Source organism: Muscardinus avellanarius, assembly GCF_963383645.1.
Source record: "Muscardinus avellanarius genome assembly, chromosome: 5".
Lineage (NCBI taxonomy): Eukaryota > Metazoa > Chordata > Mammalia > Rodentia > Gliridae > Muscardinus > Muscardinus avellanarius.
This window is the reverse complement of record NC_137790.1, coordinates 89,151,770-89,290,021: the sequence shown is the minus strand read 5'-3', so window position 1 is coordinate 89,290,021 and position 138,252 is coordinate 89,151,770. Positions and strand designations below refer to the sequence as shown.

General features: G+C 49.2%; 7 protein-coding genes across 17 annotated transcripts in view; 5 read left to right on the top strand and 2 right to left on the bottom strand.

Moving 5' to 3' along the window:
• Window positions 1-11,908, top strand: part of PSMD2 (proteasome 26S subunit ubiquitin receptor, non-ATPase 2) — a gene marked incomplete at both ends in the record, with an annotated part of 16,045 nt that extends 4,137 nt beyond the window's left edge. The window contains 18 exons of the mRNA XM_080696231.1: window positions 1,118-1,239; window positions 1,633-1,857; window positions 2,135-2,293; window positions 2,477-2,621; window positions 2,805-2,865; window positions 3,362-3,508; window positions 3,684-3,790; window positions 3,983-4,110; window positions 4,434-4,521; window positions 6,358-6,520; window positions 6,634-6,735; window positions 7,517-7,662; window positions 7,894-7,977; window positions 9,608-9,776; window positions 9,867-9,961; window positions 10,155-10,281; window positions 11,460-11,578; window positions 11,726-11,908. Coding sequence (XP_080552357.1) covers window positions 1,118-1,239; window positions 1,633-1,857; window positions 2,135-2,293; window positions 2,477-2,621; window positions 2,805-2,865; window positions 3,362-3,508; window positions 3,684-3,790; window positions 3,983-4,110; window positions 4,434-4,521; window positions 6,358-6,520; window positions 6,634-6,735; window positions 7,517-7,662; window positions 7,894-7,977; window positions 9,608-9,776; window positions 9,867-9,961; window positions 10,155-10,281; window positions 11,460-11,578; window positions 11,726-11,908 — 2,370 coding nt within the window. The remainder of the gene's footprint in view (window positions 1-1,117; window positions 1,240-1,632; window positions 1,858-2,134; window positions 2,294-2,476; window positions 2,622-2,804; window positions 2,866-3,361; window positions 3,509-3,683; window positions 3,791-3,982; window positions 4,111-4,433; window positions 4,522-6,357; window positions 6,521-6,633; window positions 6,736-7,516; window positions 7,663-7,893; window positions 7,978-9,607; window positions 9,777-9,866; window positions 9,962-10,154; window positions 10,282-11,459; window positions 11,579-11,725) is intronic.
• An 18,020-nt stretch (window positions 11,909-29,928) lies between these two features.
• EIF4G1 (eukaryotic translation initiation factor 4 gamma 1) lies at window positions 29,929-53,043 on the top strand (the record flags this gene model as incomplete). Of its 6 annotated transcripts, none has more annotated exons than XM_080696302.1 (32): window positions 29,929-29,988; window positions 30,265-30,351; window positions 30,846-30,866; window positions 31,426-31,602; window positions 31,806-31,905; window positions 36,223-36,335; window positions 37,132-37,224; window positions 37,429-37,495; window positions 37,774-38,604; window positions 38,851-38,936; window positions 39,031-39,226; window positions 39,312-39,445; window positions 39,562-39,720; window positions 40,113-40,298; window positions 40,723-40,920; window positions 41,127-41,273; window positions 41,462-41,698; window positions 41,862-41,966; window positions 42,063-42,222; window positions 42,431-42,531; window positions 43,103-43,205; window positions 43,422-43,524; window positions 43,763-43,995; window positions 44,135-44,253; window positions 44,383-44,555; window positions 45,271-45,396; window positions 45,539-45,620; window positions 47,883-47,981; window positions 48,083-48,217; window positions 48,349-48,430; window positions 48,573-48,713; window positions 52,859-53,043. In XM_080696302.1, the coding sequence occupies 32 exons, from the start codon at window positions 29,929-29,931 to the stop codon at window positions 53,041-53,043; spliced, it is 4,839 nt and encodes a 1,612-aa protein (XP_080552428.1). The 6 variants fall into 6 exon arrangements, with proteins under 6 accessions (XP_080552428.1, XP_080552427.1, XP_080552432.1 ...); XM_080696301.1 differs by having other exon boundaries at window positions 40,110-40,298; XM_080696306.1 differs by lacking the exon at window positions 30,846-30,866 and having other exon boundaries at window positions 31,836-31,905.
• Window positions 53,044-55,674: 2,631 nt separating this feature from the next.
• Window positions 55,675-63,322, top strand: FAM131A (family with sequence similarity 131 member A; the record flags this gene model as incomplete). The annotated part of the gene is made up of 6 exons (XM_080696560.1): window positions 55,675-55,762; window positions 56,597-56,739; window positions 59,618-59,711; window positions 59,946-60,128; window positions 60,306-60,422; window positions 62,850-63,322. The coding sequence occupies 6 exons, from the start codon at window positions 55,675-55,677 to the stop codon at window positions 63,320-63,322; spliced, it is 1,098 nt and encodes a 365-aa protein (XP_080552686.1).
• A 1,480-nt stretch (window positions 63,323-64,802) lies between these two features.
• CLCN2 (chloride voltage-gated channel 2) lies at window positions 64,803-80,564 on the bottom strand (the record flags this gene model as incomplete). 2 transcript variants are annotated; one of them, XM_080695468.1, is made up of 24 exons in its annotated part: window positions 64,803-64,997; window positions 65,127-65,213; window positions 71,370-71,474; window positions 71,629-71,667; window positions 71,786-71,845; window positions 72,077-72,150; window positions 72,376-72,484; window positions 72,607-72,779; window positions 73,005-73,138; window positions 73,432-73,645; window positions 73,967-74,077; window positions 74,309-74,378; window positions 74,730-74,885; window positions 75,050-75,134; window positions 76,262-76,363; window positions 76,452-76,536; window positions 76,628-76,753; window positions 76,876-76,954; window positions 77,032-77,109; window positions 77,221-77,354; window positions 77,440-77,568; window positions 77,883-78,014; window positions 78,174-78,330; window positions 80,422-80,564. In XM_080695468.1, 24 exons carry the CDS (start codon window positions 80,491-80,493, stop codon window positions 64,803-64,805), a joined length of 2,706 nt encoding a protein of 901 aa, XP_080551594.1. The 2 variants fall into 2 exon arrangements, with proteins under 2 accessions (XP_080551594.1, XP_080551593.1); XM_080695467.1 differs by having other exon boundaries at window positions 71,786-71,839; window positions 80,422-80,493.
• A 1,933-nt stretch (window positions 80,565-82,497) lies between these two features.
• POLR2H (RNA polymerase II, I and III subunit H) lies at window positions 82,498-91,467 on the top strand (the record flags this gene model as incomplete). 2 transcript variants are annotated; one of them, XM_080695824.1, is made up of 5 exons in its annotated part: window positions 82,498-82,570; window positions 85,319-85,402; window positions 85,511-85,604; window positions 89,164-89,247; window positions 91,350-91,467. In XM_080695824.1, 5 exons carry the CDS (start codon window positions 82,498-82,500, stop codon window positions 91,465-91,467), a joined length of 453 nt encoding a protein of 150 aa, XP_080551950.1. The 2 variants fall into 2 exon arrangements, with proteins under 2 accessions (XP_080551950.1, XP_080551951.1); XM_080695825.1 differs by lacking the exon at window positions 89,164-89,247.
• Window positions 91,468-96,398: 4,931 nt separating this feature from the next.
• Window positions 96,399-102,759, bottom strand: THPO (thrombopoietin; the record flags this gene model as incomplete). Of its 2 annotated transcripts, XM_080695728.1 has the most annotated exons (5): window positions 96,399-96,710; window positions 96,827-96,907; window positions 97,122-97,289; window positions 102,276-102,362; window positions 102,649-102,759. In XM_080695728.1, 5 exons carry the CDS (start codon window positions 102,757-102,759, stop codon window positions 96,399-96,401), a joined length of 759 nt encoding a protein of 252 aa, XP_080551854.1. The 2 variants fall into 2 exon arrangements, with proteins under 2 accessions (XP_080551854.1, XP_080551853.1); XM_080695727.1 differs by having other exon boundaries at window positions 96,399-96,890.
• Window positions 102,760-106,593: 3,834 nt separating this feature from the next.
• Window positions 106,594-114,589, top strand: CHRD (chordin; the record flags this gene model as incomplete). Of its 3 annotated transcripts, none has more annotated exons than XM_080695693.1 (23): window positions 106,594-106,741; window positions 107,027-107,130; window positions 107,509-107,638; window positions 107,743-107,871; window positions 107,950-108,049; window positions 108,173-108,260; window positions 108,619-108,760; window positions 108,879-109,019; window positions 109,100-109,182; window positions 109,269-109,416; window positions 109,571-109,677; window positions 109,782-109,901; window positions 110,494-110,650; window positions 110,952-111,172; window positions 111,428-111,541; window positions 111,849-112,121; window positions 112,203-112,296; window positions 112,394-112,450; window positions 112,722-112,825; window positions 113,295-113,397; window positions 113,787-113,941; window positions 114,099-114,201; window positions 114,537-114,589. In XM_080695693.1, 23 exons carry the CDS (start codon window positions 106,594-106,596, stop codon window positions 114,587-114,589), a joined length of 2,874 nt encoding a protein of 957 aa, XP_080551819.1. The 3 variants fall into 3 exon arrangements, with proteins under 3 accessions (XP_080551819.1, XP_080551818.1, XP_080551817.1); XM_080695692.1 differs by having other exon boundaries at window positions 114,534-114,589; XM_080695691.1 differs by having other exon boundaries at window positions 109,073-109,182.
• Window positions 114,590-138,252: the final 23,663 nt, after the last annotated feature.

The window sequence follows — 138,252 nt, the reverse complement described above, 5'->3', positions numbered from 1 at the left end:
GGCTGTTCTAGAAACTGTGATCTTCCTATATCAATCTCACAAGTACTAGGATTATAGGCATGCATTGCCACACCCAGCTATAATTTTTCTTTTTCTTTTTGCAGAACTGGGGATTTAATTTAGGGGCATTCTACCTCTGAGTTATACCCCCAGTCCTGTTTTTTATTCTTTATTTTGAAACAGGGTCTCACTAAGTTGTGGAGGGCCTCACTAAGTAGCTGAGGCTGGCAGCAAACCTATGATACTTCTGTCTCAGCCTCCCAAGTACTGGATTACAAGCATGCACCACTACGCCTAGCTTTTCTTTTTCTTTTTTTTTCTTTTTTTTTTTAATACTGGAGATTTTACCCAGGGGCATTTTACCTCCGAGGCACACTCCCAACCCTATTTTTTATTCATTATTTTGAAATAGGGTCTCACTAAGTTGTGGAGGGCCTAAGTAGCTGAGGCTGGCTTTGAATTCGTGATCCTTCTGTCTCAGCCTCCCAAGTACTGGTATTTCAAGGATGCACCACCATGCCTGGCTTATTCTTTATTTTGAAATGGCCTCACTAATTTGTGGAGGGCCTAAGTAGCTGAGGCTGGCTGAAAGCTTGGGATTTTCCTATCTCAGCTTCCCAAGTACTGGAATTACTGGTATGTACTAGATTCTATACTTTAGGTAAATAAACAAAATCCAGAACTTTTATCTTTCACCCTTATCATCCTTATAGCTATGTTGTTTATAAAGAGGGAGATAGCAACACCAACCTTAGAGTTATTGTGAGGCTTAGCTTAAATGAGTGGATTTTTTTTTAAATAACGGTGATTGAGCCCAGGGACATTCTACTTCTGCACTATATCCCTAGCCCTATTTTATTTTTTATTTGGAGACAGGGTCTTACTAAGTTGTGAAGGGCTTCACTAAGTAGTTGAGGCTCACTGTGAACCTGCAATATTCCTTTCTCTGCCTCCCAAGTACTAGGATTACAAGTGTGCACCATTATGCCCAGCTTGGAAATTTTTAGTATTGAGACTTATATTTGAGAAAAATGCCATTGATTTCATTTCCATTTATGTTATGCTCCCATTACTCTGTACTGTTGGATTTGATTACAAATTTCTGGTTTCTTTATAGCGTTTTGCTGCTGACATCATCTCTGTTTTAGCTATGACCATGAGTGGGGAGCGTGAGTGCCTCAAGTACCGGCTAGTAGGCTCCCAGGAGGAATTGGCATCATGGGGTCATGAGTATGTCAGGTAAGACCTTTTCTTCTTGGGAATATGAAGGGAGCTCTGAGGCATAATTCTGAATTCTCTTTTGGAATATTATTATTTTTATTATTATTTATTTATTTATTTATTTTTGGTGCTACTGGGTTTCTACCTCTGGGCTACACTCCCAGACCTATTTTTATATTTTTATTTGGCAACAGGGTCTCTTAAGCCAGCATGGCTGGCTTTGAACCTGCGCGATCCTCCTGTCTCAGCCTCCCAAGCTCAGGATTATAAGCGTGCGCCACCATGCCCGGCTTGGAGTATTATTTTAAAGTATTGGTGAATTCAGTTTTCTAGAAACTGAACTCCTTGACACATAGGGAACTGCTTTTCCCAAACAGAACTTCTCCCGTAATGGTTTGGGTCTATCCATAGGCATTTGGCAGGAGAAGTAGCTAAGGAGTGGCAGGAGCTGGATGATGCAGAGAAAGTACAGCGGGAACCACTGCTTACTCTGGTGAAGGAAATTGTCCCTTACAACATGGCCCACAACGCGGAACATGAGGCCTGTGATCTGCTTATGGAAATTGAGCAGGTTGATATGCTGGAGAAGGACATTGATGAGAATGCATATGCAAAGGTCTGCCTTTATCTCACCAGGTGAGTGAGTGTGCTAGAGGTGGGTGGCAGGCCTGCCCTCCCAGGTTTTCTCTTACTGTGCCTCTCTTCTCCCAGAACATCTACTTCAAGTGTCACAGCAGGCTGTAGTTAATTTGTTGGCATTCTTGAGTTTCTTGAGAACAGAGATTTTGTATCTTCTTAGAAGTCCCATCCTCTAGTATAGTGTCTGATACATGGTGTTTATTTGGAGTGGGAGAATTAAATGGAAAGAAAGAATGTCTGAGACTTTCTGAATTATTTATTTTTACCTTTGTAGTTGTGTGAATTATGTGCCAGAACCTGAGAACTCTGCCCTTCTGCGTTGTGCCTTGGGTGTGTTCCGAAAATTTAGCCGTTTCCCCGAAGCTCTGAGATTAGCACTGATGCTCAATGACATGGAGTTGGTAGAAGACATCTTCACTTCCTGCAAGGATGTGTATGTAGGAAAGACACTGGCAAAATGAAAAGAAAAAAAAAACAGAAGTTGGCAAATGAAGAGACAAGTTCATGCATGGGGCATTTGCATGAAGGGCTTGGACTTGCAGTTTGTGGTTAGGGGTGAGGGGTTTTTCTTTACCCTTAAATGAGAGTGAGCAGGAATGATGGCTTTTTTCCATAGGGTTGTGCAGAAGCAGATGGCATTCATGCTAGGACGACATGGGGTATTCTTGGAACTGAGTGAAGATGTAGAGGAGTATGAGGACCTGACAGAGATCATGTCCAATGTACAACTCAACAGCAACTTCTTGGCCTTAGCTCGAGAGGTGAGACATTTTGCCTTTTTCATCAAGGCTTTTTGTTAAAATTCTACCTGCCATTTTACCTTCCTCACTATACCTCTGACTAGACTCTCCCAGGTTAGACTCGCCACTCAGTGGGGTAGCACATGGGACAGCTAGGGAAGTACTGGGGTACCAGTTGTGACCATCTGTCTTCTTTCTCTTCAGTTGGACATCATGGAGCCCAAGGTACCAGATGACATCTACAAAACTCACCTAGAAAACAACAGTGAGTAGCTCTCTTCATGAATGGGGATTGGAAGTTTTTGTTTTTGTTTCGTTTTGTTTTGTTTTGTTTTGTTTTTAATGGTACTAGTGATGGAACCCAGGGGCTTTCTTACTTCCGGGCTATACTCCTACACTTATTTTATATTTTATTTGGAAACAGGGTCTCACTAAGTTGCTGAGAGCCTCACTAAGTAGCTGAGGCCAGCTTCAAACCTGCACGATCCTCCTGTTTCAGCCTCCCAAGTACTGGGATTACAATCTTGCACCACCACGCATGGCCTGAGGATTGTTTATTGTTCCTTTCCCTTGTTTTGGGAGTGGTGGCTTGGCCATCCTGCTCATCCTAAAGAGCTCAGAATTCCCATGAACATTTTTCTCAGGTCACTGGAGCATAGATGGAGAATCCTAAGGGACCAGCTCAGAACCAGAGACTGGCTGCTATGCTTGGTTCTTTTCTTTTCTTACTCTAAATCTTCTTTCCTTTCCCTCCTGTGCAGGGTTTGGGGGCAGTGGCTCTCAAGTGGACTCTGCCCGAATGAACCTGGCCTCCTCTTTTGTGAATGGCTTCGTGAATGCAGCCTTTGGCCAGGACAAACTGCTGACTGATGATGGCAACAAATGGCTTTACAAGAATAAGGACCATGGTATAATTCTGTTACTACTTTTCCTTTGTGTTGCCTTGGTCACTCTCTTTGTCCTCCTAGATTCATGTTACCTGACAGGGAATCCACAATACAATTCTTTGGGGAGCCCTTTCTAAATTTCCTAGATTTAGAACGGTAGAGTTATCTGAGACTGATAGATTCTTCCTTGGTATAGGAATGTTGAGTGCAGCTGCATCCCTTGGCATGATTCTGCTGTGGGATGTGGATGGCGGCCTCACCCAGATTGACAAGTACCTGTATTCCTCTGAGGACTACATCAAGGTTGGTCTGGGCATAGCCTGTTAATTTGGGGTTTCCCATTCCCATGTTCTCGTGTCTCAACGTGTCTTTTTGATGAGCTGCACCCAGTTTTTCACTCCAATTAAGTCAGGCGCTACAATGAAGCCCATGTTGTATCCTTTGTGATGAAGAAGATAGAGTAGCCTGAATAAAGAATCTGTTTGCTCTTTGCAGTCAGGAGCTCTTCTTGCCTGTGGTATCGTGAACTCTGGGGTTCGAAATGAGTGTGACCCAGCCCTGGCACTGCTTTCAGACTATGTTCTCCACAATAGCAATACCATGAGACTTGGTTCCATCTTTGGGTAAGATTTTTCACCTCTCTTGCTAGTAATGCTTAGCCTAAAGCTCTGGAGAAGAGGAACTGGTACCCTTTCACCTTTATATTGCCAAGGACTACTACCATGCCATTGAGTTTTTGGCTTTTGGTGACACACACCCCAGCCCGTGTTAGGGATTGAACCCAGATCATCATGCATGTTAGGCAAATGTCCTACCACTGAGCTACATCCGTAGCACAACACTAACACTTGTTGACGTGGTGAATGAGTGACCAGACCTTTTTCTCTACCTTTCTTGCTGCATCCTTGGGTATGTGTTAGGAACTGCCTCTCCCTGGTTTTTGCAGGCTAGGCTTGGCCTATGCTGGCTCAAATCGTGAAGATGTTCTCACACTGCTGCTGCCTGTGATGGGAGATTCCAAGTCCAGTATGGAGGTGAGTAGAGGCTGTTATTGTTTAAAATATGTAGGGAAGATGCTCTGAGTCACTCTCTATGAAAACTAGTAGGAAAAAGGTGTGTGTGTGTGGGGGGGTCGCTTCAGAAATCCCTTAAAATTGAGCCGGGCGTGGTGGCGCATGCTTGTAAACCCAGCATTCAGGAAGCTGAGACAGGAGGATTGTGGTTCGAGGACAGCCTCAGCTACTTAGTGAGGCCTTCAGTTTCAAAATAAAAAATAGGGCTGGAGATATAGCTCCAAGGTAGAATGCCCCTGGGTTCCATTGCCAGTACTGCCAAAAAAACCCCAAAAAACAAAAAAACCCTTAGAACTGGAATTTAGGCCCAATTAAGCTAAAAAGTTGACATTTGGGTTCTTGAATTCCAGCCCTGGGTGTTTTGTTTTGGTGGTACTGGGGATGGAACTCGGGCATTCTACCGCTGAGCTGCTCCCCCAGCTCTTTTTTGGTGGTACTGGGGTTCCTGGAAGCCCTTCTACCTCCGGGCTACACTCCCAGACCTATTTTGTACTTTTTTTTTTTGAAACAGGGTCTCTTAAGCCAGCACGGCTTTGAACCTGCACGATCCTCTTGTCTCCGCCACCCAAGCGCAGGGATTACAAGCGTGCGCCGCCACGCCCAGCCTCTATTTTTTTTTTTTTTTTGTGTGTGTGTGTGTGTGTGTGTGTGTGTGTGTGTGTGTGGTACTGGGGGTGGAACCCAGAGGCTTTCTACCTCTGGGCTATACTCCCAGACCTATTTTTGGAAACAGGGTCTCACTAAGTTACTGAGAGCCTCACTAAGTAGCTGAGGCTGGCTTCGAACCTGTGTGATCCTCCTGTCTCAGCCTCCCAAGTGCGGGGATTACAAGTGTGAGCCACCACACCCAGCTTCTATTTTTTATTTTGAAACAGGTTCTCACTGAGTTGTAGAGGGCCTCACTAAGTAGCTGAGGCTGTTTGTGAACCACGATCCTTCTGTCTCAGCCTTGCCAATGCTAGGATTACAAGTGTGTGCTACAGCGCCCAGCTGCCCAGGGGTATTCTTGAGGAACTATTTGAACTAGGAGAAGTAACTTAGTGTACTTTAGGGTTGATTATGTTAGTCAGGTTGCTGTCCCTATATCAAAATGCTTTAGATAATTGATAAATGAAAAGATTTGAGCTAGGTGTGGTGGCGCACCCTTGTAACCCAGCATTGGGGAGGTTGAGACAGGATCGCAGTTTGAGGACAGCCTCAGCTACTTAGGTTCTTTGCAACTCAATGAGATCCTGTTTTGAAATAAAGAATAATAAATAGGGCTGGGGGTGTATCTCGGAGGTAGAATGCCTCTGGCTTTCATCCCCAATACTGCAAAAAAAAAAAAAAAAAGATTTATCTTAGCTCATAGTTTTGGAGGTTCCAGTTCATGATTGGATATTCTTCACCCATTTCTTTGGGTGAAGTAGCATATTGAGGTGGGAGCATATAGCTGAGCATGACCCTTTACCTTAACACTAGCTGGGGGTAGAGAGGGAAAGAGGAAATTCCCAGGTGTCTCGGTCCCTTTTTCTTTCATGGGCACTTTCCAAGTGACCTAAAAGACCTCCTGGGTTCCACCCCCAGTCCCACCAAAAGAAAAAACAAAACAACAGACCAATACAGACACAGACCTGGGTTCCATCCCCAGTACTGCAAAAAACAAAAAAAGAAAAGAAATAGAAAGCAATTATTATTTAGTATTCTTAGGGAGGATGCCTTACAATGAACTACGGGAACCATCTAACTTTAATCAAGACAGATAAGCAGTATTTTTAATATCCTACTATGTGTAATAAATTATTTTCTTCTTTCTAGGTGGCAGGTGTGACAGCTCTAGCCTGTGGAATGATAGCAGTGGGATCCTGCAATGGAGATGTCACGTCTACCATCCTTCAGACCATCATGGAGAAGTCAGAAACTGAGCTCAAGGACACTTATGCCCGTTGGCTTCCTCTTGGTCTGGGCCTCAATCACCTGGGTGAGGAGTGGATGTCCAAAGGCCTACAGTAATTAGATGTAACAGGGAGGGTTTATGTGGCAGGCTGTACTGGATGGAAGCGTATCATCTAACCCCTCCAATCTGTCTTGTAGGGAAGGGCGAGGCCATTGAAGCAATCCTGGCTGCTCTGGAAGTTGTGTCAGAGCCATTCCGCAGTTTTGCCAACACACTAGTGGATGTGTGTGCCTATGCAGGTCTGTATCTGTGTTGCTCTCTTTTGTGTGATTCCAATGACTTCACTCTCTCCTGGTTGCCCCCACCCCCAGATTGCTTCTCTTTTCTCTTTTTCATTTATTTATTTATTTATTTATTTATTTATCAGTACTGGGGATAGAACATAGGGCCATTCTACCTCTGAGCCACACACCCCCAGTCCTATTTTTATTCTATTTGTTATTTTTTTGTTTTTGGTGGTACTGAGGGTGGAACCCAGGAGTTTTTCTACCTCTGGGCTATACTCTCAGACCTATTTTATACTGTTTTTGGAAACAGGGTCTCACTAAGTTGCTGAGAGCTTCAATAAGTAGCCGAGGCTGGCTTGTTTTTTTGTTTGTTTTGTTTTGTTTTTTTGGTGGTACTGGGGGTAGAATCCAGAGGGTTTCTACCCCTGGGCTATACTCCCAGACTTATTTTATATTTTATTTGGAAACAGGGTCTCACTAAGTTGCAGAGAGCCTCACTAAGTAGCTGAGACTGGCTTCGAACCTGTGTGATCCTCCTGTCTCAGCTTCCCAAGCGCTGGGATTACAAGTGTGGGCCACCACGCCCGGCATATTCTTTTTATTTTGAAACAGAGTCTCAGTTGCAAAGAGCCTCACTAAGTAACAGGCTGTCTGTGAACCGTGATCCTCCGGTCTCAGCCTCCCGAATGCTGGAATTACAAGCATGCGCCACCATGCCTGGCCTTCTATTTTCAAAGGAAGTTTTCCTTTGGTGTCTGTTCATTTTTTTCTCTTCTCCCCCAACTGTACGCAGGCTCTGGGAATGTGTTGAAGGTGCAGCAGCTGCTCCACATTTGTAGTGAACACTTTGACTCCAAGGAAAAAGAGGAAGACAAAGACAAGAAGGAAAAGAAGGACAAAGACAAGAAGGAAGCCCCTGCTGACATGGGAGCACATCAGGTTAAGAGGCAGCCGGGCACTTAAAACTTAAAGGCTCTGAAAGAAGATAAGCATGTAGGGAATAAGGCAGCTGGGTCTGGCTTGGTATTAGAGCCTCACTGCATTTTGCTTTTATCTATGAGGGACAAGGGTATTCTCCTAAGATGGCTTTTCTTCTCAGTTGGGTCTCAAGTCAGGGTGACTGGGTTTTGTTTTTGGAGCTTAGTGGGTTTTGCTCCTCTTCATTTGCAGGGAGTTGCTGTTCTGGGGATTGCCCTTATTGCCATGGGGGAGGAGATTGGTGCAGAGATGGCACTACGTACCTTTGGCCATTTGGTAAGTATAGCACAGAAGAGATTGGAGTATGCTAATTTTTGTTTATAGTACTGAGGATTGATTGAACCCAGGGGTATTCTACCTCTGAGCTGTTACTTCCAACTGCTTTTTTTTTTTTTTTTCCCAGTATTGGGGATTGAGCCTGGGGCATTCTGTCTCCAAGCTTTACTGTATACCCCAGCCCTATTCTTTCTATTTGTTTTGAAACAGGGTCTCACTAAGTTGTGGAGGGCTTTATTAAGTAGCTGAGGCTGGCTGCAAACCCAAATCCTCCTGTCTCATCCTCCCAAGTACTGGGATTACAGGTGTGTACCACCACACCCAGCTCCCAACCCTTTTATTTATTTATTTATTTATTTGTTTTGGTGGTACTAGGGGTGGAACTCAGGGTCTTTCTGCATCCGGGCTATACTCCCAGACCTGTTTTATATTTTATTTGGAAACAGGGTCTCACTAAGTTGCTGAGAGCCTCACTAAGTAGCTGAGGCTGGCTTTGAACCTGTGCTATCCTCCTGTCTCAGCCTCCCAAGCACTGGGATTATAAGTGTGCACCACCACTCCTGGCTCTTTTTTTTTTTTTTTTTTTTTTTTTTTTTTGTAGTAGTAGTAGTAGTGGATGGAACCCAAGGGCATTCTACTTCTGAGCTACACCCTCGGCCTTATTTTATTCTTTTTTTTTTTTTTTTTTTTAATTTTGAAATACAGTTTCTCACTAGGTTGCAACAGACCTAAGTTGCTGAGGCTGGCCTTGAATCTGTGATCCTTCTGTCTCAGCCACCCAAATAGTGGGATTATAAGTATGTGCCACCATGCCAGGCTTTATGTTTGTTTTGTTTTGTTTTTGCGGGTCTGGGGATGGAACCCAGGGGCATTCGACCTCCGAGCTACACCCCCTGCCCTATCTTTTTTTATTCTTTTATTTTGAAACTAGGTCTCACTGAGTAGCTGTGGGCTGTCCGCAAACCGCGATCCCCTGGTCTCAACCTCCTGAATGCTGGAATTACAAGCGTGCGCCACCCCGGCCAGTTTATGTTTTGTTTTTGAAACAGGGTCTTATTAGGTTTTTGAGGCTGATCTCAAACCTGTGATTCTGTGTCAGCCTCCCAAGTATTAGAATGATGGGCATGTACCACTATGCCTGGCAGAATGTACTAATTTTTTCTGTATGTGTGCTCCTTAAAATTGAACCTAGGACTTTGTGCATGCTGGGCAAGTGCCCTACCACTGAGTTTTACTTCCTTAGTGCTGGAATATACAATTTTTGATGGCCTACAAGGAGACTTTGTTTTGTTTTGTTTTGTTTTGTTTTTTTGCGGGTCTGGGGATGGAACCCAGAGGCATTTGACCTCGGAGCTACACCCCCTGCCCAGTTTTTTATTCTTTATTTTGAAACCGCGTCTCACTGAGTTGCAAAGGGCCTCACTAAGTAGCTGAGGCTGTCCCCGAACTGTGATCTTCTGGTCTCAGCCTCCCAAATGCTGGGATTACAAGCGTGCGCCATCATGCCCAGCTACAAGGAGACTTTCTTAATGGGTTTTCTTGGTGTAAAAGTGGTCTTTTTGCTATTCTCTTCCTATAAAAGTTCAGACCCACTGCTTTCCTCAATAATTTAATTTTCTTTTATCACCAGTTGAGATATGGGGAGCCTACTCTCCGGCGGGCTGTACCTTTAGCGCTGGCCCTAATCTCTGTTTCAAATCCACGACTCAACATCCTGGATACTCTAAGCAAATTTTCTCATGATGCTGATCCAGAAGTTTCCTATAACTCCATCTTTGCTATGGGCATGGTGGGCAGTGGTGAGTATCAGGCAGAAAAAGATGTTAAGCAGAGTGGAGGGAGGGGAAGATTTGTGGTCCTTTAGCCTTTGTAACGCTAAACATTTCCAGGTACCAATAATGCCCGGCTGGCTGCGATGCTGCGCCAGTTAGCCCAGTATCATGCCAAGGACCCCAACAATCTCTTCATGGTGCGCTTGGCACAGGTAATAAAAAGATAGAACTCTTTCCCTTAGAGTGTGCCAAGAGACATGGATTCATGATGACAGAAAGGGGACATGGAATCTTGGCCTGGGAGGGAAGATGGGAGCAAGTTGTGGGATTTCTCTTTGGCTGGATTAGATGATGTCTTCAGCTATGACTCCCAATTTCCACTTCCCTCTGTTTTTATTTTTTCAGGGCCTAACACATTTAGGGAAGGGCACACTTACACTCTGTCCTTACCACAGTGACCGGCAGCTTATGAGTCAAGTGGCTGTGGCTGGGCTGCTCACTGTGCTCGTCTCTTTCCTGGATGTTCGCAACAGTGAGTTCCTGTCAGAAATATATTGTGGCTCATAGAGCCCTATCTTTACCTCTATCCGGGCCATCTTGGTAATTTACAATCAAGACCCTGAGTTAAGCCGGGTGTGGTAACTCGTCTGTAATTCTAGTACTTGGGAGGATAGCAGGTTCAAGGATAGCCTCAGCAAGTAGTGAGACTCAGTCAACCTAGCAAGAGCCTCTTTCAAAAATTAAAAAATAGGGGCTGGAGGTGTGGCTCAGTGGTAGAGCACTTGCCTAGCATGCAAGAGGCCCCAAGTTCAATCCTGAGTACCAACAAAACAAAACAAAAAAAACCCAAAACGCAACTTAGACCCTGTTTCAAAATAAAGAATTAAAAAAAAAAATAGGGCAGGGGTGTAGCTTGGAGGTCAATACTCCTGAGTTCCATCCCCAAATCTGCAATAAATAAATAAATATAAAAATAAAAAGCCAGGTGTGGTGGTGCACACTTTTAATCCCAGTATTCAGGAGGCTGAGACTGGAGGATCATGGTATGCAGACAGCCTCAGCTACTTAAGCCCTCCATAATGTAATGAGACCCTATTTTAATATAAAGAATAAAAAAATAGGGCTGCGGGGTATAGCTCAGAGGTCGAATGCCTCTGGTTCCATCCCCAGACACACACACACACACACACAATAAAAAATAAAGTAGTAGCTCAGAGGTAGAATGCACCTTGGTTCAATCCCCAGTAACACACACAATAAAAGACCTTGAGTTAGTTCTAAGTTCTATATTGCACTAGCTTCTTTGGGCCTGTAAGAAGAAGCCTCATGAGACTTTCATCTCCTATACTTTTTTTTGTGTGTGTGGTACTGGGGTTCCTGGAAACCCTTCTATCTCCGGGTTACACTCCCAGACCTATTTTATATTTTATTTGGAAACAGGGTCTCTTAAGCCAGCAAGGCTGGCTTCGAACCAGCGCGATCCTTCTGTCTCTGCTTCCCAAGTGCGGGAATTACAAGTGTGGGCCACCACACCTGGCTCTCCTACACTTTTTATCTGGCCTAAAGAGGTAGTTTAGTAGAAAGATACACCAGGAGAGGAGTGTGGGTTCAGCTGATGGTAGGTTACAGGACTGGGCTGGGGTGAGTTCCCAAGGTTCAGGCCAGGATTGCCCTGTTGTCTGTAATAGTGTGTCCTGTGTGCTCCCCCAGTCGTTTTAGGCAAATCGCACTATGTGTTGTATGGGCTGGTGGCTGCCATGCAGCCCCGAATGCTGGTTACCTTTGACGAGGAGCTGCGGCCATTGCCAGTGTCTGTCCGTGTTGGCCAGGTGAGGGCCTGAGGAACGGGAGGGCTTGGGTGTGCTCTGGAATGTGGTGAATGCTCATAGGATGTGGTGGCCCTGAGACAGGTGTGGCAGTGGGGTGCTTCTGGTCTCCCACTTGGAGTCCTTCATTGTGGTTTTCTTATCCCACAGGCAGTGGATGTGGTGGGCCAGGCTGGCAAGCCTAAGACCATCACAGGGTTCCAGACACACACTACCCCAGTGCTGTTGGCCCATGGGGAACGGGCTGAATTGGCCACTGAGGAGTTTCTTCCTGTTACCCCCATTCTGGAAGGTTTTGTTATCCTTCGGAAGAACCCCAACTATGACCTCTGAGTGGCCACCAAGGGTGGACACTGCCCTAGACCATTGGGGGAATTATTACTTCCTTCTTTTGTTACTGAGTGAGATAACTTTGTTCAATAAAGACCTTTATCCCCAGGGCGTCTCTATCTCTGACTCTCCGCTGTAGTATGGTATTATGGCCCAGGACTAGACTAGTGTGTGAAGTGAGTGTGAGAGGGCATTTAAAGAAACCCTGAGCCTGGGCTTGCAGGATATTGTGCCTACCCTTTTTTTTTTTCTTCTTGGGGGTATTGAAGATGGAACCCAGGGGCCTTTTAACTCCGGGCTACACTCCCAGTCCTATTTTATATTTTATTTGGAAACAGGGTCTCACTATGTTGCTAAAAGCCTCCCTCACTAAGTAGCTGAGGCTGGCTTTGAACCTGCGCGATCCTCCTGTCTCAACCTCCCAAGCACTGGCGTTACAAATGTGCGCCACCACACCCGGCCACCTTTTTTTGTATGTGTGTGGGTTTGGGGATGGAACCCAAGGGCATTTGACCTCCAAGCTACACCCCCTACCCTATTTTTTATTCTTTATTTTGAAACCAGGTCTCATTGAGTTGCGGAGGGCCTCGCTAAGTAGTTGAGGCTGTCCGCGAACTGGGATCCTCCGGTCTCAGCCTTCGGAATGCTGGGATTACAAGCATGCGCCACCTCGCCCGGCTACCTTTTTTTTTTTAAGCGGTTGTGAGAATTGAACCCAGGCTCTTTCTACCTCTTAATTATACCCTAGACTCATTTTATCCTTATTTTGAAACTATCTTGCTAGATTGCTGTCTCAGTCCTCAAGTACTGGGATTACAAACATGCGCCACCATGCCCAGCTTCCCCTTCTTGATCATGTGATTCCATTTTCTTAGAACCCTTGAGAAGCTGATAAGTATAATAAATTTTCTTTCTAGAAGTCGCATATATACACAAACTTTTTTCCCCTGACACTGGAGATGGAACCCAAGGGCATTCTACCTCTGCGCTATACTCCCAAACCTATTTTGTATTTTATTTGGAAATAGGGTCTCACTAAGTAGCTGAGGCTGGCTTTGAACCTGTGCGGTCTTCCTGTCTCAGCCTCCAAAATACTGGAATTACAAGCATGCGCCACCACGCCCCCAGCCCTATTTTTTATTTTTTATTTTTTGTGGTACTGGGAGTGGAACCCAGGGGCTTTTCTTCTTCCAGGCTATACTCCCAAACCTATTTTGTATTTTATTTGGAAATAGGGTCTCACTAAGTAGCTGAGGCTGGCTTTGAACCTGTGCGGTCTTCCTGTCTCAGCCTCCAAAATACTGGAATTACAAGCATGCGCCACCACACCCGGCTGTGTATTTTGTTTTGAATCGGGGTCTCACTAGGTTGCTGAGGCTGACTGACCTGTGATCCTTCTGTCTCAGCCTCCCAAGTACTACTAGGATTACAAACTACAAGCATGTGCTAAAACTGCCAGATATTTTTTGCTTTGAAACAGTTTTAGGTTGCAGAGAGTCGTCCATGTTGCTAAGGCTGTCCTTGGACCCACAGTCTTCCTGTCTCAGCTTCCCGAGTACTAGCTACCTTAACCTACCCTACCCTTCATTTTCTGTGTGGTACTAGGCAATTGAACCCAGAGACATTCTACCTCTGGGATTATACCTCCAGGCCTACTTTATTTTTTACTTTTATTTTTGTGATATTGAGGATGAACCCAGAGGCATCATACCTTTAAGCTACACCCCCAGCCCGATCTTATTTCTTATTTTGAAACAGGATCTTGCTAACATTGATGAGAGTCTTACTGCTTGCTGAGGCTGTCCTTGAACCTGTGATCCTCCTGTCAGCTTTCCAAGTACTGGAATTGCAAGTGTATGCCACCATGCCTGGTTTATCCTACCCTTTCTGGTTGTGGTTTTTTTTTTTTTTTTTTTTTTGTACTTGGGGTGGAACCCAGGGGCTTTTCTACCTCCAGTGCGCCTCACTAAGTAGCTGAGGCTGGCTTTGAACCTGTGAGATCCTCCTGTCTCAGCCTCCCAAGCATGGGGATTACAAGGGTGTGCCATCACACCGGGCTTATCCTACCCTTTCAAACTTGACTTTTGTCCTGCTGAGAGGGACATCTTTATCCCCTGTGACCCACTCTCTTACCTCTTCTTGGTAAGCTGCTATTTGAGAGATTTGATCATATTAACATATACTTTTGGATTGTCCTTGTAGAAGCTAGATAGATTCCTTGACTCTGATCCTCCTCTTAGTGTAGCAATGGGAAAGAGGAGTGTCCTTCCTGAGTCATAATCACTGTCCATTGCAGTGCTTCTTCCTGGCAGGGTTGGCATAAGTATAGCTACAGTGCTGCTTAGAACCCCTGGGGATGCAGTGGTGGGGGTGAACATATATTCCTGCCTGATAATCATAGCGAGCATTTATCCTACACTGAGTTTAACCTCCAAACAGTGGCTGGCACTGAGTAGGTCTGTAAATGCTCAAAGAACTCTTCTTCATATTTTTAAGAGTTTTCAACAACTTTGAGAGGTAGGTATATTGCCATGTTTTGGTGAGAAGTCTGGAGTTCAGTATTTTCTTCAAGGTCACATAATAAGTGGCAGAGATCAAGATTAGAATCTGGAATCTACCTGACTCCAGAGCCCACGCCTATATTTACTATTAATCTGTCTCTAGCTCTGAAGACTTGAGGACCCTATTCTAACCCTTCAAGGCCTTAGCTGGAACAGGAACTTTGGATTGAGTGTCCCATTTGTAGTCTTGTCTTCTGGTCTCTCTTGGCAGGTTATATGAAGGATTGAAGCATGACATTAGCAGACCCATGGTACCCCCTTTTTTGTGTATGTGATACTGGAGAGGGGCCTTCTACCTCTGGGCTACAATCTCAGACCTATTTATTTATTTATTTATTTATTTATTTATTTATTTATTTATTTATTGGTGGTATTGGGGGTGGAACCCAGAGGCTTTCTACCTCGAGGCTATACTCCCAGACCTTTTTTTATATTTTATTTGGAAACAGGGTCTCACTAAGTTGCTGAGAGCCTCACTAAGTAGCTGAGGCTGGCTTCGAACCCGTGCAATCCTCCTGTCTCAGCCTCCCAAGCACAGGGATTACAAGCGTGCGCCACCACGCCCGGCAGACCTATTTTATGTTTTATTTGGAAACAGGGTTTCACTAAATTGCTGAGAGCCTCACTTAGTAGGCTGGCTTTGAACTTGCGTCATCCTCCTGTCTCATACTCCCAGGTACTGGGAATACAAACGTCTGCCAGCACTCCGGGCTTCGTTGTACTCCTTTAATGTAATGACTGTCCAGTGAGCCTCTGCTACTCTAAAATGGGATTTAGTAATTGCCTTACCTGACCTCCAGTGGTGGTGAGGGCTTGGGATATAAATCAATGATAGTGATCGAGTTATTTAACATGCACAAGTTCCTGTGTTCAATTCTTTGCACCATAACAACAACAACAAAAACCCCACAAAAGGATCTGTAAAATAATGCTTCCAAGCCAGGCATGGTGGCACACTCTTGTAATCCCAATACTTCAGAGGCTGAGACAGGAGGATCACAGGTTCGTGGCCAGCCCCAGCTACTTAGTCCCCCTGCAACTTAGTGAGACCCTGTTTCAAAGTAAAGAATGAAGCCGGGCGTGGTGGAGCATGTTTGTAATCCCCGTACTTAGGAGGCGGAGACAGGAGGATTGCACAGGTTCAAAGCCAGCTGCCCTGGCTTAAGAGACCCTGTTTCCAAATAAAAAAAAAAGTATAAAATAGGTCTGGGAGTGTAGCCCGGAGGTAGAAGGGCTTCCAGGAACCTCAGTACCACAAAAAGAAAAAGAAAGAAAGAAAGAAAGAAAGAAAGAAAGAAAGAAAGAAAGAAAGAAAGAAAGAAAGAAAGAAAAATAGGTATGAGGGTGTAGTTCAGAGGTAGAATGCCCCTGGGTTCAATCCCTAGCACCACATTAAAAAAAGAATAATAAGAGCTGGGGGTATAGCTCAAAGGTAGAATGCCCCTGGGTTCAATCCTGAGTACCACACATGAAAAAAAATTGGTTTCTGTAGGCTCCTATTTTTTACTTATTATTTATTTTTATTTATTTATTTTGCAAGTCTGGGGATGGAACTCAGGGGCATTCAACCTCCGAGTTACACCCTCTGCCCTATTTTTCATTGTGTGTGTGTGTGTATGTGTGGTACTGGAGATGGAACCCAGGGGCTTTCTATCTCTGGGCTACACTCCCAGACCTGTTTTTATATTTTATTTGGAAACAGGGTCTCACTAAGTTGCTGAGAGCCTCACTAAGTAGCTGAGGCTGGCTTTGAACCTGTGTGATCCTCCTGTCTCAGCCTCCCAAGAGCGGGGGATTACAAGCATGCACCACCACACCCAGCTTTCTATTTTTTATTCTTTTTTTTTTTTTTTTTGCAGGTTTGGGGATGGAACCCAGGGGCATTTGACCTACGAGCTACACCCCCTGCCCTATTTTTTATTCTTTATTTTGAAACCGGGTCTCACTGAGTTGCAAAGGGCCTCACTAAGTAGCCGAGGCTGTCCGTGAACCGCAATCCTTTGGTCTCAGCCTCCCAAATGCTGGGATTACAAGCACGGGCCACCACGCCCGGCCAGGCTCTTAACCTTTTTCACATTCTTTTATTTACTCAGCAATGGGTATCAATGGAGTTTCACTTTGAATTGGATATTAATTTGTGGGGATGCAAAGAGGAAAAAAATATCTCTCAGAAAGCTCAGTGTAGCCAGGTGTGATGGTGGCATCCCTATAATCCCAATACTTGGGAGTCTAAAATAGAAGGATTACAGGTTTGAAGCCAGGTCAGCCTCAACAACCTAGTGACACCCTGTTTCAAAATAAAAGGGCTGGAGGACACAGCATGTTGGTGCATCCCTGTAATCCCAGGACTTGGGAGACTGAGACAGGAAAATTGCATGAGGCCAGCCTCAGCAATTTAGCAAGGCCCTGCTTCAAAATTTGGGCTGTGAGTCAGAGGTAGAATGCCCCTGAGTTCAATCTCCAATACAATAACAACAAAAAAGCCTAATGTGATGGAAATTAAAACAATTATGACATATTGCAATCAATACTGGAGTGTGAATAAGGTACTCTGAGACCACTGAAATAGGGCCTAAGTGTCTGGGTAAGTCAGCCCGAGAAAATTTTTGAAGAAGCTAAAATTTGGAGAAGAGAGGGTAGGTATGGCTCAGAGTAGAAATATCAGAAAGGAGGAAAATCTTTGTTTTCAGAAGCCATTGATAATTTGGTTGGCTAGTTAAGGAACTAGGGTAAAGTTTGGAGTGAGATTCAGGTTCAAGCCAGGTTTAGAAGAGTTTTGTTTTGCTAAGAATTCATAGCTCTCAATAGGGACCATTGAATGGAAAACAGGCAAGCAAGTGACATGATCTGTTATCTGGGTGAAGAAGCTCACTCTGGAGGCAGGGCAAACAGGCAGAGAAAATGAATACTGTAACTAGGGCAATAAAAGTGGGAGAAGAGAAGGAAAGAATTTTTTTTTTTTTTTTAATAAAATCATCGCCAGGCGTGGTGGCGCACGCTTGTAATCCCCGCGCTTGGGAGGCGGAGACAGGAGGATCACGTAGGTTCGAAGCCAGCCGCGCTGGCGTAAGAGACCCTGTTTCAAAAATATAAAATAGGTCTGGGAGCGTAGCCCGAAGGTAGAAGGGCTTCCAGGAACCCCAGTACCACCAAAAAAAAAAAAAAAAAGAAAATCAAAGCCAGGCCAGGCGTGGTGGCGCATACTTGTAATCCCTGTGCTTGGGAGGCTGAGACAGGAGGGTCACACAAGTTTGAAGCCAGCCTCAGCTACTTAGTGAGGCTCTCAGCAACTTAGTGAGACCCTGTTTCCAAATAAAATAGAAAATAGGTCTGGGGGTATAGCCCATAGTTAGAAAGCCTCTGGGTTCCACCCCCAGTACAACCAAAAAAAAAAAAAGAATAAAGCCAGTCATGGTGGCGTTTGTAATCCCAGTATTTGAGAGGCTGAGATTGGAGGATTGCGATTCATAGACAGCCTCAGCTACTTAGTGAAGCCCTTTGCAACTCAGTGAGACCCTGTTTCAAAATAAATAGTAGCCAGCCTTGGTGGCACATGTTTACAATCCCAGTGCTTGAAAGGTTGAGACAGGAGGATCACACAGGTTCAAAGCCAGCCTCAGCTACTTAGTGAGGTTTCTTAGCAACTTAGTGAGACCCTGTTTCCAAATAAACTATAAAATAGGTCTGGGAGTATAGCCCAGAGGTAGAAAAGCACCTGGGTTCCACCCTTAGTATCACACACACACACAAAAAAATCAAAATAAAGAATAAAAAATAGGGCTGTGGGTAGAATGCCCCTGGGTTCCATCTCCAATAAATATAAATAAATAAATGAATAAATAAATAAAAAAAATAATTTTTAAAAATAGGGAAAGGGGTATAGCTCAGAGGTCAGATAGCCTTGGGTCCATCCTCAGACCTGAAAAAAAAAAAAAAAAGGGAAAAGAACAAAAGGAAGAAAGAAAGAAAATCAAAAGCTAGGCATGGTGGTGCATGTAATCCCAGTAGTTGGGAGCCTGAGACAGGAGTTCGTGGTTTGTGGCCAGCTTCAGCTACTTAGGACCTCTGCAACTTAGTAAGACCCTGTTTCAAAGTAAGGAATAAGGAACAGGCCTAGGGCCAGGCGTGGTGGCGCACGCTTGTAATTCCAGCATTTGGGAGGCTGAGACCAGAGGATCGCGGTTCACAGACAGCCTCAGCTATTTAGTGAGGCCTTCTGCAATTCAGTGAGACCCTGTTTCAAAATAAAGAATAAAAAATTGGGCAGGGACTATAGCTCAGAGATCAAATTCTCCCGGGTTCCATCCCCAGACCCCCACACACACAAAAAATACAATGGGCATGGTGGTGCATGCTTGTAATCCCAGCATTTGGGAGGCTGAGACAGGAGGATCACATAAATTCTAGGACAGCCTCAGCTACTACTTACGTCCTTTGCAACTCAGTGAGACCCTGTTTCAAAATAAAGAATAAAAAATAGGACTGACAGTATCACTCGGAGATAGATAGGAGTTGATTTTACCCTGGCACGGTGAGTGGTGCACATCTGTAATCCCAGTACTTGGGAGACTGAGAGGAGGATCTTAGGTTTGAGGTCAGCCTGGGAAACTCAATGAGACCCTATTTTGCAATAAATAATAAGGTTAGCTGTGCGTGGTGGCGCACACTTGTAATCCCAGCATTTGGGAGGCTAAGCTAGAGGATCATGGTCCATGACACCTCAGCTATTTAGTGAAGCCCTCTGCAACTTAGTGAAACCCTGTTTCAAAATAAAGAATAAAAAATAGGGGTGTTCCGGGTGTGGTGGCACACGCTTGTAATCCCAGTATTCGGGAGGCTGAGACCCGAGAATCGCGGTTCACGGACAGACTCAGCTACTTAGTGAGGCTCTCTGCTACTCAGTGAGATCTGGTTTCAAAATAAAGAATAAAAAATAGGGCAGGGGGTGTAGCTCGAAGGTCAAATGCCCCTGGGTTCCATCCCCAGATCCCCCCCAAACAAACAAACAAAAAAACAAAAACAAACAAATAGGGCTGGGGGGTGTAGCTTGGAAGTATCCCCAGGATCACACACACACACACACACACACACACACACACACACACACACTCACTCTCTCTCTCTCTCTCTCTCTCTCTCTCTCACACACACACACTCTCTCACACACACACACACACACAATAATAATGGCGGGGATGCATACAGTTTTTCTGGTTCAATCTCCAGTACCACAAAAAGAAAAGAAAAAAGGGAGCCAGGCCTGGTGGTGCACGCTTGTAATTCCAGCATTCGGGAGGCTGAGACAGGAGGATCGTGGTTCGAGGACAGCCTCAGCTAATTAGTGAGGCTCTCTGCAACTCAGTGAGACCCTGTTTCAAAATAAAGAATAAAGAATTGTGCTGGAGGTGTCGTTCAGAGGTAGAATGCCCCTGGGTTTCATTGCTAGTACTGCAAAAAAAGAAAAAAAGAAAAAAAAAAAAAAAAAACCAGGCGTGGTGGTGCATGCTTGTAATCACAACATTTGGGAGGCTAAGACAAGAGGATCACGGTTCGAGGATAGCCTCAGCTACTTAGTGAGGCCCTTTGCAACTCAGTGAGACCCTGTTTCAAAATAAAGAATAAAAAAATAGGGCTGGAAGTATAATTCAGAGGTAGAATGACCCTGGGTTCTGTCCTCAATAGTGCAAAAAAGAAAAAAAGAAGCAAGGAGACTTGATTTTGATCCAGTCACCATTAGGACTGTGTATCTGATTAGATGCAGTATGTGTGTGGATGAGAAGGAATGCAGGATCAAGCCTAGATTTTGAGGTTGGGCACTGTCCACTGCCAGCAACATCTGAGCAACAAAACATGTGGGCAAAACGGAGGACAAATTCTTATCTGGACATAGGTAATCTGGGATGCCTCTGAGCTGTGGGGATGATAAAGATGTCTTTTTTTTTTCTTTTAATTTCTTTTTGGGGGGTGGTACTAGGGGTGGAACCCAGAGGCTTTCTACCTCCGGGCTATACTCCCAGACCCATTTTATATTTTATTTGGAAACAGGGTCTCACTAAGTTGCTGAGAGCCTAAGTAGCTGAGGCTGGCTTCGAACCTGTGCGATCCTCCTGTCTCAGCCTCCCAAGTGCTGGGATTACAAGCGTGCGCCACCACGCCCGGCTTTTTTTTTTCTTTTTTTTCTCCTTCTTCTTTTTGGTAATGGGGATTGAGCTCAGGGCATTCTATCCTAAACTACACTCCCCATACATATCTATACCTATAGTTATCTATCCATCTCTCTCTCTCTCTCTCTCTCTCTCTCTCTCTCTCTCTCTCTCTTTCTGCACATATATATATATATATATATATATATATATATATATATATATATATATATATATTGTGTGTGTGTGTGTGTCTGGGGATGGAACCCAGGGGCATTCGACCTCTGAGCTACACCCCCTGCCCTGTTTTTTATTCTTTATTTTGAAATCGGGTCTCACTGAGTTGCAGAGGGCCTCACTAAGTAGCTGAAGCTGTCTGCGAACTGCGATCCTCAGGTCTCAGCCTCCCGAATGCTGGGATTACAAGTGTGCGCCACCACGCCCGGCTATTTATTTATTTATTTATTTATTTTGTGGTACTGGGGATGGAACTCAGGAGCATTCTACTTCCGAGCTATAACCCCAGCCTTTTATTTATTTTTTTCTTTGCAGTACTAGGATGGAACCCAGGGGCATTCTACCTCCAAGCTACACCCCAGCCCTATTTTTTATTCTATTTATTTATTTATTTATTTTTTTTTTTGTGGTACTGAGGGTGGAACCCAGGGGCTTTCTACTTCTACTTCTGAGCTACACTCCCAGACCTATTTTATACTTTATTTGGAAACAGGGTCTCACTAAGTTACTGAGAGCCTCACTAAGTAGCTGAGGCTGGCTTCGAACCTATGTGATCCTCCTGTCTCAGACTCCCAAGCGCTGGGATTCCAAGCATGCGCCACCACACCTGGCTTTTATTCTTTATTTTGAAACAGGGTCTCACTGAGTTGCAAAGGGCCTCACTAAGTAGGAGCTGAGGCTGTGCATAAACCATGATCCTCCTATCTCAGCCTCCCAAATGCTAGGATTACAAGCACATGTCACCACGCCCAGCTCCTTATTTATTTATTTATATTATTTATTTTTGCAGTATGGGGGATGGAACCCAGGGGTAATCTACCTCTGAACTACACCCCCAGTCCTATTTTTTGCCTTTTTATTTTTTGAAGCAGGGTCCCACTGGGTTGCTAAGGGCTTTGTGAAGTAGCTGAGGCTGTCTGAGAACTGTGATCCTCTGGTCTCTGCCTCCCGAATGCTGGGATTACAAACATGCGCCACCATGCCCAGCTCCTATTTATTTTTTACTCTTTTATTTTGAAACAGACTCTCACTGACTTGCAAAGGGCCTGAGTAGCTGAGGCTGTCTATGAACCTAGATCTTCCTGTCTCAGCCTCCCAAATGCTGGGACTACAAACATATGCCACCTTGCCTGTTTTTTTTTTTTTTTTTTTTTTTTTTTAATAGTCTTGCTACTTTGCTGAGAATCTCACTAAATTGCTGAGGTTGGCCTTGAATCTGCGATCCTTCTGTCTCAGGCTCCCAAGTCCTGGGATATTACAAGTATGTGCACCATGCCTGGCTAAAGATGTATTTTAGTAGCTGAATGTGAATGCCTGTAATTCCAGTTCTTGGGAGGCTGAGACAGGAGGATGGCTGGTTCAAGGCCAGCCTTAGCAATTTATTGAGACCCTGTTTTAAGATTAAAAAAAGGGGGGGGGGGCTGGGGTATAGTTGGAATTTGAATGCCTCTGGGTTCTATCCCCAGTACAAAAAAAAAAGTCTTTTAAGTAGTACTTCCTCCCAGCCGGCATGGCAGCAGTACTCTTAAAATCTCAGTACTTAGGATCCTGGCTGAGATAGAAGGATCACAGGTTCATGGCCTCAGCTACTTAGTGAGGGCCTCTGCAACTTAATGAGACCTTGTTTCAAAATAAAGAATAAAAAAATAGGGCTGGGGGCATAGCTCAGAGGTAGAATGCCCCAGGTTCCATCCCTAGTACTGCCAAAAAAAAAACAAAAAAAAAAAGCCGGGTGTGGTAGGGCACTGTTGTAATCCCCTGAACTTGGGAGGCTGAGACAGGAGGATCGCACAGGTTCAAAGCCAGCCTCAGCTACTTAGTGAGGCTCTCAGCAACTTAGCGAGACCCTGTTTCCAAATAAAATATAAAATAGGTGTGGGAGTGTAGCCCGGAGGTAGAAGGCCGCTGGGTTCCATCCCCAGTACCACCAAAAGAGAGAGAGAGAGAGAGAGAGAGAGAGAGAGAGAGAGAGAGAGAGAGAGAGAGAAAGAAAAGTAATACCGTGTTCTGATGAATTCAAGGGAGTGTGTGCGTGTGTGTGTGTGTGTGTGTGTGTGTGTGTGTGTGTGTGTTACTAGGGATGGAACCAAGAGGCATTTTATCTCCAAGCTAAACCTCTAGCCCTATTTTTGTATTCTTTATTTTGAAACAAGGTCTCATTAAGTTGCAGAGGGCCTCACTAGCAAACCACTATCTCCCTGTCTCAGCCTCCCAAAAGCTGGGATTACAGGCATGTGCTGCCAAGCTAAGAGAGTGTTTTTAACCAGGTGTGATGACACATGCCTGTAGTCCCAGTACTTGGAATGCTGAGATGGGAGGATTGCAGGTTTGAGGCCGCCTTAGCAATTTATCAAGACCCTGTTTCAAAATAAAAAATAAAAAGGGCTGGGAGTTGAAGATGTAGCTCAGGGGTAAAATGCCCCTGGATTCAATCCCCAGTACCAAGACAAAAGAAAACAAAAACAGTGGTTTCTAGCCTGGTTTGGTGGTGAAACCTATAATCGCAGCTATTCTGGAGCAAGACCACAAGTTCAAGGCCAGCCTCAGTAACTTAGTGAGAACTTCAGAGATTTAGTGAGACCTGCTTCAAAATAAAATAGGAGTAGGTTTGTAGCTCAGAGGTAGAATGTTTCTGGGTTCAATCAAAAGACAGTAATTGATTTTTTTTTTTTTTTTTTGTGTGTGTGTGTGTGTTGTGTGTCTGGGGATGGAACCCAGGGGCATTCGACCTCCAAGCTACACCCCCTGCCCTAATTTGAAATAGGGTCTCACTAAGTAGCTGAGACTGTCCTTGAACCATGATTCTCAGGTCTCAGCCTCCCAGTGCTGGGATTACAAGCCTGTACCACCAAGCCTGGCAAGTAATTGATTTTTGTTTATTAGTGCTTAGGAATAGAGAAAGGAGAAGAGATTAGAAGAGGGAGCCTCTTAGAGAGTCTGAGTCCCCAGGCTGTCCTTGAACCTTCAATCCTCATCTACCTTCCAAATCCTGGAATTGCAGACATGTGCCATTATGCCCAGCAGGAGTTACTTTTTTTTTTTTTTTTTTTTTTTTGTACTGGGGATGGAACCCAGGGGCATTGTACCTCCAAGCTACACCCCCAGCCCTATTTTTTTTTTTTATTATTCTATTTATTTAATTTTTTTTTTTTAGAAACTAGGGATGGGACCCAGGGGGCATTCTACCTCTGAGTGACACCCCCAGCTCTATTTTTAAGCCTTTTTTTTTTTTTTTTGGTGGTACTGGGGTTCCTGGAAGCCCTTCTACTTCCAGGCTAAACTCCCAGACTTATTTTATACATTTTTATTTTTTATTTTTTTATTTTTTGAAGATTTAAAGAAGTTTATTAGAAAGAAAGAAATACAGAAAATAGAAATACAGCTCCATACCAGACTGGCATGGAGGGGTGACTCGAAATGAATACACCCATGCTGGGCGTGGTGGCGCACGCTTGTAATCCCCGCGCTTGGGAGGCTGAGACAGGAGGATCACACAGGTTCGAAGTCAGCCTCAGCTACTTAGTAAGGCTTTCATTCAGCAACCTAGTGAGACCCTGTTTCCAAATAAAATATAAAAAAGGTCTGGGAGTATAGCTCGGAGGTAGAAAGCCTCTGGGTTCCACCCCCAGTACCACACACACACACACACACACACACACACACACACACACACACACACAGAAATGAATACACCCTACTTTTTTATTTATTTTTTATTTTTTTATTTTTTGGTGGTACTGGGGTTCCTGGAAGCCCTTCTACCTTCTACCGGGCTACGCTCCCAGACCTATTTTATATTTTTGAAACAGGGTCTCTTACGCCAGCGCAGCTGGCTTCGAACCTGCGCGATCCTCCTGTCTCTGCCTCCCAAGCGCGGGGATTACAAGCGTGCGCCACCACGCCCGGCTACTTTTTTATTTTTTGAAACAGGGTCTCTTAAGCCAGTGTGGCTGGCTTCGAGCCTGCGAGATCCTCCTGTATCCGCCTCCCAAGCACGGGGATTACAAGCATGTGCCACCATGCCCGGCTTTCCTCTGTTTTTCTAAATTATTATTATTTATTATTATTATTATTATTATTATTATTATTATTATTTTCTTGGTGATATTGGGAGTGGAACCCAAGGGCTTTCTACCACCAGGCTATACTCCCAGACCTATTTTATACTTTATTTGGAAACAGGGTCTCACTAGGTTGCTGAGAGCCTCACTAAGTAGCTGAGGCTGGCTTTGTACCTGTGAGATCCTCCTGTCTCAGTCTCCCAAGCCCTGGGATGACAAGCATGCGCCACCATGTTCAGCTCCTCTGGGTTTTTTTTTTAATTATTATTTTTATTATTATTTTCTTGGTGGTACTGGGAGTGGAACCCAGGGGCTTTCTACCTCCAGGCTACACTCCCAGACCTATTTTATATTTTATTTGGAAACAGGGTCTCACTAAGTTGCTGAGAGCCTCACTAAGTAGCTGAGGCTGGCTTTGTACCTGTGAGATCCTCCTGTCTCAGCCTCCCAAGTGTGGGGATTCCAAGTGTGCGCCACCACGCCCGGCAGTCCTGTTTTTTGAAACAGTTCTCACTGAGTTGCAGAGGACCTCACTCTGTAGCTCAGGCTGGCCACCAACCGTGATCCTCTGGTCTCAGCCTCCCGAATGCTGGGATTACAAGCAGGCGCCACCACGCCTGGCAAAAATTACTTTTTTTTTTTTTTTTTGAGGGTCTGGGGATGGAACCCAGGGGCATTCAACCTCTGAGCTACACCCCCTTCTCTATTTTTTATTCTTTATTTTGAAACTGGGTCTCACTGAGTAGCAGAGGGCCACACTAAGTAGCTGAGGCTGTCTGCGAACCGCGATCCTCCAGGTCTCAGCCTCCCAAATGCTGGGATTACAAGCGTGGGCCACCACGCCCGGTTTACAGGTTGAATTTAAAATACAAAATAAGCCGGGCGTGGTGGCGCACGCTTGTAATCCCTGTGCTTGGGAGGCTGAGACTGGAGGATCTGCAGTTTTGAAGCCAGCCTCAGCTGGCTTAAGAGACCCTGTTTCAAATAAAATATTTTAAAAAATAGGTCTGAGAGTGTAGCCTGGAGGTAGAAGGCCCCTGGGCTCCATCCCCAGTACCACCAAAAATCATCATAATAATAGTAAAAAATAAAATAAAAAATAATAACCATCTCCTTAAAAACCTACAGCTAAACCCGTCTTGTTGGTGCATGCTTATACTCCCTGGGGCTGAGGGTGTAGCTCACTAAGTTGCTGAGAGCCTCACTAAGAAACCTGTGCGATCCTCCTGTCTCAGCCTCTCAAGCACGGGGATTACAAGCGTGGGCCACCACGCCTGGCTGATGTTAGCATTGTGAGAAAAAGTGTGGTGGTCAAAAGCCTAAGATTTGAGCTAGGCTGGTATTTATTCATTTATTTACTTACTTTTGGTATTGGGGATTGAACCCAGAGGCATTCTACCTCTGAACTACATTCCCAGCCCTGTTTTTATTTATTTATTTATTTATTTATTTATTTATTTATTTATTTATTTATTTATTTTTTGTGGGTCTGGGGAGGGAACCCAGGGACATTCTACCTCCAAGCAACACCCCCAGCCCTATTTTTTTAGTTTTTTTTATTTTTTAAAACAGGGTCTCCCTGAATTGCAGAGTCTCGCTAAGTAGCTGAGGCTGTCTGCGAACTGCGACCCTCAGGTGTCCCGAATGCTGGGATTACAAACCTGTGCCACCACACCCAGCTTGTCCTGTTTGAAACAGGGTCTTGCTAGTTTTATGAGAGTCTCACAAGTACTGGGATTACAGGCGTGAGCCACCATACCTGGCTGACAGGCTGGTTTTATTTTTTATTTATTTTTACTTTTTTAAATTTTGCGGGTCTGGGGATGGAACCCAGGAGCATTCAACCTCCAAACTACAACCCCTGTCCTATTTTTTATTCTTTATTTTGAAACCGGGTCTCATTGAGTTGCAGAAAGCCTCTCTAAGTAGCTGAGGCTGTCCGGGAACCGCAATCCTCTGGTCTTAGCTTCCCAACCATGCCCGGCTAGTATTTTTATTTCCTGAAACAGGGTCTTACTGAGTTGTAAAGGGCCTCGCTAAGTAGCTGAGGCTGTCAGCGAACAGCTATCCCCGGTCTTCCTCCCGAATGCTGGTATTACAAGTGTGCATCACCACGCACAGCATATTTTTTAATTTTTTGCAGTACTGGGGATGGAACCCAGGGCCATTTTACCTCCAGATGCCCTATTTTTTACCCTCAGCCCTATTTTTTATTCTTTATTTTGAAACAGTGTCTCACTGAGTTGCAAAGGGCATCACTAAGTACTTGAGGCTGTCCTTGAACCATGTTTCTCCTATCTCAGCATCCCAAAGGCTGGGATTACAAGTGTGAGCTACCACGCCTGGCTCTAGGTTGGTTTTAAATCTTCCCATTTACAACAGATTGGTGAGTAGCTGGCTCTAGGAAGGTAAAAAGTAAGAGATGTAAGGTAGCTGATTACCAGTGTTCCCCTCTAGCACTTCCCTCTGGCCTCTAAGATTTGGCCTACATCAAGTTTGGGGATTGCTTTAGTCATTCTAAATTCTCTTTTTTGTGTGGTACTGGGGATTGAATCCAGAGGCATTCTACTTCCAAGCTGCATCCTCAACCCTATTTTTTATTCTTTATTTTGAAACAGGGTCTCACTGAGTTACAAAGGGCCTAAGTAGTAGCGGAGGCTGGCCGGGAACCGCAACCCTCCTGGCTCAGCCTCCCAAGTGCTGGGATTACAAGCTTGAATTTTTCTTTATGGACTTTAATTCCTTCCTAGGAGTGACTGATTTTTGTAAACAACTAATCTATTTAAACTTTTTTTTTTTTGGCATACTGGGGTTTTTACCCAGGGGTGTTCTACCACTGAGTTATATTTTTATTTTTATTTTTTGGCGGGTGTGGGGATTGAACCCAGGGGCATTCGACCTCCGAGCTATACTCCCTGCCCTTTAAAAAAGTTATTATTCTTTATTTTTTGCGGGTCTGGGGATGGAACCTAGGGGCATTTGACCTCCGAGCTACACCCCCTGCCCTATTTTTTATTCTTTATTTTGAAACCAGGTCTCACTGAGTTGCAGAGGGCCTCACTAAGTAGCTGAGGCTATCTGTGAACTGCGATCCTCCAGGTCTCAGCCTCCCAAATGCTGGGATTACAAGCGTGCGCCACCACGCCCGGCTCTTTATTTTGAAACAGGGTCTCACTAAATTGCAAAGGGCCACACTAAGTAGCTAAGTCGGGCAGGAACCGCGATCCTCAGGTCTCAGCCTCCAGAATGCTAGGATTACAAGCGTAAGCCACCACACCCGGCTTTTTTTTTTTTTTTTTTTTTAGATAGGGTCTCGCCAAATTGCCCAGCCTAATTAGCCTCGAATTTGTAAACCTCCTGCCCCAGCTTCCTGAGCAGCTGGGATTACAGGCGAAGGCCGACCGCTCCAACTATTATTTGGTTAGAATGTTTCAATTCTTTTAGGGTAACATTCAATTACCTTTGTTAATAGGTTGTTCAATTATCTAATCCACAGTATTTTTAGACTGCATAATTAATACTGTACCAGGATTTACTTAGGCAGACTGAGTTTAATTTCAGTATTCTCAAACCCGGGTCAGCAATAAGTCTAGCATTTAGTATGCATTCAATAAGTGCTTACGCAAAGTATGAATGAACTAAAGAACCGCCATACAGGGGGTCGGTCTGGGAGTTCCAGAGTTCGGGAGGGGACACGGGGGCGGACGGCGGGGTCACGTGACGGGGCGGGGCCAGTCCCATGTGCTCCCGGCCGGCGCGGCTCCGCCCTCGGCGCCGGTCACGTGGGGGCGCCGACTGCGCCTGCGGAGAAGCGGTGGCCGCCGAGCGGGATCCGTGCGGGGAGCCGGAAATGGTTGTGGACTACGTCTGTGCGGCTGCGTGGGGCTCGGCCGCGCGGACTGAAGGAGACTGAAGGTAAAGCCGCCATGTCCGGGCTCGACCCGGCCCCCCCACCCCCTCCCCCCGCATCCGCCGCCATCCGGGCCGGGACCGGCCACCCTGCGCCGCCGCCCCGCCGCCCTGCCCCCCAGTCCCCGGCCCGGGCCGCGGCCCACCGGGCCCGATCCGCGGCCCACGTGTGCTCGGCCTGGCCCGGCCTGGCTGCTGGGTGGGGGCGGGGGAGCGCGGGCCCGGGCCGGCGGGCCTCGCGGGCCGGGGGGGCGCCGGGCCGGCTGGGAGCGCAATGCCACCGCGGCCCGACCCGAGGCGGCCGGCCGCCCGGCCCCGCCGCTCCGGCCCGCCGCCCCCTCCCCCCTCCGGCCGGCCGCCGGGAAGTGACACGTTGTTCTTTGGCACTGGCCAGCGCTGCGCAGGGAGGGCGCAGGGGAGGGAGGTGGCGGCGGCGGGCAGGGAGGAGCCCCCAGCCCCGCCCGCCCTCCAGGCCGACCCTCACTTGCTGGAAACCGGCTCCTGTGCGGCCGCCGCCGGCCTTTTAGGGCCCGACTCCCGCCCTTCCTGGCCTGCACTCCCGGGAGGCGGCGGGCTTCGGCTCTGGCCCCGCGCTGGTACCCCCGCGGCAGGCGTACCTTGGGTGCCCCGGGCCAGGCCCCGAGCTTGGAGTCCCCTGGTGGGGGGTGGGGACACCACGGCCCAGGCAGCCTGCTCCGTTTGTGATCTGGGAGCCTGGTGCCAGCGAGACCTGGAATTTCCGGTCTGGTTGGTCTTGGGCCCCGCGGAGCCAGGTTGATACCCCTCACCTCCCAACCCCAGGCCCTCGGATGCCCAGAACCTGTAGGCCGCACCGTGGACTTATTCTTAACCGAGGGGGTGAGTGAGGGGCTGTTTCAGCAGGGCCTGGGGTGGGGGTTGGAAGTGATGGGGAGTGACAGCGTGTTGGTGGGGACGCAGGCTGGATCTTCTCTGCTCCTTTACCTCCTTGGCACCTCCCCGGCTCCGCGTGGCCTCAGCACTTGCTTTGGCCCTTCCCTGCACCCTTGGCCTTCCGCTCGGGTCCCTTCCCTTGCTGAGCGCCTCTCTTTACCCACAGGTGCTGGGGGGACCCTGATGTGGTACCAAATGAAATGAACAAAGCTCCACAGCCCACAGGCCCCCCGCCCACCCCGTCCCCTGGACTCCCACAGGTGAGGGAGGACTCGGCCGGGTGGGGTGGGGGTGGGGAGACCCGCGCGGGCAGGCGCAGGTTCCAGCCTCTGGGTTTCCCACCCCCATCTGTGTCAGGGCAAAGTGCAGCTGCCTGCTGCCAAATTGAGACAGGGCCCCTGGCTGTCCCTGGGGGCTGTCACAGGGAGGGGGCATGTGGACTGCTAAGGTTCTTGCTGCAGATCTGCTCCCTACAGTTCTCCAGTTTGGGTCTGCCCCACCCGGACTCTTGCTGAACTCTGGTTTCCCCCCTTCAGCCAGCGTTTCCCCCGGGGCAGACTGCGCCGGTGGTGTTCAGCACGCCACAAGCGACACAAATGAACACGCCTTCTCAGCCCCGACAGGTGAGGGACTGTGGGGAGGGGAATAGGGGGCCTGGGTGGAAACTGTGGAAAGCTTCTGCCAGTTTGGGCCTAGAATGGAAAGTGGACGCTGTGTACCTGGACCCAGTTTCTTGACAGTTGCACTGCAGTCTTTCATGCGGCTCTGCACTTTGTGCTGTTGATTACTTGTGGTGGCTGGCCCATGGGGAGTTTGTAGTCTGAGGGTGGCATTACTGGGGTCCTTAGGCCTCTTGAGAATTGGGGACAGTGCTATGGACTCTGCTGCCAACTCTTGCTTTCCTGTTTCCTCTTACTGGGAGGTTGCCCATTGCCAGTGCTCCTTCCTTGCCTTCTCTTTGGACTGTGAGGAGATAGTATTCCGGGTGTTTTTGCCTTTCTCTGTACCCCAAGGTTATCCTTACTAAGTGGGAGGATTCTTATCCTACCTTTTCATTTTTTCCCCCTTCATCACCTTGGGGGTAATTCTCTTCTTTCCTGTCCCCATGTGCTCTCAGGGAGGATTCAGGTCTCTGCAGGTAATACCCCTTTCCTAATCCTGAACATCTCCTAGTCTCACCTCTGCCCTCCATCTAGTAAAGGTTTAAACACAGATTAGGGGTCTTCAGGGTGGGTCCCTGTTTACTTGTTTACTTTAGGTCATCAATTTGAGGCCTAATGATGCATGTTAGGGGCTCAGTATTTGGAAACTGGGGGGCTGTTGCATGTTAGTGGCTAGCTCTTCAGTACCTTAGGTAGAGCTGTGCATGATGGGGAATATGTTGCCTGAAAGAGACTTACTTAGGCATGATGCATCTGGGTGTTAGAAAACCTGTAGAGGGGTTGTCTGTGAAGGTAATGTAAGAGTATGCATGGTAGTTGGAGATTAAGTATATATAGGATGTAAAGTGTTCATCTGAGTTTGGAGGGTGTGAGTACAGAGGTCACTTAATCCTCAGGTGGTCAAGTGGGTCTTAGATGGATTAGTCTCCATGCTCCGAAGCACCAGTACTTTTCTGTAGGGTATGGAGACATTATAGTGGTGATTTTGCTATTTCTTCACATTCCTGTGTCAACTGCTTTTCTCCCTCCTGACAGCATTTCTACCCTAGCCGGGCCCAGCCCCCGAGCAGTGCAGCCTCCCGGGTGCAGAGTGCAGCCCCTGCCCGCCCTGGCCCAGCTGCCCATGTCTACCCTCCTGGATCCCAAGTAATGATGATCCCTTCCCAGATCTCCTACTCAGCCTCTCAGGGGGCCTACTACATCCCCGGACAGGTGAGGCTGGAGGCTTGGGACTAGAAGCCATAAGACCCTATTTCCCTAACCCTACCCTCTAGTCCTAGCTCTTCTCGAGGTAGGACTTGCTTCTTCTGGTTATTGCCCAGACCCAGCTTGACCTGCTTTGTCTTTGCAGTCTGATGTGCTCATAGCTCTTCTCAACTCCTCATCTTCCCTCCTCTCCCCCTAAACTCCACCAGGGGCGTTCCACATATGTTGTCCCGACACAGCAGTACCCTGTGCAGCCAGGAGCCCCAGGCTTCTATCCGGGTGCAAGCCCTACGGAGTTTGGGACCTACGGTAAGCAGGGGAGGGAGCCAGGTGAGATTGTGCCTAAGGGAACATCTAAACTGATAGGCTTCCAAAAGCACAAAACCCTCCCTAGGTTTTTTCTTTTTACCTAAAATGATAGGATTAGCCAGGTTAGGTGGTATATCCTCCCTAGGGAGGATCACAGTTTCAAAGCCAGCCTCATTGACTTATTGAGACTGTTTCCAAATAAAAAATATAAAGATAAAACAGCTGGGTGTGGTGGTGCAGCTTATAATCCCAGCATTCCTGAGGCTGAGACAGGAGGATCGTGGTTCACAGTCTCAACTACTACTTAGGTCCTTTGCAACTCAGTGAGATCCTTTTTCAAAATAAAGAGTAAGAGCTGGGTGTGGCAGCATACACTTGTAGTCCCAGCTTTTGGGAGGCTGAGACAGGAGGATCGCAGTTCATGGACAGCCTCAGCTACTTAGGCCCTTTGCAACTCAGTGAGACTCTGTTTCAAAATAAAGAATAAAAATAGGGCTGGGGGTGTGGCTCAGAGGTAGAGTGCATCTGGGTTCCATCTTTAGTTCTGCAAAAAAGTAAATAATAAAGAATAAAAAAATAGGGCTAGGGGGTAGCTTGGAGGTAGAATACCCCTGGGTTCCATCTTCAGTACCATTAAAAAAAGAGAGAGAGCTGGGGAGGGTGGAGGTCAGAGATAGAATGCCCTGTGTTCAGTCCCCAGCACTACCAAAAAGAGAAACAATTAGTAGGTGGTAGGGATTGGTGCTTAGTGGGTTTTATTTTATTTTTTTTATTTTATTTTTTATTTTTTTTTGTGTGTGTGGTGGTCATGATTAAACCCAGGGGCAGTCTACCTCTGAACTGTACCCCTCCCCAGCCCTGTTTTATTTTTAATTTTATTTATTTATTTTTTAATTTTTTTTCCAGTACTGGGGATGGAACCCAGGGCATTGTACCTCCGAGCTGCACCCCCAGCCCTATTTTTAAGTCTTTGGTTTTTGAAACAGGGTCTCACTGAGTTGTGAAAGGGCCTTGCTAAGTAGCTGAGGCTGTCCACAAACTACGATCCTCTGGTTTCTGCCTCCCAAATGCTGGGATTACAAGCATGTGCCACCACACCCGGCCACATTTTTTGTTTTGAAACAGGGTCTAAGTTGCTGAGACTGGCTGTGAACCTGTGATTCTCCTGTCTCAGCCTCCCAAGTACTGGGATTACAAGCATGTGCTACCATACCCAGCTGGTGCTTAGTGTTTAGCTGGTGTTGATGGGGAGGAAAGATTTGATCTTCTGCCAAGAGAGTTAGAATCCTCCCTATGTCAAGAAAGTAGGATCAGGCCGTCCGTGATGGCACATGTTTGTAATCCTCGCGCTTTTGAGGCTGAGACAGGAGGATCGCACAGGTTTGAAGCCAGCCTCAGCTACTTAGTGAGACCCTGTTTCCAATTAAAATATAAAATAGGTCTGGGAGACCGCGGGTGTGGTGGTGCACACTTGTAATCCCAGTGCTTGGGTGGCTGAGACAGGAGGCTCTCACAGGTTCGAAGCCAGCCTCAGCTACTTAGTGAGACTTCTCAGCAACTTAGACCCTGTTTCCAACTAAAGTATAAAGTAGTTTGGAGAGTATAGCCTGGGTTCCACCCCCAGTACCACCAGGAAAAAAAAATTAAAATTGGTCTGTGAGTATAGTTCAGAGGTAGAAAAGCCCCTGGGTTCTACCCTCAGTACCACACACACACAAAAAAAAGTAGGATTAAGTTCCAGCTTGAGGGTCATTTAGTGGGCCTTTCCTGTAATGGGGGAGGACGGGGATGGATGCATCTTAGGTTTGGAAGTTTTTTTGGTTTTTATTTTTATTTTCTGTGTGTGTGAGAGAAACAGACATATTGGGAATTGAACCCAGGCACTCTACCTCTGAGCTATGCTCTGGTCCTATTTTTTATCTTTTTGTTCTTTTTTTTTTTTTTTTTTTTTGCAGTACTAGGGAATTTAACCCTGGGGCATTCTACTTCTGAGCTACACTCCCAGCCCCCTCCCCCTTTTGTGGTACTGGGGTTGGAACCCAGGGGCTTTCTACCTCCAGGCTATACTCCCAGACCTATTTTATATTTTATTTGGAAACAGGGTCTTACTAAGTTGCTGAGAGCCTCATTACGTAGCTGAGGCTGGCTTCGAACCTGTGCGATTCTCTTGTCTCAGCCTCCCAAGCGCAGGGATTAAAAGTGTGCACCACCATGCCTGGCTCCAGCCCTATTTTTTATTCTTTTTTTGTGGTATTAGGGGTTGAACCCAGGGTCATTCTACCTCTGACCTACACCCCCAGCCCTGTTGGTCTTTTTTTGAAGGTACTGTTGATGGAACTCAGGGGCATTGTACCTCTTTTAGTCTTTTTATTGTTGTGAAATGGTGTGAGTTGCTAATGGCTTCGCTAAGTATCTGAGGCTGTACTCAAATCACAGTCCTACTGTGTCCGCCTTTTGAATGTTGGGATGCGCCACCATGCCCGGCTTCCCAGTCCTATTTTTTTATTATTTTTTAATGGTACTGAGGATTGAATCCAGGGGCATTCTACAGCTAAGCTACACCTATTTTTATTCTTTTTTTAATTTTTTAAATTTTTTTGCGGGTCTGGGAATGGAACCCAGTGGTATTCTACCTCCAAGCTACACCCCCTGCCCTATTTTTTATTCTTTATTGTGAAACCGGGTCTCACTGAGTTGCAGAGGGCCTCACTAAGTAGCTGAGGCTGTCCATGAACCATGATCTTCCGGTCTCAGCCTCCCGAATGCTGGGATTACAAGCGTGTGCCACCATGCCTGGCTTTTTTTTTTTTTTTTTTTTTGCAGTACTAGAGATGGAATCCAGGGGCAGTCTACCTCTGAGTTACCCCCCAAGCCCCCCTTTTTCTATTTTTTTATTTTGAAACAGTATCTTGCTAAATTGCAGAGCCTCACTGAGTAGCTGAGGCTGGCTGTGAACCTGTGGTCCTGTTTTAGCCCAGGTACTGGGATTACAAGCATGTGGCACCATGCCCGGCTATTCTTTCTTTCGTATTTATTTTTACGGTATTGGGGATAGAACCCAGGAGCATTCTACCTCTGAGCTGCTGCGCCCTCAGCCCTATTTTTAATACTTTATTTTGAAGCTGGGTCTCACTTTGTTGCAAAAGGCCTCACTAAGTAGCTGAGGTTGTCTGCAAACCATGATCCTCCAGTCTCAGCCTCCCAAATGCTGGGATTACAAGCATGTGCCACCACATTTGGCTATTTAATTTGAAACAGGGTCTCTTTATTATATTTTATTTTTTGGGGGGTGGTAGTGGGGGTGGAACCCAGAGGCTTTCTACCTCCGGGCTATACTCCCAGACCTTTTTTATATTTTACTTGGAAACAGGGTCTCACTAAGTTGCTGAAAGCCTCACTAAGTAGCTGAGGCTAGCTTCGAACCCCTGCGATCCTCCTGTCTCAGCCTCCCAAGCGCAGGGATTACAAGCGTGCGCCACCATGCCCAGCTGAAACAGGGTTTCACTAAGTAGCTGGGGCTTGTCTTGAACCTATGATCCTCAGGTCTCAACCTCCCAAGTACTGGGATTATAGGCAAGCACCAACCTGCCCAGCTGAGTTTGGGAGGTTTTTGTAGCTGCTTTCATTTAAGTTTTAGGGGAGGATTAATCTGTTCTTTATGGTATTGGTGGCTCTAATACATGTTTGTATGTATGTATACAGAATTTAAACAGGTAACACTTGTGACGTTTGTCAAACAGACAAGTTGGAATTACAGATGAGATTGTAGGTACACCCCACTTTGGAGATCATGGCTTTAAGGAATTAGTTTAAACAAATTTTTTTTTTCTGAGCCTAGTTCATAGTGTTACATTTTATTTTCTTGCCCCTTGCAAAGGGAAGGGTTGGGGACTGAAACTCTGGTTGAGTGGACCAGAGTTGGAAAATCTCTTATTTCTCATTCCCATCCCAAGAGCTGATTTTTTTCAGGATCAGAGTATATGTATGTGTGTTGCTGGAGGTGGGGCACATTCACGAGAGTGCCTTATGGGGTAAAAGAACAGATAATGGCCCTCCTGGTAGCTGGCGTGTGGTGGGGAAGGAGTGTCTGCCTACCAGGCGAGTGTGTCAGTGTCAGGAATTCTTGTAAACGCAGTTCAGACTGGTTCCCCAGCTTTGACAGGCACCTAATTCCTTGGGGGAGGAGGGTGGGGCAGGGCCAGGGGCTGGCTGTGGGTGATGAGAGGTTCTGGGGGTGGAAGGTGTTCAAGCAGGCATTAGTATATGGTTGAGCCTTGACGCTGCTACCATTCTTCCTTTCTGTCCCCCTCCCCCAAGCTGGCGCCTACTACCCAGCCCAAGGTGTACAGCAGTTTCCTGCTGGTGTGGCCCCTGCCCCAGTTTTGATGAACCAGCCACCCCAGATTGCTCCGAAGAGAGAACGTAAAACGGTAAGTGTCTTCAGGGGACTCTGGAACATCTGGGAAGGGGAGAATCAAGGTCTGGCACCAGTTGGGCATTGTGCCTATGTGAGAAGGAATTTGAGGAAGGAGATCTTAAGCTGAGAGTGCAGACATTGGAGTTGCGGAATGCTCACATTCTTCCTAAGGTACTAGGATCTCAGTGTAGAAGCAGATTGAAGTGGCTAGCAGGGGAATCCTCCAGAGACTTGGTTCCTAGGGGTTCATAAGAGCTATGCTTGGTTTTGGATTTCTGGTGGCTTGCCTTAGAAATGGTTTGTTTTCTGTGGCCCCACCCCCTAGTCCTGGAAGCTCAGGAGGCCTCCGCCTCTGCTCAGTCCTCATGCCCTGGGCGTGGTGCCCAGAATAGGGTGCCAGGGCTGGGGAAGCCGCTGAGTCACCCTGGCTCCACCCACGGGATCTGAGCCCTGCCCCCCAGAGATAGGCCGACTAGCCACAAGTGAGCCTGCTGCGTGCTTAGATGGGGTCCTGAGCCCAGGGTGTGCAGCTAGTGTCTTGGGGATTGCTTGTGGGGCAGGGGTGAGGGAGGGAGGGGCATTGTGATGTACAGGGCTGTTCTGTGAGGTCAAGGGTCTCTTAAGGGTGGGGGTTAGGTCAGGGACTACAGAGCAGCTGGATGGGTTGACAGAACTCATGGGGTTTCTAGCACCCACCCACCTGCTTCCCAGTAGGGGGTGGGGGGTTGGCCCAGAGTCTTAGCAGTGGGGCAGGGTGGAGAGGTGGGCTCCTCCTGCTTGCCACTCATCCCATAGCTTTCTTTCCCCAGATCCGAATTCGAGATCCAAACCAAGGAGGGAAGGATATCACTGAGGAGATCATGTCTGGGGCTCGTACCGCCTCCACACCCACCCCTCCCCAGGTACTGCCTCCTCTTTGAGTGACACCTTGGCTGGGATTGCTGTTTTTCCCTGGACTCCCAAGTCCCTTGGTCTTTTCTTTCAACAAGGGATTTATTTCCCTGCTTTCCTGGATTTCTAGGCAGAGCTAAAGTAGAAATGGCTCTAGTAAAGAAGGGTTGTGGGACTCTTCAGTGCAAACTTGGTAAACCCTTTGTGTCCTGCAGACGGGAGGCAGTCAGGAGCCTCAAGCTAATGGGGAGACGCCCCAGGTTGCTGTCATTGTCCGGCCAGGTAAGAAAGCCAGTGGAACAGAGCTTTTATGGGGAAATGGAGTGTGACAATTTAAAATTCTGAGGAGGTAGAGTAACTTGAACCAGGTACCACAGAATTTTAAGACTTAAGGTTTGAGGTAGTAAATTGGAGGGTGGATGGCATTTTGATTGAGAAGGTAAAGTAGCTTCAGTGGGAGTCAAGATTGCGGGGAAATGTTGGTTTGGGAGTGCCCTGGCTGGGAGGAGGAGCAACAGTAAAGGACTTGTCTTCAGGTGCTCATTCTTCCTATGATGCAGATGACCGGGCGCAGGGAGCAATCATTGGGGGCCGGCCAGGGATGCCGGGCCCAGAGCACAGCCCTTCAGAATCCCAGCCTTCATCACCTTCTCCGACTCCATCACCACCCCCAATCTTGGAACCGGGGTCTGAGCCTAATCTTGGAGTCCTCTCTCTTCCTGGGGACACTATGACAACGGGGATGATACAAATGCCTGTAGAAGAATCAACTCCCATCTCTCGTGAAACTGGGGAGCCATACTGCCTCTCTCCAGAGCCCACTCCTCTTGCTGAACCCATATTGGAAGTAGAAGTGACACTTAGCAAACCTATTCCAGAATCCGAGTTCTCTTCCAGTTCTCTGCAGGTTCCTACCCCACTGGCATCTCACCAGGTGGAAATTCATGAGCCGAATGGCATGGTTCCACCCGAGGATCTGGAACCAGAGGTGGAGTTGAGCCCAGAGCTTGCCCCTCCCCCTCTTGTGGCTTGCCCTTCTGAGTCTCCCTTGCCCATTGCTCCAACTGCCCAACCCGAGGAACTGCTCAATGGAGCCCCCTCGCCACCAGCTGTGGACTTAAGCCCAGTCAGTGAGCCAGAGGAGCAGGCCAAGGAGGTTACTGCAGCAGTGGCTTCCCCCACCACCCTCTCTGCCAGTTCAGCTACGTCTCCTCCAACTACTTCCCCTGCTCAGGAGGAGGAAATGGAGGAGGAGGAAGAGGAGGAAGAAGAAGGAGGAGAGAGTGGAGAGGCTGAGAATGAGAAAGGAGGAGAGGAACTCCTCCCACCAGAGAGTGCCCCAGTCCCCGCCCACGTGTCCCAGAATTTGGAGGCCGCTGCAGCCACCCAAGGTAAGGTGTGGCTGGATGGTGGAGGTGATGCAGGCTGTGGGGTGTGGTTCCTCTTCATTGATGATATCCCATTTGGGCTATCATCTCTGGCTTATGGAAGCTCTGTGATTCTAAGAACTAAAGCTAGAACACTTAATCTATAGAAGGTGTGATGGGAAGAGAAAGGGTCATACTGTGGCTGCTTTGTATTTTTCCCATGGGTTAAGGGGGCTCTTAACGTTATTCCCACCTCTTCTCCCAAATTAGTGGCAGTATCTGTGCCAAAGAAGAGACGGAAAATTAAGGAGCTAAATAAGGAGGCTGTGGGAGACCTCCTGGATGCTTTCAAGGAGGTAAGGGAGCAGGAAATGGGGAGGAGAGAAGGCAGAGTTTGGGTATGAAATAATGGTCATTATGCAACCCAAATTGGGTGTTGTATGGTTGCAGGTGAACCCAACAGTACCTGAGGTGGAGAATCAACCTCCAGCAGTCAACAATCCAGGCAATCCAGGCCCAGAGCCCGAGGGTAGCAGTGTGCCCCCACGCCCTGAGGAAGCAGATGAGACCTGGGACTCAAAGGAAGACAAAATCCACAATGCTGAGAACATCCAGCCTGGGGAACAGAAGTATGAGTACAAGTCAGGTATGCTGAAGGAAGGGTCGAGGCGCCGCCTCATTTGCATTGCAGTCCTGGAAGGTGAGTTTAACTGATGACTTTTTTATTGCAGATCAGTGGAAACCTCTAAACCTTGAGGAAAAAAAGCGTTATGACCGTGAGTTCCTGCTTGGCTTCCAGTTCATCTTTGCCAGTATGCAAAAGCCAGAGGGATTGCCCCATATCACTGATGTGGTGCTGGACAAGGTTGGTAGTTTGAGGGGAAGGAGGGTAAGTTTAAGCTGGATGGACTGGAGAGGACCCTGAGATGTGGAAAGGGAAGCTGAAAGCTACTTCTGAGACCTTCTGTGTCTTCTTTGCAGGCCAATAAAACACCACTGCGGCCACTGGATCCCTCCAGACTGCCTGGCATAAATTGTGGCCCAGACTTCACTCCATCCTTTGCCAACCTGGGCCGACCAGCCCTTAGCAACCGTGGGCCCCCAAGGGGTGGGCCAGGTGGGGAGCTGCCTCGAGGGCCGGTGAGTGGGACTGGTTAAAGGGTCAGATGGACAAGCTGGGTGTGGTGGTGCACACTTGTAATCCCAGCATTTGGGAGGCTGAGACAGGAGGATCGCACAGGTTCGAAGCCAGCCTCAGCTACTTAGTGAGGCCCTTTGCAACTCAGTGAAACCCTGTTTCAAAATAAAGAAAAAATAGGGCTGAGGTACCTCGGAGGTAGAATGTCCCTGAGTCCAATCCCCATTACTGCAAAAAAAAAAGGCGGGGGGTCAGACAGGCAAGGCAGCAGGGTCTCAGGTGTGTCTTATTGGGGGCATGGGGTGACATCTGCCCTGGAAATGTGTGGTAGTGGGGTCATGTATTGTGTTTATCGGTTCTGGGTCTTTATTTGTCCTCATCCCTTGCTTAGCAGGCTGGCCTGGGACCTAGGCGCTCGCAGCCTGGTCCTCGGAAGGAACCACGCAAGATCATTGCCACAGTGTTAATGACTGAAGATATAAAACTGAACAAAGCAGAGAAGGCCTGGAAACCCAGTAGTAAGCGAACTGCGGCCGACAAAGACCGAGGGGAAGAGGATGCTGATGGCAGCAAAACACAGGTACTGACAAGTCCTGCTTTGACTTCTCAAGGTCTGCTCCCATCTGAGCCCTTTTTGTGCATTCTTTTTTTTTTTTTTTTTTTTTTTGGTGGTACTGGGGGTGGAACCCAGAAGCTTTCTACCTCCGGGCTATACTCCCAGACCTTTTTTATATTTTATTTGGAAACAGGGTCTCACTAAGTTGCTTAGAGCCTCACTAAGTAGATGAGGCTGGCTTCGAACCCTTGTGATCCTCCTGTCTCAGCCTCCCAAGCGCGGGGATTACAAGCGTGCGCCACTACGCCTGGCTTTTGTGTCCATTCTTATTGCCAGTGTCTTTCTCATTCCCCACCATCTCCTGAGATGGTGAGAGTCAGTCTCCCCAATAGCCTCTGTTTGAGAACCTCACTGGATCTTGTGTCTTCTCTCTTCCCTTTCCTGACAGGACCTGTTTCGCAGGGTGCGCTCTATCCTGAATAAGCTGACACCCCAGATGTTCCAACAGCTGATGAAGCAAGTCACACAGCTGGCCATCGACACTGAGGAGCGCCTCAAAGGAGTCATTGACCTCATCTTTGAGAAGGCCATTTCAGAGCCCAACTTTTCTGTGGCCTATGCCAACATGTGCCGTTGTCTCATGGCGGTTAGTTTACCCTGTTTTAAATCTTATCACCTAGCTTCTCACTTCTGTTCCCAAGGCTCCTAGAGTCCACTCTTTTGGTTTGCCTCCAGCCCAGGCTGGTGCTGGCAGTCTTGAAGAGGTAGAGCCAAGGCCAGGGGTCTTCTGGGTCAGGTAAAGACTTGGAAGGCCTTCCCAGGTCTGAGTAGGACATTTTCTTTGACATACAGCTGAAAGTGCCCACCACAGAAAAGCCAACCGTGACTGTGAACTTCCGAAAATTGTTATTGAATAGATGTCAGAAGGAGTTCGAGAAAGACAAAGATGATGATGAAGTTTTTGAAAAAAAACAAAAAGAGATGGATGAAGCAGCTACGGTGAGAAAACCTATTTCCAGTTTTATTCCCTGTTTACCTTCCTCCCTCCCTCAGGTGCTTATTGGGCTGTGGACTTTCAGTTGGGGCAAGCAGGGTGGGCAGAGAGTATCTTGGTTGTCTCTGCCTTAGGACACAGATGCTTAGTGGCTGGTGTCTGTCTGAAATGACTCCTGTCTTATGACTGACAGGCAGAAGAACGGGGGCGCCTGAAGGAGGAACTGGAAGAGGCTCGGGATATAGCCCGGCGGCGCTCTCTGGGGAACATAAAGTTTATTGGGGAGTTGTTCAAGCTGAAGATGTTAACAGAGGCAATAATGCATGACTGTGTAGTTAAGCTACTTAAGAACCATGATGAAGAGTCCCTGGAATGCCTCTGCCGTCTGCTTACCACTATTGGCAAAGACCTGGACTTTGCAAAAGCCAAGGTAAGGAGGTCCTTGGATATGGAGGGGAGTGGTTGTAGTATGGGTAGGGGGCTGTGTCTATATGACATCCTTGTTAGGGTCTGGGCTGGTCTGGGCTGCTAAGCCACAGTGTTGGAAGTGAGGTATTAGAAGTTCCTGATCTGGTCCTTTTGCTTCTTTCCAGCCACGAATGGATCAGTATTTTAACCAGATGGAAAAAATCATTAAAGAAAAGAAGACGTCATCTCGCATCCGCTTTATGCTGCAGGATGTCCTGGATCTGCGACAGGTATGTGACTCCTGCCTAGTGCTGGTTTGCTGCCAGTTACAACCACCTTGTCTAGCTCTTCCTGACATAATTGCCATTGGCTTCCTGTTCCCACAGAGCAATTGGGTTCCCCGCCGAGGGGATCAGGGTCCCAAGACCATTGACCAGATTCACAAGGAGGCTGAGATGGAAGAGCATCGGGAACACATCAAAGTACAGCAGCTCATGGCCAAGGGCAGCGACAAGCGTCGTGGTGGCCCTCCAGGCCCGCCCATCAGTGAGTTGGGGCTAGGACTGAGAAGGGGGTGGTGAAGGGACTGAGGGTTTGTGCTTTCCACTGATGACTTCTTGTTAGTGCCACGTGTCTGGGCCACTGAGACCCATGATGGAACTGAGGATCTGAGGAAGGAAGATAGGGTGGCCCAAGGAGGAGGAGCTGCTAAGACCTAGTTGTTAACCCAGTATGCCTTCTTTTTTTGTCTCAGGCCGTGGCCTTCCACTTGTGGATGATGGTGGCTGGAACACAGTACCTATCAGCAAAGGCAGCCGCCCCATTGACACCTCACGACTCACCAAGATCACAAAGGTAGGGGTGTGTGCTGGGGAGGGGGGTGCTGGTGAGTTGGATGAGAAAGAGGAACCATGCGGGTATTAAGCTCAGGTTTGGATCTGAGGCCATGAAATTGGGGAGGCTTAGCTTTCCATAGACTAACTGGTTAGATTGCTAGAGACAGGACTACCAACTCTAGAGGCTTATTCATGCTGGTCTGAGGAAACTTAACACACACGCCACATCCAACTCATTGCTTGCTTCTGTATATCCTATGAGCCAAGAGTGGTTTTCACATTGTTAAACAGTTGAGAAAAATCAAAAGGTAAACAGTATTTTATAATGTAGGAGTTATATAAAATGTAAATTAAATATCTATAAATAAAGTTTAATTGGAACACAGCCGTACTCATTCCTTTCTTATCGTCTAGGGCTGCTTTTATGCTGCAGTGGCAGAATTTGAGTAGTTGCATATAACTAAAATTTTTACTGCTTGTCCGTAACAGTTTGACCCAGGTCTGGGCATTCACTGCTTGTATGGCTATGTGTGGTTTGTGCTGGCAGAGGGCTTTGGCCAGATCAGACTTTACTCCCTTTTCTTTCCCAGCCTGGCTCCATTGATTCTAACAACCAGCTCTTTGCTCCTGGAGGACGACTGAGCTGGGGCAAGGGCAGCAGTGGTGGCTCCGGAGCTAAGCCCTCAGACGCAGGTATGGAGGTCACTGGAAGAAGCTGGGTGGTTATTAATGTGAACTCCCTTGAGGGCAGAGTCTTACTTCTACAAGTGGTTAGGTAAGACAGGAGGTACCATGAATTGAGCTGCTTTCCTTGCAGTACTGGGACCAAGTTCTAAACGGCCAAGTAGAGAGAGGAGAGAGTGCAGGACAGTAGAAAGAGAATTTAATCTGGTTTTTCTGCCTCCTCAGCATCAGAAGCTGCTCGCCCAGCTACTAGTACCTTGAATCGCTTCTCAGCCCTTCAACAAGCAGTACCCCCAGAGAGCACAGATAACAGACGTGTGGTACAGAGGTGAGGTTTCCTAGGGAGTCTTTGTTCTTGACAAGTTCTTCAGAATACTGTGTTTGGGCTTTGATTGTTGCCGTAGCATGGAAATACTTTGTACCTTAATGCTCAGAGCCTCTGACTAAGATTGGGGCATATTTCCAATGCCAGAAGAGAGACCCAGCAATTGGCTTAGCATGTTGGGTAATTATAAGAGTGCCTGGGCAGTATGGATGAGACAATGAATGTGTCTTTTTTTTTACAGGAGTAGTTTGAGTCGGGAACGAGGTGAGAAAGCAGGGGACCGGGGAGACCGACTAGAGCGGAGTGAACGGGGAGGTGACCGTGGGGACCGACTTGATCGTGCACGGGCACCTTCCACGAAGCGGAGCTTCAGCAAGGAAGTGGAGGAGCGGAGTAGAGAGCGGCCCTCACAGCCGGAGGGACTGCGCAAGGCAGCTAGCCTTACAGAGGACCGGGATCGAGGGCGTGATGCTGGTGAGGGGCTGGGAGGGTAGTGGATGGGGAGGGTGTTGGCTAGTTTGGGACTAGCTGGTCCCATCTCTTGGGATCTCCAGACCCTGTTTGCTAAGAAGACCGGAATTGAAGAGTATCTGAGGTCTGTTCTTCCCCACAGTGAAGCGGGAAGCCACGCTACCCCCAGTGAGTCCCCCGAAGGCTGCACTCTCTGAGGAGGAGCTGGAAAAGAAATCCAAGGCTATCATAGAGGAATATCTCCATCTCAATGATATGAAGGTCAGTGGGAAGGGTCTCTGATGGTGGTGTAGGTAGGAAAGGGAGCTGGGTTTGTTGACAGGCACATGGGGTTCCTGGTCTGGGCCAGATGGTGACTGCTTTCTCCCTCCTATGCCCTCCACCACTCAGGAGGCAGTTCAGTGTGTGCAAGAGCTGGCTTCACCCTCCCTGCTCTTCATCTTTGTGCGGCATGGCATTGAGTCCACGCTGGAGCGCAGCACCATTGCTCGTGAGCATATGGGGCGGCTGCTGCACCAGCTGCTCTGCGCCGGGCACCTCTCCACTACCCAGTACTACCAAGGGTATGACCAACCACATTCACATACCCATAAATTCCTTCTTTGCGGGACCCCTGGAGTATAGGCTCAGTTGGGCGTGGCGGTGCATGCATTTAATCCCAGTACTTAGAGGAGGCTGAGGTGGGAGGATTGCAAGTTCAAGGCCAGCCTCAGCAACTTAGACCCCATTTCAAAATAAAAAGGGTGAGGGTATATAGCTCAGTGGTAATATCCAAGTTCAATCCCTAGTTCACCCTCCCCCCACACATACACTTACACACACAAGTGTAAGTGCAACTTTCCTGGTCAACATTACTTTGGGGTAGGTGAACTCCCTAAAGAAAAAAAAGGTAGCCTTAAAATAACTTATGCCCAACCTGAGCGTGGTGGCGCACGCTTGTAATCCCAGCATTTGGGAGGCTGAGACCCAGAGGATCGCGGTTCGTGGACAGCCTTAGCTACTTAGTGAGGCCCTCTGAAACTCAGTGAGACCTGGTTTCAAAATAAAGAATAAAAAATAGGGCAGGGGGTGTAGCTCAGAGGTAGAATGCCCCTGGGTTCCATCCCCAGACCCACACACACACAAAAAATAATAATAACTTATGCCCCGTTCCTAGAAAATATTCCTAGAGGATTCTATAGTTGATCCTTAGCTATGCCATGTTGGCTCCAGAAGCAGGATGGTTAGGCGCCTGGCCCATCTTCCCCAGAATGCCCTTACTTTGAATTTTCTTTGCAGGTTGTATGAAATCCTGGAATTGGCTGAGGACATGGAAATTGACATCCCCCACGTGTGGCTTTACCTGGCGGAACTGGTAACACCCATTCTGCAGGAAGGTGGAGTGCCCATGGGAGAGCTGTTCAGGTAAGTCCCAGTTGTAGAATTCAGTGGTGGTAGAGACTGAAGGAAAGAGAGTGTGGCAGGTCGGATGGCTGTGGCTGGAGAGGGGTGAAGTAGTGTTGAGGACTATGGAAGCTATCAGCACTGAGGTAATTTCTTCTTGTAGGGAGATTACAAAGCCTCTGAGACCCTTGGGCAAAGCTACTTCTCTGTTGCTGGAGATCCTGGGCCTGCTATGCAAAAGTATGGTGAGTGGACCTATTAGAGGGTGGTGTGCTCAGGATTTCTACTGTATGATTTTGGCTGCTCCTTGTGATTGTGAATCCTCTTAGTCCTTTGGTGAACTGGAGTATTGGTAATGGTGGGACGATGTTGCTATCAGAGAGGAAATGTTAAGGGTAGGCAGTCTTCCTCAGATAGCTCCTGTCTTAAGTTTTGGCCAGCACTAAAGAAGAATAACAATAAGGTCCTAGACCCATGGCTAATTTACTTATTTACTTACCTTTTTCTTTTTACTTTTTTCTTTTGTTCCTTTTCCTTTTTTGAGGTACCTGGGATGGAACCCAGGGGCATTGTGCCTCTGACTGATACCCTTTTTAGTCTTTTTTTGTTTTTTTGTTACTGGGGGTGGAACCCAGCCCTGTTTTTTATTCTTTATTTTGAAACAGGGTCTCATTAAGTTGCAGAAGGCCTCACTAAGTAGCTGAGGCTGTGCTACGAACCTGGATCCTCCGGTCTCAGCCTCCCAAATGCTGGGATTATGAGCATGGGCCACCGCACCCAGTTGCTTTGTATTTTTTGAAACAGGGTCTCACTGAGTTGCGAAGGGCCTTGCTAAGTAGCTGAAGCTGTCCACGAACCATGATCCTCTGCTCTCTGCCTTACAAATGCTGGGATTACAAGCGTGCACCACCACTTCCAGCCTTATTCATTTTTTTTTTTCTTCTTTTGGTGGTACTAGGGATGGAACCCAGGGGGCTTCTACCTCTGGGCTATACTCCCAGACCTAGGGATGGAACCCAGGGGGCTTCTACCTCTGGGCTATACTCCCAGACCTATTTTGTATTTTATTTGGAAATGGACTAAGTTGCTGAGAGCTTTTCTTAAGTAGCTGAGGCTGGCTTCGAACCTCTGTGATCCTCTCCTGTCTCAGCCTCCCAAGTGCTGGGATTACAAGCGTACGCCACCACGCCTGGCTCTTTTGCACGTGTGGGGATGGAACCCAGGGGCTTTTGACCTCAGAGCTATACACCCGCCCTATTTTTTTTTTATTCTTTATTTTGAAACTGGGTCTCACTGAGTTACAAAGGGCCTCACTAAGTAGCTGAGACTGTCTGTGAATTGTGATCCTCCCTTCTCAGCCTCCTGAATGCCCAGACCTGCAAAAAAAGAAGAAAAAAGTTGCTATGGCTGGGAGTGAACCTGCAGTCCTCCTTGTATTAGCCCCTTAAATACTGGGATTACAAGTGTATATTCCTGTGCTCAGCTTCTTCTAAGACTTTCTGAACTAAGACAAAATAAAAATACTTGTTACAAGTTATCCCTTTCCAAAAAGCAAAATATTTGTAACTTAGGATAATGAAAAACCAAATTGTTTCAAAAAGATATAGGTATAGACTAGTGTGGCAGCAGTCCTGTAATCTCCATACCTTGGAGGACTGAGACAGGAAGATTGCAGGTATTAGGACTATGATAATTTAGTGAGACTCTTTTTCAAAATTGGGCTGAGAGTTGTGAGTGTAGCTTGGAGGTAGAATGCACCTTGATTCAACCCCCAGTACCAACAAAGAGAGATACAAGTGTAATTAGAAGAAGATAGGATTGAGGAGGTATTTAGATTTGGTAAGGTATTTAGATTTGTTTACTGTGTGTGTGTGTGTGTGTGTGTGTGTGTGTGTGTGTGTGTGTGTGTTCGTGTGTGTGCACCCTACCTCCAAACTACACCCACATCCCTATTTAATTTTTATTTTTATTAAGAGTCTTGCTAGATTGTGGAGAGGCTGTCTTTAAACTGAAATCCTCCTATCTAGCCTCCCAAGTACTGGGATTACAAGTGTGCACCACCACCCCTAGCTAAGTTTTGTTGTTGTTTTTTAACAGTGCTGGGGGTTGAACCCAGTGCCTCTTGCATGCTAGGCAAGTGTTTTACCACTGTGTTATATCCCCAGTCATGGTTGTTTACCTTATTGAGGTTCAGTCATTTATTGAGAGTCCTAGAGAAGCTAATTGATATTTATCCTAGTGGTAATTTCTCTTAGTCATTTCCCACCCTCATGTCCTAGGACTTTGGTGGTGCTAAGTTCTCATTGCTGGGTGCTTATTTGACTGATCTATACCTTACACTAACCTGTAGACATGGAAGGGCTGTTCTTGGTACCTGTGTGGCATCCTTAGCTTCTAGATACTTTACCTAGTGGGCATTCAGTAAATATTTGTTGGGTGGCTCTTGTAGAGCTCTTGGGGTTTTGGAGAGAGAAAAATGGTTGCTGAGTTGCTATTGTGTTTTCCAGGGTCCCAAAAAAGTAGGGATGCTGTGGCGAGAGGCTGGGCTCAGCTGGAAGGAATTTCTACCTGAAGGACAGGACATTGGTTCATTCGTCACTGAACAGGTTTGGGATGGAGTTTGGTTAATGCTACCATTTGAGTCTGGCCACTCTTCATATGTCTCACGTGGTGCACCTGACCGTGATGTGGGCCTTTTTGGTTGCAGAAGGTGGAGTATACCCTGGGAGAAGAGTCAGAAGTTCCTGGCCAGAGGGCACTCCCCTTTGAAGAACTGAGTAGGCAGCTAGAAAAGCTGCTGAAGGAGGACAGCAGCAACCAGCGGGTGTTCAACTGGATAGATGTACGTTTCTCCTGGACACTGGAAGGATAGAGGAGAGATGTTTCCTAAGGTGGGGTGGGAGGTGGCAAGAATGGAGACTTGAAGAGGGTATACAAGTCAGAACTTACGGGCCATTTGTTTCTCCTGCACAGGCCAACCTGAGTGAGCAGCAGATAGCATCTAACACATTAGTTCGAGCCCTCATGACAACTGTCTGCTGTTCTGCAATTATCTGTAAGAGAAGCCAGGGAGATGGCTGGGCAAGGGTGGGCCCAGCAGACAAATGGAAGGAAAGCGACTTCAGTCTTGGCCTTCCAGAGCTTGGAACCAGGCTAAGGCTGCATTATTCTGCTTACTCCTGTCTTTTTCTTTGTAGTTGAGACTCCTCTCCGGGTGGATGTTGCAGTACTGAAAGCGCGAGCAAGACTGCTACAGAAATACTTATGTGATGAGCAGAAGGAACTGCAAGCGCTCTATGCCCTCCAGGCCCTTGTAGTGACACTAGAACAGCCTGCCAGTAAGAGCCAGGCTGCAGGGAGGATGGAGGTGGGGTGGGGGGATTGCCAGGTAGCAGGGGAGTGGTGAAAGGGGTTCAGCTCAGGAGAGGTGGTCATTAGAGAGCAGAGCACCATGATGGTTTGATTTCTTTCCCTTATGTTTGTTTCCTTCCCTGCAAATGAAAGGAGTCAGTCTTGGCCTTGGAGGTTAATGGACTTGCTTGTGCTTGGCCATCTGTTAGATGCTAGAGGCACAGAGGTGATTAGCGAAGTATCTTTTAGATACCTTGTATTCCCCTCTGCCTATCACAAGGCTGAAATACTCTGCTTATCTTGGCTCCTTATAATCTCACAATTGTTACTTAGGGTAGATAGTATTATTTCTTTTCCCCACATTTGGAGACTGAGGCTTAGGTTTATGTCTGAGCTTACACATTCAGCAGATGTATCGGGATTGGGGGCAATCACAGTGAGGAAAGGTAAGCACAGTTCCTGTGTTGGTGTGGATGGAGTCAGTGACTGTGAGTGATGAGTATTAAAAGAAGGGTCTGCGCTAGGTGTGGTGGTGCAGTCTTGCAATTCCAGTATTTGGGAGGCTGAGACAGGAGGATCTCAGCTCTGAGACCAGCTTCAGCCTAGCCACTTGAGACCCTGTTTCAAAATAAATAAAAACTAAATCTGGGGGCGGTGTTGTGTGTGGCTGGGAGGTAGAATGCCCCTGACTTCAATTTCTAATAACAGGTGCACATACGCCCCCAGACACACACGATGGGTCTGAGGAGTAATAGGTGGGAATTAGCTAAGTGACAGATGGGAGAGGAAGCTTTATAAACAAAGGCACTGTTGTGTGTGAAGACAGATCCTGAGGTGGAAGGAACTTGACACAGGGAGAAGAGCTGCTGAAGGAAGTTCGCTGTGGGAGAACACTGACCAGTCGGGAGTGAGGCAAGAGGGCTATGGAGGTGGTCAGGGGCCAGGTCCTGCTGGCGGCTGTGTGAGCAGAGGGGATGTGGCCTAAGGGCAGGGCAAGGCCTTTGGGAGATTGTGAGTAAGGGATAAAAGAATATGATTTTTGGTTTTGGATGAGACCTCAACTACTTAGTGAGGCTCTCAGTAACTTAGACCCTGTTTCCAAATAAAATAAAAAATAGGTCTGGGAGTATAGCTCGGAGGTAGAAATCCCCTAGGTTATACCCCCAGTACCAGCAAAAAGAAAAAAGAAGTCATGAGTAAAGCAGGGCGTGGTGGCGCATGCTTGTAATCCCAGCATTTGGGAGGCTGAGACCTGAGGATCGGGATTCACAGACAGCCTCAGCTACTTACTGGGGCACTTCACAACTCAGTGAGATCCTGTTTCAGAAAATAAAGACTAAAAAAATAGCTCAGAGGTATGATGCCCTGGTTTTCATCCCCAGTACTGGGGGGGAAAAAATTGTGGGTAACTTAGGAAAATTTTAATAGGCAATAGGGTGAAACTATCCACTGGGATAGGAAACACTGGATCGGGTGGAGTCTGTGGTCCTTGGGTGGGAGATCAGAGATGTCCGTAGACTGTAGGCATCTGGATCCATTTGGGGAAAAGGAGGTTAGGGTAGGAGACAGCTCTCAGATTCTGGCAGAGGACAACACGTGCGAGTCACAAGAGGCTATAGGGTTGTTTGAGGGAAGTTGTGAGAGTCTGGACTAACCCTGGGGAGGTGGAGGACACACAAGTAGGGACTGAAGGGAGGAGAAAGCCATGGGAACCAAGGGAAAAGAAATTTATTTTTTTTTTTGTGGTACTGGGGATGGAACCCAGGATCTACCTCTGAGCTATACCCCCAGTCCTGTTTTTTAGTCTTTTTAGTTTTGAAATAGGGTCTCACTGAGTTGTGAAGGGCCTCGCTAAGTAGCTGAGGCTGTCTGCGAACTGCAATCCTCCCATCTCCCCCTCCTGAATGCTGGGATTACAAGCGAGTACCACCGTGCCTGGCTGAAAGGGAAATTTTAGGGTAAGAAAGTGGTTGGTAATGCCAGGTGCTGTGGAGAGTTCAGCATGAGCAAACCTGAAAGTACAGGGCCTCTGGAATGTAAAAGAATGGAGGCCACCCTCCAATTGTGGCTCCACTTAGAAAGGAAAGAGATGCCCAGCAGATGGGAAAGGGTGAAGACATGAGCTATGAGGTAGTGGTTGAAGGGGGGGAGCCTTTGTGTATAGATAGGTGAAACTGGCTTGAACAAGTAGAGCAGAGTGGGTAATTCAGTGGATTGGGCCTTCTGGGTGGGTGGCATGGAATTTGGAACACAAGTGTGTGGTATGTGGAGGTCTTGCTGTCATGCTGTAGGATGGAAGTGCTGGCTGCGCCCATAGGCATCCTGGCTTAAGCTTCTAGTGGATGACTTAGGATTTCACCTGGGTCTGGACTTGAGATTCTGTGCTCTATTCACTTGCCTCCACTTTCTTAGGAGTGTTGAGTCTGGTTTAGAAAGACTGGCCGTGCATGATGGGCAGTGGAAGAGGTTGGGTTCAGGGATTATAGGACAAATGCTTAAAAAAGCTTCCCTAGAAGTCAGTGGTGGAAGAGAAAGGGTCAGAGCAGGGGTACTTGAGTCTTAGAGAAGTTCACTAGGAAGGTGACAAGAAAAAAGATGTTCTGACAATGGATGTAGCACCCTTGAAAGTGTCAAGGCTGGAGAGGGAGTGTTGAGGAGAGATGTGTAGAAGGAAGAGAAGCCGGGCGTGGTGGCGCACGCTTGTAATCCCCACGCTTGGGAGGCTGAGACAGGAGGATCACACAGGTTCGAAGCCAGCCTCAGCTACTTAGGCTCTCAGCAATTTAATGAGACCCTGTTTCCAAATAAAAATATAAAATAGAAGCCGGGCGTGGTGGCGCATGCTTGTAATCCCAGCATTTGGGAGGCTGGGACCTGGGGGATTGCAGTTCGTGGACAGCTTCAGCTACTTAGTGAGGCCTTCTGCAACTCAGTGAGACCTGGTTTCAAAATAAAGAATAAAAAATAGGGCAGGGGACATAGCTCAGGTCAAAATGGGTCTGGGAGTATAGCCCAGAGGGGAAAAAAAGGAAGAGAAGATTGAGATGAGTTCTGCAGGATCTTTGTTTGGGGTCAGTGGATGTCCCAGGTCATACTTTCTTTTTTCTGTACTGGGGATAGAACCCAGGGGCATTCTACCTCTAAGTTATACCCCAATCCCTATTTTTTATATATTTTTTGAAACAGGGTCTAAATTGAGTTGCAAAGGGCCTAAGTAGGACTGTATTTGAACTGTGATCCTCCTCTCTCAGCCTCCCAAATGCTGGGATTACAAGCGTGCACCACCACACCCAGCCCAGGTCATACTCCTAAAATTGGTGTGGGAATTCCCAAAATGCAGAAATGCTAATTCTGCATATAGTTTTCTCATTGAATATGTCACGTGTGAAGTTTGAAGCTGCCAAGTCAATGTGAGGCTGGGCAAATCTGTTAGTTTTTTGTTGTTGTTGTTTGTTTGTTTCCTTTTGATGGCCAGTGACTCATTTCTGCGCACCAATCAATCTCTCTCTTTTTTTTTTTTTTTTTTTTGGTGGTATTGGGGTTCCTCAAAGCCCTTCTACCTCTGGGCTACACTCCCAGACCTATTTTGTAATTTAATTTGGAAACAGGGTCTCTTAAGCCAGCAAGGCTGGCTCTGAACCAGCGCAATCCTCCTGTCTCCGCCTCCCAGCGCGGCAATTGCAAGGCACCAATCTCTTATGTTAACATCGCATGTCTGGGGCCTAGTCACTAAAATGGTCAGACAGATGTCAGAGTGGTAGGTTAGGGCCTTGTAGTATTATTATTATTATTATTATTATTATTATTATTATTATTATTATTATTTGGTGGTACTGGGGGTGGAACCCAGAGGCTTTCTACCTCCGGGCTATATAGTCCCAGACCTATTTTATATTTTATTTGGAAACAGGGTCTCACTAAGTTGCTGAGAGCCTCAGTAAGTAGCTGAGGCTGGCTTCGAACCTGTGTGATCCTCCTGTCTCAGCTTCCCAAGCGCAGGGATTAAAAGCGTGTGCCACCACACCTGGCTGGGGCCTTGTTTTAACACCAAGGCTTGGGAGGGATCCCTGGAGGTGGGCTAGCATGGCTGCCATGTCCTGCTATTTCTAACTGCTGTCCTGCTCGTTTGCAGACCTGCTTCGGATGTTCTTTGATGCTCTGTATGATGAGGACGTGGTGAAGGAGGAAGCTTTCTACAGCTGGGAGAGCAGCAAGGACCCTGCTGAGCAGCAGGGCAAGGGCGTGGCCCTGAAATCTGTGACAGCCTTCTTCAACTGGCTTCGTGAGGCGGAGGAGGAGGAGTCCGACCACAACTGAGGGCGGGTGGGGCTGGGGACTTGGAGCCCCGTGGACACGCGGATGGCCCGGCCAGCTGCCTGGACTGCAGGGGGGTGGCAGCAGCGGCGGCAGTGGCAGTGGGTGCCTGTTGTGCGATGTGTCTGAGTTAATAAAGGGGCTGAAGAGGCAGGATGGCTTGGGGCTACCTGGGGCCCCCCTCCAGGATGCTACCAGGTGTCCCTCCTCCCCCTGGGGCACAGAGATATATTATATATAAAGTCTTGAAATTTGGTGTGTCTTGGGGGGGGTGCACCACCACCTGCCCCTGGGGTCCTTTTTTATTTTCTGAAAATCACTCTTGGGACTGCCGTCCTCGCTGCTGGGGGCATATGCCCCAGCCCCTGCACCACCCCTGCTGCTGCCTGGGCAGGGGGAAGGGGGGCACGGTGCCTGTAATTATTAAACATGAATTCAATTAAGCCTACTGCCTCTGCTTTGTGGCCTGCTCCCTTTAGAGAAGGGGTAATAGAAAGGTGGGCATCTTTCAATTTCCAGAGTTGGCCCTGTAGCACTCTTCCTGGAACTTAGCATTCCTCCTACCTCTAACCCCTGTTCATGATTTTGGGAGTTTGGGTTTGGGATGTCCTCTTGGGAGAGGATAGTCGGGTATCTGTGAGGTACTCTTAATTATTGCTGGACTCATACCCCTATCTGAATGTTGTCCAGTTGTGTCTGGAGGAGGCCAGGCTCTTCTAGGATTAGAGCCGGAGAAGGCTTTACAATGCACTCTAAAATAGTGCTGGGTACAGCTAGGTTTTCTGTTCTGTAAGATCCTGGCCTACTGGGTGGCTCCATGGCTGCCTGGGAGGGCAGTACTGGCGGTTTCCAAACTCAGCCCCAGGCCGCTCCTGCGTAGTTGTGACGTAAGCCTCGTCCCGCCTGCTCTGGGTGGGGATGTGGAAGGCCACGCCTCTGAGCTTACGTCACCAGCCCGGTTCCCTCTCCCGGGAGCGGCAGCGGATGCGCGGCTCCCACCCCCTCCCTTCTCTCGGGCTGTCCCCTCCCAGGTGGCGGCCGCGGCCGACCCTCTGCAGGCGATGGCCCGGGCCCCGAGTGCGGGCTAGCGTGCCAGGGTGCCCGACCATGGGCAGTATCGGCTCCCGGAGCCCAGCGGGTCAGGGTAAGAGGCGGAGGCCGGGCATGGTTGGGGAGTCGGGCTGCGGCCGCCCGGTGCGCGGGCCTCGGGTGGGTGTGGGCCTTGAGGAGGGGGCCGGTGACAGGAGGAGGAGGAGGAGGAGCCTGCACCGGGGAGGCGGGCCAGGCCAGAGGAGGACCTGAGGATGAGCGAGGAGGGGGTAGCCGGACTCTGGCTCACTCCCACGACCTGCGTGCTTCTGGGCTTTGCGGGGCAGACGCGTGGTCTTCCTGTATTCCCGTTGCTGAAGGTGGCAAGAGGCTCACAGCCTTGGGAAGAGCTGGGCCACCTGAGGCCCCACCTTTCCAGTCCTTAGCTTGTGCTCACACACTTCCCTCTGCCTACACCTCTCACTGTCCTGGGAGTGGCCCTGTGCTGAGCACCCGCCTTTCCCAGCTGGGTCCCTATCCTCTTAAGTCAGCCTGTCAAGCACCTTACCACAGAGTTTTGCAGAACACGCCCCAGCCAGCTTCAGAGTCAGCTGGTTGATCAAGGGAATGGAGTCCTCATGTAGAGCACCTCTGAGCACCTGATCACGCCCCACCCCTCACCTTTTACAACTGTTTAATTTCCTTTCATCTCAAAAACAAATCGCCCTTACTCTGTGGAGGAAAAGAAGCGCCCAGGGGGAGGCCGTCAGGATTTCCTTCCCACAACCACTGACCCCTGCTCAGGCCTTGGTTTCCATGGATAGTTATTTGTGTGGGGGCCTAATATTTAGTCTTGTGCATCTCAGGCCACTAGCATACTTCAGTATCATGGATTTCTCCAAAGCCTAAGGCCAGGCAGGGACTCTTGATGTTGAGGGTTGGGTTTGAGACAGGTCCTGGGCCTTCATGGCAGGTGGTCAGTCAGTCACTCAGGCCTTAGTGTGGTTGGTTGAACTTGAGATTCTTCAGAGATAAACTCTGGCTGAGATTGGTACTTCCCTTCAGGAATTCTGGGATTTGTAGTCTCAGATATACCTCATGGCTTCTGAAGCTGAAAAACAGCAGGCTGTTCTGATCCCTCTGGCCTGCTTGGAGTTCAGGAAGTCATCCCCTCCTGTAGTCAGGGGAGAGTGCTGACCTCAGGACTGTCCTTGAAAGCCATGATTGGGTACCAGCTGGGGGCCAGGGATGGCCTGTAACCTGTCTTCCTTCTGGTTGGTAGCATTTCTGGGGACCACCAGCTGTCTGAGGCTCAGGGACAGAGACTGCCGTTCCAGCTAAAGGTCAGTTGTGATGTACATGGGCCTTGTTGGCATGGTCTAGGGGATGGGCCTCAGCTCCCGAAGTCCTAGAGAACTTGAGCAGGCCTCTGGCACTCCCACCTCCTCAGAGCCCTGAGGCAGGAATGTTCTCCTTCTGTGACTAGGCACAAGTTCCAAGTGGGGAGGGGACTGGCTCAGCATCCGGAGCCAAAACAGGAATAGAACTGGGAGCTGAGCCTGGAGCAGCTCTGGGCTTTGGGTTCTCTGCATCAACACAGCCAGCATGCCTATGATTTCTGTGCTGGGCAAAATGTTTCTGTGGCAGCGTGAAGGGCCTGGAGGACGATGGACTTGTCAGACAAGTCGCAGAGGTGAGACATCGATGTGACCTAGGAGGTGATGGGCAGCTGAGGGGAAAGGTGCTCAGATGGTGAGAGGAAAATTATGCTTAGATATTGAGAACCAGGGTAAAGCAAGGAGAACCAGGCTGGGGCCAGAGGGCTAGAGATGGCATTTAGGAAAAGGCTTTAGGATGGGGTGAAGATCAGAAAAAAATATGGTCAGTGAGCCGGGCGTGGTGGCACACGCTGGCAATCCCAGCATTTTGTAGACTGAGACAGGAGGATTAAGGTTTGTGGACAGCCTCAGCCACTTAGTGAGGCCCTTTGCAACTCAGTGAGACCCTGTTTCAAAATAAAGAATAAAAACAGGGCTGGGGGTGTAGCTCGGAGGTAGAATGCCCCTGGGTTCCATCACCAGTACTGAAAAAAAAAAAAAAAAGCAAAAAGCAAAAAAAAGCATGGGTTTGTCAGAGAAAAGGTCTAGGGACCAGCTGAGGCTGGGGAGAAGAAAGAACCCAGGGAGCAAGCTAAGGGTCTGCATGGTGGCGGGGAGGGGGACGATAGTGGGAGAGCTCTGTGCTTTTTGAGAGGGATGGGTAGGCTGAGAAACTGCAAGAAGATTTGGAATTTATCCACGTTAGGGTTTCACCTTAGTTTTGGGCAAAATATTTGTAGAGGAGTGGCTAAAAATTGCCTCAGAGTCAGAGCTGTGGGAGAAGAGCTTTTAAAGTTGAGGGGACCACCAGGTGGTCGCTGACACTGAGGGAAGTGGGGGGGGTGACAAGAAATATGGCGAGAGGTGATGAAAATTGGGATTTGGCAGAAGCAGGGGCCCAGCTGATCAGCCTTTCCCCCACTCCTCAGTGGCTTCGGACCCTGCGTGGGCTGTGGAGTGGATCGAACTTCCTCGTGGCCTGTCTCTATCCTCTTTGGGATCTGCTCGGACCCTCCGAACCTGGAGCCGGTCCTCCCGTCCTTCCTCTGTGGACAGCCAGGACTTGCCAGAGGTGCTGGGCCCCTGGTGTGTGTGTGGGTGGGTGGGTGGTTACCGGGAGAAGAGGGACGCATCCACATACAGGAGATCTGTGCTTCCCCCGCCCCCCACCGCCCTCACCAGCCTGCCTGGGCTCCGTTTTCCTGCGCGCGGAGGCGCTATCCGCAAGGCCGCCCCCGCACCGGTCTGCTCCTCTCGGCGCGGAGCCAGCGGAGCCAGCGGGCGGGCTTGCTTGCGCCTTCGGCGCTGACGTCAGCGCATCCCGGGCCGTATCCCGGGAGACCCTGTTGCATGGTGATGGGTTGCCAGGGAGACATACACCTTTTCTCTGGGCCTGGGCCGCAGCTGCGCGGAGCGCCGGGCACCGGCACGGGCATGCATGGCGGCGGTTGGGGGGAGCAAGAGAAGGGGAGGGAAAGAGCCTGGAAACACCCTGCAGGTGCTCCTCCCCTCAGGCCTGGCCTGAGGCTGCCGGCGCCACCCTGGGGCCCTTGTCAGCCAGGTACTGAGGGGGAGGGAGCGAGGGTGGGCCAGAGGTCTAGGGCAGGTGGAGGCTCTTGTGCGCGGTGGGAACGGGATAGGAGAGAGCTGTGCAATGCTGGGAGCCCGTGTGATTCGACTCCATTCATTGACGGAAACATTAGCTAGGGCTTGTCAAGGAGCACTGAGCAAGCTGACGGGTGAAGTTGAGACCCAGGTGGATCAGACTTAGGCCTGCCACCCCAGCTCCCTCTGCAGCCAGACAAGGGCAGTGTTGGGGGGAGGTGTCAAAGGAGTGTCAGTCGTGGACCGGAAGCCTCATTAGGAGGTGGCACTTGAGGCAGGCCTTAAATGCTAGGGAACATTTTGCCAGGCAAGGATGGCCTTCATTGCTCTGAGGAAAGCTGGGTTCCTTTTCCTGTTAGCTGGCGGGCTGCTTACTGACAGAGAAGGTGGAGAAGTGTGGCTGTATTGGGCAAAGGGAATCAGTAGTGGATTTCAAAGGGGCTTAGAAGGTAACTGACCTCACAGAGGGTTCCCTTGGTGCCTGGGTATGACGCCTGCACTAATGTCACTGGACAGTGGGAGAGTCCAGAAAATATTTTATTTTTTGTGGTACTGGGGGTGGAACCCCAGGGCTTTTCTACCTCTGGGCTATACTCCCAGTCCTTTTTTTTTTTTTCCTGAGGGTCTGGGGACGGAACCCAGGAGCATTCGACCTCCAAGCTACACCCCCTGCCCTATTTTTTAATTCTTTATTTTGAAACAGGGTCTCACTAAGTTAACAGAGTGCCTCACTAAGTAGCTGAGGCTGTCTGCAAACTACGATCCTCTGGTCTCCATCACGCCTGGCTGCAGTCCTATTTTTTATACTTTTTTTTTTTTTTTTTTGCAGGTCTGGGGATGGAACCTAGAGGCATTTGACTTTCAAGCTATACCCCCTGTCCAATTTTTAATTCTTTATTTTGAAACAGGGTCTCACTAAGTTAACAGAGTACCTCATTAAGTAGCTGAGGCTGTCTGCGAACCCCAATCCTCGTCTCAGCCTCCCGAATGCTGGGATTATAAGCATGTGCCACCACACCTGGCTTATACTTTATTTGGAAACGGTCTCACTAAGTTGCTGAGAGCCTCACTCAGTAGCTGAGGATGGCTTCAAACCTGTGCGATCCTCCTGTCTCAGCCTCCCAAGAGCTGGGATTACAAGTGTGCGCCACCACGCCTGGCCCAGAAAATATATTAAAAGAGACATGCTGTGACCAGTTCCAGGAAAATAATGTCTTTATATTTATACCTGTCTCATTCATTCAGCCTGTGCATTTTGAGAGATTACTGTGTATTGGGTACTATGCTAAATCCTGCAGTGTGCAGACTACAGCAGGCCTAATTCCTGAAGAGGTAAAGACCAGCGAGAGAGACCAACAAGAAGCAGGAAGCACATGAAGCAGATTATAATTACATGCTGTAATTACGGGACACAACAGGGCACACTGATACAGGATAGTGATTCGTTGGGGACTACAAAGGGAGAACAGACTACTAGCAGGGTAGCCAGGAAGTCTCTTCTGAGGGAGTGTTATTTCAGCCAAAACTGGGAGGATGGGAAAGAGCCAGCCAGCCATGGGGAAAGAAGAGGGAGGGAGGAGGGAGAACACTCTCACACACAACATTCTGGGCTGAGAAAATAGCACAGAGGAGGAGGAAGTTTGGGAGCCTTGGCTTGTGTTGACCTAGGCAGGAGCATGGCGGGCTGGAGGAAGGACAGTGGCACTGGGAGCAGAAAGGGTGAGGGTCTGGGAGTCGCATCAGAGGCTGTTGGGAGGTGGGACTGTGAGGTCTTAACAACAGATGTGTGCAAGCAAAGCTTAGGGGAGAGTTGATAGTAATGCTGGGGTCTGGGGGCAGGCTAAGGTGGGAGAATTGGGGTGATGCAAAGCGAGGATGTTAAGACGCAGGGCCAGATGTGGGGAGAAGGTATTGGTTTGATTTAGGTCATGTTGAGTTGTGGCTCTGGCAGGCGGTGTAGGAACAGCTAGAGCTGAGGATCTGAGGACAGAGGAGGTAAGGAGCGAGGGGGAGACCTTAACGTCTTCCCTCTCCTCAGAGGCCCCACTCTATGGCTTTTCTCTTCCTGACCTGCCTGCTTTTCCTCCGAGTGCTGGGTGGGTGGAGGGTTAGCTACATTTATGCTCCCTTGGGCCTGCCTGAGTGTCCACTGCTCCCTGCAAGGGCAGTTCATGGTCCTAGACTCTTCGCCTTCCATGCTTCCCAGCAGCCACTGGGACATACATGTGGCCCTGGCATTCTTCTTGGCTCCTGTGGCCCCCTGATGCCTTGGGGCTGGGTATGGGGGTGTTGGGGAAGATCACTGCTGTCAGACAGGCGCTGACCTGATGATGATGTCACTCAAGGTGAATGTTGGAGACACAGTCGCAATGCTGCCCAAGTCCCGGAGAGCCCTAACCATCCAGGAGATTGCTGCACTGGCCAGATCCTCCCTGCACGGTATACACCCACCTCCCATACTTTTGGCCACTTTGTCACTTCCCCTCGCATTTGCACATGTCTTTTGGGACTGTTCCTCTGACCATGTACTGGGATCTCCCTTTTCCAAATAAATCCCAGCTCATTCTCCCACTGAGAGGATCCACACATGGATTCTTATTACCACAACCTTCCACTTCCCTGCCAGGTGTTCCCCAACCCATGCCCTTACCAGGCTCCCTCTCCCACCTCCAGGTATTTCCCAGGTGGTGAAGGACCACGTGACCAAGCCTACAGCCATGGCCCAAGGCCGAGTGGCTCACCTCATTGAGTGGAAGGGCTGGAGCAAGCCGAGTGACTCACCTGCAGCCCTGGAATCGGCCTTTTCCTCTTATTCAGACCTCAGTGAAGGCGAACAAGAGGCTCGCTTTGCAGCAGGTGGGTGGCACAGAGGAAGCCAGCCCTGTACATGTTGTAGGGCTGCTGCCTCTGATCTGCTTAGGTCTGGCATGGGGGTTGGAGCCAGCCCATATCTGTCTCTGCCCACCTGTTCGCAAGCTGAGCTATATAATGTGAGCTCAGCTCCTGTTAATGAATTCTGTGTCCCTCTGATAGGAGTAGCTGAGCAGTTTGCTATTGCAGAAGCCAAGCTCCGGGCATGGTCTTCGATGGATGGTGATGACTCCACTGACGACTCGTATGACGAGGACTTTGCTGGGGGAACTGACACAGGTGAGGGGCATTTGTGCTGGTGCTGCAGCTGGGGAGGACCTGCCTGATAGGCCTTGTGATTCACTTGAGGCCCCACTCAGAACACCCTCAGCCTTCGGAAGGCGAGGGAAAAGAGGCACACTGTCCTGCAGACTTCGACACCTCAAGGGTAGGAAAGCTGGCCACATACTCATAGGTAGGAAACCAGCAGTTAGAAATTGAGTAGCCTCAGTCAGGCATGGTGGAGGATTCGCGAACAGCCTCAGCTACTTAGTGAGGCTCCTTGCAACTCAGTGAGACCCTGTTTCAAAAAATTAAAAAGCTAGCTTAGTGTGGTGGTGCACACTTGTAATCCCAGTGCTTGGGAGGCTGAGACAGGAGGATTGCACAGGTCTGAAGCCAGCCTCAGCAGCCGGGCGTGGTGGTGCACGCGTGTAATCCCCGCACTTGGGAGGCTGAGACAGGAGGATGATGCAGGTTCAAAGCCAGCCTCTGCTACATAGTGAGGTTCTCAGCTACTTAGTGAGGCTCTCAGCAACTTAGTGAGACCCTGTTTCCAAATAAAATATAAAATGGGTCTGGGAGTATAGCCCGGAGGTAGAAAGCCCCTGGATTCCACCCCTAGTACCACCAGAAAAAAAAAAAAAAAATGAGACCCTGTTTCCAAATAAAGTATAAAATAGGTCTGGGAGTATAGCCCGGAGGTAGAAAAGCCCCTGGGTTCCATCCTCAAACCCGCAAAAAATAAAAATAAATAAAATAAAGAATAAAAAATAGGGCTGGAGGAATAGCTTGGGGGTAGAATGCCCCTGGGTTCCATCCCTAGTACCACAAAAATAAATGAGTAAATAAATAAATAGAAAGACTAAAAATTAGGGCCAAGGGTGTAGCTCAGAGGTAGAATGCCCCTGGGTTCCATCCCCAGTACCATGGGGGTGGGGTGGGGGTTGAGGGGTGATGAAGAAATGGAGTAACCTTGTGGTGGCACAGCTTGTAGAGGTTGAGACAGGAGGATCACAGGTTTGAGGCCAGCCTTGGCAACCTAGTGAGGACCCCTGCAACTTTGTTTCCAAATAAGAAATAAGACTGGGCTGAGGGTATAACTTGGAGGTAGAATGAGTCTGGGTTCAATCTTCAGTACCAAAAAAAAAAAAAAAAAGGAATGGAATGGAATAGTTCCTTTCCTACGGATGCTGAGCTTTTCTGCCTGTGTGTGTGGTTGGGCATGCACAGAGACCTCAGTGACATCTCCTGTGCAACCCTGTTTCTAGGAGGGTCTGCGCTACCCTTTTTGGTCAGCCAGAAGGCTGACTGGCAGGACAGCTGAGCTGCAATGCGGTGCTGTACACCTTGCATGGCCAGGGCCCCAGGCAAACAGGAAGGCCTGCTGGGCCTGGACTCCTGCAGGGCTGTGTTGGCTCAGCTCAGCATCCCCACATTCCAGCGTGGGCCTTTCTCGGGGCCAGTGCTTGCAGAGGGGACCCTGCTGGGCTGCACAGCTGTGCTCAGCTCTCCTTTCATCTTCTGTTCCCTGGAGTACATGTCTGACTTTCTCTGTAGCTTTTCGGCTCAAGAATTGCAAGACCCTGTGTGCCCACCTCTTTGCCTTTGAAGATCCCTTCTACCAGCCCCTATCTAGCAACTAAGTAGCAAGTTCCCCCAAGGCAGGCCCTTCATCAGATCAGCCCAGAGAGCCCAGCTGTTTGTCTGCCCCAGGCCAAGATGGAACCCTAACATCAAGCATTTTCGTCCTATTGAATTCTAGCCCTGCTTTGACCCCAGGGATAATAATTAACATTTATTGTAGGCTACTGCTCATGTGGAATCTTTGAGCAAATTTTATTTTATTTTTGGTGGTACTAGCGGTGGAACCCAGAGGCTTTCTACCTTCGGGCTATACTCCCAGACCTTTTTTATATTTTATTTGGAAACAGGGTCTCACTAAGTTGCTGAGAGCCTCACTAAGTAGCTGAGGCTGGCTTCGAACCTGTGCGATCCTCCTGTCTCAGCCTCCCAAATGCGGGGATTACAAGTGTGCGCCACCACGCCTGACCTTTTGAGCAAATTTTAGAAGGCAACTCTTTCTCTGGTGGGCGTGGGCCTGTGCCTAGGCATGCTGCTTGGTGAGCAGTTCCAGCCCTTGCTCGCTGCCTGGCGCAGTGAGCAACCTGCATGACCGTATGTGACGGCTCTGCATCTATTGCTTCCTTCCTGTGTGTCGGACTCTTGTTCTCACAGCAGCTCTACGAGGTAGGTGTTATTAGAATCCCTAATTCACCGTGAAGGAAATTGAGGCATTGGAAACCTGTGACTTGCCCAAGGTTTTCCAGCTCCTACCCACACCTCCTCTCTGACTTACCACAGGGATGGAACAGTATGGGATATGTGGCTTCCAGGTTGGCCAATTGAAATGGGGCCACAGAGCTATCTTTTCTTCTTACCTTGCAGACATGGCTGGGCAGCTGTCCCTGGGACCTCACCTCCAGGACCTCTTCACTGGTCGCCGATTCTCCCGGCCTGTGCGCCAGGGCTCTGTGGAGCCTGAGAGCGACTGCTCGCAGACCGTGTCCCCAGACACTCTGTGCTCTAGTCTGTGCAGCCTGGAAGACGGCTTGCTGGGCTCCCCAGCCCGGCTGACCTCCCAGCTGCTGGGTGACGAGCTGCTCCTCGCCAAACTGCCCCCCAGCCGGGAAAGTGCCTTCCGCAGCCTGGGCCCACTGGAGGCCCAGGACTCACTCTACAACTCACCCCTCACGGAGTCCTGCCTCTCCCCTGCCGAGGAGGAGCCAGACCCTTGCAAGGACTGCCAGCCAATCTGCCCACTGCCAGCAGGCAGTTGGGAACGGCAGCGACAAGCCTCTGATGTGGCCTCTTCTGGGGTGGTGTCCTTAGATGAGGATGAGGTGGAGCCGGAACAGTGACCCAAACCATGCCTGGTGGTGGCATGTGTGCCCTGGCTGCTGCCGGGGGCAGAGCCTCTGTGTCCAAGTGTGGGCTCAAGGTTGTCTGCCAGCTCCTCGGCCCAGAGGGCTCTTGGGAGCAACTCACTTCTTCGTTGTGTGTTTTGCATGAAAGTGTTTGGAGAGGAGGCAGGGCCGGGCTGGGGGCGCATGTCCTGCCCCCACGCCTGGGGCTTGCCGGGGGTTGCCCGGGGCCCCTGGGGCATGGCTACAGCTGTGGCAGACAGTGATGTTCATGTTCTTAAATCCAAAATGCCACACCTTCTCCTTGGATGATGTGAGCCCCTGAAGGGGTTGTGACTGGGCTGTGGGGCTGAGCGGGAGGGAGCCTGGCCACCTCCTCTGCCCGCCCCACACCTCCCTCCTCTGCTTCTCTCCTCCCCTCTGAGTCCATGTGCAGTGCTTGATAGAACCACCTCCACCTGGGGCCTATGGACTGAGCCGCCCCCTCGGCCCTGGCCCAGCTGGGCCCGTGCTGTGCTCCACCTCTCCACCGTCTCTAAATCTTCTTTTTTTCCTAATGACAGAGGGTTTCTGGTCTGTTCTTTCATTCGGATCTTTCCCGGGAGGCAGTGGAATGATGGAAGCATGTGTTCTGCACCCTTTCCCCGCTTCCCCCGTGAGGCCTGGGCCCTTTCTAGCCCTCCAAGGACGTGTGAGCATGTGCAGAGCTCTCTAGGGCAGAAGAAGAGATGGCTCTGGTCGCTAGAGCTGTGATTTATATGTTCTTCCAGAGAGGGCCACAAGAGGGCCATAGGAGTGGCCAGGAAGTTGTCAGCTGATCCTGGGCCAGGCGGATTGTGCCAATGAGTGACAGTCTTGAGGGAGTGCCTTTCCTTGGGGAGGAAAGAGGGTAGTGCCTTTCTTGGCTGCCTGAAATGCCACAGCTACAGTATTGGGGGCCCTGCCCCAGCCAGGGTCTAAATGATGAGCAGCGGAGGCCTTTGGCAGATCCTATTTTCCTAGGACCCTGGACTCCAGAGTTTTACGGCTGTGGGGAGGGTAGGTAGCCGCAGAATTAGGAGCCTTGTAGGTTTGGGCAGGTAATAAGACCCAAGGTAAGAACAAGAGCCAAAAGGCACAAGCATTCTATATATAAGTGGCTCATTAGGTGTTTATTTTGTTCTATTCAAAAATTTGTTTTATTAAATTAATATAAAAATCTTTGTAAATCTCTATATACATCTGGTCATTGGAGGTTCCAGTATAAACCCATTTCAGTTCTTCCCCTTTCTCCCTCAGAGCGGGGAGCAGGGGTCAAGTGATCCCACACCTGCCAGGGCAATGCCAATCTTCCTGCACTTGGAAAATGTGCACAGGTCATGCTGGGTTCAGTTCCAGGTAGGACGGACTAGGAAAAGCTGGCACCCCTGGACTGGGGGGTGGCTGGGGCTCCAGCCTCTGGCCGCAGCAGAAGGAATAGTACTACCCATGGAGGGGCTCACTGGCACTTGTCGTCGCTGTCAGAAGGACTGCCCTCCCGGGGGAGACCATGGCGGGAGCGGGGCCCCCAGAGTGCATGCACCTCTGTGGTCTCTGTGTCACTGCTGCTGGTGGCACTGTCTCGGAAGCTGGCGAGGGGTGGCCGGACTTTCACGCCCTGGGCCGTGACAGAGCCCTCGATCGCCTTCCGGAGCTGGGAAGAGAGGGTCGGATGTCTGGACTCGGAGCTCCCTGCTCAGAGGCTTCCCCAGCACTCCCTCCCAGGAGAGCTGGACCTAAGTTCCCATGCCTTAGGGAAACTTAGGGGTCACTGTCATCTCACCTCCTTTAGAGTAACAATTCCGATGAGCCTGCCGATACTGGTGACATAAGCATGGTCCACTCCCAGGAGTGAGAAGATGGTGTGAGTCTGCAGGGTGGGGAGAAAACACATCAGACTTAACATGTGAAGGGGCAGCTCTAACCCATAGGCGACAGGAGCCCAGGACGAGGTGGAATAGAAGGGGTGTCACAAATAGTGGGAAGACAGGACTGCTGCTGGGGAGATGAGAATGGGAATGTTTCTGTCCCCCTAGGCTTCAGAAACCAGATGGCTGAAATCCCTCCCCTTTTTAAATTTTTTTGTGGCATTATGGATTGAACCCAGGGCATTCTCCCACCAAGCTACACCTCTAGCCCTATTTTATTTTTTATTTGGAATCAAAGTCTCACTAAATTGCTGAGGCACTCCTCAAACCTGCAATCCTAGCTCAGCCTCCTATGTACTGGGGTTACAGGCATGTACCACCGTGTCTGTAATTCTTGACATTCTTAGTTTCTTCTCTTGGTGGGTCGCTCCCATCCCGTGTTTGTCTTACTCTGGGCCCTCCCCTAGACTTTCAGATGTGATCACCAAGGGTTCAGAAACTGTCAGCCAGTCCCTTGCTCTGCAGTGGGGGTTCTTGGGCCAGATGTCTTGAAAACGGCTCTCCTGACTCAGCAGTTCCTGGGATTTTGCCCTATCAATTATCTCACTGTTCTGGGTTTACTTGTAAGTGTCTTGGCTTAATGGCTGGAGATGGGCAGTAATAACTCTGCTTCTGAAGTAGCAGTTACAACTTATTTAAACTGTTTTAACACTTTGTGTTTGTGTATATGCTGGGGATTGAACCCAAGGGCATTCTGCTTCCCATCCATACCCCCAGCCCTATTTTTATTTTTTATTTGGAAAAAACAGGGTCTTGCTAAGTTGATGCGAGACTGAGTTGCTGAGGCTGGCTTCAAACCTGTGAGCCTCCTGTCTCAGCCTCCCAAATACTGGGGTTACAGGCATGCGTCACCACACCCAGCCCCTCACAACACTTTATTATTTAATTTTTTTTGAGGTACTGGGGATTGAACTCGGGTGCATTCTACCTCTGAGTTATACTCCAGCCCTATTTATTTATTTATTTATTTATTTATTTATTTATTTATTTTGGTACTGGGGTGGAACCCAGGGGCTTTTCTACTTTAGGTCTATACTCCCAGACCTATTTTAGACTTTTTTGGAAACAGGGTCTCACTAAGTTGCTGAGAGCCTCACTCTGTAGCTGAGGCTGGCTTTGAACCTATGTCTCAGCCTTCCAAGCACAGAGATTACAAGCATGCGCCACCATGCCTGGCCAGCCCTTTTTTTTTTAATTTTTTATTTTGGAACAGGGACTCACTAAATTGTGGAGGGCCTCACTACGTTGCTGAGGGTAGCCATGAACCTGTGATTCTCCTGTCTCAGCCTCCCAAATACTGAGATTTCAGGTTTGCACCACCACGCCCAGCCCCGCTTAACACGTTTTAAATGTTTTCTTATATATTGAAATTCTATAGGAAAGGACTTTCAAAACTGTCCTCTGTCCAAGACACAGTGGTACTTATAACAAGAGGCAGTAAACTTATTTTTGGTGAGCTCTTCCAGGTTCCTCCATGAGTTATAATGGTTATGTGGCTGGTGAGTCTTGCTCGTGTCTAACCTGAATCCTACATGCTGTAAGTTAGCCTTCATTTTGTATGACTCCAGAGAGAAACATTTTTATTACAGGGTGCGCTTTGTTTAATAATCCCTTAGCCTTGTCTCCTCCTCCTCCTTCTTCTTCTTCCTTTTCTTCTTTTTCTCTTCCTCCTCCTTCTTCTCCTTCTCCTCCTTCTTCTTCGGTGCTGGGAATGGAACATGGGCATTCTACCTCTGAACTACACCCCCAGGTAATATGCCTTTTAGGTTTGCAAGCTGCTTGTTGATGGCAGTCTCCAAGCCTTACCAAAGCTTACCTGTCTACTTTTTAACCCTCCTGGCCATTCTCCCCCCCTCTTGGCCTCACTGCCCTCGTGGGTTCATGTGCTTTCCGCCTCCCCGCCCTCCAGCTTGGCCCTGCCAATCTGTTTGCTTTCTCAAACTTTAGCAGCACTCACACTGCTTTGAGCGGCCCCTGAGACCCTTCCCAAGCTGACCCCAGCCTGTCTCCCCAGGCTCTGATTGAGCAGTACACTTCAGCTTCTAGATGCACATAATCACTCAGCATTTTCTGAAAATGTTTGTTTCTCCCACATGTCAGCCTCTCCCTCATAATGCCATCGTTTAAGGCTCTCACAGTTTCTCTCTCAGAGTAGGCAGCAGTAGTAATTCCTAATGTACGTTGAACGTTATTTTGTGCTGGGCACTGTTTTAAGAGCTTCTTTGCATGTTTCAACTCCTTTAGTCTTCAGAAAACCAAGTGAGGCATGATGCCTACTTCACAGATAAGGAGAGTGAAGCCGAGAGGCCTCACACTGGCTCTGGGCTCCATGCTGCTGCTCCATGATGGCCCTTGAGAGGAGGCGGCACTGGAAAGCGCAGTAAGAAACCATGCTGCAGGTTCTAAGGAGCATCTGTAGTGTTCTGTCTCCTCTCCTCTTTGAATGTTCACCTCCTAAACTTGACTGGGCTAGTACTACTTTTTATTCCTGTTTTTGGTGGTACTGGGGATGGAACCCAGGGGCATTCTACCTCTGAGCGCCACCCCCAGCCCTATTTTTATGTTGAAGCAGGGTCTCCCTGAATTGCAAAGGGCCTCACTAAGAAGCTCAAGTTGTCCACAAACCGTGATCCTTCTGTCTCAACCTCCTGAATGCTGGGATTACAAGTGTGTGCCACCACAGCCAGCTTGGGCTAGTACTTATTGATTCCTCAGGCCTGCAAGGACATTCTGAATTCTAATCTTTTATGTTCTTATCATTTTCATTCTTTGTACTTTTTTTCAGTCTGTTCCTCAAAGGCTTCTTCTCTTCCTCTGATTTTTAAGTTTGTAACAAACACCTGCTTTGTTCTTTTTTGTTTTAATTCAATTAGATACTAGGGAGCCCATTGGAGGGCCCAAATTTATTGGGCTTGGGAACAGTGGACTGACAGGGAAAGGGACAACTTGGCCTTGTGAAAGAATCCTGGGAACAGAGCCATGAGATCAGGGTTCTGAGAGAGACTGCTAAAGTGACTCAGGCAAAGGATTTCCTCATTGCATGCCTCAGTTTCCCTATGTATTAACATGGCTTAGATCACAGGCTTTTCTTTCTTTCTTTTTTTTCTTTTTCAGTACTGGGAATGGAACTCAGGAGCACTGTATCTCTGAGCTACACCCCAGCCCTAATTTTTAATCTTTTTTTGTTTTTGAAACAGGGTCTCACTGAGTTGTGAAGGGCTTCACTATGTAGCTGAGGCTGTCCATGAACCACGATCGTCTGGTCTCAGCCTCCCGAATGCTGGGATTACAAGTGTGCACCACGACCCCCAACTTTTTTTATGTGTGTGTGGTACTGGGGATGGAACCCAGGGGCATTCTACCTCTGAGCTATACCCCCAGACCTATTTTTTATTCTTTATTTGGAAACAGGGTCTCACTGAGTTGCAAAGGACCTCACTAAGTAGTAGCTAAGGCTATCCTCGAAACACGATCCTCCTGTCTCAGCCTCCTGAATGCTTGGATTACAAGTCTGTGCCACCATACCTGGCTAGATCACAGGCTTTTTTTTTTTTAACTCCTTGGATTGCAGGCCCAGTTCTGCTACTTACTAGCTGTGGGACCTTGGGCAAATTAGTTAATTTCTATGAATCTCAAATTTCTCCTCTATTAAAATCAGTGTTCTTGGGAGGCTGAGATAGGAGGGTTGCAGGTTCAAGGACAACTTTAGCAAGTAATGAGACTCTCATCAATCTAGCAAGATCCTGTCTTCAAATAAAAATAGGGATGGAGATAGAATGCCCCTGGGTTCAATCTTCAGTGTCAAAAAAACAAGCAAACAAGTGCCGGGTGTGGTGGCGCACGCTTGTAATCCCCGCACTTGGGAGGCAGAGACAGGAGGATCGGGCAGGTTCGAAGCCAGTCTCGCTGGCTTAAGAGACCCTGTTTCGCCAGGTGTGGTGGTGCACGCTTGTAATCCCAGCGCTTGGGAGGCTGAGACAGGAGGATCGCACAGGTTCGAAGCCAACCTCAGCTACTTAGGCTCTCAGCAACTTAATGAGACCCTGTTTCCAAATAAAATATAAAATAAGTCTGGGAGTATAGCCTGGAGGTAGAAAGCCTCTGGGTTCCACCCCCAGTACCACCAAAAGAAAAAAACAGAAAAACAAACAAACAACAACAAAAACCCCCCAAGCAAACAGAATACTGCAATATCTTATAGTGTTGCTATGAAGATTAAATTGCACCTATAGGTGGGGTATGGTGGCACATGCCTATAATCCCAGGACTTGGGAGGTTGAGACGGATTGTAGGTTCAAAGTCAGTCAGCAACTTAGACCCTGTTTCCAAATAAATAAAATAGAAAAAAGAAGCACATGTGAAGAGCTTAGCATAGCGCCCGGCACATAGCAAGCATTTAGACAGATGTCATCATTATGTATGCCTGATAATTATGGTGATCGATCACTGTGGAAAACCTTTAGAGGAAGAAAGGCTTTAAATAAAAGCCTAATGTGTTATCTTGAGGCTTAACTCCTTTTCCTTATAACTGTATTGCGGTTCCTCACTCACTTTGATCTGAGGTCTTTATCTAAAGGCTGGCAAGCAAGTTCCTTTATTATCTTGTGGTACAGGGGGTGGAACCCAGGGGCTTTTCTACCTCCAGGCTACACTCCCAGACCTATTTTATACTTTATTTGGAAACAAGGTACTACTAAGTTGCTGAGAGCCTCACTAAGTAACTGAGGCTGGCTTCGAACCTGTGAGATCCTCCTGTGTCAGCCTCCCAAGCGTGGGGATTACACCATGCCCGGCTCCTTTATTACCTTTTGCTTTTTTGTTTCTTCTTTGTCCTCTGTTCTCTGTGATTCAGCCTTTGCTTATAAGTGCTATGTTAGCTTGTACATTAAGTATGTGAAAAATTTAGCTAAAATACCCCCTTGAGCTGGGCATGATGGTGCATGCTTGTAATCCCAGCATTTGGGAGGCTCAGATAGGAGGATCTGGATTTGTGGACAGCCTCAGCTCTTTAGTGAGGATCTTTGCAACTCAGTGAGACCCTTTTTTTTTTTTTTTTTTTTTGGCCGGTCTGTGGATGGAACCCAGGAGAATTAGACCTCTGAGCTACACCCCCCGCCCTATTTTTTATTCTTTATTTTGAAATAGGGTCTCACTGAGTTGCGAAGGGCCTCACTCAGTAGCTGAGGCTGTGCACCAACCGGGAACCTCCAGTCTCAGCCTCCCAAATGCTGGGATTACAAGCGTGCGCCACCACACCCGGCTAAGCTCCTGTTTCAAAATAAAGAATAAAAAATAGGTCTGGGGGTGTAGCTTGGAGGTAGAATGTCCCTGGGTTCTATCCCCAGTACCACAATAAAACAAAAACACCCCCTTGGCTTTTGTGGGTGTGCCTGCACTCCCTGCCTTCTCTTGGAAGCCATGGGTGCCCAGTGGTGTTGGTATCTCATCCTTGGGAGCCCCGAAAGCAGTGCTCCTGAGAGGCTCCTGCCTTCCTCCTGTGTCTACTACCTCATCCACCACCAACTCATCTGTCCTCAATCCTCACCCTGTTTCTGTTGAGCTGTCTTTCTAAGTTCTGACCAGTTTTCTTTTGGCCCACATAAAATCAGACTTTCCGGGGTCTGACATTCCAAGCCCCCCACTGGCTGTTTCTCATCTTTGTTTATTCTTTGCAGTCTCTCCACCCTACTTGGCTGTTTGTTGGCTTGTTTATTAGATTTTCTTATCCCGCCTATTTCTCACCCGTGTTTTTCAGCGTGGGTGTATCAGCTTGTTGAGTTCTGGCAGCCTCCTGCCTGGCTCTGACCCTGGCCTGGCCTTTGGCTTCTAATCAGCTCAAGCCCTGTCTTTGTTGCTGCTTGGTCCAGAGTTCCCTGGGGGTGAGGCTGAGCAGAGGAAAGCTGATGCCTGGCTCCACGTGGGAGCAGGAAAAGGCTAAGGGGCTCTGGTTCCCAGCCTCCCCCAGTTCAAAGCAGTATGTTTGAGGAATGTTTCAGCACGTTCTGCTTTCTTCCTCCTTCCCCACTGGCCTGATTCCAAACTTGTATGTGTGCGTGCGTGCGTGTGTGTCCTGCCCCTGGCTGGGCCACTGGTCCTACCTTATGCAAAGAGGTTCGCTCCACCAGCTGGAAGGGGGCAGGGTCAATTTTGCAGTCACTAAAGTTGACAGGTTCGTCCAGTTGCTGTTCCTCCCACTCCAGAATCTAGAGAAAGAGACTTAGAGGGTTAGGGAGAAGGCGCTAAAGTCCTTCCTAAAGTCTGGCTTGCCCTTTTTCCTACCCTAAGGTCCCTCCCATCAGTCAAGATGACTAAACACACCCAGGAAGAAACAAGGTCCAGAGTCCAGTGGCACCTTACCTCCTCAGGGCTCATCTCGCCTTCCAGGTCTGAGTTGCTCTAGGAGGGAAGGAGGTGGGTGTATACCTGGCTTTGGGAGGTTTACCCAGCCTAGACCCCTGGCCCTCCCTGCCCGGTGCTCCTGAACCACAGGAGCAGGAAGAGGAGCTGCACATACCGCCAGGGAGATTCGGACCCGCTTCAGCTTACGCTTGTCACAGGATTCTGGCTTCTCCAACTTTGTCAGAGTCAAAGCAGAGAGAAGGGAGTTGAGGTTACAGGGAGGGGGGTGGGGAGGAGGAGAGGTAAAGCCTGGAGGAAGGGCACACTCCAGGGCAGGGCTGGCAGCTAGGTGGGCAGGAGGCAGGGGGAGCAGGGCAGGCCATGCAGGGGTGATGGAGAGGGGTCTCAGTGGCAGAGAGGGAGCCAGGGGAACAGCAAACTAGGAGGGGTTGCTCCGACCACTCACCTCTGAAGTAGCCTCAGGAGGTGGACTGCCACAGAAGAGGCTCCTGAGGGCAATGCCTGTGGACTCCAAGTTGCCTGTGTTCCCAAACACAAGGGCCGGGGGCAATATCATCTTTGGGAAGGAGGACCAGGGGACATGGGGAAATCAAGTGTAGTGGTGTCCTAGCTCTACCCTTGGCCTGGCCCTTCCGGGCAGCTGCTTTGAGCTGGGATATGCTCCAGCAAACAGGTTGGGAGGGGCTCTGCAGAGCTCAGTGGTGTGGCGCAGGTTGGGTCTGGGACAGAGGACAGAATGTTTACCTGTGGGGCTCTCATTTGTGGCATTGCTGGGCCCCCTTTTGAGAGCAGGTTTCAGGGGCTTATGAGTCTCCCCGCGGACCACAGGGAAGCCTGAGTCTTCTGTGTTCACCTGCATGGAAAAAAAGGGACTGGGCAGGCTGTGGCCCTGGACCACCCACTAAAACATCTTCCATATCCAGCTACACAATGACACTTTGGGAGCGTGTGCAGCTGGGGGGCTTCTTCCCTCACCTGGAAGCGGACGGAAGTCCCGGGGCTAGGGGGACTCTCCTGATCAGGTGGTGGAGATATCTGGGCCTTCCTACGCTCTTGCATGTACTGCCGCCGGCGGGCAGGGCTCAGCTGGGCCCCCAGTAATGCTACCACCTGTGAACGCTCAATGGAGCCCAGTAGGATCATGGACTCTAGACAGAGCAAGAGGGTGGACTCAGGTGCTGGGGGTGAAGACCTCGCATCCTCCTCTGTCACACCCAGAGAGGGGCCACACACACAGGGACCCCTCTCCCCCCACTTGGCAAATGCTGACCCATTCCCTTTGGAACCTAGGAGACAGTCCTGAGTTCCCTGCCCTTCCTGAGCAGTGACCCTGGGAGTGCCCACAGCACCTGGGAGCCTTCCTAGCCTCTCACCGGGGGACTCCACTAGAGCCAACATGCGACCCTTGGTCCTGTGTAGTGCCAAGCGCAAGTCTCGGAAGGTGCAGCTGAGGGCCACATGGGGAACATCCCGCACCATGATGTCCTCCACTCGTACCCGGTACTGCCTGGGGGCAGAGCGGGGGACTCAACTTGTGGTCAGCATCCGGACAAAGCCCAGAGCGCCACCATCCTAGTGTCATGCAGACCCCAGAGCCCCAGGGTACATGGGCCAAGGGCCCAGGAGTGCTCCCACCCTTTTTCTCATCATTTGGGGCCAGTCACATTGTCCCCAGGGCGAGGGTCCCTCTGACCAGGAGAAAGGGAGTAAGGCGATTTGTCTCCCAGCTTTACTGTGAGTGCGACTCCCAGGAGGCCTCTAATCCCCACCCACACCACCTTGGGACCCGGTCCCCCGTACTGGTGGCGGCCCCAGCCCAGCTCAGGCAGGTAGGGCAGTTTCTTGATCCTGATGATGCTGTCATAGAGCGAGGGCTGTAGGCTCTGGGCAACAGCATTGGCCAGGATGACAGCAATCATGACAGGCAGGATGTGGGCGATCTGGCCCGTGAGCTCGAATACAATCACGGCTGTGGACACTGTGTGTGTCACTGCTCCTGCCAGTGCAGCTGCCCCTGGGGACAGTCAATCTCAGTCTCAGGGAGTTCTGGCCCCAGAAGACCCTCTCTCCCCTGGGCAGGGCCCATGAGGGGGATGTCCCTCAGGAGTGTACACAAGGTCCTTGGGACCCGGCTTCTCAACTGGCCAGTAGGGGGCAGCAGAACCTCAGACTCTGAGGCTGGGCAGTGGTCTTCCAAGGCAGAGGCAGAATGTCTGTGTGGGGGCACACTGTTGGGGTGTATTGGCCTAGCATGCAAGACCCTGGATTTGACTGGTAGTCAAGACCCTGGGTTTGCTCTCTAGTACTGCAAAACAAACAGACCCAGCGTGCTCACCAACCACTGCATAGCCCCCAGGCACAATCCGGTAGGTGCTGCTGTCCGTATGAATCCCGTCTGGGAACCAGGCGGCCATGCTTTCACCCACCAGGCGCCCAAATGCTGCTCCTTCAAGGAGGGGGGTGGGAAGAGAAAAAGGTGGTGGAGGGGGAGGGCAGGGGCACTAGGAAGAGAAAGGGTCAGAGGGTGGGGGGGCCAGTGGGTCATTCAGTGCAGGGGTCAGCCCTGCGGGGTTAGGGGTCTGGGCTAGGGCTGAACCAAAACCCATTCCTGGGCAGAGAGGGAGTAGCCAGGGGTGGCTGGAGGTTGCAGGCTGGGAGGAGGCAGGTACAAACTCACCAATGACAAAGACAGGCATGAAGGCCCCACAGGGCACGGGGATGGTGGTGGCCAGAGCGGACATCCAGAACTGTAGGCAGGAGGTGGTTCAAACAGGCAGGCGCACCCCAGGGGTCTGCCTCGCTTACCAGGCAGGCACAATCTCCCTGGCCATCCCAGAGTCACCAAAGTGAGGGAAGGGGAGGATTCTGGAACCACATGGTTTGGGTTCAAACCCTTACACACCACATAGCTACGTGGCTTTGGGTCAACGGCCTAACCTCTTCCGCTTCGACTCCCCATCTTTCAAACAGGGGTGAGAGTATCTGATAGCACTGCTGCAAGGCTGAAAGCAGCTAATACACACCAGGGCTGGGAACGGCACCAGCACCTGGTAAGCCTACGCAGCATGAGCGACACACACATACGTAAGGAGCCCCACCTTCATGAGAATGAAGATGACCAGGGTGAGGAAGACGTTGGCGCGTGGTGGGCTCCAGGCCTGTGAGGTGCTAGGCGGTTCTAGCTCCTCTACCAGGCCCTGGCGAACCCATGTCCGGTTGTCAAACAGGGTGACCAGCGTCTCTTTCTGTGAAAGCTAAGGAGAGCAGGGTGCCTCAGCCTGAGGCACAGAAAGCATGCTAGGAAGGGGCCCACGGAAACCAATGGGAACCAGGGGTCCCATAGTCATGCCAGGGCTGTTGGCTTCCGAAGGAATATATTTCAGGGGAGAGTGCACATTGCCGTTTTTCCTGGGGTTACCTGTCCAGCCATGAACTGCCCAAAGCCAGGGGGGAAGGTCAGAGTGGAGATGAGCAGGGTCACCAGAGCCGGGAAGAGCAGGCGTCTAGAGATGTAGGTTTCATAGCCTCAGGTACGGGTGGTATACCTCCCATGGCCTAGCGATGGACTGGGTACCCTCACATATCTCAGGGCTGAGGTCAGAGCAGAGCTTTGCTCTTACATCAAAATACACAGTGCTGAGAGACAAGATGTTGGATGTTGCTTTTTATGATATGATGGTCCTGAGGCTGATGGTAGACTGAGGTTATTATTAGAGCTGGGGGGGAAGGTCTGACCTAAAAGACTTTCTGTGACTCCTTGACTCTATAAGCGGGTAGCTTCAGCAGAAAGTCCATCATAGCTCTCCCTTGGACATCTCAGAGCTGTGACGGGCCTTCCACTCTCAGAAGCCCCAGATGAAGGGCATATTATATTGCATGAGCATGTATAGACGTTTCTGCCCTCCCCCGCCCCGTGACTCAGAGTGAAGGTCAGTGTGGAGGAAGCTGGGGTCACTCATAGAGTTGACCAGAGGTGCTGTGTGGAGCAAGGTCAGTTGGCTGCCCTCTCCCTTACGAACATCAGTCCCAATGGAAGTCACCTCTCAGGCCTCCCCACTCCCAATCTTAGGTTCACAACTGAGAGAGCTATGTTCTAGAGATTAAAAAAAATCTCATATATCCCTATGACTGAGGGAGCTACCCCATTGTGGCCAGGAAGCATTGCTATCTGGGCCAGGTGACAGGACCTAAGAAAACCTCAGACTTTCATTGCAAAGACTGACTAAAATACTGCCATTGACTAAAGATTCAAAAGTGCAAGATGGTTGTGGTGGCGGATGCTTGTTATCCCAGTATGTGGGAGGTTGAGACAGGAGGATCACAGGTTCTCGGCCAGCCTAGATATTTAGTGAAACCCTCTACAACTTAGTGAGACCTTATTTCAAAATAAAGAATAAAAATATGGCCGGGGGTGTAGCTTGGAGGTAGAATGTCCCTGAGTTCCATGTCTAGTATCGTTAAAAAGGAAAAGTGCCAATCTTCAGATCTAACATCAAAATGTTAGATCAGCCTGGAACAACTGGTTTCTCAGTGGAGTGCCTGGACCACTATCTCACCTCTTATTGTTCCCCCACTTTACGTGGCCCTCCTCCAACCCGAGACGCCCCCAAGAAGTCCATGGCCAACTCACTTCCTCATGAGAAAGCGATTGATGGTTTTCTGCTTCCGCATAACCTGGACAATCTTCCGGTTCAGGTAAACAAAGAGGGCTCCCCCGAAGCCACTGGCAATACTGGAGAGGGAAGAAGCACCAGGGTAGAAGGGGGTCTTCTCATGGAAACCTCCATCCAGTCTGACACCCCCATCCCTGGGCTCCTCACCCAATGACAGCGAAGGCGGGCAACTCCTGTAGGTCAAAGGGGAAGTCGAGCCGGAACCGGGTTTTGAAGAGAGCAGTAATGGTCTCTGAGGGAGGAGTAGCAGGGAGGCAGGTCTAGGCTGGGAATCCCGCCACCCGGCCCATCTTGGGCTCCCTCATCCCCCAGGTGTGGCCCACCTTCATCACGGTTCCAGACCGCTAAGACCCTGAAGATGAAGGCACTGAAGGTGGCGGCAAAGAAGCCCCGCCAGTAGTTCCGCACGGCGAAGAAGGTGGAGGTGACCTCAATGCTAAACAGGACACCTGCAAGAGGCAAGGAGAACTCCATCCGAGGCATGGGCCTGCTCTAAGGGCTCAGAGCCAGGCAGGGGTAGCAGAGGAAAGGCCAAGGGCAGGGCTGGCCCCTGGCTGGGGAGCTTACCTACCTCCGATAGGTGCCGCAAAGCAGCAGCCCACTCCCACGGCACAGGCAGCAGCCAGCATCTCCGTGTTCCGGGATTCGTTCTGGCAAGAGTGGTGCAGGGGGGTTTCAGCCTAGGTTCGGGAGCCTGCCTCCCTCCCTCCCCCAGGGTTCCCCTTACCTCATAGATACCCCCAAAAAGGGAGAGGAACTTGCTGAGAAGGGCTGCACACATACTTGCAATATGCACAAAAGGGCCCTGGGAAGTGGGGTGGGGGCCAGTGGTGAGTGGGGAAGGGGCTTGCCCTGACATCGGCCTGGCCTCTTCCTCCACAGGGAGGGACTCCTCCATCCCCCAGCCTGCCGTTACCTCTTTGCCAAGGGGCATGCCACTGCCCAGGGCACAGGTCAGCCCAATGACCTTAGCTACGAAGGTCTTGAGGGTGAGGTATTCTTTTAGCACTACTCCTCGCAAGATGGTCTTCATCTCAGGGATACCAGACCCTGGAGGGGTACATGCCCAGGAGAGTCATTTCATGCACCTAGTTCAGGAGGCCTGACCTCTGCCCTCTTTTCTCTCCTCCCATACCAACAGCTTGAGGGGCCAGGATCTGTGTGAATCCGGCTGAGAAAGTGATGAGGACAACGGGATAGGTGACCCAGGCCAGGTACTGGAGTAAGATGCTGGTGTTCAGGCCCCGAGACATCCACTGCTGGGCTGTGGAAGAGGACATGCTGCTGGGCTCCAGGGCGCACACCCACACCCTGCCTGGCCAATGCCACATGCCAGTATGACAAGCTGCCCCAGAGGGCATTCACTGGGACAAAGCCCACTAGAGGAAGAGGATCAGTTGGAGAGGGGAGGGCAGAAGTTGTGGCCTATGGGAGTGGCAGAGATTATGGCTGAAGTTGGGCAGTTAGACTAGCTGGGGAAGGTGGCCAGTAGCCAAGTAGCCAGACACCCCAATAACTGTGGCACAGAGGAAGCAGGTGGGTTTCCCCAGCCCTCCCCCTGTCAGCCCTTGCCCTCACCCTGCAGACAGACAGCAATGGCATAGTCCATGGCCCAGCTGACCAATGCCATGAGGAGCCCCAGCAGGATCAGGAAGATCCAGTCTTCACCAACCCTGGACACTAGGAACTTGTGGCAGCGTACAGAACAGACTGGGAGCAGGGGAGGGATGACTGAGGGGGAGGCTGGCATCAAAGTTACCCGCCTTGTTACCTGCCTCTCCCCGTCGTCTCCCTCCGGCACTCTAATGGGCCCTGCCCCCCCACCCCAAGCATTGCACAGCCAGGCCCCCGTCCCAACCCAGGTCTCACTGCGGCATCGGGCGCAACGGCTCTGTCCATATTCCAAGAGCTCTGGGGGAGTCCGAGGGGAAGGCGGCCCCTTCCAGGGCTCAGGCCCTCCCAGGCGAATCCGAGCAGCTTCCTCTTTGGCAAAATCCCCAAGTTCCTGAGTATACCGGCCATACATCTGGAGCAACCAGGAAGATGGGGCATTAGTGGGGAAACAGGGAGGACTCTGGGGCTTTGACTCCACTTCTTTCAGCCCTCACATACCCCCTCTTGAATCCACAGTTCCCATTTTGGCTCAGAGTGTGGAAACAATGCACATTACTGAGTGTGGGGGTTGCTCTGGCTAGACTGTTAGGAACAGCCAAGGTACAGGGACAGGGCTCTGGGGGTGGCAGAATAACTGGGCCTCTTCTTACAGGCTAGAGGTGGAGGCACTGAAGAAGAGTGGGAGGGAAGGCCCCAGCAGAGGGAAGAGATGGAAAAACCTAAGGCCCAGTCTGAAAGAGGGAGGAGGGAAGGTCAGTGAATAAGGGATGGTCAAGGGCATATGGGCAACAATAAGAGCCTGGCGGAGCTGAGGGCAGCTGAGCTGGGCCTAGAAGCAGGCGCGGCCCAATCCTTATCACGTTCCTGCTGGGCCTCTGGCTGGGGACCAAATCAGCTGCACCCCTCCTACCTACCCTAATCCCCTTGTCCCCATTCTCCACCCCTGCCCCCCACGAACCAGCCCGCCCAGCTGGGAGTGGAAAGCCTCTCCCGGAGGGTGGAGAGTGAGGCTAGGTGGCCTCAGCCCTGCTCTAGAGCTACGCCAGTCCAGTGACAGGTCAGGGACGGCAGAGGCTGTGGATGGCGAGGCTGTGACTAGATGCTGGGAGAGTCGCCACCAAGCTATGGCTAGACCTGCCAAGTTGGGCGTGTGTTGGGGGGTGGGGAGGAGTAGATTCTGCTGCCACCCGCAGAGCTTCAGGACACAAAGGGCTCCTGTTGGGGCTGGGGTGGGGGGTGGAGGGAAAGATAGAGACATAGAGAAAGGGTGAGCGATAGTGAGGAAAGGGAGAAGCCCTAAGAGGAGTAGAACAGAGAGGAGAGGGGTCAAGAGAGGAGAGGCCAGGGAAGGCCCCTAAAGATGAGAGGGAAGAAGCAGGAGGAGGAAGAGAGTCTATAGAGACACAGTGTAGGAGGGGGAGGTGAGAGAAAGACAAGTGTAGGAAGAAGGGGGAGAGGAGAGAGCTTGACCCTGAGAGCTCATTCCAGAGATAGAAAAGCAAGGGGAGGAGATGGAGATGGGCCTGGTGCAACAGAGACACCATTTCAGGGCCAGGTGCCTGGCTTCTCCAAGGCCTGTGCAGACTAACAGACATCTCCCACCCGATGCCAAGGAAACTGGGCACCTTTCTGACTCAGTTATAGTCCAGGCTCCCTCCTCCTGGAGAGGCTCCCTCCCTGCCACCCTTCTGGGCAAATTCCAGCCCAGGCTGATAAAAAGGAACCACAGGGCCCATTCGTCTTCCTAGGGTTTTGGTCCCCCACCCAAGTGACATAAGAAGGGTCAAATGGCTTCTCAAATACCAAGTAACAGTGGTGGCCATGAGTCAGCTCAGAACCCAGGACCACTGCTTTTAATGAGGTCAAGGGACAGCTCTGGGTGGAGTGGGGGCTGCACACATGGAGCCAGCGTGGACAAAGGTCCAAATTCGCACACCCATTCCTGCTTCACCTGTCCTTCCTAAAGTTCCTGTCTGCCAGGCTGTCAGACCACCTTTCCCCAGAGGATTGGCTGAGGTGTTGCGGCCAATGCTGGGATTTGAGCCCCAAAGGCAGGGCCCGGGGCTGGGTGTGAGCCGGATCACCTGTCTAGTCTTGATTCCATGCCTAGCACCGTGCAGTGCACACGGCAGGGATACAGGGAATATCTCAGATGTGGGAAAAGTTGGAGGGTGTGAATGGTGCTGGAGAGGGGTACTTGGGAGGCTGACTTAAGCTGGGGGAAGGAGGGGCACAGAGAACACGTATGCTAAGGGGAATGAAGAGAAAGACACTGGAATAAGCACTTGGTGTCATTGTCCTCGGCAGGCCCCCAGCCTCAGCCAGAAGCCAGCAAAGCAGCTTTCCAACCCTTTGGCGCTGCAGCCTTTCAGACTCCCGAGCCTCAGTTTCTCCCGCTCGGGAGGGGAATGAGGGATAGGCCCTCAGCCCTCGCTCTACCTAAGGTAACCTGGAGCAGCGGAGCGGGAGCGCGCCGCTCGGGGCTCGGCTCGGCTGCACTTACCAGGGTCTGCTCGTACTGCAGCGCTCGCGGCTCCATCCCCTCCTCCGCCGCCGCCGCCCCCGCGGCCGCCATCTCCCCGCGCCGTCCTCTCGCCTCCCTCTGCAGCTCCTGCTCGGGCCTGGACTCGGCCCCCGCCCACAGAGCCCGCGCAGGCTCGGGTCGGTCCCCGCAGCCCGGGCGGCCGAGTGCAGAGTGCGGCGGGGCCCCGGCGGGCGCCGCAGGCCAGCGGCCGGCTCGCGTCCCTCCTCGGGGCGGGCCGGGGGCGGTGCCCTCCGCGTCGCTCCGCCCCGCGCCCGCCTCCGGGGGGCCCGGCCCGGCCCGCGGGGGTCTGCGCCGGGGCCGCCTTCGGGGCTGGGAGAAGCGGCAGGGGGCGCTGGCCGAGCGCTAGCCCGCGCCCCTTCCCCGCGGGCCCGGGGCTGGCCGGCCGCAGGGTCGCCGGGGCTGGGCGAGGGCGGGCCGGCTGGCACGTGGACGGCCCGGCCGGTCCGCGGCTCCCCGCGGGGGGCCGGAGGGCCGGAGGCGCCCGGGTCCAGTAGGGCTTGGGACGGGGGGCTGAGGAGCCGGCTGAGACTGGTTCTTCCGACCCGACCCGTCAGGAGCAGCCCCTTCTCTGCTCCTCGGGAGCAGCTGGCATCTCAGGAGGGCCTGGGATCCCCTCTGCCCGGTCCCGGTGAGGAGCAATGTTGGGGGCAATTCAGAGGGAGGGAAATTGTAGGCTGCCTGCTTCCTCTCCCCCTCTGCTTCCCCGCGGAGGCTCTCACCGGCGGTGCACCTGGAGCTACGGCTCCTTTGGGGTGTGCAGGGGTGGAGGTGGAGAGGGGGCGGGAGGAGGTAGGGCCGGAGGGAAGGGAGTTGTAGGTGCCCGCGAGGCCACTCCCGGGAGGCGGGCGTGGAGGAGCAGAGGTCGCTTCTCCCTGGCAGGGCCTGAGGAGAAACCCGAGTAGCTGCTGACGTCTCCGTGTCGTGGGGGAACGGCCTGCTGGGGCTCCGCGTTCTCCATCAGGGTCCTGGGAAGGCTAGAACAGAGTGTCACCAGTGAAGGAAGTGCCCAGGACACGGGCAGTGTGCAGGACAGCGCAGTACCAGGATGAAGGGGCATTTGGGAGGCAGAGGCAGTGCCCAGGGGGAGGGGTCAGTGCACAGAGAGGGCCAGCTTGAGAGGAGTGAGCACTCGGGGATAAGGGACAGTGTCAGGGAAGAACTGTTCACTCCGAGGGAGGATTGTGCCAGGATGAAGGGGCGCGTAGGGGAGGAGTGTCCAGGAGAGGGCGGTGGCGGGGGTGGCGAGCATTTCCAAGTTGAAGGTGCGATGCTCTGGGGGAGGGCAGTGCTAGGCTGAGGGGAGTGGGAAGGGGACAGGACCCCGGGGGAGAGGGCGGTGGCAGGAGTGTGCAGCGCCAGAGGAGGAGACAGTGCAAGCTTTTCTCTTCTCCAAAGTGACATCATGGCAAATTCCCAAACCGGACGGACCCGGCTCCGATGACATCCAGCAGAGCCGAGCCGGCCCGGGCCAGCCCCGGGGGGCCTCGGTGCCAGCTGGAGGGGCTGGGCACCATGCCCTGGGAGCCAGCGCTCAGGGGGCGGAGTTCTGCTCCACCCGCCCGGGCGCGGACTGTGCCCTCCGCGGCCTGCGGGATCGGGCTGGGGCTGGGCTTCTCTGGGCCAAGGATCAAGGTCCTTGTTTGGGTTGGGCCCCCTGCATTCCAGATTTCTGGGCCGGGATTCTGAAGAGGGCGCAGTAGAGCCCCTGCGGAGCGCGAGAACCCGCGCCGCGGCGCTGGGGGTGGGACCTATTGTGTTCCCGCCCTGGGCGGAGTCACTCGGACCTGAAGGCCGGCCCTCCACGCCCAGACCTTCCGGGCTTGGCACACTTGCGGGGCGGAAGTTAAGAAGCCCCGAGAGGAGACGGCGGAAGTGGCTTCGCGGCGGCCCGTCGGTGCGCATGCGCCAGCCGCTCCCTGGGCGCCGTCTTTCGGGCGAGACTTCTCTCTCTCCTTTCCTCCACGCGAGGGGGTACGCGAACCTCAGTCGTGGCCGCTCGCCTAGCGCCTCTGCTGCTCTCGTGGCCCCCTCACGATGGCGGGCATCCTGTTTGAGGACATTTTTGATGTGAAAGACATTGATCCAGAGGGCAAGAAGTTTGACCGAGGTGAGTAACGTGAGTAGGGGCGGTGTGAAGGCAGAGGCCTACCTCCCCCGGCAGCCCTGGCCCCTTGCCCACTCCGCCCCGGCGACTTGCCCCGACCGACATGTCCTGAGGTGGCGACATCCCTCAGGGGACTTTCATTAATTAATTAACTTATTTATTTTGCACTGTTGGGAATTGAACCCAGGGCCTCGCAGATGCTAGGCAAGCGCTCTACCACTGAGCTACATCCTCAAACTCGGGAAACAATTTTTGTGTGTGTGCGGCACTGAGGATTGAACCCAGGGGCATTCTACCTCCGAGTTACACCACCAGCCCTATTTTATTTTCATTTTGAAACAGTGTCTCTCTAGGTTAATGAGAGTCTCACTATTTGCTGAGACTGCCCTCGGACCTGCAATCCTCCTGTCTCTGTCTCCCAAAGTACTGCGATTACCAGAGAGAGAGAGACCTACCACGCCTGGCCCAGGAAACATTTTATGAATGAAAAGACAGACTGAACGCAAAGCTTTCTCTGGCTTCTCATGCTGTGTCTGGTGCCTGGGTGTCATTTACCCATGGTAATGGCGAATTTCTGGACTTTTTTTGTTGTTGTTGTTGCGGTACTGGGGATGGAACCCAGGGGCATTCTACCTCTGAGCGACACTCCCAGCCCTAATTTTTTATTCTTTATCTTTGAAACAGGGTCTCACTGAGTTGCAAAGGGCCTCACTAAGTAGCTGAGGCTGTCTGGGAACTGGGATCCTCAGGTGTCCATCTCCTGAATGTTGGGCCTGGACATCTTGTGTGTGTGTTATTAGGGATTGGACACAGGAGCATTCTATCTCTGAGCTACACCCCCCCCCCCAGCCCTATTTTTTATTCTTTAAAATTTTTTTTTTTTTTTGTGGTAGTGGGGGTGGAACCCAGGGGCTTTTCTACCTCCGGGCTATACGCTCAGACCTATTTTATACTTTATTTGGAAACAGGGTCTCAGTTGCTGAGAGCCTCACTAAGTAGCTGAGGCTGGCTTCACACCTGTGCGATCATTCTGTCTCAGCCTCTCAAGTGATGGTATTACAAGTGTGCGCCACCACGTCTGGCTTTATTTTTTATTTTTTGCAGTACTGAGGATTGAACCCAGGAGCACTCTACCTCTGAGCTACAGCTACAGCACTATTTTTTATTCCTTATTTTGAAACAAGGTCTCACTAAGTTGTGGAGGGCCTCACTAAGTAGCCGAGGCTGGCTGTGAACCTGCGATCCTCCTGTCTCAGCCTTCCAACTGCTGGGATTACAAGCGCTGATTTTGTTTTTTTATGTTGAAACAGGGTCTCTTTAAATTCCAAGGCTGCTCTTGAACCTATGGTCCTCCTGTTTCATCTTCCTAAGGGATTATAAACCTGCACTACCATTCTTGGCCTGGACATCTTTATTTTATTTTTTTTGGTGATACTGGGGATGGAACCCAGGGGCTTTCTACCTCTGGGATACACTCCCAGACCTATTTTTATATTTTATTAGAAACAGGGTCTCACTGTGTTGCTGAGAGCCTAAGTAGCTGAGGCTGGCTTTGAACCTGTGTGATTCTCCTGCCTCAGCCTCCCAAGTACTGGGATTACAAGTGTGCGCCACAACGCCAGCTTGGCTGGATATCTTTATAATCACTAACTAGTCTGTACTAGGGACTGTGTGCCTCTCACACATACACATTTTAACTTACTTATTCCTTAAAGGTCCACTTGAGGCATGTACCTGCCCCATTTTGTTCCTAGAAATTAAATAACCTACCCAAGCTTGGTGGTGTACTTGGGAAGCTGACACAGGAGGATCCTACGTTCACAGCCAACCTCACTAACTTAGGGCATTAGCACCTTAGTGACACCCTGCTTCAAACTAAAAAAATAGGGTTGGAGGTAGAATGCTCCAGGGTTTAATCTCCCGTACCATGGCAGGGGGCGGTCGGGGGTGTGTGGCAGCAGGGAAACCACTGAAGACCAAGACCACAGAGGGAATTATCTGACTTCCCAATCCATATTCTTGTATTGCCCCCAGAATCTTTAGTTATTTTGTGAAGTCCTTTCTGAGTTAGTTTACTGCTTGGTATACATACACCTCTTTATTCTGTCATTGATCAATAATTGTTTCCCCTTGTTATCACTTTTTTTGCCTGGAGACTGAGCTGTTTTTCAAGACAGACACCAGTTCTTAATCCCCTTAATACATAGCCTGGCATCGAAAGGCAATCTTTGGATGAATGAATAACTTTCCCAGAGTCAGGTCCTCAATCATTCAGGCTGCCTAGAGCCTAGATATTTGCTGCCAGAGGATCTTTGATTCTTTTAGGAAATTCTCTTCGCTTGCCATAGTTTTTGTTCTTTTTCTTACCTTCTGGTCCTGATTGAGCCTGTACTTTTATGAAAACAGTGGATGCATACAGCAGTAAAGTTCGGATGCACTTAATCTCTATACTGGGATCTGTAAGATTTGTCCTGGACCTGGTAATTATTTATTTTTTATTTTTTGTGGTGCTGGGGATTGAACCCAGGGGCATTTTGCCTCCAAACTACACACCCCCAGTCCAGTTTTTTATCCTTTATTTTGGAACAGGGTCTCGTTAAGTTGCAGAGGTCCACACTAAGTAGCTGAGGCTGGCCACAAACCTGTGATCCTCCTGTCTCAGCCTCCCAACTATTGGGATTACAAGTGTGCACCACCACGCCTGGCTTGGACCTGGTAATTATGTCTTTGACTCTTTGTATTTTTCCCCAGTGTCTCGACTACATTGTGAAAGTGAATCTTTCAAGATGGACCTCATCTTAGATGTAAACATTCAGATTTACCCTGTAGACTTGGGTAAGTATTGATCATAGAGAATAGCAAATTTTTTTTTTTTGTTGTTGTTGTTCTTCCTCTTCTTAGTTTCAGCTATTATTCACCCTTAGATATTGCTATTATTTTCAGGTGACAAATTCCGATTGGTAATAGCTAGTACTTTATATGAAGATGGTACCCTGGATGATGGTGAATACAACCCCACAGATGACAGACCTTCCAGGTGAGAGAGTGGAGAAGGAAGTACATGAAATATAAGTAGATAGGTGGTATGGCAAGACACTACCATTGAGCTCTTTTTTTTTTTTAATGGTTGTGGGGGATTGAACCCAAGGACATTCTACCTCTGAGCTACATCCCCAACCCTGTACTTTCTTATTCTTTATTTAGAAACAGGGTCTCACTAAGTTGCAGAGGGCCTCATTAAGTAGCTGAGACTGGCCTCGAACCTGTGATCCTCCTGTCTCAGCCTCTCAATACTGGGATTACAAGTGTGTGCCACCACGCCTGGCTTCCCAGCTCTTTTTTTATTTTGAGATAGAATCTTCCTAAATTGCCAGGTTGGCCTCAAATTTGCAATCCTCCTACCTTAGCCTCTTGAGTAGCTGGGATTGCAGGTGTACACCACTGTGTGAGGCTTAGGAAGACTTTAATTTCTGGAATAATTATCAGCACAATCTTTGTAACCTTAAGGAAACCTCTGTATTTATGAATTTGAATAACTTGATAGTTTTTCTTTTTCTTTTTTGAGATACTGGGGATAGAACCCAGGGGGCATTCTACCTCCGAGCTATACCCCTAGAACTATTTTATTCTTTATTTGGAAACAGGGTCTCATTGAGTTGTGGAGGAACTCACAAATTGACCAGATAGTTATTGAGAGCAGTGCTAACATGCTTGTGAGTTGTAGCTTTTTATTTTTATTTTTTGCATTAGTAGGGATTGAATTTAGGGGCATTATACCTCCAAGCAATACCCCGAGCCTTTTTAAAAATTGTTTTGAAACGGTCTCACTAAGTTGCGGAGGGCCTCTATAAGTAGCTCAGGCTGGCCTTGAACCTTTGATCCTCCTATCTCAGTCTTCCAAGGACTGTGATTACAAGTGTGGGGCACCATGCCCAGCTTAAGTTGCAGCTTTTTGAGGCTAAGGGAATAACCACTAACTGGTCTAGGTCATATGGGCCTTGTATCTTGGGAAGGAGTTTGGTGTGATAGAAAGACTTTGGGTTCTCTCCTTTATTTCAGTTCTCAGCTCTACCACCTATTTGTTGAATACCCTTGACCTCTTCCATTCTCAGTTTCCTCATCAGTAAAATAGAGATATTTATTCATGGCTCCCTCACAGGATTGTTGTGAGGACTAAATGACATTGTGTTTCTAAGATGCCTGTTGTGCCAGCTGTAATCCTAGTACTTGCGAGGCTGAGATGGGAGGATCACAGGCTTGAGCCCAGCCTCAGCAACTTAGCAAGACCCTGTTTCAAAAAATAAAAAATAGCAGCCGGGCGTGGTGGCGCACGCTTGTAATCCCTGCGCTTGGGAGGCGGAGACAGGAGGATCGCGCAGGTTCGAAGCTAGCCCCGCGTGTTGGCTTAGGAGACCCTGTTTCCAAATAAAAATGCAAAAATAGGTCTGGGAGTGTAGCCCGGAGGTAGAAGGGCTTCCAGGAACCCCAGTACCACAAAAAAAAAAATAAATAAATAAAATAAATAAATAAATAAAATAAAAAATAGCGCTGGGCGTGGTGGCCCACGCTTGTAATCCCCCCGCGCTTTGGAGGCAGAGACAGGAGGATTGCGCAGGTTTGAAGCCAGTTGCCACTGGCTTAGGAGACCCTGTTTCCAAAGAAAAATGTAAAAATAGGTCTGGGAGTGTGGCCCGGACGTTAAAGGGCTTCCAGGAACTCCAGTACTACCCCCCCAAAAAAAAAATTAAAAAAAATAAATAAAAAATAGAACTGGGTGGTGGCACACACTTGTAATTCCAGCATTTGGGAGGAGAATTTGGGTTTGTGACCAGCCCCAGCTACTTAGTGAGGCCTCCGCAACTTAGTGAGGTCCTGTTTTCAAAATAAAGAATAAAAAATAGGGCTGGGGGGTGTAGCTCAGAGGTAGAATGCCCCTGGGTTCCATCCCTAGTATTGAAAAAAAAAAAAAAAGAGCAAGAGAAGGATGTTGAATGCATTGTCCAAGATTATGCATTTAATAAGTACTTCCCAAATCAGTATAATTTCTTATTTTTCTTGGGTTATTTTTCTATTTAAATCTATTTTTTTTTTTTTTACCTGTAAATGATTTCAGTTATAGTTTTCTTTTTTCTTTCTTTCTTTCTTTCTTTCTTTCTTTCTTTTTTTTTTTTTTTTTTTTGCGGGTCTGGGGATGGAACCAGAGGCATTTGACCTCCAAGCTATACCCTCTGCCCTATTTTTTATTCTTTATTTTGAAACCGGGTCTCACTGAGTTGCAGAGGGCCTCACTAAGTAGCTGAGGCTGTCTGCGAACTGCGATCCTCCAGGTCTCAGCCTCCCGAATGCTGGGATTACAAGTGTGCGCTACCACACCTGGCTTCAGTAATAGTTTTCATGTGAGGTTTTTTTGTGTGTGTGTGATATTGAGGATGAACCCAGGGGCATTCTACCTCCGAGCTACACCCCCAACCTTATTTTTTATTCTTTACTTTGAAACAGGGTCTCACTTGAGTTGCAGAGGGCCTCACTAAGTAGCTGAGGCTGGCTTAGAACCTGTGCAATCCTGTCTCAGCCTTCCCAGTACTGGGATTACAAATGTGCACCACCACGCCCGGCTTATGTAAGGTTTTTGTTTTGTTTTGTTTGCAGTACTGGGGATGAAACCCAGTGGCATTCTACCTTTGAGCTACACCCACAGCCTTTTTTGTTCTTTATTTTGAATCAGATCTCACTGAGTTGCAAAGGGCCTTGCTAAGTAGCTAAGGCTTTCTACAAACCATGATCCTTCTGTCTCAGCCTCCCAAATGCTGGATTACAAGTGTGCACTACCACGCCTGGCTCTCATGTGAGGTTTATTATTATTTTAATTTTTAATTTTTTTTTAATGCGGGTCTGGAGATGGAACCCAGGGGCATTCAATTTGACCTCTGAGCTACACCCCCTGCCCTATTTTTATTCTTTATTTTGAAACAGGGTCTCACTAAGTTGTGGAAACCTCACTAAGTAGCTGAGGCTGTCCATGAACTGCGATCCTCTGGTCTCGGCCTCCTGAATGCTGGGATTACAAGTGTGCGCCACCAAGCCCTGCTAATTTTTAATTTTTTTGTGTGGTACTGGGAATGGAACCCAGGGGCATTCTAACTCCAAGCTATACACTCAGCCCTATTTTCTATTCTTTATTTTGAAACAGGGTCTCACTGAGTTGCAAAGGGCCTCACTAAGTAGCTGAGGCTGTCCTTGAACCAGGATCCTCCTGTCTCAGCCTCTCAAATGCTGGAATTACAAGGGTGCGCCACCACTTCCGGTTCTCATGTGAGTTTTTTTTTTTTTTTCCCCAGCACTGGGAATGGAACCCCAGGATATTCTACCTCCAAGCTACACCACCATTCTATTTTTGGTCTTTTTTATTTTTTGAAACAGGGTCTCTGAGTTGTGAAGGGCTTCACTAAGTAGCTGAGGCTGTCTGTGAACCAGGATCCTCCTGTCTCACCCTCCAAAGTACTGGAATTACAGGTGTGTACCACCAAGCCTGGCTAAAAGGGCCTTTGATTCTATTAATTACTATGAAGAATAACTTTGCCACTATCCTTCCACAGGGCTGACCAGTTTGAGTATGTAATGTATGGGAAAGTGTACCGGATTGAGGGGGACGAAACCTCGACTGAAGCAGCAACACGCCTGTAAGTTCCATAGTCTAGTCTAGTAAGAATCCTTTCCCCTCTGTTTGAGATTTTGGGCCATGCTCCTGCTTCCTGTGTTCTCTTCCTCTCCTTAAATACGTCAGACCTAGGTGGGACCTAATAGTACGTGTTTTGGAAATAGTTTCCAGTCTGAATATTGGCTGCTCACTTTGCCCTTTGTTAGACTCTCAAGGCCCAGTGATCTAGGTGAGAAACTGGTAATTTTGCTTTGTCAGGTGTAAAGGAGGGTGGCTTCTTTAGGAACAGCATACATCAATAAGTGATTAAATTGCTAGTCCTTTTTGGGTTTTTTTTTGTGTGTGTATTTTGCTACTCTGTAACCCAAGCCCTAGTTCTTTGGTTTCCCTGCCTATTTTCTCTTTTCCTTAAAATTGTATTAAAACAATATGTGTTCTTTGTAAACATTTTGGAAAGCAGAGAATTTATGTGAAGAAGGAAAGAAAATCATCTATAATTTCATGCCCAGAGGGAACCCCTTCTACATAAACATTTTTAAATATTCTAACTTTTTTTAGTGTATACTTTTTCTTTCTTGGAGATTATGCTGTTTATTACAATTTTTTATTTTGTTTAATGTATATAGGACATATCCCATGTCAATTTAAAAGCTTTTCCTAAAGTAAGTTTATTATTTATTTATTTATTTATTTATTTATTTACTTTGTGGTACTAGGGATAGAACCGAGGGGCATTTTACCTCTGAGCTACACCCCCAATTCTATTTTTTTTTTTTTTTTTTTTTTGCGGGTCTGGGGATGGAACCCAGGGGCATTTGACCTCCAAGCTACATTCCCTGCCCCATTTTTTAGTCTTTATTTTGAAACCGGGTCTAACTGAGTTGCAGAGGGCCTCACTAAGTAGCTGAGGCTGTCCACGAACCGCAGTCCTCCAGGTCTCAGCCTCCTGAATGCTGGGATTACAAGCCTGCGCCACCACGCCCAGCTTTTTATTCTTTATTTTGAAACAGGGTCTCACTGAGTCGCAAAGGGCCTCACTAAGTAGTAGCGGAGGTTATACTCGAACTGTGATCCTCCTGTCTCAGTCTCCCAAATGTTGGGATTACAAGCATGTGCCACCATGCCTGGCACTATTTATTTATTTATTTATTTATTTATTTATTTATTTATTTATTTATTTGTGTGTGTACTACTTGGGATTGAACCCAGCGGTATTTTTACCTCTGAACTATATCCCTATTCCTTTTTATTTTTTATTTATTTTTTGGTACTTGGGATGAAACCCAGGGGCATTCTACCTCTGAGCTACACCCCCAGCCATATTTGATTCTTTTCTTTGATTTATTTATTCATTTATTTATTTATTTTTTGTGGTACTGAGGATTGAGCCCAGGAGCATTCTACATCCAAGCTACATCTCAGCACTCTTTTCTGTCTTTCTTTCTTTCCTTCTTTCTTTCTCTTTCTTACTTTTTTTTTTTTTTTTTTGTCGTACTGGGTGTGGATTCCAGGGGCTTTTCTACCTCCGGGGTATACTCCCAGACTTTTTTATACTTTATTTGGAAACACGGTCTCACTAAGTTGCTGAGAGCCTCACTAAGTAGCTGAGACTGGCTTGGAACCCATGTGATCCTCCTGTCTCAGCCTCCTAAGCGCAGGGATTATAAGCGTGCGCCACCACACCCGGCTATTTATTTTTGAGACAGGGTCTCAGCTGGGTTTGAAACCACACCCAGCTTTTATTTTTTATTTTGAAACAGGCTCACTAAGTTCCTGAGGCTAGCCTGGAACCTTTTATCCCAGCTTCCCAAGTGGGATTACAGGCATGTGCCACCATGCCCAGCTTTTCTCAAATATTTTAATAGTTGCATAACATTCTAGTAAATGGATATATCTTACTTGATTATTCTAATTTGGGGCAAGTGAGTGTTTTTCACCTTTGCTAGTATTTATAAAGAACCCTGCTTTGTACATATCTGTGCATTCATCTGTGTTTGAGTTTTTGGTTTCTAATGACAGAACAGTAGGAGGTACTCTTTTCTTTTGTATGTGGAATGGAGAGCTGCTGGGTAGCAGCTGCTGCAGAACTCAGACTCATGGGTTGGGGGGTGCTTTCTGTTCCAGCTCTGCCTACGTATCCTATGGGGGTCTACTCATGAGGCTGCAGGGTGATGCCAACAACCTGCATGGATTTGAGGTGGATTCCAGAGTTTATCTCCTGATGAAGAAACTGGCCTTCTGAACCTTGAAGGAAGCCAACTGTACTAGTTCGTCACTCAGGTCATGGATGTTGTTCAAGCCTGAGTAGAAGCTGCTGTTGTTCTCCTGTGAAGGAGGAATAAGCTTTCTGTCTGCTGTGGGCACATCTCTAGTCTGGATTCATTGGGAAACTGACTTACTGGTGAAAAACCCAACGGGAGAGCTTGAAATGAATCAGAAATTGTTTTGTATATATGTTTTTTAATTAAACTTTACTTTTTTAGATTCTCCTCTCCCCCTTCTTTAAAAATTTTTTCATTTTCTTTAAAAATCAATTTATCCAGTTTGTCTATGGTATGTTAGTGGCCCACAGGCAGATGATCATGTGTCAACATAGGCTCTCTCCCTAGCCTAGTCTTTTGGTATCTAGGTTTAGTGTTATCCCTGTCCCTAGATGACTGTTTCCAACATTTTTCCTCCAGTGTGGCTTCCTGTCTGGCTAGAGTGTTGTACTTTAGTTCCTGAGAGTAATCCCCAGGCCCGGAAGATACCACCCATTTGGCATAGAATTTTGAATTGGCAAGGAGCCCTGCTCTTGTCCTTCCAGCATTTTCAGTCTCTTAGGAAGTCAGTTCACGTTGACTTGAATGAGTCACTTGCATAGCCTAGAAATACTCATTTTTACAGAACTTTGGGTGGAGGCTTTTGGACACAGGCATGGGGAATGACTATACTGATAGGAGGGAGAGAGGACTTCATGGTTTAGAAGCAGGTGGAGTTGGCTCTCTGCTCTGTGTTCTGGTGGTGACCTGGGAGGGAGGGTAAGTGGTGGTTCTTACAGTGACACTGAACAGGGAGCTGCTGCACAGACCAGTGCAGTGGATAGGACAGTAATACCAATGAGGCTGGCGGTCTAGTGCCAGTACCAGGACAATGCAGCAGCCTGACTGCAATCCCAGCTTATAAGTGGGAGAGAAAAGGTTAAGGAATGGATGGCGATGATGAGGACTCCCACGTGTGAGCTGGCTCTTTCACCTGGCGTTAGAAGTCACTGGGAAGGCGAATGGGATGTTTTTTCCCCTGGGAAATTCAGAAAGATTCTTTGTGCAGTAGACAGTTGTCTATTTGATGTCCTGGCTTTACCACAGGAGCTGGTCCCCCTGCTGGTATGCCTGGGGTGTTTCCTTCTCAGTCATTTTCAGGTCTTTACAAGAGGTGTTAGAAATAGTATTTGAGGAAATGGGTTGAAAATGAACAGCCTCAGCAGGGAGGAGGAAAAGGGTGTTTTTTCACTTTAACTGTGGGTGGTGTGGGTGGAATGGAGGAGGAAGTAAAGGCATTGGGGGTTGGAATGAATTGTTAGACCCTTTCTATGGGGTCAGGTTTTGTGGGGTTGGAGAAGGATGGATTTAGTTTAGAACTGGAGAACCTGATTACCAGTAATAATTTGTAGGCTATCATAGCAGACTAGGGTGCCAAAAGAGAGAACTTGTACAAAGTAAAATAGGGATAAGAGTGTTCTGGTTTGTAAAGGTTCTTTGTAATTTGTGTCAAAGGGAAGAGAGGATAGACTCAAATCAGATGGAATGATTTGGAAATGGGTAAGTTTTTTCTCTTTCAGTTCTGGGGATTGATTCCAGGGTCCCTTACATGTTAAGCACATGACATAGTTCCTCTCCAGGGCCTCACACATGCTAGATAAGGGCTTTACCTCTGAGCTATACCACCAGCCCCAGGTTCCTTATATTTATCTAATTTTGGGGGGGTACTGAGGATTGAACCCAGGGGCATTCTACCTTTGAGGTGCACCTCAACCCGAATTTAATTAATTAATTAATTTATTTATTTGCGGGTCTGGGGATGGAACCCAGGGGCATTCAACCTCTGAGCTACACCCCCTGCCCTATTTTTTATTCTTTATTTTGAAACAGGGTCTCACTGAGTTGTGGAAGGCCTCACTAAGTAGCTGAGGCTGTCCAAGAGCCGCGATCCTCCTATCTCAGCCTCCTGAATGCTGGGATTACAAGCGTGCACCACCACTCCTGGCTTCCGATTTTATTTTTTATTTTGAAACATGGTCTTACTAAGTTGCTGAGGCTGGTCTTGAACCTAAGATTCTCTTGTCTCAGCCTGTTGAGTACTGGGATTATAGGTATGCCCCACCATGTCTAACTCTAGTTAAATTCTTAATAGAGGCAGATTCAGTCACACTGGAAAAGCCCATGAATTTATTTTTATTTGCCTTGGACTGGAGTAAGTCAAATGCCAATATCAGATGCCTGGAACTTTCTTGAACTAAATTCTCCTGGGTGCTGTTTTTTTTCATATACCATAAAGTATTTCATTTGAGCATTAAATATTTTTATTGTCAATATGTATATATATATACTTTTGGTGGTACTGGGGTTCCTGGAAGCCCTTCTACCTCCGGGCTACACTCCCAGACCCATTTTTATATTTTTTATTTGGAAACAGGGTCTCCTAAGCCAGCGCGCGCGGCTTCAAACCTGCGTGATCCTCCTGTCTCTGCCCCCCAAGCGCGGGGATTACAAGCGTGCGCCACCACGCCCGGCTATTGTCAATATATTTTAATAAATTATAATCTTCATTAACCATTCCTTTAACTGCATGCTGGCATTTGTAGTATGGATGAACTAATTTTCTCCCATACAGAAACATACCATCTGAGATTTGAACATTTTTGAGCTGTGTACTCCTCCCCATCTCCCTGCTGGGATTGAACCCAGGGTCTCATACCAGGCAATCGTTTTATCACTGAGCCACACCCCTGGCCTTGTGCATTTGTTGATTTCTTCTCCATGGTAACTGTTCTGCTCATGAAGGAAGAGAAAGAGGCTTGGAGATGTTTAAATGGTATACTCCCACCTCCTGTGGTGGTGCATGACTGTAATCCCAGTACTTGGAAGGCTGAGACAGGAAGATTGCAGGTTAGAGGCCAGTTTCAACAATTTAGCAAGACCTTGTTTCAAAGTAAAAATAAAAAGGGCTGGGGTGGTAGCTCAGAGGTAATGCCTGTGGGTTCAAACCCCAGTACCAAATAAAAAAATAAATCGGCCAGGCGTGGTGGCGCACGGTTGTAATCCCAGCATTTGTGAGACCAAGACCGGAGGATCACGGTTCTCGGCCAGCCTCAGCTACTTAGTGAGGTCCTTTGCAATTTAGTGAGACCCAGTTTCAAAAAAAAAGATTTAAAAATTGGGCAGGGATGTAGCTCAGAGATTGAATGCCCCTGGGTTCAATCCCCAGACCCCCCCCCAAAAAAAAAACCAAACAATAAATAAATCGGTCAACTCCATCAAGAGCTTCGGTTTTTGTTCAGAACTCATTTGTTAGTGGTGGATGTATTTACTCCCTAAGAACTTGGATATTTTCCCCAGTAAATAGAACCACTGAATGAGAGATGAGACACTGCACCACGCTGGGAAGACAAGCGGCTCCAGAGAGTCAGACCAGGGAGTTTCTTTTTCTGCTCATGGGCACTATGACCATTGGGAACTCATCTAGCTTCTCTGAGCCTTTATCTTTAAAATAGAATAATACCTACCTTATAATTAGAAGAATTATAATTATAAGAATTGTGTGGCGTTAAGAAAGGGAATACATGTGTGGCTTCCACCCGAGTGTTTTGGAATGCCTTTGGGGGTCCTGGGGTATTTTTAGCAGTGTTTGGGATTCTGGACTCCTCCACCTACATGGTAGCGTTTCTTTCTTTGGAATGTGGGAGAGGAGAAAAGGTTCCACTAGTTTTCCTGCGGGAACCTGTTTGGATAGCAGACCTTGGCAAAGAGTTTTTAATATCTGTGCAGCTAAACCTCCTCTTCCTGGAATTAAGACAGCACTTACTTGCATCGCCTCAAAAACCTCTCTTCTTTTAGTGATCCCTTAGCAGTTTATGGTGGTCACACAGGGTTGCTTTTTAAGATGCGCTTGTGGCAACCGCGAAGTGAGCCTTCAACTTGTTCTGGTGCTTGTCCTGCTGTGTGAGCACAAGGAGCCTTAGCAGACCACTTCCTGCACTTCCCCCTGACCTCCACAGGGGGGAGGCAGGAACCCAGGCCTGGCAAAGCCTCCTGCAGAGCTGCTCTAGCTATTTGCTCAGCTGTCACATCCAGGTCTTTACTGAACTGTCTGCACAGCCTTACCTGGGTGTGAAGCTTTCCAAGGCTTCCTGTTAGCTTTTTTGGGAGGTGGGGTTGTGAAGGATGGGTTAGGGAAGGGGCTGTAAAGAACATCTTTCCTTTGCTTTCTGATTAGCTTTTGGCTGCTTTCATTCATTCTTTAGACTCAGTTTGTCTATTATATAGGTTCAGCCTTTCTGAGAGACCACCTGTTACTTATTTGTCAAGAGTAAGGCTCTCAATAATAAAGAACCAGTTTCATTGAGAAAGATAAGGGGAATGGGGCCTTGGAAGGCCTTAAACTTGAAGCACAGGAAACTACTGTTTATGTTTTCTGACCTAAGGATAGTCTCTACCTCTGTTCAAAGGTCAGACCAGTCCAGGCCTTTGCAAACTTATTTTGTGAAATAAAAACATGTAGAGAATTAGTGATTTGAAAATTTATGCAGAAAATAGACCAAAAATAAGTAGCTGCTCTGATGAATATTATTGATAGTTAAAAAAATAACTTCTGAAGTTTTATAATACACAGTGAAAAACAATCCCTTTCCTTTGCCAGGGCTTTGGGCTCTAGGTGAAGACAGGATGTCTGGTATAGCTGCAGTTGTCTCCCAGGACCTCTCCTGGGGAAGGGAACTGTACATGAGATGCTGTTGAAGCTGGCAGTGTCTGTGTACCTTACCCTTCCTGGGACAGAGTTGGAGAGTGAGGTTGGGCTGGGATTAGAATTGGGCTGGTAGGGTTGGGTGTGATGGTAGAAGGGCCAGGAAGCAGTGGGTGGGACTGGACCATGGGGGTGGGCAAAGTGGGTGAAGGAGAGAAGAGTGTGTACTGTTCAGCAGGAGGATGGGCGGGGGAAGGAGAATATCCAGTTTGGGGGCTGTGTGGCAGGGAGTCTGCATCCAGAGTTCCTTGTGGAATGTCTGAGGCTTCTAGGGTCCTGGGAGAGGCTCCAGGAAAGAGTCCATGAGTTCCAGTCAAGGGTCTGTGTGTCCTGTTCAGGTATCCAGGGATTTGGTCTGGGGACCTGGAGGTTTGATTCAGCAGACCAGGAATCTTGGCTCTGAGTCCCTGCAGCCTGTTCAGAAGTCCAGAGCCAGTAGTTCTGGCCGAGACACTGAAGTTTGCCTCCAACAATCCAGAAGTCCTGTTTGGGAGCTTGTTCAGTGTGAGGAATAGAGAGGTACTGCTGGGGACAGCTGTGGTGGGCAGGGCCCGCCTGACACAGAGGGTGGGCCCGCCTACAAGCAGCAGGAAACGCACCTTTCCACGGAGCAGTTGTTGGAAGCTCAGGAAGATGGCGTTGGGATCCTTGTGAGCTGTGGTCCTGCCCTGTGGAGGAAGCTGAGGGCAGAGGATGGGCCTGAGGCCAGGCCTAGATGTTAGGCCTCCCTTGACCATATAGGAAAGATAGGGTGTCTGCACCCAGGAATCATGGCCAGGAAGGAGCACTCTTTAGTAGGTCAGTTCATCTATCCACCATGTCCCTAGTATCTGCTTTCTTCCTTTGGGTCGTTAGGAGGCTGAGCCAGAGAAGGACCTTTAACTAGGGACTTACCTGGGTTCCAAGGAGGCCCTGCAGGGCTCCAAGGAGGAGGCGGACCTGTCCAGAAAGCTGTCCCAGGAGGGACGAGAGGCAGGTAGGTCCTAGTTGTCCCCGTGCTGCCATGACTCCCTCCAGTAGAAGAGTCACTGCTCCCAGAATATCCTGTGCCTTGGTCTGCTCCTGGGAAAGAGAGGGAAGAGGGAAGTGAACTGCTTCAAAGGGCATGCTAATAGCGGGTGGGGAACCTGTAGGAGTAGCCAGCGGAATGAATCATAGGAGCTGAGAACTGGACAGGACCAGGGTCCCACCCAGCACAGGAATTCTTTCACAGTCTCTCCACAATTGGTCATCGGTCTCTGCTTCAGTAACTCCAGTGTCCGCCAATCTAGTCTGGTCTTAGACTGGCTTTCAATCAGAAAGTTTTTCTCTATTAGAGCTTTTAGCTCTTGGATCTAATGCTCCAAGTGTTCTCTTTCTATACAAAATCTTAGGACCACAGCATTTAAAAACTAAATCTGGAGTTGAACATGCCATCCTCCTATCTCAGCCTCCCAAATACTGGGATAACAGATGTGTACCACCCTGTTGTTATTATTATTATTATAATTATGTGTGTGTGTGTGTGTGTGTGTGTGTGTGTGTGTGTGTGTGTGTAGCAGGGGATTGAACCCAAGAGCATTCTACTTTTTTTATGTGGTACTGGGGTGGAACCCAGGTACTTCTTCCCTTATTTGAACTACTAGCCCTAACGTTTCCTATGAAAATTATTTAAGTAGACTCCAAGCTTACTTTACAGCAATATTATTGATGCAGCTATTTTTATTTTTACATTTCTGGTTTGCCTGTTTCTTTTTTGTAGTGCTAGAGGACAAACACAGAGCCTCATACATGCTAGGTAGGCAGTTTACCACTTAGTTATATCCCCAGCCTTGAAACAGCTATTTTTATTTATTTATTTTGGTGGTACTGGGTGTAGAACCCAGGGGCTTTTCTACCTCCGTTATACTTCTAGACCTATTTTATATTATTATTATTATTATTATTATTATTATTATTACTTTTTTTCAGAACTGGGGATGGAACCCAGGGGCATTCTACCTCTGAGCTACACCCTCAGTGCTATTTTATTTTTTTATTATTTATTTTGAAACAGGGTCTCACTGAGTTGCAAAGGACCTCACTAAGTAGCTGAGGCTGTATGCAAACTGTGATCCTCCTGTCTCAGCCTCCCAAATGCTGGGATTACAAGTGTGCGCCACCATGCTTGGCTTGTATTTTTTATTTGGAAACAGGGTCTCACTAATTGCAGAGAGTCTCTGCTCTCTGGTAGCTGAAGCTGGCTTCGAACCTGTGTGATCCGAACCTGTGTGATCCTGTCTCAGCCTCCCAAGCGCTGGAATTACAAGCATGCATGTGCCACCACACCCAGCTGAAACAGCTTTTTTTTGTGTGTGATACTGGGGTTCTTGGAAACCCTTCTGCCTCTGGGCTACACTCCCAGACCTATTTTTTAAAATATTTTTATTTGGAAACAGGGTCTCTTGAGCCAGCAAGGCTGGTTTTGAACCTGCACAACCCTCCTGTCTCTCCCTCCCAAGCGCAGGGATTACAAGCGTGCGCCACCACGCCTGGCTTGAAACAGCTATTTTTAAAGCTAAGAATTATATATTACTTTAGATTTTTAGTATCCATATCGTGGAAATAGTGTTATAGAATTCTTTTCTAGCCAGGCATGGTGGCACAGGCTTGTAATTCCAGCATTTGGGAGGCTGAGACCAGAGGATCACGGTTCGCGGACAGCCTCAGCTACTTAGTGAGGCCCTCTGCAATTTAGTGAAACCCTGTTTCAAAATAATGAATAAAAAATAGAGCCGGGTGTGGTGGCGCATGCTTCTAATCCCTGTGCTTGGGAGGCTGAGACAGGAGGATCGCACAGGTTTGAAGCCAGCCTCAGCTACTTAGTGAGGCTCTCAGCAACTTAGTGAAACCCTGTTTCCAAATAAAATTTAAAATAGGTCTGGGAGATAAAAAAAACCCCTGGGTTCTGCCCCCAGTACCACCACCAAAAACAAAAAGAAAAGGACAGAGGGTGTAGCTCGGAAATCGAATGCCCCTGCATTCCATCTCCAAACCTGAAAAAAAAAAGAAAAAGAAAAAAAAAGAAAAAAGTAAGCTATTCTGAGTGGACTGTCCCCTTAGGATGCATGCTGGTATGCTGATTTATTAAAGGGGACTATATTAAGCTAACATGTCTAGAAGGAAGCAACCTGAATAGGGAGAGACTAAAAGACATGTTATATGAGGTATAGTAAAACAAATCAACAGCTGGGTGTGGTGGCGCACACTTGTAATCCCAGCACTTAGGAGGCTGAGACAGGAGGGTCGCAGTTCATGGACAGCTTCAGCTACTTAGTGAGGCCCTTTGCCACTCAGTGAGACCCTGTTTAAAAATAAAGAATAAAAATAGGGATGCGGATGTAGCTCAGAGGTAGAATGCCCCTGAGTTTCATCCCCAGTACTGCAAAAAATAAAAATGAAATAGGGTTGGGGTTCCATACCTAGCACCACACACACACACACACACACACACACACACACACACACACACACAAGCTGTTTCAGGGCTGGGGATATAGCTAAGTGGTAAACTGTCTACCTAGCATGTATGAGGCTCTGGGTTTGTCCCCTAGCACTACAAAAAAGAAACAAACCAGAAATGTAAAAATAAAAATAGCTGTATCAATAATATTGCTATAAAATAAGCTTGGAGTCTACTTAAATAATTTTCATAGGAAATGTTAGGGCTAGTAGTTCAAATAAGGGAAGAAGGGGATGATGACCGGAAATCTAGAATAGGACTTTACTCAGTCTATGTATGTACATATGTAGAATTACATGTATGTTTTTGTTGTTTTACCTTGTTTTTGCTGGATGATGATGGTGATTATTTGCGGTACCGGAAATTGAACCCAGGGGCATTCTACCTCTGAGCCCTACCCCCAGCCTTATTTTTATTATTTATTTTGAAACTGTCTCACTAAATTTGGAGGGCCTTAAGTAACTGAGGCTAGCCTCAAACCTGCCATCTTCCTATCTCAGCCTCCCATGTACTGGGATTACAGTGTGAGCCAACATGGCTGGCTGGCTTTGATTTTTTTTGTGTGCTGCTGGGGATGGAACACAGGGGCATTCCAGCTCTGAGCTACACACCCAGCCCTATTTTAATTTAATTTAATTTAATTTAATTTTTTGTGGTACTAGGGATGGAACACAAGGGCATTCTACCTCTGAGCTACACCCCAGCCCTATTTTTCTTCTTTTTTTTGGTACTGGGGATGGAACCCAGGCGCATTGTACCTCTGAGGTACATCCCCAGCCCTATTTTTTAGTCTTTTTAAATTAATTATTTGTTTATTTTTATTTTTTGGTGGTACTGGGGTTCCTGGAAACCCTTCTACCTCCAGGCTACATTCCCAGACCTATTTTTATATTTTTATTTGGAAACAGGGTCTCTTAAGCCAGCGAGGCTGGCTTCGGAACCTGCACCATCCTCCTGTCTCCTCCCAAGCACGGGGATTACAAGCATGCGCCACCATGCCTGGCCAAGTCTTTTATTTTTGAAACAGGGTCTCACTGAGTTGCAAAGGGCCTCGCTAAATACCTGAGGCTGTCCCTGAACCACGATCCTCCAGTCTCTGCCTCCTGAATGCCGGGATTACAGGTGTGTGCCACCACGCCTGGCATTTTATTCTTTATTCTTCATTTTGAAACAGGGTCTCACTGAGTTATAAAGGGCCTCACTGAATAGTAGCTGAGGCAGTCACACCCGGCTGTTTTTTAATTTTTTAATTTTAATTTTAATTTTTTATTTTTGGTGGTACTGGGGATGGAACTCAGGGACCTTCTACCTCTGGGCTATACTCCCAGACCTATTTTATATTTTATTTGGAAACAGGGTCTCTTAAGCCAGTTGAGGCTGGCTTCGAACCTGTGTGATCCTCCTATCTCAGCCTCCCAAGCTCGGGGATTACAAGTGTGTGTGACCACGCCCAGCTTTTTTTTTTTTTTTTTTTTTTTTTTTAAGCAGGGTCTCACTAAGTTGTGGAGGGCTTAAGTTGCTGAGGCTGGCTGAGAACCTACAATCCTTATGTCTCAGCTTCCTAAGTATACATGTGTGTCACCATGCCTGACTTTAACCTTGTTTTTTTTTTTTTTTTTCTTGTGTGTGTGTGTGTGTGTGTGTGTGTGTGTGTGTGTGTGTACTAGGGATGGAACCCAGGGGCATTCTACCTCCAAGCTATACCCTCAGCCCTATTTTATTATTTTATTTTGAAACAGGGTCTCACTAAGTTGTAGATGGCTTAATTAAGTTGCTGAGGCTGGCTGCAAACCTGCAATCCTCCTGTCTCTGCCTCCCAAATACTGGGATTATAAGCATGTACTGCCAAGCCTGGTTTTCACTTTTTTTTTTTTTGGTACTGGAGATGGAACCCAGGGGCCTTCTACCCCCAGGCTACACTCCCAGACCTATTTTATATTTTATTTGAAAACAGGGTCTCACTAAGTTGCAGAGGGCCTCATCTAGTAGCTGAGGCTGGCTTCGAACCTGCGATTCTCCTGTCTCAGCCTCCCAAATGCTGGGATTACGAGTGTGCACCACCACCACACCCGGCCACCTTGTTTTTAACCTAGCTTTTTAGTGTTTTGAATCTTCTTTCTAGTGTTTTATTATTAATGGTACTGCCCCGCTTTATATCACTTGTGGGTAGCAGATCAGTCTTACTTGTTTATGTTAACAACTTAAGGTTATAAGTCAAAGGCATGGCCATGAGAGACTTCTGTTTAGTTTTTCCTGGTGTTCACTTCTAATTTATTCAACATATTAGTCCTGAAATACATCATTGTGCCCACAGGATACCATCGTGGGTGAATAATAGGGTTAGGTTGGCCAAGCTGAATATTTTTAAGGAACTCAAGAATTATGAAGATCCATAGGATCTTATGATAGGATTTAGGGATGGCTTTTGTGAGTGTGAGTGTGTGTGTGTGTGTGTGTGTGTGTGTGTGCGTGCGTGCACGTGCTAGAGTCAGATCAAGAGCCTCATATGCTAGGCAAATGCTCTACCACTGAGCTATACCCCCAGCTTCCTAGGATAGCTTTCTTACTGTCTGGGCTTTCCATTCTCCCAAGCTGAAGTCCACAGCAGGTAGCAGGACAGGTGTAGACAGAGGGTTGACGTCTGGGCATTGGTTCTGTTGAAAGAGATGAGCAGGGGAGAAGGGAGATGAAATAGAGGGGGTTAAGGTGGCCCAAGGACCAGGACACTCTTCCATGAGCACTATGTTCAGAGGAGAACTTCCAAAAGAGGCTATAGTGCCACTCATAATTCTTGCCAGGGAGTGGTGGCCAGTAGGTGTTGGTCTTACCAAAGACATCATTAGAAGAATGGTTATTGGCCAGGGAGAGAGAGGAAGTGATTGGGGCGAGGATACCTTACCAGTTAGGTGGATAGAGGGGCTAGTGCTGGGGAATTCTCACCAGTCTGCTGTGAAGGACATGGGAGTCACGAAGCAGTTTATTTAGGAGTCGGGGGTCACAGGCAGGAGGAGCCGGGCTGGACAGAGTTAGTCTTGCAGTAAGGAGAAGCATGACCACGAGGAGCAATTCTTAGATGAGGGCAAGCGAGGTTGGAAGGGGTAGATAAGGAAGAAATCATTGTTGGGTGGTGGTCCAGGAGTTCCCAGTTAGGACCCAGACCTGAAATCCAGGAGATCTGCAGTGCAGATACACCTTATTCCAGGGAGATTGGGTCCCCAGGCCCTTCCCCTGCAGCATACCCCCCCCATGCTCCAGTCTGGCCCTGGGCCTCAAGTGTGTTCTTACCAGTCAGCTCCATTCTGGCTCGGGTGTCTGGCTGGAGTGGCTCCCTGTATGGGGCCTGTCCCCTGAATCCTTCCTGCGGCCATGGAGGCGGCTTGGGCTCTTGTACTTCTGGGCAGAGTTGGGTGGGGCACAGGTAGGCCAAAGAAGAGGGTCTGGAATCTATCCTGAAAGTGACAAGAGTAGTTAGTGTTTCATCCAGTTCAAGTAAAAGACTGCAGGGCTAGGGGAACAGATGCTAGGAAGGCTGGAGCTGCTGAGCAGCTCAGAGCTGCAAAAGCTCTGACTGCTCCCATGTTTTCTTGTGATGGAAGCATATGGTGTCTCTTCTCGTTAGGGCTCCTCAGTGATGCTGGTATCCCCTACAGGAGCAGCAGAGCATGATACGTGTGCACACACATCTTCATTAGCCTGAAATTCTGAGCAACTGTAGCTCAGTTAGGATGGAGAAAATCTGGGCTGGGGACAGAGAAGGGAAGCTGTAGCACAAGACTGGGGAGAGGTGGAAAGTGGGATACAGGGCCAGGAGGAAGTGGCAAAGAGCAAGGGTTGAGACGGCTGTTGCTGGAGGAGAGTGGTACTGAGAAGGGGAACTGGGCAAAGATATTCCTGGGAGCCAGAAGACAGGGATTAAAAGGTGGCACCATAGATACTAACCTTTCATTCTTTATTTACTCCACACATAAAGCCTCTTGGAGTTTTTCTTTGCACTCTGAGTTCTGAATTACCCCATTATCCAAGTCAAAGAGATGGTCTAACAGTCTTGGGACTTCCTGATGCAAGTGGCCCAGGGATGGACACCTGCTGAGCAAAGTGATGCCCACCTTGCCTGGCTTACCTCCCAGTAGATACCAGCAATGGGATCTCTCTCATAGCTGTACATGCTCCCTGCCCCCTCTGCAGACCCCTCTGGTTCTGTCACAGGACCCCCCACATGGCTTCCTCCTTTCACAAGTTGTGCAAAGAGGCCTGCACCTGATTCAATATTGGGATTTCCTGTAGGTCTGTCAACACGCACAAGCCCGCCTCCCATTTCCCTCTCCTTGGGCCCTGGCTTGCAGGACCCTTCTTCCCCAGTACCAGAATTCAGAACCATAAGCTAACAAGGAATGACCTGGCAAGAATGGGGGCTGGACTGTCTCTCTTGATGCTGTCTTCCCTAACTCTCCATGTACCTCCTGTCTTATTTTCTCCCTGGGCCCTGTCCCCTTTCCCTAGAGCCAGCCAGGACTGCTGTGTTCCACCAAGTTGTGATCAGTCTCTCAGAAACCAGCACCCCACCCCCTACCCCTGCTCTGTTCTGCTCCTCCCATTCTGGGAAGGCTACACTCTTCTCGACAAAGGTCAGTGCCTGTAGGTTCCAGTTTGCCTGCCCCTCCCCCAGCTGAGAGCCCTGTTCTTTCCTGTCCTTCCTACTCTCTCTTAACCTCAAACCCTGCCCGCCACTCACCGGGTGGAGAAGGGCACAAGAACCCAGGTGCACAGCGGGTAGCACTCTGGGGAGCAGATGAGTAGAAAGGCATGTGGCGCTGGGGCACAGCCCCTCCACGGCAGTGGGGTCACACGCTTATCCAGGCCACTTCTGCCCAATCAGAGAGCAGAGAGCCACCAGACACTGGCAAAGGCCCCCGGAAGTGACGCCTTCTATCTGCGCTGGACCTGGAGCCCTTGCCTGGACTGTGGTCCACTAACGGAACTTACTCCTCCACTCACACACCACAGGAAGGATTTGCGAAGGGAACCCATCTTTTCCTAGGAGATGGAAACCTGAGACCTGGTTAGGAGAGACAGGAGAAAAGTAGAGGTTTTATCCAGAAGAAATCAAGCAGGATGTGTTTGTCCCCAGGGAAGAGGCATGGAACTCTTGCTTTAGATTGCTGGCTTTTCAGTTCCTAGCTATCCAGATTTCTTTTCCTTGGACACCACACCTGCTGCTGAAATCTAATAGTACTCTTACTTTCCTGCTTTGCTCTCCTACAACCCTTCAGGGAGTCCCATCTTGTGATCCCCCATTTCCAAGTAGAATCTGGGTAGTAGAATCTGGGTATTGCCTATTTTGGAGAATGATCTTACGAGGCTCACGTTATGGGGAAGGATGTGGACGTGGACTAGAAGGTGAGGGCTGTGTGTGCTGGCTAGGCCTGGGTGGCTGCTCCTGCTGGGCACCGCTCAGCTGCATGCCCATGCCCTCCTGTGCTTCCATCGCCTGTTGCTTCATATGTGACAGGAGGGATAACCAGGCCCATGTGTCCCTGTCTTAGGAAAGACAGCGATGCTCCCCCTTGATACCTCCCTGCTGGCTCCCCTTCCTTTGCCCTGGCTCTAGCTGAGTTGCTTTCTCCTCAGTCCCAGTCCCCCTACAGTCTCTGTCCTTGGGGGGCCTCTTGGCCTGACCTGCCCCCACCCATCTTCCAGTGCTTCCTCAGGCGCCTGTTTCTCCTCCAAGGATGGGGCTGTCTGCTAAGAAGTATGGCCTAGATCCCGGAATTCTCCAGTTCAGCTAGAAGAGATGGCTCCTAAGATTAGGAAGGAGGGTGCTGGGATAGCTGAGAGGATGGTGGAGTTTGTGTGTGGGGGAGTGACAGGGAGACATGACCAGAAAATCAATACAAAGGAGGTTGGGGGTAGGCTGGAGAAGTAGAAGATCCCTTGGGTGAAGGAGGAGGTGAGAGAGAGGGCAATGGGTGAATAGGCTTGGGGCAGGTTACGGTGGAGAGGAGAGGGAAACACTGTCACTCAACCCAGGGGACATTGCCTGTTTCTGCCTAAGTCTCTGTCCTGGGGAACTAACTCTGGTGAGGAGGGACTCAGAGGGGTCGTAGGGACCCAGGGTCAGCAGTGAAAGCGCTGCGCCAAAGGAAGAGAGCTGTGGGCCTAGAGTCTGGCGAGACCCATCGACACCCTTACAGACAAGTCTTCATCCTTCAAGCAGGAACCCGTCCTTGCCCGGTTCAGGGCCTGGGGCCCAGCCTCTGTACCTCCCAGGCCCTGAGGATCTGGTCCTCGGCTGGACGCGCACCTCCGGGTCCAGTCGCCCGGTGCCTGCAGCTGGCAGCTGGGGCCCCGGGCCCTCCTCTCCTCCCCCTCTTCGCGCCCCCGTCCCTCCCCTCCCCCTCTCCCTCCCTCCCTCCCCTCCCTCCTCCTCTGCCCGGTCCCAGCCCCTCCCTCCCCTCCCCCACTCGCGATCCGGGCCGCTGCTGCTGGGCCGGACCCCCCCGGGCTCAGCCCGGCCCCTCGCCGAGCCGCCGCCGCCTCGTTTGCAGAGGAGGAGGCCCCCGGCCGGGGCGTCGGGCGCGGGGCATAAAACCCGCCGCTAGAGCCGCCGACGGCCGGGGTCGGCGCTCCTCCCGCCTTCCTCCCGCTCGCCGGCCCGGTGCCGACTCTGCGGCCGCCCGCCAGCCCCCAGCGCACTGCCCCGGCCCCGGCCCGGCCCGGCCCGCCCCGCGGCCCTCCTCCTGCTCTCCTCGCCTCTCCTCCTCCTCCTCCTCCTCCTCCTCCTCCTCCTCCTCCTCCTCCTCCTCCTCCTCCTCCTCCTCCTCCTCCTCCTCCTCCTCCCCCCCCTCCTCCTCCTCCGCCCGCCTCCCCAGCTGTCCCGTCCGAGTCATGCCGAGCCTCCCGGCCGCGCCGGCCCCTCCGCTGCTCCTCGGGCTTCTGCTGCTCTGCTCCCCGCCAGCCCGCGGCGCCGGCCCCGAGCCCCTCGCGCTGCCCATCCGCTCCGAGAAGGAGCCGCTGCCAGCCCGCGGAGCGGCAGGTAGGTGGGCGCGGGGCAGGGGCGGGGGCGGGCGGGAGCCGGGCTCGGGCAAGTCCGCACCGCCCCGGGCGGCCCGGGCGCAGGTGGCACGCGCGGCGGGCGGCTGGGGGTTCAGGGTGCAGGGTGGGGGTGCAGGGTGGAGGTGGGGGTTCAGGGTGGAGGTGAGGGTGCAGGGTGGGGGTGGGAGTGCAGGGTGGGCGGGGGCCGTGAGCTCGAGGCGCGGCCGGGACGCACGGGAGGACCGCGCGAGCGGGACAGCGGCCGCCAGCCAAGCCCGTCCCGCAGGCTGCTCCTTCGGCGGGAAGGTCTATGCCTTGGACGAGACGTGGCACCCGGACCTGGGGGAGCCCTTCGGGGTGATGCGCTGCGTGCTGTGCGCCTGCGAGGCGGTGAGTGGGCCTGCGGCCGCCTCCCGAGCCCCTGAGCCTGTGGTCGGGGCTGAGCGCACTGGGAGAAAGACGGAGGAAGGGCGATCGCCCTCTTAGGGGCTCAGGTGTTGATTGTTATTGACCGCCCACTGTGTGTCGGGCTCTGACAACTGCTATTCTTCCGTCTCACTTAGCTATCATTACAACCTTTAGATAGATGCCACTGTTATCCCTAATTTCCAGACAGGGTCCCTAAGGCCCCAGGAAGTTAAGTAATTTGTCTAGAGTCAAGCAGCCGCGTGTCAGTCTCTGAGGATATGGTGGGAAGACTTTGCCCTGGTCCCTAGCTTTCCCTCCTCACTCTGGGCTCTGACATCCTGCACTCACTTACTTGTTCAGCCTCCATGGGGTCGCCGTGGGAGGGGCCCTGGCAGGGTGAGCTGCAAGAACATCAAACCCGAGTGCCCAACGCCGGCCTGCCGGCAGCCACGCCAACTGCCAGGACACTGTTGCCAGACCTGCCCTCCCGGTAAGGACGCTCTGCCCCGGTGGGCGGCAGGGTCGCAATGGAGGTCCTGGGCCTCTTGGATCGGGGCTGCCTGCTGAAGGCAGCGTCACTTACCCCTGGCACAGAGCGCAGCAGTCTGGAGCAGCTGCCACAGGGCCTGTCTTTCGAGTATCCAAGGGACCCGGAGCACCGCAGTTACAGCGACCGCGGGGAGCCGGGTGCGGAGGAGCGCGCTCCAGCCGAAGGCCTCGCCGGTAGTGGGGGTGGGGAGCAGTCTGGGCGGGCCGCTGGCGGTGGTTGACAGTGCTCAGACCATCTCCCTCCCCTCCCAGACTTTGTGGCGCTGCTGACAGGGCCGAGGTCGCAGGCGGTGGCACGTGCCCGCGTCTCTCTGGTGCGCTCCAGCCTGCGCTTTTCTATCTCCTACCGGAGGTAAGAAAGGGGAAGGAGGGACCCGTCAGCTGGGGCAGGAAGGAGAACTATGAGAGACGGCGGGGGAGGGGCTGCATTTGGCCTAGACTCTGGGTCCAGCCTCATCTGACCTCTCATTCCCAGGCTAGACCGCCCCAGCAGGGTCCGCTTCTCAGACTCCACAGGCACCGTCCTCTTTGAACACCCTGCATACCCAACCCAAGATGGCCTGGTGAGATGATGTCACTTATGAACATGCATCAAGTTTGAGTACTGTGTGGAGAGCATGCTCTGCATTGCCTCCTTTGATCCTCGCAGGAGCTCAGTGGGAAGAAGACACTGACATTATGATGCCCATTTTACAGATGAGGGAACTGAGGCTCAGTAGCAGAATATGATTTGTTCAAGGTCAAGCAGCTAGTAAGGGGTGAAGCAGGATTCAAACCCAAGCGTCTGGCTCCCAGGCCTCTTCTTAAGCTTCCTAGGAGGGCCTGGAAGCTCCCTTCCATATTCCTCACCAGGCTCGGGCGTCTTAGCTGGCTCGTCCTGCATACTGTCTGAGCATAGACCTTCTTGTCTTCCTGTCCTAGGTCTGTGGAGTGTGGCGGGCAGTGCCTAGATTGTCTCTGCGTCTCCTTAAGGCAGAACAGCTGCATGTAGCACTAGTGACACCTGCTCACCCTTCAGGAGAGGTCTGGGGGCCTCTTATCCGACACCGGGCCCTGGCGGCAGGTAAGGGAAGAAGGTGCCCTGGATGAGGAGATCTGGGCTTTTTTCTCTTCTATCCAGGGACCAGGGTGTGCTGAGAAGGGGATTTTCTGGTGGGCTCTCACTATCCTCCCTCCCCCAGAGACCTTTAGTGCCATCCTGACTCTAGAAGGCCCACACCAGCTGGGTGCAGGGGGCATCATTCTGCTCACCCTCAGTGACACAGAGGACTCTTTGCATTTTTTGCTGCTGTTCCGGGGGCTGCTGGAACCCAGGAGCTCAGGTAAGTCAGCAAGGAAAGTGCAAGAGAGACTGGGGAGAGCACCTGTCTTTTAGAAGTGCCCACACATGGATCTGTTGCAGAACCAGCCCAGGTTCCCTTGAGGCTCCAGATTCTACACCAGGGGCAACTCCTGCGAGAGCTCCAGGCCAACACCTCAGCCCAGGTGAGGGAGGGTCTGCCCTTCTCTGCCCGTGCTGCCCCCTGCTCTGACCTCTTGCTGTTGCCTGCCACACCCTGCTCTGTCTCCAGGAGCCAGGCTTCGCTGAGGTGCTGCCCAGCCTGACAGTCCAGGAGATGGACTGGCTGGTGCTGGGGGAGCTGCAGGTGGTCCTGGAGAGGGCAGGTGTGCCAGCGCTGCGTATCAGTGGACACATTGCGGCCAGGCAGAGCTGCGATGGTGAGGCAGGGTCAGGCCTGCACCTCGGGTCCACACGGCCGAGAGGCATAGATGCATGCCAGGGAATAGGCCCAGGTGTATGTGGGAGAGGTCCTGGGGGCTCGGGGTGTGAGTGGTCTCGAGAGCTGCCATCACCTGTCTTGGCCCTCTGCAGTCTTGCAAAGCGTTCTTTGTGGGGCGGATGCCCTGATCCCGGTGCAGACAGGAGCTGCCGGCTCAGCCAGCCTCACGCTGCTGGGAAATGGCTCCCTGATCTACCAGGTGAGAGTTGGGGGCTGAGGAGATGGGGAGGGCAAAAGGCAGGGCTTTGACCTGAAATGGTTCAGGCCCCATGCCAATTTGCCCTCCCCCAACCTGCCCACCAGGTACAAGTGGTAGGTACAGGCAGCGAGGTGGTGGCCATGACACTGGAGACCAAGCCTCAGCGGAGAAATCAGCGCTCTGTCCTATGCCACATGACTGCGCTCCCGCAGGGAGGAAGCACGGTGAGGCTCCAGGCAGAGTCGGTGCTCTGCCCATGTGCTGGGGCTGCCGAGGTGTGGGCTGTGGGAAGCCAGGCCGGACGTGCAATACCATCCACCCCTCGGGGCTCTCTCATTATTGGCTCATTTGACACACTTTTAGTAAAGCCCAGGCTGGGGACTAGAGTAAGCTCATAGTCAAATAGAACAGTTATACAGGAGGAATAGTGCCAGAGACCCTGTAATAACCGATGTGATCTCAATGGCTACGACGACTGGGCCTTTCTACATCCCAGGTACTGCATGGGTTCTCTTATTTTTTGGCTTTTGCAGTGCCACAGCAGCCTGCCTGTGCAAAGCCAAGTAGTCAGGCAGCCAGGCTGTCCCTGGGTAAGGGAAGGCTCAGGTTAAATAACTCTTCAAAGTTGTTACACAGCTAGGAAGTAGGAGAGGAAGGACTTGAAACTGGACCTGCCAGGTTCTTATTTGAGCTTACTGGTATGTGGAAGCGTGTATGGGTGTAATGGGGGCACAAAAAATGGAAGGGCCTCAGAATCTGGGCTGTGTGAACAGCTGAGGGGCTCGTCCTGAGGGGCTCGTCCTTTTTTGCCCTTAGGCCGTGGGTGTCTGTCCTGGGCTGGGTGCTCGAGGGGCTCACATGCTGCTGCAGAATGAGCTGTTTCTGAATGTGGGCACCAAGGACTTCCCAGATGGAGAGCTGCGGGGGCACGTGTCTACCCTGCCCTACAGTGGGCACAGTGCCCGCCATGACAGTGAGTGCAAAAGGGTCTGCTTGCCCTCTCGTGTCCTCTGACCTCTGACTCAAGGGATGAGGGACAGTGCCAGAGGGCCACATTCTGCTGCTGCCTGGGCTCCAGGTTGGCATCTGGGGAGGGTGGGGGTGGAGGCTGGTCCTGCTGGCAGACCCTCCCTGTCGCTACACTGCTCCCTAGGCCTAGGCCCATGGGCAGTAACTCCTCTCTTGTGGAGTCTGTGTTGGGAGGATGGCAGTTCTGGGAGTAAGGGGCTGCTCTAGGCCACTTCTCACCAGTCGCCTCTCTTGTCTGTGCTCAGTGTTGCCCGTGCCCCTGGCAGGAGCCCTGGTGCTGCCCCCTGTGCAGAGTCAGGCAGCTGGGCATGCCTGGCTCTCTCTGGATACACACTGTCACCTGCACTATGAAGTGCTGCTGGCTGGGCTTGGTGGCTCAGAACAGGGCACAGTCACTGCCCACCTCCTTGGGCTTCCTGGGAAGCCCGGGCCCCGGCGGCTGCTGAAGGGATTCTATGGCCCAGAGGTGAGGACATGATGGGGGGCAGCTTGAAAAAGCTCTGCTTTTTAGCTCAAAGTGCTGTGTGGGGAAGCAGAGAGTCTGTCTGTTACAGAGGGGCATGGGCTTGGGCATCAGACAGGCCTGGGTGTGAATCTGACTCAGCCTTTTTTATGAATTCTCCTTTTTGAGGGTCTCAGTCTCTTCATCTGCAAATTGGGGACCAACTGTAGGCTCAGTCCTAAGTGCTTTGTTCCTATCCTCTGCTCTGTCTGCCTGTAGGCCCAGGGTGTGGTGAAAGACCTGGAGCCTGAGCTGCTGCGGCACCTGGCACAGGGCACTGCCTCCCTGCTCATCTCCACCAAGGGTAGCCCCAGAGGGGAACTTCGAGGGCAGGTTGGTGGGCAGTGTGGGCAGTGGGGTGGTATGGCGGGGCCGGCCCTGTTTACCTTTGCACTCATTACTCTCTTTCTCTGAGCCCTGGGAGTGGCAGTATGGGGAGGATGGAGCCACATAGGGTGCATATGGAGGCTGGCAGCGCAGTGCCCTGTCCCACAATGGGGATGGTCTCTGCGGCAAATAGCATCCTCCTGGGTACCACAGTGCTGAAGGGGTGGAGTCATCTCCCGTCCTCTGGCCATCGCCGGCTGATGGAGACCCCGGAGGTAGCCACCACACTGCCTCAGGTGTCTTCTCCTCCTAGGTGCACATTGTCAACAAATGTGAGGTTGGCGGCCTGCGTTTGGCTGCCACCGGGGCTGAGGGGCCAGGGACTCCGAGGGTTTCGAATGCAGCAGCTGCCACACCTCTCTCACTGCCGGCGATCCCAGGACCCGATGCCCCAGTGTCCGCCAAACCTAGTAGCTCTGGACGACCCCGAGACCCCAATACGTGCTTCTTCGAGGGGCAGCAGCGTCCCCATGGAGCTCGCTGGGCACCTAACTATGACCCACTCTGCTCACTCTGCACCTGCCAGGTAGGAGGCCCGAGGGCACAGTGGGTTCTGGGTCTGGTGCAAGGGGCCTGGCACCCAGTCAACTCACCCCCCTCTCTGCAGAGACGAACAGTGATCTGTGACCCTATAGTGTGCCCACCACTCAGCTGCCCACACCCGGTGCAGGCACCAGACCAGTGCTGCCCCCTGTGCCCTGGTGAGTTGCTGCAGGGGAGGAGCGGTGGTGGAAGGCTCTTCTAGGGAGGGAATGAAGGGGCACTGCCCTCTGCATCACCATTTTCTTGTCTCCTTAGAGAAACAAGATGCTAGAGACCTGCCAGGGCTGCCAAGGAGCCGGGACCCCGGAGAAGGTGAGCTGGAAGGGTGCCTGTGGGTTGAGAGGATCCGAAGGAGCCAGTGGGTCAGACCAGATGGGAAGAGGAGGGGGAAGAGTATGGATGGGGGAGGCTGAAGGGCACAAATTCCAAGTGACACCTGACGGGCATCATTAGTATTACTGCCCCTCCTCTCCGGTAGGCCCTTGTGTTAGGCCAGTGTGGGCTTTCCTGGAGCTCAAGCCTTGGTTGTGGGCCCAGATGATGAGCTCAGTACTAATGGCAGCTGGGCACTGTCCCCTACCAGGCTGCTATTTTGATGGTGACCGGAGCTGGCGGGCAGCGGGTACCCGGTGGCACCCCGTCGTGCCCCCCTTTGGCTTAATTAAGTGTGCTGTCTGCACCTGCAAGGTATGGCTGCCCAATCTTCTCTGGTGCCATAACCCAGCCGGGCCTGCAGAGATGGGGAGGGGGCTTCTTGGAAAGCAAGCCCACCTTGGTGAGGAGGGTTCAAGGATGGAAACACCATGAGAAGGCCCCTTTGGCTTTGAGAGCTGGCTCCCTTCAGTAGAAGGGAAATGGCTGGCCCACATGTGAATTCTCCCTCTGCCCCTGACTGGCTCCACATGACTCTGAATCTCCCTGAGCCTCCACTTTCTGAATCTCCCTGAGCCTTCCTTTCCTCTTCTGTAAGCAAATATGGTGGTGCCTACCTTACTGGGTACAATGAGGATTTGAGTTCAGGTTTATAAATCAAGCTTAGGTCTCGGAGAAAAAGGCCACACATACATTTCCTTTGAGGTGGGGAAAGGAGAGGGAGGAAGAAGGAGGCTTGTGTGTCTTCCTCCTTCCTGACTTCTCACTCAATGGGTCTCTACAGGGGGGCACTGGAGAGGTGCACTGTGAGAAGGTGCAGTGTCCCCGGCTGGCCTGTGCCCAGCCTGTCCGTGCCAACCCCACAGACTGCTGCAAACAGTGTCCAGGTGAGGGCGTCAGCACTGAGGCCTTGCCCTTGTGACTGGGGCAGGCCTGGACCTGGGTAAGGAGACCCATAATAGGGTGGGAGGAAGGGGCACTGCTCTGTGCCTAGTCTGGAGCCAGGGCTCTAAATGCAGTAGATAGAAGGTGGGTGCATGTGCTTGTGCGGTGTGACGAGCTTCAGTTTCTGCACCACCTGTTTATCCACCTATCATTCACCCACTGTCTGCCCATCCATCCATCCATCCATCCATCCATCCATTCATCCAGTGATCTGTCCATCCAAATTTATCACCTACTAAATTTCAGAAACGACTAACTGTTGGGGATTCAAAGAGAAATAAAAATTTTTTGGCTCTCCAGGGCTGACCTTAGCCTCTTTCCCTCCCAACAGTGGGGTCAGGGGCCCACACCCAGCTGGGAGACCCCATGCAGGCCGATGGGCCCCGGGGCTGCCGTTTTGCAGGCCAGTGGTTCCCAGAGAGCCAGAGCTGGCACCCATCAGTGCCCCCCTTTGGGGAGATGAGCTGTATCACCTGCAGGTGTGGGGTAAGTGGGGGAGAGTGTGAAGTGGGTCACGGGGGCTGGGAATAGGGAGACCTTCCCAGGGAGGGCAGTTCCTGGAGGCAGGCTTCCCTGAAGGGCTGAATGTTGCTGTGCTCCTGTACCTCTGGGGACCCTCAGCATCTGCCATGTCCTGCACCAGGCAGGGGTGCCCCATTGCGAGCGTGATGGCTGTTCATTGCCCGTACCCTGTGGCTCCGGGAAGGAGAGTCGATGCTGCTCCCACTGCACAGCCCGGCGGCGGCGTAAGTGGGCTGGTGGGGCTGCCTCAGGATGCCTGGGGAAGGAGGGAGCCCATGTAGTGCCAGGAGCCATGCCCTCGGCTTCACAGGTGCTCTTCTGGTCTATCCCTATAGGGCTATCACAAGATGAGTGTTATTTATTCTCATTTCTTTACAAATTAGATTTCTGAAGCTCAGAGGAATTAAGCAACCAAAGTCAATGGCCCATGTACACTGACTTGCTTGGAAAACCCGACCTTTTTGGACCCAGAGTAGAGATGCTCTGTGTGGTCCCCCATTCCACCCATTTCTGGAGCGGTTCTCCTCTTCCAACATTCACTCCCTTCTGTCTCCAGCAGCCCCAGAGACCAAGACTGTTCCAGAGCTGGAGAAAGAAGCTGAAGGCTCCTAGGGAACAGCCAGAGGCCACACGACCAGGAGGACGGCCGAGCTGGGGGAGGGGTGGTGCGAGGACCCTGTGTTTTCCGGTGGGGAAGCCCAGTGCCGTTGGCTCCTCCATTGTGCCTCCTCTTCTCCCTCCCCACTACCTCTGGGAACTTCAACTCTGCCAGGGGAGAGCGGCTGGCAGACCAAGGCTACGTCCTCCAGCTCTGCCTGCCCAGTTGCCCCCTGGCCTCTGGCCCTGAAGCCTACCCCCTTTTCCTCTGTACATAATGTCACTGGCTTCTTGGGATTTTTAATTTATCTTCACTCAGCACCAAGGGTCCCCCCACTCCACTCCTGCTGCCCCTGAGCTGAGCAGAGTTATTATTGGAGATTTTTTGTATTTATTAAAACATTATTTTCTGTCTTTGGGCTTGAGGCCGGCTCTTTGTGGCCAGGGGCCTGAGTGGGCCTCAGTGGAGAAGGGTATACAATGAGAGAGACGCTGTGGCCCCAGCCTTCCCTCTCAGCCCTGGGAGCTGCAGGACAGCACAGCATTGGCCGGCATGCCTCAATTCTGCAGAAAGGCTTGGGGCTGCCCTTGAGAGGGCCTGGAGCCCTAGGAGCCCAGGCGACCCGAAGTAAGATTTACACTCATTTAGTTACCCAGGGCTGGCATTTGTGCTGACGCCATGTTTGAAGTTGCTCCAAGGAGAGAGGCAATCGTGTCACTAGACTTTACTCCCTTTGTCTAAAACAAGGCCTACACTTTCCCATTATTCTTCTTTGCTGGAAATGAATTGTGGTCTGAAATCAGTTCAGGGTCCACTCAGATCAGAAGAGATTGGGATCATTCCCAGTCTAGTTCTTTGCTGAGCTCATCTTGAGATCAAGCAGTATGAGGATATGAGCCCCTGCTTTTCCCACCCTCTCCCTTTACCTCTTATGTCTATCACTAGCAACTAGGCATTCACTCCCACAGGCCTCCGAGGCTCTGAGGAAATAAGGGTATCGGGAAGGAATCAGCACGAATGTACCTGCAGATTTATGTTTTGTATAAACTATGCAAGGTACAATGAATCTGGATTTTACCATCTGGGAAGGCAGAAGGAAAGGGACTCGTAGACTTCTTATTTAGCGTTAGCTCTGCCGTGTATGGTTAAGCAGTTACTGTCCTGGCCCATCGAAGCATCAAGTTCTAGTTCTGTTAACCAGCTGAGTGATTTCACTTCCGCGAACCTGTTTTCTTTTCTGTAAAACAGATACCTCCCTCACAGGATACGATCAGAACATGTGCTTTACCCAGAAAGCAGTTCAATGCCTGGCACATATTTGTTGAAAAAAGGCACTGTAACTGCAGTGGGATTTCTGGAGCCGCTGTATACTGAAAGGTGGGGAGAGCGTGGGGAGGGAGGGGTGGGCTTGCATTGCATTTGGCGTGATATTCATGGAGGGGCCGGCTGAGGATGAAGGGGTGGACTTGGGCCAGGGCTTTGGCTGTCACAGTAGAAGGATTATGAGGGCTGGATAGGGACAAAAAGGAGCAGGACTGGGGTGCAGCTAAGCCCAGGAACAAAGCAGAGCCCAGGTGTGGTAAGATGGACCCCGAGACAACCACACAACCTAAGGAGAAGACTATTACTGGATAGGATATTTGAGAGTTTCAAAACCGTTACTGGTAGGATTTAAAATGTAGTCTCTAACCCTGTAGAAGGACAGTCAGGCATTCTACGTTTGGGAGGAAAAGCTCTGCTGAGTTTTTACAGCAGAAAGACAGGTCACATGTAGAGACCCTGCTCAGGGGGACAAAAGGAGAAATGAAAGGAAGGGGATTCTGATACGCCTGTTTTTTCCAGAGCAATCTCCTTCACAGATAGTCCTTTACTTTGCCTTGTTCTAACTGTGGGCTTACCTTTTACACCTTTCCAGTGATACTCTTGATTCATTTTGTCTATGCCAAATCCCGGTGTTGATGGGTCAGTGGCTGAGTAGACACCAGCATGGGGCTATGGCGTGGTAGGGCTGCTGGCAGCCATCAGCTCACTTTTGGCCAGGTCAGCAGAGCAGTTGTGGGGGCATTTGAATAATTTATGAAGGTGACTTAAGAAAGGTAGTTATCAGATAGTGCTACAGAGCAGAGGAAGAGAGGAGGGGGACGGACGGACTGCTGGGAGCGCGGAGCCCACGGCCCCGCTCTACTCTCATGATAACCAGTTGACCACTGGGCAAGCCTGTTTCCAAAGACACTTTTGAAAAAGGTTTCAGAACAATGCCCCTTGGTGTTTCTTTTCTTTTCTTTTTTTTTTTTTTTGAAGATTTAAAGAAGTTTATTAAAAAGATAGAAATATAGGAGATAGAAATACAGCCCTATGCCAAAATGGCATGGGGGGTGACTTGAAATGAATACACCCACCCCTTGATGTTTCTGAAAACAATGGGAGAGAGAAAAACCAGAAGTGGCACTTTGACTCAATGAAAGTGTGAGGAGAGGTCTCATAGAATTGGGGCAAGGAGGAATTTCACTGAGCATGCTGCAAGAGACACATTTTAGCTGTCAGATTTTAGGTGCTCAGAGATGAACTGTGAAGAAGACATGTACGCAATACATACATAGAGACTATGTGTGGAATGCTGGAAATACACTGTTACAATGACAATAGGGAAAGCTTACTAGAGCTGGGGTCATAGTGCTTTGAGAGTGGAGCCACCCTGTACCATAGTGAGGGTTGGATGCATGTTTTCATCAAAGGGAGCTGCCAGAATTGTTTTTGCTCATCATAAAACTAAATCCTATGAATAACTTTGGTAATATACAAATATGTAAGGCAGAAAGAACAATTCACTTATTACTCCAACCCCAGATAATGGTTCTCAAAGAAACCACTGAGTCATTTTCTAAGTTTTCGTTAGAACATGGAGCTGCATGCCTCTGCTCCCCGTGCTCCCTTGGTGGCCACAGTGAAGCGATGTCCCCATTTGAGGCGTTTATGTGGCAGCCTCTGGAGTTGGAGCGCACACACATCTGATTTGCACAAATGGGAAAAGCCGTGGAGCGTGTGTATAGGAACTCTGACCTTTAGCATTGAAAATAGCTGTAGAGAGCTGATCGTGGTGGTGCACGTCTGTAATCCCAGTACTTGAGAGGCTGAGACAGAATTGCAGGTTCGAGGCTGAGCACAGCAACTTAGCAAGAGCCTCAGCAGTTTAGTGAGAGCCTTAACTTAGACCACATTGCAAAATAAAAAATTAAAAGGAGGTTGGAGGTGTAGCTCAGGAATACAATGTCCTTAGGTTCAATACCCAGTCTCTCTCTCTCTCTCTCTCTCTCTCTCTCTCTCTCTCTCTCTCTCTCTCTCACACACACACACACACACACACACACGTGAGTACACACACGCACTGGGGAGATACAAAAAGAAAGCTGGAAAAGAAGTAACAGCTCAGAGAAGCTGGTAAATGCTAATCCAGTGGTGTGATTTCCAGCAAAGTGACTGGAGCCCACCCTGGGGTCCCGGCTACTCAGTTGGTGCATGTGGAGCTGCCTGAGGTTGTCCTGTCCTCATGCAGGCAGCAGAGGTCAGCCAGTGGGAACATGTCCTGGCAGCCAGGGCCCCTGCCATTCCTTGGGAGGGTTGCTCCCAGGTTCCTCTTATCTTGCCTTAAAGGCCTGGCTCATTGGTGAACCATGGCCTTCTCGTGAGATCCAGGGTTTCTCCTCTTTTGGAGCTGCCCATGTCCTCTTCCTGAGCTCCCTGCTCTACTCTAGGGATAGAGATCCACTCTCATGTGTGTGGGGCAGGCAAGGCACACACAGGTAGAGGAATAGCACCAGTCAGAGGAACTGCCTGGCCCCAGGGCACTGAGTCCTCCTCCGTGCAGGGGCAGCGAGGCTGCTGGCTGTGTTCTGGGAGGACAGTCCTGCGTGCATGTGCTTCCAGTCCAGCAGCTGGTGGAGCTCATGAGTCTGACGTGACTGGCAAAGAAACATATGGTACAGGAGCAGGTGGCCATGGCTGTGACTCTCCACACGTATTGCAAGAACAGCCTGGAGTTGTAGTGTGCAGCCTGCTGCTGCTGCTGCTGTCCATATAGCCGGTGGCCCTGGGCTTTGCACATGGAGGCTAGGGTCCCTGAGAAGACCCTGCTACGAGGGAGCATGAGGGAAGCCAAGTGCATTCTCTCCTATGTGCATATTAAAAAAGTAAAGAACTTGTTCTTTAAGACTCAAACCTGTAGTTTTTCTGCCTTTTATACCAGGAGCAGTAGCAATGTCATCTTCTTTTTCTCCTCCTCCTCCTTCTTATTCTTATTCTTGTGGTACTTAGGATTGAACCCAGGGAGATTCTACGAAACAGGGTCTTGCTAAGTTACTGTGTGCTCGCCTCAAACCTGCAATCTTCCTATATTCTTTATACTGGAAGGAGAATTGGGGTGGGGCTAGGAAGAGGCAGGACAGGAAGATGAAAAGAAAGGAAGCCAGAGAAGCATCTTACGGAAAAGTGGCTGAAGGGCATTTTGCTATACACTATTTATATTTTAAGTTATCAATAGTTAATAATTGCATGCAAAAGTTCAAGATGATACCTAGGGCATAGTCTCTTCCTTCCACTCCATACCTAAGATTCAGGACCACTGCCCAGAGATACCCACTGTTGCTAATTTCTTGCATACAAGAAGAAAAGCCCTTTGAGAACAGGGATGTCTAAGATCCATGTCTGAGTTGTTTGCATTGTTGTGATATAGACTGAAGATTCTCAAACTTTAATGTACATTTGAATTATTTGGACGTCTTGTTTAAATAGAGATGCTAGCTGGGCATGATGGTTCATGGTTGTACTGCTTGTGAGACTGAGACAGGAGGATCGCAGTTTGTGGCCAGCCTCAGCTACTTAGTAGGCCTTCTGCAACTTAATGAGACCCTGTTTCAAAAATAAAGAATAAAGAATAGGATTGGATAAAGAATGCCCCTGGGTTCCATTCCCAGTACTGGAAAAAAAAAAAAAAAACCCAAACAAACAGATGCTGATTTAGAACGTCTGTGATGGGGCCCAATATTCTGAATTGCTCACAAGCTCCCAGAGGATGCTGATGCTGCTTGTCCAGGGGCACAGGTGAATAGCAGACAGTCCCTCACCTCACATCTTCATCAAAGTCTGAGAAATCACCAACATTTTATGTAAGTTTTCATTGTGTTAGGCACTGTCCTAGTTGCTGGGAGTCAGCAGTGAATCACAGTGGCAAAAAGTTCTGCTCCTGTGGGATGTATGATCTAGTGAGAGAAGATAGTCAATAACTGTAAGACAGCTTTCTGTTACTGTAATGAAATACTGGAGACAATCATCTTGAAGGGAGGAAAGGTTTATTTTGGCTCATGGTTTCAGAAATTTCAGTCTATAATTTCTTAGCTTTGTTGCTTTGGATGCCTGGTGGTACAGTACACCATGACGTCAGTGCCCAGAGGAAGAGGTCTGTCCGCCTCATGGTGACCAGGAAGCATAAAGAAAGACACAAAAGGTCTGGAGGCTCAACATTCCTTTCAAGGGCATGTCCCTGGTGACCCAGCTTTCTTCTATTAGGCCTTGCTTCCGGAAGGTTCCAGCACCTCCCAATAGCACTACAGACTTCAACACATGGACCTTTGTGGGGATATTCCAGGCCCAAACTGCAGAAGTAAATGTAACAAATCAATTATAATATAGCAACATATGTAGCAAATAAGTCAAACAGAGAGAAGATGGTGTTGTGGAAAACAGAAGAGAAAATCCCAGCATTCAGGAAGCTGAGACTGGAGGATCATGGTTTGTAGCCAGCCTCAGCTACTTAGGCCCCTTTGCAACTCAGTGAGATCCTGTTTCAAAATAAAGAATAAAAAATAGGGCTGGGGGTGTAGCTTGGAGGTAGAATGCCCTGGGTTCAATCCCTGGTCACACACACACACACACACACACACACACACACACACACACACACACGGAGAAGAACAAAGAAGAAAAGAAGAAGAAGAAGAAGAAGAAGAAGAAGAAGAAGAAGAAGAAGAGGAGGAGGAGGAGGAGGAGGAGGAGGAGGAGGAGGAGGAGGAGGAGGAGGAGGGCTGGGGGTGTAGATTGGAAGTAGAATGCCTCTAGGTTCAATCCCCAGAATCTCAAGAGAGAGAGAGAGAGAGAGAGAGAGAGAGAGAGAGAGAGAGAGAGAGAGAGAGAGAGAGAGAGAGAGAGAGATATCTCGAGAACAGAAGGTGACGGGGAGCTTTGTGGTGCACACCTGTAATGCCAGCATTCTGGAGGCGGAGACAAGAGGATCGCGGTTTGCTGACAGCCTCAGCTACTTAGTGAGACACTTTGCAACTCAGTGAGACCCTGTTTCAAAAATAAAAAGAGAAAAGACAAAACAAAAACCAGGGCTGGGAGTGTAGCTTGGTGGTACAATGCCCCTGGCTTCCATCCCCTGGGGAAAAAAAGAAAAGAAAAGAAAAAAAAGAACCCAGGGGCCTTCTACCTCTGAGCTACACCCCCAGAACTACTCCTCCTTCCTTCCTTCTTCTTTCCCTCCCTCCCTTCCTCCATCCATCCATCCATCTCTTTCTTTCTTTCTTTCTTTCTTTCTTTCTTTCTTTCTTTCTTCTTCCTTTCTTTCTCTTTATTTTTGTGGTACTGGGGGTGGAACACAGGGGATTTTCTACCTCTGGACTATACTCTCAGACCTAATTTATACTTTATTTGGAAAGAGGGTCTCACTAAGTAGCTGAGGCTGGCTTCAAACCTGTGCGATCCTCCTGTCTCAGCCTCCTAAGTGCTGGGATTACAAGCGTGTACAATGTGTAATGATTTTGAAAAACTTATGAATGTAGCGGGTGTGGTGGTGCATGCTTGTAATCCCAGCATTCGGGAGGCTGAGACCAGAGGATCGCGGTTCGCGGACAGCCTCAGCTACTTAGTGAGGCCCTCTGCAACTCAGTGAGACCCTGTTTCAAAATAAAGAATAAAAAATAGGGCAGGGGGTGTAGCTCGGAGGTCAAATGCCCCTGGGTTCCATCCCCAGACCTGCAAAAAACAAAAAACAAAACAAAAACTTATGAATGTGTCTAAGTTCCTTGTCAGGAAAAATGAAAATACCTACCATACACATGAGATTTATATAAAATAATATGTTAGTAGGTATCAGAACTCAAAGTGAGAGAAGATTCTGAGAAAATGAGCCCCTTGGTATTTCAGACAGAAAACTGAACCTCCACAAAAACAGGACAAAGAGCCCAGCATAGTGGTGCATGCTTGTAATCTCAGTACTTGGGAGGCTGAGACAGGAGAATCACAGGTTCAAGGCCAGCCTCAGAAACTTAGGGAGACCCTTGGCAATTTAGTGAAACCCTGTTTCAAAACAAAAAATAAAATGGGCTGGGGTGTAGCTCAGAGGTAGAATGCCCCTAGATTCAATTCCCAGTAACACACACACACACACACACACACACACACACACACACACAGTGTTGATTCAGTTGTAGATGAATCTCAAAGGATGTTATATCTCATCTAACATTTGAATTATATACTATATAGCCAGGTGCTTGTAATCCCAGTACTTGGGAGGCTGAGACAGGAGGATCACAGGTTTGCAGCCAGCCTCAGCTATTTAGTGAGGCCCTCTGCAACTTACTGAGATTCTTCTTCAAAATAAAGAATAAAAAATTGGGCTGTGGGTATAGTTCAAAGGTAGCATGCCCCTGGGTTCAATCCCCAGTAATACACACACACACACAATATACACACACACACACACACACACACACAATACACTCTACAGTGAAATAGGACCAGAGTGAGAGCTAATAAAGTAGATACTACCTGGTACATACATTAATGTGTCAGTCTGCTTGTATGAATTTGTTTATAAGATACAACCTTCCCAGGCAGTTGGGAGCCTGGAGAAGGAGGAAAAAGAACGGAGGATCTATTTAGGTCTAGGAAAAGAACCATCATAAAATTTCTTCTTAGGAAGAGTTGTAACTGAAACACATGTTTTTTGGTTAGAAATGGTAGAAGCCAAAATGGCACATGAAACATAAAGAGGTTTCAGGTTGGCAGACAGGGCAGGCTGAGTGTGAAGATCTCACTGAATGCCACCCAGGACGTACTATACCGTGAGGCGCAGCCAAGTCCCCAGAAACCGAGGGAGGGGCTTGGTATGAAGCAAAGGGAAAATGGCGAGGGGACTGGCCTGGCAGACCCCCCATGGACGGACAGACTCCAGATGTCGGGGCACAAAAGATGCCTCAGTTTTCCCCAGAGCTGGAACCAACCCAGCCCGATTGTCCTCCCAGTGACGTAGGCACCACCTGGGCGATCCCCTAAGCCTCAAGTCTCAGGTCCCAGGATGTCTAGGTCGCACTGACTGTCAGGGACTTGAGACTTTCACCCCCTCCCCTCCCCCTTTGGTAAAATGTTGCTGCACCTGCTGCCTGACGCTTGGGATACTTTAGTACAGTTTCTCCTTTCTGAATCTGGAAGATAGGGGTTTTATTTTATATTTATTTATTTATCTGTTTATTTTTGCAGTACTCAGGGTAGAACCCAGGGGCATTTGACCCTCGAGCTACACCTCCTGCCCTATTTTTTATTCTTTATTTTGAAACAGGGTCTCACTGAGTTGCAAAGGGCCTCACTAAGTAGCTGAGGCTGTCTCACCGATCCTCCAGTCTCAGCTTCCTGAATGCTGGGATTACAAGCATGTGCCACCACGCCCAGCTAAGATGGGGTTTTTATTTATTTATTTATTTATTTATTTATTTATTTATTTATTTATTTTGGTGGTACTGGGGGTGGAACCCAGAGGCTTTCTACCTCTGGGCTATAGTCCCAGACCGTTTTTATATTTTATTTGGAAACAGGGTCTCACTAAGTTGCTGAGAGCCTCACTCAGTAGCTGAGGCTGGCTTTGAACCTGTGCGATCCTCCTGTCTCAGCCTCCCAAGCGCGGAGATTACAAGCGTGCAAATGCTAATAGTTGGTTAGATACTAGATCATCTGCTAAAGTATAATCTATCAGTCCACAAGAGTAGGTGTCTGTTGTCAGATCCTGTTACTTTTTTTGACACAGAAAAGGATTAGAGAAAGGAAGGGATGGCTGAGGGGTGAGGAAGTAGGGAAATGGGACTCACAGCCGGCCTCCCAGGCAGGGCCATTGTGAAGCCAGGTTAGTCACCTTCCACGGCTCCACGGAGGAACAGCTGCTGTGTGCACATCTGTACACTTGCTCAACTTAGTGGGAACTCTGCCACTCGGACATATGATTCATATCAACTGTGTTTTTCATGAGTTTTAGAGACCTTTTTTTTTTTTTTTCCCCCTAAAGCAAGGCTGACGTAATTATGAAGGAACTTTTTCCTCAGAGGTTCCAACCAAGGTACTACTGTAAGTAGCACCAGAGAGAAGTAGCTCCCCCCCTTTTTCTAGAGATAGGTGAGTAACGGGACTGCCTAACAAGGAGGAAGAAACAGTGTTTGATTTTTATCTGATCATGAATGTAGTAATTCTTCATTAGAAAAAATTGTATGAGCCAGGTGTGGTGGCACACACTTGTAATCCCTGCGCTTGGGAGGCAGAGACAGGAGGATTGCACAGTTTTGAAGCCAGCCTCACTGGGTTAAGAGACCCTGTTTCCAAATAAAAATATAAAATAGGTCTGGGAGTGTAGCCCGGAGGTAGAAGGGCTTTCAGGAACCCCAGTACCACAAAAAAAAAAAAAAAAAAAAAAGCAAGGAAGAAAGAAAAAAAAAGAAAAAATTGTATGAAATGAAGAAAAGTTTAAGTTAATTACTTAATAAAGTCCCAAGTTAGAATCATCCAATCTTTATCTCTGACTTTTTTCCCCTATTTTTTTTTTTTTTTTTTTTTTGTAGTGCTGGGGATGGAACCCAGGAGCATTCTACTTCCAAGCTACATCCCCAACCTTATTTTTATTTTGAAACAGGGTCTCACTGAGTTGCAAAGGGCCTCACTAAGTAGTAGCTGAGGCTGTCCTTGAATCGTGATCCTCCTGTCTCAGCCTCCCAAATGCTGGGATTACAAGTGTGTGCCACCATGCCTGGCCCCCTAATTTTTTTCTGCGCATTAATTATACCATTGTTTTTGGTAGTAAGGATTAGATTAAATCCAGAGGCATTCTACCTATTGATTGATTGATTGATTGATTGCAGTACTGGGGATGGAACCCAGGGACATTCTGTCTCCAAGCTACATCCTCAGTTCTAATTTTTTATTTTTATTCTTTATTTTGAAACAGGGTCTCATTGAGTTGCAAAGGGCCTCACTAAGTAGCCGAGGCTGTCTGCAAATGGCGATCCTTCTGTCTCAGCCTCCCAAATGCTGGGATTACAAGCATGCGCCACCAAGCCTGGCTGGTATTCTGCCTTTAAGCTTCATTCCGGCCCTATTTTATTTTTTATTTTGAAATAGGGTCTTGCCAAATTGTTGAGTGTCTCTCTAAGTTGCTGAAGTTGGTCTCAAACCTGCAATCTTCTTTCTGTCTCAGTCTCCAAAGTACTGTGATTATAGGTGTGTGTGTGTGTGTGTGTGTGTGTGTGTGTGTGTGTGCTTGTGTGTGTGTGTGTGTGTGTGTGTGTGTGTGTCTGTCTGTCTGTCTGTCTGTCTGTCTGTAATACTGGGAATTAAATCCAGAAGCATTCTCCCTACATTCTATGATTATGGGCATGCACCACCATACCTGGATAATATACCATAATTTATTTATTTATTTATTTATTTATTTATCTATTTATTTGGTGGTACTGGGGGTGGAACACAGGGGCTTTTCTACCTCCGTGCTACACTCCTAGACCTATTCTATATTTTATTTAGAAAGTGGGTCTCACTAAGTTGCTGAGAGCCTCACTAAGTAGCTGAGGCTGGCTTCGAACCTGTGCAATCCTCCTGTCTCAGCCTCCCAAGTGCTGGGATTATGAGTGCCACTATGTCCGGCTCTTACCATAATTTATTTGAAAAATTTAAATGGTCAAAATTTAAATGGCCCCTTAGTTCCATCCCTAGTACCACAAAAAGAAAAGTTTGCTTAAAGTAGAAAATTTGGTAAAAATTCAAATAATAAGACAAAACAAGAAAAATAATCTGTAGAGATCTTTTAAAAAAAACCCTTTTTCTTGGTGTGTTTGGTTGTGTTTACTTTGTTTATAGTTTACAGCCCTCTTTTCCTTGCTTGGCTCTGTTATTACAAATATCATAGGCTTTTCCCACGGACTGGTGGGGTTTTAAGAGACAGTGCTGCGGGCTGCTCGCTTTCCACATCTGGATGAGGTGGGTACAGGCCTCAGACACTGGGCCCGCCGCCGGGCCATCCTGGTGCACGCACAGCCCTGGACACCAGGTTGACAGCAGAACAGATACATCTCCTCGGATGAAGGGGAAATGAGTCTGGACATTCAGAAAGGATGTTGATCAGGAGCAGCGGTGAGCTGTCAGGGAGCAGGCAAGAACTGGCTTTCCAGGAGGCGGCTGTAGAAGACATCTGAGATTCCACTTCTGGAGCAGGGGCTGCCCTGAGATCAGCCCAACTGCCTTGAAGCTGGACAGTCTCTCCGTGCATAGCTGTGGTTACCTTAATAGTTTGCAACGTGTGTATTCATTTAGGTTGCCAAGAAAATGCAGCTGGGTGGGTTTGGATTCAGTAGATTAACATTCTGTGACGAGAAGGGAGGTACTTGGGGTGGGGAGCCTCCTGAAAAACAAGGCAATTCTGCCGGGCGTGGTGGCGCACGCTTGTAATCCCCGCACTTGGGAGGCAGAGACAGGAGGATCGCGCAGGTTCGAAGCTAGCCACGCGCGCTGGCTTAGGAGACCCAGTTTCCAAATAAAAATGTAAAAATAGGTCTGGGAGTGTAGCCCGGAGATAGAAGGGCTTCCAGGAACCCCAGTACCACCAAAACAAAAACAAAAACAAAAACAAAAACAAAAACAAACAAACAAACAAACAAAAAAAACAAAACCAAAAACCAAGAAACAAGGCAATTCTACTTTGCTAGTGACCCTTTGGGTCACTTGGCCATTATGGAACCGCTTCAGTTTACTTACTTGTAAAAACTTCCCAGATACATGGCGAGTCTTGAACGGGCAGCGGCTTGATAGAGTGGTTTGAATCCAAGACTGAAACCTGTTAGCTGTGCGGCCTTGGGCTAGTCATTTGCCATGTTTGAGTCTCAGTTTCCCACAAAATGGTGATAGTAATGGTTGCCTACACGATCGCTGTAAGGCCTGTCGAAGTGTATGCAATGTGCTTGGTCTCTAGCTGGCTCTCAGGAACATCATTATAGTTAGGTCTACTAATGGGTGTGAAAAACATCGGGGACGCGTGACGTGTTATGGCCGTTAAAGGCCGAGATGATCCTGGAGTGGAAGGAAGTAAGTCCTCAGGCTTCCATATGTGACAGGACAGAAATGACTACGGCATGACCACAACGCTTTTGTCTTTGGCACTGTTCAGAGCATCCTTTGTAGCCCAATTCTTACCCTCTTTTTCCACCTCAGGGAGGAGGCGCTCTTTCTTGCTGGGAGTGAGGCTACATCAGCCCACGTAGGGCAGTGCCCAGAGATGCAGGGTGCAGAGGGGAGGGCTCCGGTGCTGGAGGTGGTGGGCGTGCTGGAGAAGCATGCAGACGCACATGTGGGTGAGGGGGGAGTGGGTCTGAGAGTGAAGAGATTCTAACATGTTGCTGTGGGCTGTGTATTTCTGGGTTTCCCTCTTAATATTTTTCAAGAGACAAGAAAAAAAATGCAATTCTTTTTTGTGTGTGGTAAAATATATATGTGTAAGCTGGGTGTGGTGGTGCATGCCTGTAATCACAGTACTTGAGAGGCTGAGACAGGAGGATTGCCAATTGAGGACAGCCTCAACAATGTAGAGAGACTATCAGTAACCTGGTGAGAACTTGTTTCAAAGCAAAACATAAAAAGGGTTGAAGGTGGCTGGGCATAGTGAAGCATGCTTGTAATCCTAGTACTCGGGAGGCTGAGACAGGAAAATCCTAGGTTCCTAGCTTCAGGTACTTAGTGAAGCCCTCTGAAACTTAGTGAGACACTGTTTCAAAATAAAGAATAAAAAATAGAGCTGAGGGTGTAGGTCAGAGGTAGAATGCTGGAGTTCAATCCCCAGGACCACCAAAAAGGAAAAAAAAAAGGGGGGGGGAGGCTGGAGGTATGGACCAGAGAAGGTAGAATGCCCCTGTTAAAAAAAAAAAAAAAAAAAAATATATATATATATATATATATATATGTACCTGACATATATATATATATATACGTCCCTGACACATATATATGTCCCTGTAATATATATATTATATATAATATATGTGTAAAATATATATATTTAAACCACAGTCAGGTGCACACTGCAATGGTATTAGGTATATTTACACTTTTGTGTGATCATCCTCACCATTCATTCAGAACTTTTCATCCCAAACAGGATCTATTAAACAATAATACCCCACCTGTATCTCCAAATCCCTGGTAGCTTCTCTTCTACTTTTTATCTTTGTGAATTTGCTTATTCTCTACTTTAGTAGAATATGAAATATTTGTTTTTTATGTTGGGCTTATTTCATTTGGCATGATATTTTCTTTTGTGACATCGATGATTGAATCTAGGGGCATTCTACCTCCAAGCTATACCCCCAGCCCTATTTTTATTCTTTATTTTGAAACAGGGTCTCAATGAACTGCAGAAGGCTTCACTAAGTAGCTGGGTCTGGCAGTGAACCTGCGATCCTCCTGTCTCTGCCTCTCCAGTACTGGAATTACAAGTGTGTGCCACCATTCCTGGATCCATCCTCCATATTTTCTATACATTGAAAGTTAAATATAGAGTCTTGGTTGAATTGTGGTTCAAGGTTTTTTTTGTGTGTGTGGGTCTGGAGATGGAACCCAGGGGCATTTGACCTCCGAGCTATAACGCCTGCTGTACTTTGTAGTCTTTATTTTGAAACAGGGTCTCACTAAGTTGCAGAGGGCCTCACTTAGTAGCTGAGGCTGGCTGCGAACCATGATCCTCCAGTCTCATGTCTCAGCCTCCCGAATGCTGGGATTACAAGCGTGCGCCACCATACCCAGCTGGTTGGAGTTTTTGACAGAAATATTTTATAGAGATGCTTTGTATCCCCCACTAGATCATAATAGGAGGTGCCAAACGTACTTCTAAATGTGAATTTATGAGAGTACCTAGATATGTGGGCTAAAGCCTTCTTATTCTGTGACATGCCGTTTTAATTTCATTCATAATGTTTTGGAGTAGGTAATATGATTCTCACTTTTTAGAAGAGGGAGCTAAGGCTTAGGGGGATTAGGTTAGGTATGCAAAGAAACACCATTAGTAAGTGGGGGAGTGAGGATTCAGATGCAGGTGTGATTTCACAGAACATGGATCTCAGGGGTCACTTCAGCTCTAAGGGAGGGGCCAGCCCATCCAAGGGGCTGCAGACTCGGTACCAGGCCCCAGGCCGCCGAGAGGGGAGGCCATGGAGCCTCATTCAGCTCCTGGCATTGTCTACAATTCGCAGCTGTTTCATTGTAGGTCTTTGAGAGATCTGCAAGGCACAGCTCTGCAGAGGAGAAATCTGGCTTGGAAATTTACAAAATACCTATTACACCTCGGTCCTAAACCCAAACCTCGAGGGATGAAGTCTTGGCAGCCACAGTTGAACAGCTGCCTGAGGTTCTGATGCAGGTGAGGGAGAGGACAGAGGCCGATCACTCGGGCATGGCCGGGAGACACGGCTGGCCCTTCCTCAGTTCTTCGGCCTCCCTCAGCGCAGCCGGCCAGGGCAGGGCAGCGACCTTGCCGTGTTGGTCATCTATTATCTGTGCCCATGAAAAGAAAGACCATTCTGCAGTGATACCAGAGTTTCAGGAATCTCTTGCTGAAGGCTCCTAACCCTAATGCGCTGTGGGGTTTGGTTAAGGCTATTTGTGTATTTTTTTTTTTTTAAAGTGTTCCGGGTGCATTGCTAGCAACTGTCAAAAGATCAGCCGAAGCCTGTCCCCTTACCATGCTTCTCTAGGTGACGTGGCATCAAGGATGGGAGCGGGCATAGGGCAGGGGTCTCACTTTAAGCAGAGTACCTCTAATTCAGAATACCTCTTCACAGTTGCCTCTTTACCCATCTCTGCTCCTTTGCCTATTGTCTTCCCACGCTGCCGTGGGCCTCTGTCCCTGCTATTTGCTGGCCATTTCTGACCTCAGTCTTTACACCTCTGCCAATCATTTGCCAGAAGAGTTTTAGTGCTGGCTGCCTGTGCAGAGCTGATCCTCAGTCCTTATTCTGGGTCTGTGGGTCTTGAGACAATGCTCTCTTTTTTTCAGTACCTTGAGCTGCTTGTTACCTAGTTTCAGATTTCTGGGGCTCAGAGTTCTCCTTTTTTAGTTTAGCTTTTACATGGGGAGTGGATATAGGTGTCTTGTAGCAGAGCGTTGAGTTTTTAATGGGGGTTCTCCCCACCCTGCCTGCAGGATTTTCCTCTGTAGCCTTCTGGGATGAGGCAGGCCTCCTCCTCCTCGAATCATCACCCTTATGGCTATTTATTTATTTGGTGGTACTGGGGTTCCAGGAAGTCCTTCTATCTCCGGGCTACACTCTCAGACCTATTTTATACTTTTTATTTGGAAACAGGGTCTCTTAAGCCGGCTGGCTTCCAACCTGCGTGATCCTCCTGTCTCCGCCTCCCAAGCGCGGGGATTACAAGCGTGCACTACCACGCCCGGCTGGTCATTTATTATAGATTAATCATGAGCCAAGTGTGGTGGTGCACGCCTGTAATTCCAGTATTTGGGAGGCTGAGACAGGAGGATCTTGGGTTGGAGGCCAGCCTCAGCAATTTAGTGAGACCCACAGCAACTTAGTGAGAACTTGTTTCAAAAAGAAAAAGAGCTGGCTCGGAGGTAGAATCTCCTGGGTTCAATTTCTAATAAAAAAAAGTTAATGATGCACTGAGCACTATGAAACGATCTCTTGTGCTCCTCCAAACAACCACAGGAGGTTATTAACACTGTCCTATCTTCCCTATTTTGCAGATGAGGAAAACAAGACACATAGAAGTAATTTTCTGAAGTGGTAGCCAAGTAGGTTCCTCATGACATCCTTTACATTCAGAGCTCTGAGTCAGGAAGGCGTGTGCTGGGGCGCCCAGGTGCGGCCTTGATCTGGGAGCCCCGAGCGCACTGCTGGCCTTCTTTCTTGGGGCTCCAGGTGCTATCTGTGTTATGAGCCTCTCCGGACTCTATCCAAACATTCACCAGTGACAAAGGATTGCTGTCTGTTCATGTGGGTTAGAGTTTGAGGTTTTCCTCCCCTAATGGGTACAAAAACCAACTTTTAATGTCTCCAAACATTTTTATGATAACTTGGTTGGCACAAGGGTGCCAAGAGGGTAGTGACACTCAACTCCAAAGGCCACAGGGTGTGTGTTTAAGGTAAGGAGTAAAAATGTTAATAATCATGATCCCCGAGTACAGGGTTTTCTTCTTATGTACTTATTTATTTTATAGTACTGGGGATTGAGCCTGGGGCGTTCTATTTCTGAGCTATACCCCCGGCCTAATTTTATAATCTTATTTTGAAACAGGGTTTCACAAAGTTGTTGTGTGCCTCGCTGGGTTGCTGAGGCTGGTGGTGAACCTGTGATCCTCCTGTTTCAGCCTCCCAGGTGCTGGTATTATAGCATGTGCCGCCATGTCTGGCTAGGATTCTTAAATTTTTTTTTTTTTTTTTTTTTTTTTTTTTTTGCGGGATGTGTTGGTGCGTACTTGTAATCCCAGCATTTGGGAGGCTGAGACAGGAAGATTGCAGGTTCACAACCAGCCTCAGCTACTTAGTGAGACTCTGTTTCAAAATAAAGAATTAAAAAAAAAAAAAAGCTGGGCATGGTGGCGCGGGCTTGTAATCCCAGCATTTGGGCGGCTGAGACAGGAGGATTGAGATTCGCAGACAGCCTCAGCTACTTAGTGAGGCCCTTTGCAACTCATTGAGCTCCTGTTTCAAAATAAAGAATCAAAAATAGGGCCAGGGGGTGATTTCGTTCGAAGCACTCCCTCATGTTACCCCCTTGGGTAACATGAGGCTGTAACTATCTTCTGTATTTCTATCTTTTTAAAAAACATTTTTAAATCTTTAAAAAAAAAATAGGGCTGGGGGTGTAGCTTGGAGGCAGAATGCCCCTGGCTTCCATCCCCAGTACCAAAAAAAAAAAAAAAAAAAAAAAAAAAAGAATAAAATAATAGGGCTGGGGTTTAGCTTGGAGGTAGACTGCCCCTGGATTTAGTCCCTATTATTGCCAAAATAAATAAATAAATAAATAAATAAATAAATAAATAAATAAATAAATAAAATTGTAATACTGAGTATTGAACCTAGGGAGTTCTAAAACTGAGCTAGAACCCCAGACCTATATATATATATATTTCTTTTTTTAAATTTTAATTTAAATTTTTTGCAGGTCTGGGGATGGAACCCAGGGACATTTTTTATTCTTTATTTTGAAACCGGGTCTCACTGAGTTGCAGAGGACCTCACTAAGTAGCTGAGGCTGTCCACAAACCTTGATCCTCCGGTCTCAGCCTCCCGAATGCTGGGATTACAAGCATGCACCACCACGCCTGGCACCACCACACCCGGCTTTAGACCCTTATATTTTTAAATTTTGAAACAGGATTTGTCTAAATTGCTGAGGCTGGTCTTGAGCTTGTAATCCTTCTGTATCAGTCTCCCAGATACTGGGACTATAGGTATGTGCCACTGCACCCAGCTTAGGTGCGATATTTTTGCTGGAAAATATCTGGTTTTCTTTATAGTTTTTCCTATATCAAATATTTAGTACTTGCATAATAAAGGTAAAATAAATATTATCTGGAAAATCAATTTAAAAGAATATACAAAGCTGGGTGTAGTGGCCCATGCTTGTAAACCCAGTACTTAGGAGGCTGAGATGAGAGGATTGCAGGTTTGCAGCCAGCCTCAGCAACTTAGTGAGACCATGTTTCAAAAAAAAAAAAAAAAAAAAGCTGGCCGTGGTGGCCCACACTTATAATCCCCGTGCTTGGGAGGCGGAGACAGCAGGATCATGCTGGTTCGAAGCCATCCTCGCTGGCTTAAGAGACCCTGTTTCCTAATAAAAATATAAAATGGGTCTGGGAGTGTAGCCCGGAGGTAGAAGGGCTTCCAGGAACCCCAGTACCACCAAAAAAAAAAAAAAAAAAGAAAGAAAAAAGAAAAAAGAAAAAAAATTGGGCTGAGGTTGTATCTCAGAGGTAGAATGCCCCTGGGTTTAATCCTCAGTAACACACACACACACACACACACCCCATATACAAAAGGAAACTAAAATCTTAACACCCAGAAATGTTTAGATCTTGGCATAACTATCCATTTTGTGATGCTATTATAGATACACTTGATTGGGGTTGTCTTGCCTTTTTTTTTGTATTTACCTTGGGATCAAACCTAGGGTGATTCTACTCCCAAGCTACATCCCAACTCTTTTTATTTTGCAACAGGGTCTCGCTAAGTTTCTGAGGGTTGCCAAGCTGTTGAAGCTGGCTTCAAACCTGACATCTCAGGTTTGGGCTTCCCCAAAAGACCCTCTTTTGGTCACAAATAACACATCATCCCTGCTAAGATCAACCAAAAGGAAAAAGGAATTTGGAGAATGGAAGGGATTTGCTGAACGTTGAGGCTGGAGCCAGGGGAGGCTGGCCGGAGCTAGGCCTTGCTGCAACGGACTTGTGGGCTTCCCACTGTGCTTTCTTAGCCACCCATTTCTTCTAGTGTCTGGGGACTCTTCAGTCTGTGTGGTACTAGGACTGCCAATCACAGTTTCCTCCCCTACAACCTGACACACACAGAAAGGGGAGGGCATGACCATTAGCATCCTTTGTCCCATCTGTTAATTCAAGGCTGGAGTATGGCCCAAACTGTGTTGGCCAGACATTTTCTTGAGACGGATTGATGTACTTGAGAGAAACCTTGTTTCCCTGGAGTTAGTCAGAGGAGATGAAGCCTGGTACTTTTAAATGTCTTTATACTTATGATGGAGAAAGAACTAGACCCAAGTGGAATGAAGAGGCAGAGGGAGGGACAAAGCTCGGTGACACAGAGCTGATGAGCCCAAATGGCCCCTTTTGGCTCAAGCCGATTCACCACTTGTTTCTGAACAAGACCTGACCAATACCACTTTTTCCCCTCTTTGCTTTAATTCCCTCTTTTGCTATAATTCCCTCTTCTGGACACAGGTGTCTGCTGCTATTCCAAGCACAGAATGTGATAGTTTATAGATACTCAGTTCTAGCCATGTTCGGAGATTCCCTGGGTGGGTTTGAGCCAGGACCCTGGAGAGGGAAATGTAGCCAGAGAATGGAGTCACACAGCAAAAATCACGGCTGCTAGAGATCTCTGGGGGATGTGGATAGGTAGGTGGGTCAAGGATTCAGGGAGAGAGCGCAAGTGAGTGAGGAAGAGGAGAGGATCCTGTGAGCCAGGCAGCCTTCCTAGGGGTAGACTCGGGCGATTTCCCAGGCTCAAAGTGTACTTATTCAATGGGTACATTTTCCTGTGGGCAGCAGTAGTGTAGGTGCTGCTGATAACTTGGTTTCTCTTTCCCCAGGAATGGTAGGATCGTGTGTGTGTGTGTGTGTGTGTGTGTGTGTGTGTGTGTGTGTTGCTGGGGATTGAAACCAGGGGCGTTCTACCTCTGAGCGACACCTCTAGCCCGATTTATTTTAGTCATTATTTTGAAACAGGATCTCATTGAGTTGCAGAGGGCCTAAGTAGCTGAGGCTGGCTGTGAACCCAGATCCTCCTGTCTCAGCCTCCCAAGTACTGGGATTATAAGCATGTGCCACCACACCTGGCTTGTTAGGATCTAATTTTGACTATGGACCTCCTGCCTTCTCTTTCCTATTCTGGGCCTTTTTGCTACTTTCCTGGGTGTCCCCTCCCTGCCCTTTACCCTAGTCAAGGCCCTACCTATTAGACCTTGCATTTTGGGTTCTTATTATCTAGTAGGAAAGACCTGACTTGTGCCTAGAATCATAATGACACTGATCAGAGTTTAAAGCACGTGGGGCCATTGGAGACCAGGGAGGAAAATACACTTCTAGCTGGAAAAATTAGGGTATTTCACAGAGGCAGTGGCTTTTGAGCTGATTCTTGATGAATCCCTAAGTCTTAGACATTGCAAGCAGAGGGAAGGCCCTAGGGTGGGAAATAACAAGAGAACTGAAGAAGAAATATGGGGTGGGCAGATAAGGCTGAACAGGGGAAGAGTTAAGGTTGGACCTGGGCAGGCTGGGGAGGGCCCTGAATATCATCATATCTTCACTAGAAGAAACCAGTTACCCCAAAGCCAGCGTATAGAGAATGACTTGGAAATAATCTGTCTCTTTAGGCTAATACCGTCCTTAAATGTGAATAAGCAGGTCTCTGCCCCAGATCGGGCCTCAGAGAGCCCAGTGCTTTGTTTTGAATGTTCTAAACCCTCCTTGGCTGTCTGGGATGAACCAGACTGGTCGGATTAACTGGTCTAGGTGCCCTGAGTTTAAATTTAGTCTGGGGAGGGGTCATGATCTTCAGAAGCCCATTTCTCAAAAATTTTTTTGCTGACCAAGACCAGTCAGAGCTGTACTCCTGAGTCAGAATCAGGACCGATGTGGAGCCTGGGTCCTGCGGTGTCCTTACTGGTATTCTCTGGCTCTCTAGTCCAGGTGTGGGGTGACCAGCTTCCCGAGGACCTCTGGGAGTTGCCTGTGCCGGGTCCTGGTTATCTGTGCATGGGCTCTACTTCTAGCAGGGCAGCCTGGTGAGTGGATTACTCCCAAGGTGAGAATGGTGTTCCTTTTGTAGGATCACATGAGTTCAGTTCCTTGTTTGTGGGACAAAGGATATGTTCAAGACTCTGGGTGACAGATGGTCTGGCACCAACTCTTAGGCTTGACTGTGTGTCTGTCCATGGGTCAGATCTCACCCACTGGTACTACAGCCACGGCATCATGTTGGGTCTGTAGCACCCAAGAGCGGTAGGGGTGGCAGCAAGTGTGCCCCGGGAGTGCTGCTCATCCTGGGTGGGACTAGGGCAGTCGGCTCACCCCTCTATCTCCACACCATGTGTCAGGCAGTTCTCTGGAGGTGGCCCATCTCTCTCCTTCAAGGCCTCGCAGCACCAGCTCCACAATGCCAAGCATGTCCACCATGAGCACTCTTATTCACTTTGACAGTCATGGTGCGACTGTTCTTTTTGTTTGCAGATCCCCTGGCCAACCCATGCTGCTGGCGTCATGAGGAAGGCTGCGATGCAGTCAACAGGGAAGGAGACCACATTCTAGGAATCCAGCAGTTACGGTCTCAAGTGCCCTAGGGGAGTCATGGTTGGATGATATGTTGTTCTATGTTTATGCTATGAAATTCCTGGTGATAAACTTAATAGAAGCTGAAAACAAATAATTGCTCATATTTGTTTGTCTACTCTAGGCAAGACTTGCATTTGCAATCATTATCAAGGAAGTACTGCCACACCTTGGAGAGAGCTCCTGGAAGCCATCACCCACACTCCAGGTGATGCAGGACCTTCAGTGATGATGGGGCTGCTCTAAGTGGATGGCATTAAGGAATTGCAGGGGCAAGAAAGTCTGTGCTGCTTCAGGGCAGACAGTTTCCAAAGCACCAGGCCATTGTGAGGAATACTAGCCTTGCTACCTGACACTTAAGAAGTTAGCCAGGAGCAACTGATTAACCAAAGAACAGGAGGAAGTCAGGTGTTGGTGGTGCATGCTTGTAATCTTAGCATTTGGGAGGCTACGACAGGAGGATCGCAGTTTGTTTGCAACTCAGTGAGATCCCGTTTCAAAATAAAGAATAAAGCTGGGCGTGGTGGCGCACGCTTGTAATCCCTGCGCTTGGGAGGCGGAGACAGGAGGATTGCGCAGGTTCGAAGCCAGCCACGTTGGTTTAAGAGATCCTGTTTCCAAATAAAAATAATATAAAATAGGTCTGGGAGTGTAGCCCGGAGGTAGAAGGGCTTCCAGGAACCCCAGTATCACCAAAAAAAAAAAAAAAAGAATAAAAAATAGGGCTTGCTGGGCGTGGTGGCACACGCTTGTAATCCCAGCGCTTGGGAGGTGGAGACAGGAGGATCACACAGGTTCGAAGCCAGCCTTGCTGGCTTAAGAGACCCTGTTTCCAAATAAAATATATATTAAAAATAGGTCTGAGAGTGTAGCCTGGAGGTAGAAAGGGCTTCCAGTAACCCCCAGTACCACCAAAATAAAAAATAAAATTGGTTTAGGGGAATAGCTCAGAGGTAGAATGCCCCATGGTTAAGTTCCCAGTAATTACCTTCCCAACTCCCCAGAAAGCTGGGAGTGTATCTCAGTGGTAGAATGTCCCTGGGTTCAGTCCCTAGTTCAACAAACAAATGAACAAATGAACATGAAGAGATGGGTCCTGGGCTAAATAGAAGACAGTGTCTATAAACCACGGAGGATCTTCCTGTGCACCAACTGGATATAAGTCTGCAGGTATCTCCTCAGTCAATCATTGTAGCCTATGTGGACCAATGACCTTTTGTAATACATTATAAAATCACACTGTCTACATTCTTGGCCAGGGCCTGGTCAGAGCCTGGCAGATGGCAGACGGCTCTTCCAGTGTCCCTCTGGGGTTAGGAACCAGCCTAATCTTGCTGCCGGTGTTGGGAGGAGACAGGGGAAGAGGCTGGGGATGGGACCTCTCTGTATTCAGCTTGCTACCCCTGGGCCAATCCCATTTTCAGAGTGCTGTCCTTATTCTGTTTGGTATTACTTCAGAGACCTTCAACTTTACCATTTACCATTTCTGAGACCCCCAGTCTCTCAGAAATGAGGGAGGACCTGGACTGAGCAGAGGAGTCAACTCTTAGGCCTCCTCTTTTGGTCCCATCTTCACCAGCCTCTGCTTTCTCCCTTTCAGAGGAACCTGGTGTCACTCATTCCCCAACCCTTTGTCTGATAGGGGCTCTAAATAGAAGTTGTTCCTTACTTCCTCCTTGGTTCAGGACTTAGCTTTCTTGGTTCTGCTACATTGGTTGCCGTTTGTCTAGAAGCAGGTATGTACCACTATGCCTGACTTTTTAATGAATTTTTAATTTTTAAGAAAAGCCAGGCCAGGAGTGGTGGTGCGTGCTTGTAATACCAGTACCTGGGAAGCTGAGACAGGAGAATCACAGATTTGCGGTCAGCTTCAGCTATTTGGTGAGGCCCTTTGCATCTTAGACCTTGTTTCAAAATAAAGAATAAAAAATAGAGCTGGGGGTGTAGCTCATGTAGAATGCCCCTGGGTTCAATCCTAAAAAAAAAAAAAAAAAAAAGCTTTAATCTGGGCATGGTGGCATATACCTGTAATCCCAATCCCAGTCCTTGGAAGGCTAAAACAGAAGGATTGCAGGTTTGAGGACAGCATCAGCAAATAATGAGACTTTAACCTTTTTTTTTTTTTTTTTTTTTTTTTTTTTGTGGGTCTGGGGATGGAACCCAGGGGCATTTGAACTCTGAGCTACCCTTGCCCTATTTTTTATTCTTTATTTTTGAAACAGGATCTCACTAAGTTACAGAGGGCCTCACTAAGTAGCAGAGGCTGTCCGCAAACCATGATCCTCCGGTCTCAGCCTC